Genomic DNA, 144,179 nt, shown 5'->3' with positions numbered 1-144,179 from the left:
CACCCCCCAACCCCAAGAGTTGGGGGCCAAACGGCGGCAACCAGCCCTGGCCACCGGCTCTACGCAGGTGGCACCGATCCCCAAGAGGAGCTACGACTGCCTTGGGAAGTACCACAATCCTTTTTCTCAGATGTTGGTTGTTGGGGGATGTTGCTGGAGTTATGTTTAGGTTGACGACTTGATCAAGTATTTTGTGTCCTCTTTGATCTGCAGTGTGTGTCAAGTCATACTGGATGATGTGAGTTCAGATCACCTACCAGTATGTAATCTGTTAATGAGTAGAGCGGTGGGAGTTGAGAGATGAAGTCTCGTGGGGTTGATGTAGTAGGTGTGATGAATATGTTTGTGATAATGTAGGCTGTTTTCATTATTTGTGATTGGATTGTGATTATTTTGATTGCAGCATCTGTGCTCGATTGTCTGGTATCCCTAGCTTTGTTGGAGAAGGATATGGTGTTGTGTACTAGTATTACAAGTCAATCCTTGTGTCTTGTGTTGTCTTACTGTTGTGTAATTAGTGAATGAAGGTATTGTTATTTGCAGTATCAGTTTTTTTTTTTATGCTCACTGGCCAAGCAGGTTAGGATCTCACTACTTGCAACAGAGGTCAAGGTGATGACAGTTAGAACCCTGCCACCAGCGAGTTGGACCAAGGACATGGTTCATTGAATTCCACACTACAAAGTCCTCTGTAACAGGCACCATCCTAGCCTCCTGATAGTGGGTAGTTTCATGATGTTAAACTGAATCATCATCATCATCAGTCATCAGTTTTGTTTCTTGAATCAAAACTATATGAATGTTATGTTTGTGTAAGAAGTAGAGCAGCTCTGAGTGTTTATTAGTGAGTCCATCTTCATTAATCTGTAAGATGTTTTGGGTGTACTTTTTTGTTTGTGGGTGAGTTTTATCATGTGTTGGTTACAGCTCCAGTTATGTGAACTCGTTTATGTTATTGTTATTCATTTTAGGTTGAATCATAGTGGTATGTGTTGTAAGTGTTCCATTATATTACAATTAAGTTAATACATACCCTAACCAGGCAATTAAAAAAAAAATCAGTATGCATATATATCTTGAACAAATGGGGAACAACAATATAAAGATCCATGCAGGGAGTACAATGGCAGCCAGACTTACCAACTGGGCTAAGAGCATCTATGGGTCATAACGGCTGTGGCAGCATGTGCCAGGAAGCACCATAACTTGCACGCTACACGAAGGGGCCATGAACAAACCTCCACAATGTACCATGAAGTAGCAAAATGATGCATGTAGTCTGTATACATTTGTTAAGGACCTTTTCACTTATGGAAAACAAAATGATAAGTTTAAAATACAAAAGAAACAAATATACAGGAATGATGAAATTTATCATATTCTGTCACCTATATCTGATCTCCCTGCATTGTAGATGAAAAAAAAAAAAAAAAAAAAACATGCTTTCTTTTGGCAGCATTGGTATCTGGCAGCAAAGGAAATAGCAGACTTTTGTTAAGAATGAAGGAACATTGTGATATACTACATTTATAACCAATGCTGGGAGATTGTGAATGGATGAATATGTATGGTTTTGGAACAAGTAAGAGTAAAAAGTATGAGAGTGGTAGTAGTTTGTGAGAGGAGAAATGAGTGTTAGAGTTGAACAAAACTAAGGAAGTGCATGGCCGGGTTTGAAAGTGTAGTTAGTAGGGTATATAAAGCAGAGGGAGGAAAAAGAAGAGATTGAATGGCTGTGTTAGTGAATAATGAATTTGTGTGTGGTTTGAATGGAAGGAATTTTCATCAAGGATTATTTGGGTTAAAAATGAGAACAGATTGTGAGGTGTGGGTGACTGTGAATGTGCTACTCCTTTTAGAGGAATTCTTTTATGCATTTTCGACTGTTTCAAATATCTATACCTTGGTACTGCACGTGTTCCCATCCATTCTATTCTTTTGAAGTCCTCTTACCTGTCAAGACTTATGTTTTCTGTATCAGTCTTATGAAATTTCTATGATTTTCAAGTCTTATGGGGTAAGTTGAAAATCTTACACTTTTTCTCCATGTGATATTTTTTGTGTTTGTTTTAAACAATTCTAAATAAATTCCCCTACAGCTCAGCCTCACTGATGGTCTTTGTTATACTGTTGTACTAATGTTGTACACTATGTAAACACATGACACAGTATAAGCACCACTGACTCGATTTGCTTTTAATCGAGGCTAATAGAAATAATGCAAGAAAGGGACTGATGGACAGATTGTGCCTTCTTAGATCTACAAAAAGCATTTGATAAAGTACCACACAAAAAGCTACTAAAAAAATTAAACAACAGGTGGAGTAAAAGGGAAGTTATTGGAATGGATAGAAGATTTCTTGAATGGGAGAAAAGTGAGGGTGATACTTAGAGATAATAACTCGACCTGGGAAGAAATGATAAGTGGAGTCCCACAAGGTTCTGTATTGGCTCCGATAATGTTTGTTATATATATGAATGACATGAATGAAGGTGTGGAATGTTATATGAACTTCTTTGCACAGATGATGTAAAACTGCTAGAGAGTAAGTACAAAGGAAAACTGTGAATCACTACAGAAAGACCTGGATAAAGTCTGGGAATGGAGTCAAAAGTGTGAAGTAAACTTCAACATCAAGAAATGTAGTATAATGGAATTTGGAAAAAGTACATACATATACATATACCAAGGCTTTTTCCCCCTTACAAGGGGGGTAGCCAAAAAGAAAAAGGCATAAAATCATTCCCACCCATTCCATCCCTGAATACACTCCACACCCCTCCACCCTCCCTCCCATCTTAGCACCTCCTGAATGATGGGTCATCCATGCACCTTGTCCACTGCCCTGGGTCAGAAGCAGTGTCGCAAGACACAGCACATCCACAGCAAGGCCGCTTCATCAAATCGGCGACCCACCCTCTCCGTCCCCCCATTGCATAAAATGAGAGGACGGGGAGAAATCCCTTCGGGCTGCGTCAAATTCTGCTCACACATACTACCTAACCCCCCATCCACCCGCCCATTCCACCTCATGCTATCACAACATCATCCATATACAACCATTCTCCATTCACCCCTGTCTTCTGTCCTCTTCCGTCCTTCCTCAACAGACATTCCCCTCTTCCCCAAAGCCCCCTTCACCCCATCCATCACCTACGATCCATAGTATCGTAGCATACTCCAATCTTGGTCTTATCAATGTAACTAATATTTTCTTTACCATTTCTTCATCCAAGTAGTCAAAGGCCACTTTCATTGACCTTAGTAAATTGAAGGTTTCTACAATTATTTTATTGATGTGTTTGTCTGTTTGTCTTTGCTGATAATTACTTCTAGGTCCCTTTCCAAGCTAACTTTTTTTTACTTCCTTCGTACCAATTTCATATTATCCTGATATTCTAATTTTACTTTTTCAAAAAAAAAAAAAATGAAAAAGTAAAATTAGAATATCAGGACAATATAAAATTGGTACAAAGGAAGTAAAAAAAGTTAGCTTGGAAAGGGACCTAGGAGTAATTATCAGCAAAGACATGTCACCAGACAAACACATCAATAAAATAATTGTAGAAACCTTCAATTTACTAAGGTCAATGAAAGTGGCCTTTGACTACTTGGATGAGGAAATGGTAAAGAAAATATTAGTTACATTGATAAGACCAAGATTGGCGTACGCTACAATACTATGGACACCCAGTACTAAAAAGAATATAAAGAAACTAGAAATAATTCAAAGAGCAACGACAAAGATGACACCAACACTCTCCAAACTGATATACGAACAAAGATTGTCCAAATTCGAGCTACCTAACCTGGAACAAAGAAGAGAAAAAGGAGATCTACTGACCATCTACAGAATTATGAAAGGGATGAGAGTTCCCGATAGAGACAATTTATTAAAGTGGGATAAAAGAAAAACAAGAGGACATGAAAAGAAACTCAAAAAGGATAGTTACAGACATACATACATACATAGAGACGAAATCTGAAAAAGAATATTTTCCCAAACATAATGACATCTGGAATAAATTGGATAATGTAACAGTGAGTGCAAAAACTATACAAGAATTTATGGACAAACTTGATGCTGAAAGATACAAAGACAGGTCACTACCAGCACAGCTCTCTTCCCATATAATAACTAGGTAAATACATAATGAAAAACTAATGTTTACAAGAAGTAAATAGTACTGCTTTTTATTATGTGGTGTTCATATGGTGTCATGTGTTTACATTGTGTTTTCATTCTGCATTTATTCTGAAACAAATTAATTTATTGAATGACAAAAAAATATGGTTTTCTTATGGTTTAATTACCGTTTTATACACAAACTTATGGTCTCTAATGCAAAATCTTACAGCAAGACACCACAGTAGCTTGGCAGGTATGAGTCCTTAGTCATTAATCATATCTTTTTAGAAACTGCCTGATATATATTCATTTTCTCTACCCTGCTATTTTACTGCATATATCTTTACTTTATAGGTAACAAATATCCCTTTTCATCTATAATTCTTTGAGGCTTGGTTTCCATTTCTTTCTTACCTTTGTAAGTGTTCTGTATATAAGATAAAACTACCTTTTCATCACAACATTCACATGTCTATAATCATTTTATGACATGAATTTACCTTTTTCAGAACAATACCTATATTTAAGGATTTTACTTTTCATGAACCATCCATAATTCTACATTCATGCTGACATGAATTCCACAATTATGCTGATATCAAAATGTATGACTTAGTGGTGAGGAGGCATGAAGCTGCAGCCATAGCTATCTCACCTTTGCCTTGTGTCCTTGGACTGTTGGGACAGGTAACAGTCACTGCTGGAAATCAAAGAGAACAGCAGGATTCAAACCCACAACGTAGCAAATGTGAGACCAGTATGTCTCTGATTATGCCACCACTGCAAGTATGAAGCATGATATACATACATACCAAAGGCTCTTTCCACTTTATGAGAGGTGGTTAGCCAAGTCAAAGCATACACCCACTTCACATACATTAAAATCCATTCATCATCCTTCCCATTTCAACACCTCATGGATGAAAGATCATCCTTGTTTACTACCATACTGTTTGGGTTGAAGACAATACAGCAAGACAGCACCTACATGGAAGGGTCTGGCAGCCAGAGCAGGTTTATCTTTAATACTTCATTATACTTTAATACTTCACTATCCAGGAGGTGCCAAGATAAGAAAGAGGGTGGAGGGGAATGGAGTGTATTCGGGATGGAATGGGTGGAAATGGTTATTATACCTTTTTCTTTTTGATTACCTCCCTTGTAAGGGGGAAAAAGCCTTTGGTATATGTATGTACTTCATTATATGGCAGTTCCACTTCCTCAATCACTCACAAGTAATTCATGAAGCAGGCAAGAATACCCTTTCAGGCTGCATCATTCCTTCATTCCTTCATAATCTCCCTCCATTACCTTCTATTTTTTTGCATTCCTTTTCTTGTTCTATAGATGTTTCTTGTATATCCAAGGTCCTTTTTACCCTATCCAAAATGCATGATGATTATACTTTAAGCTAATAAAAGGATATAATAATGACCAGGGAGCATGGCCTCCATTGATGTAACGTACATAAGAGAAGCCATCCTTAGGTCTGCCCTTGATGTTATAGTAGTATGGCAGGAAGGCATGGCGGCTGTGGAGCAAAATGCAATAATATTAATGACTTTATACATTTGAAGAAAATGAACAGAGAGAATTAGCACCAAATATAACACCAAAAACTCTAAATTTTTTGAAAAATTCAAGACAATCTACTACAAGTCACAGAATAAATTTAATTCATTCAATAAAAAAAGACAGGATGAGTCAAAGCACACACCAATTATACAGCCATCCCACACCCATTCAAAAACCTATTCAGTGTTTCCCATTTTAGCCCTCTTCAATGAAATGCTATCCTTGTCCCCTACCATACTGCTTGGGTCAGAAGCAATTCAGCAAGACAATACCACTTCCACAACAGAAAACACCAGCTTTCTTTATCCCCACTGTTTCATTACACTGTGACCCCCCTCCTCATAAAAGAGAGAGAGAGAGAGAGAGAGAGAGAGAGAGAGAGAGAGAGAGAGAGAGAGAGAGAGAAAAAAAAAGAGAGAGAGAGAGAGAGAGAGAGAGAGAGAGAGAGAGAGAGAACATCCCTTCAGGCTACATCATACTTTCATCCATTTACAACCACAACATCCCTTCATCCATTTACAACCACAACATCCCTTCAGGCTACATCATACCTTCATCCGTTTACAACCACTCTCCATGCACGCCTGTTTTTCCACTCATTCTTCCTTGGTCTACAGACATTTATCTTTCATCCAATGCCACTTTCACCCCATCCACCCACCTTGTTCTTGGTCTTCTCAAGTTCATTTCATCCAATTTTGCTTTCCACATTCTTCTTTGCTAGTCTTTCCTCTCTCATTCTTTCCATACACCCACACCATTTCAGCATTCTTTGGTCCACCCTATACGTTTAGTTCCTTTCTGGCCCCATTCTATGCCTCACCTCCACATCTTTCATTCTATCCACACTCATGAGAGAGGTTGAGCAGGGTTTATAGGATATTAAGTTTACAGAGGTTGGGGCTTGAGACATTGGAAATTACACTTATCCAGCATAGTCTCCATCCCCCTCCTGTGCCAGATAAATGGTGCTCTATTTCTATATTATTATCTCTGACAAGTTAAACACCATATGAGGACAGAGCCTTTATTTGTACGACGTTTCGCTTATTACAGCTTTTTCAAGTACAAGTTGAGATACATAGGCTTGAGATACATATGCTTGAGATTAAATAAGCATTTGTATCTCAACTTCTACTTGAAAAAGCTGTAATAAGCAAAACGTCGTACAAATAAAGGCTCCGTCCTCATATGGTGTTTAACTCGTCAGTCTTGTCAGCAACTGCTACTTTCATGAAAATTATTATCTCTGTTGTATTTTATCTGTTTGTTAGTTTTAATAATCACCCATGACAATGAGACATTAACTGCCTATTTCTGTTTTAACTATTGTTTGACAAGCCCCCTTTGTATTGTCCCTCCACCCTGTTATTATCCTCAAGCACTTTAGAGACATTTTCTTCAATGTTACAAGCTGAGAAGGCTCTCAGAAAAATGTTAAAAATTGTCTTTCTAAAATATAAAACTAAAGGCTTAACACTGCTAAGAATAAAATCCCTTGATAAAGTTCCATTAAAGTTTCACCATACCTGAAATTCCGTTTTTCATAAAACTTAATAGCTGCTTCATTGGAAGTAAGGACATGAAGCAGTACAGCCTTGACAGCTGAAACCTGGTGAGTAGTAAGGAGATTGAGGTAGTTATCCAGCAGAAGGGAAGCCACTCCATTTCTTCGGTGATCTTTACTAACACCAAGACTCAGGATGTAACCAACTTCACCTTGGCCAGTGAGAAGGTCCTGATCCTGTTGATGTTTGCAAATGATATTATTAAGAACCAGTTAACAGATTTTTTTCCTTAACTATAATAGAGGGAGGTGCTAAGATGAGAGGGAGGGTGGAGGGGTGTGAAGTGTATTCAGGGATGGAATGGGTGGGAATGATTTTATGCCTTTTCCTTTTTGGCTACCTCCCTTGTAAGGGGGAAAAAGCCTTGGTATATGTATGTATGTATGTATAATAGAGCATTATGATATACATGATATGATAAAAAGGAGGAGGGTTCCAACCAAAATTCACAAACATAATACTAATTTCTTCCCTTTTAGTCTCATCCATAACATATCCATTCACATTTAATGACACAATTAATAGGATTTTGGTAGGAGGCCTCCCAGTCCATCCTATGCCCAACTTTTCACAGGAAAAAAATACTTAATGGGGAGATCCCTAGTTCTCTCATTCTGTCCCAATTACAAAGGATTACAAAGGATTACAAAGGCGGAGCATACCGACAGGAGACCTTTTGATCCATATCTAGGTCGGATGCGAAAAAAAAAATCATATTAACCCCTTCCATACGGTGCCGCACACGTAGGCGTCATGGGGAGCGAGTGTATTCGCGAGGCTGCCATATCGGCGTCTTGATTATATTTATTGTAGTCGCCCCTCCATAAAGACATTCTTTCTAATTCTTTTGTAGTCGCATTTTCTATGGTTATCAAAATTCACGGGTGAAGAGAGAACGATCGATATAAGCGGTGACTATATTTTATGATGCGAGTATTATTACGACACGTCGTACGGCTGGCATTGGCTGCTGCCACCGAGATCTAAGTCCATGACGCCTACGTGTGCGGCACCGTATGGAAGGGGTTAATAATAAAATAATAAATAAAAACTATAATAATGTAAATAACAAATAAAATACATAAATAAATGCATAGGTATAGTTAAATAATAAACAAACAGGTAAATAGTAAATAATAATAAATTGACATAACTAATAATAAATGAAAATCAGACAGACAAAAGATAACAAAACAAAAACAAATAATATAAGATAAATTATAATCATTACAGCATCTTACTTAGGTATTTATCTAAATGATTCTTAAAGCTTCGAACTGAACTACATTGCACTACCTGTGCAGGAAGTTTATTCCATTCATTAACTACACGGTTGGCAAAGTTGTTTCTACCCACTTCCAAATTGAATCTATTTCCGGATAGTTTGAGACCATTGTTTCTTGTCTGATTCTCATTCAATGTAAAACTTTTATCACTTTTGATGTTGTCAATTCCCTTTAAAATCTTAAAGACCTGTATCAAGTCACCTCTGAGTCTACGCTTTTTTAGGGAAAACAGATTCATGTGTTTTAGTCGATTTTCGTATGATTTATTTTTGATATTTGGAATCAGTTTTGTGGCTTGCCGTTGTACTTTTTCCAGTCTGTCAATGTCTTTAATGAGATTCGGTGACCATACGGAAACAGCATATTTCAAATGTGGACGAACTAACGATTTATATAGCTTGTTAATGAGTGATGGACTTTTGAAATCAAAAGATCGCGCAATCTGTCCCAGAATCTTATTTGCTTTCTCAGAGGCTGAAATACACTGCTTGGATGATTTGAGGTCGTTACTGATAATTACGCCGAGATCTTTTTCACTATCCTCTTCTGTTAACGAATTTCCAAATTACTTGTAATCGTACTTACTGTTATTTTTACCTATGTGCATTACCTTGCATTTACTTGTGTTAAATTTCATTAGCCACTTTTCAGACCATTGCTGTAATTTATCTAAATCTTCTTGAATATCTAATTGGTTTGAGTGATCATTTGCCACTCCGCATAGTTTTGTATCATCAGCAAATTTGGAAACAGTAGATTTTAGTCCATGGTCTATATCATTTATATATACTATGAATAGAAGTGGCCCAAGAACGGAACCCTGAGGAGCTCCACTTGTAACATTTTTCCATCCAGAAGTTTTTCCATTTAAAACAACTCTCTGTTTTCGACCATTCAACCAATTACTAGTCCAACTTAATAGGCTACCACTTATTCCGTGTAAAGCTAATTTAGTAATTAGTCTTTCGTGTGGGACGGTATCAAAAGCTTTTGCAAAGTCTAGATATATTAAATCTATATTGTTTCTTTTGTCATAATTCGAGATAACTGTGTTGTAGAATTCGAGTAAGTTAGTCACGCAAGAACGTTTCCATCTGAAACCATGCTGGCTATCATTTATCAAACGGTTACTTTCTAAATGATGTTCGATAGCATCTCTGATGATAGTTTCCATTATTTTTCCTACGATTGAAGTCAAACTTATAGGCCTATAGTTATTTGGTTTCTTTTTGTCACCTTTTTTGAATATGGGAGTAACGTTAGCTAGCTTCCATTCTCTTGGGACATCTCCGGATATGATGGATTTCTTGAAAATCATTTCTAATGGAACAACAATCTCATTTTTCATTTCCTTTAAGATTCTTGGATGCCAACCGTCTGGCCCTGGTGTTTTATTAACTTTGAGTTTGTCTATACACCTTTTAATTTTTTCTTTTGTTATATTTACCGTAGTAAGTTTACCCTAGACTTTTCACAGGTTTCAGTTTGGAATTCACTTTGAGGTGTTTCGTTTACGAATACCGAGCTAAAATAATTGTTTAAGATATTACGCATTCCTTCATTTGAATATTCAAGTTGACCGTCAGCAGATAATAGTGGACCAATGTGATTCCTAACAACCTTTTTATCTCTAATGTAACTATAGAATTCTTTGGGATTCTCTTTGGATTTATCAGCGATGTTACTTTCGTATTGTCGTTTTCTTTTTCTTATTGTCTTTTTTAAATCTCTCTGTATTGATACATAACTTTCATAGTCATTAGATGCACCCGAGCACTTATATTTCTTATAAGCCTGTCTCTTTTTAGCAATAGTTTTTTCAGTTTCTTTGTCGAGCCACTTTGGGCTAGCCTGATTTGGGGGACGTCTGTCCTTAAAAGGAATGTAAGTTTGAATCATCTTAGTGAGCGTATCTTGAAATATTTCCCACATCTGATCTACAGGTCTTTCGTTTAATTTTGCCTCCCAATCTGTAAGCTGAAGCTCCTGACGTAGTCCTATGAACTGAGCTTTACTGAAATTGGGTATTTTAGAAACACAAGTATCTATTCTAAAATTGTTTAGGAGTTTGAATCTAACTAAGTTGTGATCGCTATTTGCAACAGATTCACCGACTTCTACATCAGTTACATGCTTTCGCGGCTAGTGATCAAAAGATCGAGTAAGTTTCCATATCTTGTGGGCTCTTTTACATGCTGAATTAAGTAATTGTCACCAAGAAAATCAAACAAGCGACTACCTATATGGCCATGTTCAAGGGTCATCCAATCAATGTCAGTAAAATTGAAATCACCCATTATCAATAAATCCCGGTTGCAGAAACTAGACAGTTCTTGAAATAACAGTTTGTTGTCTGCTAATGATAATGTCTTTGGCCTATATATTACACCTATATTCATTTTTTGTCCATTTGTTTGGGTTAACTCAACCCATAAACTATCATATGCATCCTGTTTCACTTTCTCTAAAACACAAGCATGAACATTGTTTTTAACCATATCGAGATTTTCGCTTTTGACATACGCCTGTATTTCTTGAAATTTGTTCCTAATACTACGAGCATTAAAGTACATGGTTTTAAGAAACTCGTGATTATTTCTTTTTGACACATTTTGAGTTTCAATATCATGTCTTACATTATCATTTTGTTTTTTATCTATACCTTGCTCTATATTATTATTTGGTCCTTCATTGACATTCAATGCCTCATTAACATTTCTCCCATCAAAATTAACATTTCCCCCATCACGGACATCTGGTCGATCACAGTCATCCGATCTCTTTTGTACATTTTGTCCCCCTACGTCACCGTGATTCACGCCGGCCTCCTGTCGTTCAGTGACATTATGTCCAGCATCCCTTTCTAAAATTATATTTTGTCCTCCAATGACATTATATCCTACCGTGATATTTTTTCCTCCACTATAATTACATCCCATCGTGATCTTTTGTCTTCCACTGTCATTACATCCTATCATGATATTTTGGCCTTCATTGACATTCTGTCCGGTATCCCTTCCTAAAATTATATTTTGTCCTTCACTGACATTATATCCTACCGTGATATTTTCTCCTCCATTATCATTACATTCTATCGTGATATTTTGTTCTCCACTATCATTACTTCCCATCATGATCTTTTGTCCTCCACTGTCATTACATCCCATTGCGACATTTTGTCCTATGACATTACATCCTAATGTGACATTTCGTCCTCTAGCGACATTATATCTACTGTCATTACATCCTATCATGATATTTTGGCCTTCATTGATATTCTGTCCGGTATCCCTTCCTAAAATCATATTTTGTCCTTCACTGACATTATATCCTACCATGATATTTTCTCCTCCATTAGACGCTAGATAAATCCCAATTATTCATTCATTCTCCATTATCATTACATCCTATCGTGATATTTTGATCTCCACTATCATTACTTCCCATCGTGATCTTTCGTCCTCCACTGTCATTACATCCCATTGCAACATTTTGTCCTAAGATATTACATCCTAATGTGACATTTCGTCCTCTAGCGACATTATATCCTAAAATTATATTTTGTCCTATACTGGCACATTGTTCTGCATTAATGCTATACTCTACACTGTTTTCCCAAGTACATTCTATTTCCCCTTCCCTTTGGGCTTCTACCCTAAAAAAGGAGCTAATTCATTACAAACTCCCACAATGAGGTTTGTAAGAACATCTTTGCCTCTGCAGGTAAGGTGGATCACATCAGAAGCGTAAAGGTCATGGCGCCTAGAAAAGAGATACCAAGGATCAAGAAAGTGGTATCCCAATTGTGTGCACAACTGCGATATCCTATCATTGATCCCTATGGCTCTACTGTTCCAACACGAGCCTGCGTAGATCCTCGGGAGGATCCCACAGACTACGTGACGGCTCCCACGTTCCTTCATCTCCTAAAGGAGGACCTTGTAATTCCAAACAAGCTCCTCTGATCTCACCCTACCTACATCGTTACTACCTACATCGTTACTTCCCATAGTCACCCTCTACAACACTTGGGAAAATGGTTATGGTATTTTTCTTCCCTGTCACTAGGGGAAGTAGCTGAAGAGTCAGAAATGTGGTGAGGGACATGCAATAAAAAAAATAAATAATAATAAAAATAAATAAATAAATAAATAAATAAATAAAATAAAATAAATAAATCCTTTATAAGTAAAGACTCAATTCTAACATAGACAAATGATATGATTTTGATCCATAGGGGTGCCCAAAAATAGTCCTTAAAGTACTGACTACATTTTACTATTCAGCCATTACCCCCAAAAGTTAACACAATAATTAAAATATTATTCAAAATCAATAGAATCATGTACATTTGATGGGAGAAATGTTCAAATACACCAGAAATACTAAAAAGCAACTTACCTCTTTATTCATCTTAGTGAGAGGCTTGGTTTCAGCAACAAGGAGGCCAACAATCTTGTTCTGAAATGTTGCAGCCAGTGCATAAAAGCGTGGATTGGCTGTGATGTCTTCATACCATACATCAGGATACTCAATAGGAAACCACTGCTTGCACAAACGTTTTACCTGTAAGAAAATTTTTTACTAACTCATTTGCTAAATTGATATACTTTAAAGACTTTGTTCTGGCTAAAACATGATTTTATTCAATTAAGGATAAAGGGGTGTAGGTTATTTCAATGATCCTTTCATTATGATGAACCACTTTGCTGATATTGTTTTGGCTAACTTTGTATAACTCTGTGATTATAATGGAGAATGCTGGGTCAGCTTGTAGCAGACACCCAAGATCCAGCAACTATAGTCACCTCTTTATTGCATCCAAAACTGTTCAGATATATCTTCACACATGTACTTTGTAAATCTATACAAAATCATAACAATACATGCATGTATGAATCTCAGTGTTACTGGGTCATATTTCTTGCACTGTGAATTACTCATATATTGTATTGTTATGAGGGTGCTGTTCGTTTATACAAGTTATTTGTATAATGTAGTAAAGCATAGGCATAGACTTGTTCTATGTAAGTGGGTATGATTTATCACACGTCTCCCAGTTTGGCTCGGCATGCCTCAAGCATAGTCTGTCTCCAAAGTGTGAGGGGTGTGAGTTTTCCTCTCAAAATATCTAATTCAATTTGTGTATAGAACTAGGTGTAATGTGCGATGATTGGCACAATCAGCGCACATCAGAAACATTAAGAATGGAGTACCACAGGGCTCAGTTCTATCCCCCACACTATTTAATCTATACATGCATGACTTACCCACACCAGACAACTCAGAAATACAAATCTCTTCCTACGCAGACGACATAACAATCACATGCACACATCGTAACACAGACAAAGCTGCAGAAATAATCAAGCCATACCTTGATACACTCAACACATGGTTCATCACAAACAGACTCAAAATAGCTCCAACCAAATCTACAGCAACACTTCTCACCAACTGGACAATAGAACACAAATATATACCTCATCTCTACATCAACAACACTCTAATACCACACACAAACACACCGAAAATTCTTGGTGTAACATACGATACATCCATGTCTTTCAAACAACACATCACAAACATAAAAAACAAATGCACACCTAGACTTAACGCACTTAAGTCAATCACTGGAATGACATTTGGACAAAACAAAGAAACTAATATAACAATATACAAACAATGCATACGCTCAGTGTTGAATTATGCGAGTCCTGCATGGGCTCCTAATCTCAGTGAGACACACCACAACACCCTTCAAATCATACAAAACAAAGCCCTAAAAACAATTACAGGCTGCACAAATACAACACCTACAGACCATTTACACCATGAAACAAAAGTCCTCAAAGTCAAGGACCACCTCGACATGAGAGGCACACAAACACTTGCCGCAGCCACCACAAACACATCACACCCACTACACTACATAGCAGAACACCCACACACACCAAGAAACATTAAAACAACACCCAAAGACCTTTATTACGCACAAATACTCTCTTCTCTTCCTCCACAACCACCAAATACCAGCCTCCGGAAACATATTCATAATCATATCACTCACCGCTCCATTAACACACTGAAAGACAACACACTGCTGCATGCCAGACCCCCTGATATCCACCCTTCTGAATCCTCTCTCCCACGAAAGGACAGAGTCCACTTGGCCAGACTGCGGTGCGGCCACCACCCAGCACTTCTAAGCTACCAGAAGAGGCTGGATGACCGCATTGTGAACAGCTGCCCAGGATGTAACACTTCACCCCATACCATACAACACATAATGGAAGACTGCATTATACACAATCATGCACGCAAACAACACAATATACACTCTATAAAGGATTTGTGGGAAAACCCAGTTTCGGCTGTAGCATTCCTTGGGGAGACGGGACTGCTCGGACAGACAGTCTACGGAATGACAACAACAACAACTAGGTGTAATTTTAATGTGGACAGTTAAAGTAACCCATGTCTCCAGTACTGTGATAAATCATCATACAAGAGAATTGTAGTGTAGTGTGAAATCTGGTATAGATTTATGCATTTTAGGAGAAGAAATACTTTGTTTTCTCCTCATGAAAACAATAGTGTTTTGATTTATGTATTGGTTTCTGTTGTATTAGACTAAACTCCATCTTGTCTGTAGTAAATTATCTTATGTGAAATTGGTGTTGCTTTTACATCTTAACAGTAATAGTGTTTAGTGTTCATGAACATTGTAACCACACAGTGTATAAAGAATGGTGAAATACACAATACCAGGAAAACATTTGTGTATACATGTCTCCCTCTCAATATGATATCCATGAATGGTACATGTCTGAACCCATCTATAAACAAATAGATCAGGAAAGAAGTACTCTCCCATCATAGTTTTGTTTCAGTATACACTGTCTTATCATCGTATATAGTATCCTCACCAAATAAATTACCAACAGAATTTAAAGCCTTCTTAATAATAAGCTAAGCAAAGGGTGTCATCTCTATCTGTTCTCTCCTCCTATCTTTCTTTTCAAATTTTTCTCTCTCCAAAACTTTTCTCTACCCCTTACCTTAAGCTCCAACATTAAACAGAGAAGACATGAGATTGAAAATGAATATCCATGGTATTTTGAGAATTCCACCAGCCATTAGCACTGAACACAGAGGTGTCCACTCCAAGTGTGCTTATGGAAATCATACCATGACACGTAAATGATGTATCCTGACTCCCTCTTGAAAAACGTGCCCATACTTCCTTCTCCTTTCTGTTAACTCTAGGCTACCCACCTAGACTGACAATTAATGATCCTGCATTAACATCTGTTGCTTTTCTAGCAACAAGCTGCTCTTTAGGAATTTAATTTGTTGACAAAAATTATACATTAGTTGACTTTCAGAGGTGAAACAATTGTGCATCCCTGCTTTATAGCATAACTTTCAGAGTTGTTTACATACTTTTGTAAAAGAATCTTAATTTCCACTTATATGTTGCACATAAAAAAGCTCTGGGCAACAGATGATCAAATGTTAGTGAGAATATAGCATTTTCTATTCTATGGATGAAAAACATGAACAAACAATTACTATGTGATTTATCCAGTATTTAACAATTAAGGTTCCATTCTATTATGTGTTATTTTCTTTAACTATGGCTCTTATTGTGAAACTTACATGAAAGAATGAATGACACCTAACAAAAATTATTCATGACTTCCTAATAGTTTTATCTTTTGCAACAATATATTCTATATACATTACTGTTTTATGACAAGATTTGAAGTTGTCACTGGTTGTTAACGATCATAGGAGTGACACCTGGGTGATGACTGAAAGGAAGAGAAGTAAGGTGGAGGTAATTCAACATACCGGAGGGCTATGTAAGTACAGACGCTCCTCAACTTACGTTTTAGTTACATTCTGAACGGCCGAACATAAGTTGTAAATGAACGTAAGTTGTTACTGTACTATACATCCGTAAATTCTATTACCGTATCTTATAAAACACCCCTAAATCATTAATTATACACATAACATTGTAAAATAATAACATTAATTTCAAATAAATTAAATTCAAGCAACATAAATTGAGATGGTGGAGGAGGAGGGGAGGAGGAGGATGAGGATGAGGCAAGGCATGTTCAGTTTGTCGTTTGTGCAATGTAAACAATGGACGCAGCTTCGTGCGCAAGTATCGTTTGAACTACGGAGAGCGCGCTAAACTAAAAAATTCACTCAAAAAATATTTTTTTACAGTCAGTTCAAACGTAAAATCGAAAAAACGTAAAACGAATGAACGTAAGTAGAGGAGCATCTGTAATTACAAAACAGATTTGTGGTAAGACTGGAGCACAGATTAGTTTGAGAGAAAGAGTAGAACAGACCACCAAACTTAAGATAGTATGATCATATTATCAGAATGAATGGAAATAGACATCTTTAGAGGATGAACAATTCAGTAGTTCTGGAAGAAAGATCACAGAAAATTTTTATGGATAGGGTAAATGAAACCATAAAAACTCATGATCAGGATGTCAACAAGTGAAAATATGTGTGGAGTGACAGAGTTGAAGTTATATTCTGTCAGCAACAAAAAACAATTCTATCCTTGGGGACAAAAAATCACTGAAGTGTAATCATATAAACTGTACAGGAAAGAATTTTATGGAGGTTAGTAGAACAGAGGTATAGTAGAAGTTATGTGATGAGCATTCTTTTTTTGTTTTGAGTGGAGATAAGTCTCCAATCATAAAAAAATTGCTGAGTAACTTGACCTGTAGGGATATCCCTAAAGTACCTGAGACCTAAGTACCTAAATACCTGTTCTGTGAAAAGGGTGCACCTGGGATAAATTGGCAGCATTCTGGGAAAGTGATGAAGAGTAACCTTTGCATGGTTAAGCACAAAAGAGTAAATAGGACACAAGAACATAAGAATGAAGGAGACTGCAAGAGACCATAAGGCCTACACTAGGCAGCTCCATATCCATCACCACCTGTCATCCCCATCCATAAAATTGTCTAACCGTTTCTTAAAACAACTGATAGTTTCAGCGCTCACTACATGGTTACTAAGTCTATTCCATTCATTGACCATCCTATTAGTAAACCAATTCTTGCCTATTTCCTTCTTAAGTCTAAATTACTGCGAGTCCTGCCCTGTTGTTTTAATATGATGACCTTGTTTGCATCATCCTTGTTAAAGCCTTTGATCACCACGCAATCTGCATCTTTCCAGAGAGTGTAAGTTAAGGTGCCTAAGCCTCACTTCGTAAGGGAAATTTCTGAGTCCATGTATCATTTTGGTCATTCTTCTCTGTACTGATTCTAGTGAATATATGTCCATTCTATATGACAGAGACCAAAACTGTAATGTATAGTCAAGGATGGGTCTAACTATTGCTAGATAGAGTTTGATAATTACCTCTGCACTTCTATCCGTTACCATCCTAGCAATGAAACCTAATGCTGTTAGCTTTATTCCTGGCGCTAATGCACTGTTTCCTGGTTTTAAGGTCCAGACTCACTAGGACATGTGAGGAGGAAGTGAAAGTGGTGTGGATCTTTCTGATTCATCCTTGATGATCCCATTATGCCAGTAACAGCTGATAGATTGGAGAAAGCAGGTAGTGGTGCATGGGATAAAAAAATGACTTGAGGCCAAGTGCAAGTGTCCTTATTACGAGGAGTGAAGGAGGTGACATAGTGAGAATGCCAGAACTTACACTCATGATTTTTTAACCAACTGCTACTGACTATTAGTGTATTTTATTTCTTACAAGGAAGGAAATTTAGGGGAGGGCCATGCACACCCTCCCCCCCTTGCTGGATGCACCCCTGAGCAGTAATGTAATTCAAATGATCAACCCCTGCTGTCGTGAAACTTCAAACATGGGTCCCCTGAGCATGAATGCACTATCATTCCTACATTCTGAATGTACAAAATATTCAATAGCCTGATACATATAAATTCAGGTACCCAGGAATTAGGCTGACTAGATGCTAAAGCTATGAAGCTTGATTTCTATGAATCCCAATGTCACTCAAGAGTGTGACAGCACCAAAGCTTATATTTACTTTGGCATTGCAACTATTCTGGAAAAAAAATGCTAGCAGTAGCAATATAATTCATATGATCAAGCTCAGCCCTTGTAAAGCTTTGAATGCTGGTTTCTCTGAGCATAGGTCCCACACACTACCATTCTGTCACTCAGAATGTATAAGAGATTCATCAACCTGATACCCATTCTGGTCCCAAGAAATAAGGTTGACTGGACACTACAGCCCTAAAGCCTATTTTCTATGAATCTTATATACAGTCAGACCTCGCCCAACATGAATTTTACATTCCTTAGCCTATTGTGCAGGATGAAATTCATGTTGGGCAAATAACAGGTTTTATAGGAAAAAATAGTTTAGGTTCCCAGACCCTCTCCAGACACTGGCACAAAACATGACTTGGCAGGCTATTCAAATTCTGCCATCCTGAATCATGGTCATGTTCAGCAAATTGTGGGATATTTTACCTATTCATTAAATGTGAAATTTTGTGCACAGTAAAGAAGTGTTGGGCGAGGTCTGATAGTACATATTATATATATATATATATATATATATATATATATATATATATACTCACATATATACAAATCTACAGAATTATAAGAAGTATAGAAGTCCTTGATAGAGAAGACATACTGAATAAACACAAGAGGACATGGAAGGAAGCTTAAAAACGAAAGTTATAGAAGAGACCAGAAAAAGAACAGCTTTCCCCAGAGAGTGGTGGATGTATGGAACATACTAGATGAAACAATAGTGTGTGCAAAAACAATATATGAATTTAAGAGCAAATTAGATATGGCGAGTTACAGAGACGGGACACCACAAGCATAGCTCCCCTTCCCGTAAGACACAACTAGGTAAATACAACTAGGTAAATAACAAAACTTCTGAAGACATACAAAAACATGGTTAAGGGTATCTAACATTAACCTCACATAACAAGATTGTAATATGTTACCTCTGGTAGGTCTTGGGGACAAAGGAAACGCAATTTGAGTTGGGCGAGGGTACACAGGGGCACGGTGCTCTTGGGTCCATCGCTGTCAACCCTAACGGAAAAGAGGTGTTATGGTTATATAAGCTCGTAGAACCATTAAGTAAACACTTGAAAACACCAATGATAAAACACAAAATCCTAAATCTGAAACATTCATAAATTCTAGCAAGTTACATTTTCTTTACATCTAACCTCATCATTCTGGGAACCTAACGCTAACCTAAATGAAAATAATCTACCACTAGCATAAAGAAGGAGCATTACATCAAGGAAAGGTAAATAATTACTTTTCTCTATTTCCATGGTGAATTTGATAGAAAGGACCAAGGCATTAAGTTTAGATAAGAACAAAGAAGTATCATCACTGGCAGGCCAAATACATAAGATATCATCAATGTACCTATACCATTTAACATTATTGGGGAGAATTGTAGGTAATAACTTAGTTTAAAAAAAAATCCATGTAAAGACTGCTAAGACTGCAACCTACATTCTCCAGTTCTTAGCAATCTTTACATGGGATGAAATGGGTGTGAGTGGATTTATTGACTTTGGTCAAAAAAGCCGTTGGTATATGTATGTATATAAAATTTTAGAAAGATATGTTGTATGTCTGTCAACATATTTACCTAGTTGTATTTTACGGGAAGGGGAGCTATGCTCATGGTGTCCCGTCTTCATATCTCATTTTATCTAAATTATTTTTAAATTCATATTGACAGTGAGATATGAAGGCAAGAAATGCGAAGTAACAATTCATTGTGTATTGGTTAAATGTTGCTGTTGACACTTTTATTTTATTTTTAGTGTGGATTATTATTTAACTAGAGACTATGTTGAATGTTGGGAGGTGGTTCATCCATGGTGAAACAAAACCCCAACATGAATCACTATTTCTGTAATGTCCCACATAAAAGCCAATAAAATTTTTGGAATAAAGTAATGTAAGTGTAAAAACTATCAATTACATAATACTGCACTTCATTTATGATATACAATTTATCAGTATATATGCATTTTTAATCTATATTGCTATTAGTTTTTTCATATAAAGGGTGAAATTTTTTTTTTTATTTCTGCAGCTCAATATCTTGGTATCAGTATTTTTGTCACATTTATGCTTACAACTCAGAAATTTCTTTAAATATATGATTTTTTGTTTATACAATACTTATTCTTTTTTATATCATCTTGCTGAACTGTCTCTATGGGTAAAAATAAAACTTTTAGCAATACAATTATGTAAACTTTTTTCACAAAACTTGGGTATTCACAAAGACAAATCCAGTATGGTGTAACTTTTAGATATAGAATAAAAACTGAACAAGAGCATCTTTATCAAAGCTTCTAGTTTTCTAAAAAGAAAAATCAACAGATCACAGTTTTTATTAGTTACTAAGCTATAATATATATGTAATAAGATTAGTTACTAAGATGTTGACATGGCTGTTCAATGTGTACATGGATGGGGTGGTGGGAGAGGTGAATGCAAGGATCATGGAGAGGGAATTGGAGATGGTTAAAGAAAATGGAGAAAAATGGGGTTAAGCCAGTTGTTGTTTGCCGATGACACTGTGCTTATAGCAGGATCAGAGGAGGGATTGAGGAAATTAGTGACAGAGTTTTGGGGAGGTGTGTGAGAGGAGAAAGTTGAAGGTAAATGTGGGTAAAAGCAAGGTAATGAGATGTACAAGGGGAGAGGATGGCAGCATTTTGGAAGTGAGTATTAAAGGAGAGAGGCTGAAGGAAATGGATATATATATATATATATTTTTCATTTTTCAGTGGATTTCCATGGAAGTTGCCACAGATCATTTTTACCATCTCCCACTTACAAAAGAAAAAAGAAAAAAAAATCTAACTTACTTATTTTGATATATGCATACTGACCATCCTTAACAGACTACACTTCTAAATTTGCTACTACATAGAGGAACCATATATGTACATGCACTTCCTTCTCTTAGGAATATATCACTCAATTTCACTACCCTTTATACCATAACTATTCCTCCCTTCATCACAAAGTCCACATGACAACAATCTAACTCTGGTGCCTTACCAGCTTTCATCTCATTCAATACTCTTTATATCTCACATCACAATTATTTTCTTGGCATCTTCCACTGTCACAATCAATACCTCCCTATCCTCCTCTACATTCAACAACTCCCTGAAATACTATACCCATATTTTCTTTACTGCCTTCACTCCTATTAGCATCTGTCTATCTACACCTTTTACCTTCTCCTTTATACTAAAATCATTCCCCCTCATTCTTTTCATTTCCTTCCAAATTATTTTTTCATTCTTCTCATATTTCTCTATTAAACACCCCCACCTTACATGTATTATCTTCTTAGCCACCTTTACTTCATGTGGTGAAAGATGAAGGTGCCAAATAATACCTTCTTGAAGGAACCAATTACTGAAGAACTAAAGGAGTGCCATAGATATTAATAAAATAGTCTAGCATCTAACCAGAACCAAAGTATATACTGTACTGATAATTTCAACTCTATTTCAAAAGGTGCCTCTTAGATGAATAAAACTGTCTGGTGACAAAATACGATTATACATACCCCTTGATTTTGATAGTTATATGAGTTAAATAAGATAAGTTGAACCCTCTTCCTCACTGAAGGGGTTCCACAGGGATGAATGAAATACCCCAACAGCAACCATAATAAAAGCAAAAGGCCCTTTTAGTATGGAAGAGGTTGAAATAGTCTTAAATCATTCAAACTCCTGGGGCACTACTCATTAGAATGAAAACAACTGGTCATCAGTGGAACTCAATCTATAATCTATTTAATGATATAAGAGGACTTGGTGGGTATGTATAATTAATTTCTATAAAGAAAAGTGAAAGAAAATAAGAAACTTAACATACTTAGAACACTACCAGGCACAGGATTTGGACACCCAAAACACATCACTGTATATAAACATTTCATAAGAACTAATCTATGCATCCAAAGCATGATATCCAATAGTCAAGAAAACAAAGACAAATTACAAATAACACAATATAATGCATGAATAATAATAACTGACTCCACTAAAACAACACCAAAACAATATACAATGAAACCAAAATCCTTCCTATAGAGCAGTATATGAGAATGATAGACACATAGTTCTAAACAAGAGCCCTTGAACTAACCCATCCTTTACACCACATCTCACAAATACATTCCACCAAACACAATATAAAAACAACCCCATTGTTATTCTAGTCAAACATCTATGATAACCTATTCCCAGTGCTCCAACAGTGTCCATACAGAAAACATATGTGCACTCAGATCACAAAACAATCACTCTATTGTGCTTGTTCTCTCTTGCACAAGACACATACCCCCAGGAAACCAGTTATTGCCATTAGTTTAACCCATAAGTCACTCATTAAGAGATATTGTTTGGCTATCTGGAAAGACCAAGTGTAGGACAATGTAGTTAATGTGGTCTGTGTCTTGTGTGTGATGATTGCATTGAAGACAAATGAAGCCTTGGTTCTTTTCTTTTCACAGTGGCTCAACTGTGGAAATTTTATTCTAAACATATAATTGTTGGCCTCTTTTGCTCCTCTGAAATATGAGAAATATATACATATATATATATATATATATATATATATATATATATATATATATACATATATATATAAATATATGAGGTGTATGCTGTAGTAAGGTCATAAGCAACCTTTTAAAAACCTGAGAAAAACACATTTAAAATTTTCAAACAAGCTCTTCAAAACCAACCAAAAGAATTTCATCTACCGGTAATTTACACCATTCTATAGGGAATTTATTTCTCTAATACTTATCCCAAAAAAAATTCTTTACACTGCTTTATGCCTTCACTCCTGCTTACAACTTTGAGAGTGTATACAGTTGAAAACTCACTGGTGTTTCAGGGCTCACTAGACCATAAGAAAATATGCAGAAGGACGTATACAACCTACTACAGTATTGGATAGAGGAAAATGTGAGGAAAAATGCCGAACTGATAACTTGGATCTCGGTACAGTGGCTTTTATGACCTTACTATGGAGTGCACCTCATATTTATTTATATATATATATATATATATATATATATATATATATATATATATATATATATATATATATATATATATATATATATATACACATATCTTGTGGTTGTAGTGCAAAACTATTACTATCGGGTTATTTGCATAAATGAGAGCGTTTGTGTTGTGCTCTGGATTGGAGGGGGCAAAGGTTGAGGTTAAATATAAGTGTAAAAATTATCACTGCATCTGGTTGCTTAATAACTGACCATTCTTTATGTAAGCAACAACTACTATACTGCACAAATAACACTTACTACTCAATAAAAGTATTCAATTATTGATATGTATTCAAGAGAGAATGAACATCAATCATCATTATTATCATAGTAAAAATTTCAGTGCCACAGATTAGGGCACCCAGCATCTGTTCATCTCAGAGTTTACTGATGTAAATATATTTTATTAAATTACTGTAAGATGAAAGAAATTGATACTTTCCCATAAAAATTATTCAGTTAAAGCTAATTACATCATTGTAACACAAACCCTCAGTATACACAGTGTTTCTCATCCCCTAACCCTTGTGTTAATCAAGGTTGACTGTAATATATCTAAATATGCATTCACCGCACACTGTTATATGATGTTACTAGTTAATGTTTACCGAACTATATTTCCATTCCTAAAGCTTCATTGATGAAAAAATTGCCATAACACCAAAAAATACTTTCATTATGGAAACTGCATAATCTTCTTGTACTATTCCACATGGCCAGATCCCTTGTAAGGAAGAAAAAGCCATTGGTATATGTATATACATACAACACATCTTAAGCCTACCCTTCATTAATATGGCACCCTCATTATAATGTACTACAGCTAAAGCCAACTTTATTCAAGCGATGAGTGAAAGCCAAACTGAAGGGGATCTTCCGTCTAGAATCAAAACCTTCAATTGAATACAATCATCTAACATTAGACAAAACAAAATCTACAGAGTAATCCACTAGAACAAGATCTACATGGCCACCCTGCCTATGGAATTAATTGTGTGTGTGAGAGAGAGAGAGAGCAAGACAGAGAGAGAGAGAGAGAGAGAGAGAGAGAGAGAGAGAGAGAGAGAGAGAGAGAGAGAGAGAGAGAGAGAGAGAGAGAGAGAGGAGTGAGAAAGAGAGGAGTGAGAAAGAGAGGAGTGAGAAAGAGAGGAGAAAGAGAAAGAGAGGAAAGAGAGAAAGAAAGAGAGGAAAGAGAGAAAGAAAGAGAGAGAGAGAGAGAGAGAGAGAGAGAGAGAGAGAGAGAGAGAGAGAGAGAGAGAGAGAGAGAGAGAGAGAGAGAAAGCAGGGGGAGAGAGGGAGGGAGACAGAGAGGAGACAGGAGAGAGGAGAGGAGAGAGGATAGAGTGAGAGAGAGAGAGGATAGAGAGAGAGAGAGAGAGAGAGAGAGAGAGAGAGAGAGAGAGAGAGAGAGAGAGAGAGAGAGAGAGAGAGAGAGAGAGACAGAGAGAGAGAGAGAGAGAGTGAGTAAGAGAGGGGAGAGAGAGAGAGAGAGAGAGAGAGAGAGAGAGAGGAGAAAGATAGGAGAGAGAGAGAGTGAGAAAGAGAGGAGAAGAGAGAGAGAGAGAGAGAGAGAGAGAGAGAGAGAGAGAGAGAGAGAGAGAGAGAGAGAGAGAGAGAGAGAGAGAGAGAGAGAGAGAGAGAGAGAGAGAGAGAGGAGAAAGAGAGAGACAGGAGAGAGAGAGAGAGAGAGAGAGAGAGAGAGAGAGAGAGAGAGAGAGAGAGAGAGAGAGAGAGAGAGAGAGAGAGAGAGAGAGAGAGAGAGAGAGAGAGAGAGAGAGAGAGAGAGAGAGAGAGAGGGAGAGAGAGAGAGGGAGAAAGAGAGAGAGAGAGAGGGAGAAAGAGAGAGAGAGAGAGAGAGAGGGAGAAAGAGAGAGAGAGAGAGCGAGAGGGAGAGAGAGAGAGAGGGGGGGAGAGAGAGCAGGGGGAGGGAGACAGAGAGGAGACAGGTGAAAGGAGAGGAGAGGAGAGGAAAGAGAGAGAGGATATAGAAAGAGAGATAGATAGATAGATAGAGAGAGAAGAGAGAGAGAGAGAGAGAGGAGAAAGAGAAAGAGAGAGAGGAGAAAGAGAGAGAGAGAGAGAGAGAGAGGAGAAAGAGAGAGAGAGAGAGAGGAGAAAGAGAGAGGAGGAGAAAGAGAGAGGAGAAAGAGAGTGAAGGAGAAAGAGAGAGGAGAAAGAGAAAGAAAGAGAGAGAGAGAGAGAGAGAGAGAGAGAGAGAGAGAGAGAGAGAGAGAGAGAGAGAGAGAGAGAGAGAGAGAGAGAGAGAGAGAGAGAGAGAGAGGAAGGAGAGAGAGAGAGAGGAAGGAGAGAGATAGCAGGGGGAGAGAGGGAGGGAGACAGAAAGGAGACAGGAGAGAGGATAGAGAGAGAGAGAGAGAGAGAGAGAGAGAGAGAGAGAGAGAGAGAGAGAGAGAGAGAGAGAGAGAGAGAGAGAGAGAGAGAGAGAGAGAGAGAGAGAGAGAGAGAGAGAGAGAGAGAGAGAGAGAGAGAGAGAGAGAGAGAGAGAGAGAGAGAGAGAGAGAGAGAGAGAGAGAGAGAGAGAGAGAGAGAGAGAGAGAGAGGAGGAAGAGGGGAGATAGAAAGGAAAAAGAGAGAGGGGAAGAGAGAAGGGGAGAGATGTGAGAGAGAAAGGGAAAAGGAGAGAGAGATGGGAAAGAGAGGGGGAGAGAGGAATGGGAGAGAGAGGTGTGAGAGAGAGGGGCTAGAAAGATGGGGTAGAGAGAAGGGAGGAAGAGGAGATAGGGAGAGAGACAGTGAGAATCATGACCACTAAATATTCAATTTCTATAAGTTCATCTTGCAAGACATTGATTTACAGCCAAAAAAACCAGGTTTCGTTTGGTCACTGAAGCTGCTTGTACTAGCAAAAGCATGCTGATGAAAGAAATTTTGACTAAATCCAATCTATGGTTCAAGAAATACTGAACCTGATTACATACAACAGTGGACATGGTTGTTATGAAGAGCTCATAAAGTCCATTCATGGTAGCTATTTAAAAAATTTTATAGTAAAAAAAATTAACAACTATACCATTTTTTATGTTGAAGATGCTCAATAATTCCTGCACCGCCCTGACACTGGTTACGTGTCTGAATCAGTCTGAAGCCTCTGGCTCCAATTGATTATATGGTGCCCATATATGGTTTAGAAATAGATTTCTCATCTCCACAGCTCTGAAATTCACCATCAACTTAGGAAAAACTCTAATGAAGCTTCAGAAACAAAATTATTATTATCAATTCAGCTCAGAAACATCATTGTAAGGTATCCATATTTCAGAGAGGTAGTATCACATATGATGACTCAAAGCAATTCCTCTTATGAATCTATTCATGTTCACTATTTTCTGTAATCTCAAATTTTATGGCTTTTTTTTCTTTTCCAACTTTCACACAATTTCTCACAGACCAAAGTAACAAGTAACTAGATATGGGAGGACAAAAAAAAAATCATCACCCTTTTCATTCCTATTTAACACATAATTTTCACTTCCCACTTCCAGTCCTGCTTTAACCATGAAAAAGTGCACCATACTACATTCATAAGTGCTACCAGATTACCATCAACTGGGAGCATACACTGGAAGGGTGTCATGTTGTTTCAGATCATTCTTGGTGACCAAATCATATCAGACTGGGTTCGTCTCTTTTTCTTGATCACGAATCAATCACAGGTACCTGTGTGTGGTGGCTCTGCAAGATGGTCAGAAAAATTGCCCATGTTCAAAAACTGTCTACACCCTAACCTCCACCAAGAGGTACCTGAAAGACTGACATTCAAGTCTCTGGAATAAGCCTAACATTTCTAACAACTTAAACTGTATTTCTTACACTTTTTTACATAAGGAGAAGTGACAATTGGTAACTGCTTTCTACCTCCTACTACTTTCAGTCAGTGACACAAACAGTCCCACATCAATACAAGGTAGACCACAGTCCAAAGTTTCTTATAAGAGAGAGCTGTGGGGTCAGCAGCCTCTGTGGGGTTTTCCACTCAGTGATATCTGAGTCAATTTTTTTTATCCTACTCCTATTCTCATCTATACCATCTTTTCAAGAGTTCTAGCCTTCCATCCAATCCTATTTCAATTTCTACCCATGTACCTCCCTTCCAATGTCTCTACATGACTTATCAGTATTTCCTGCATTCATAACTAATGTTTTACTCATATGAATTATAGTCAGCACATCCACCCAGTAAGAGTTGACTGCATTCATATATAATGAATACCAGCCAACCCAGATTACAAGAATGATGACTTGGAGATTCAAGTTATTTCACTATGGATTTTAAAAGAATACTATATTTGCATTTATCATTTTTGTGTGAAATGTGACTGTTAGGCAAACTGCACCCAAGATCAATGCAAAAGCTGCATGAAGTGCTTTATTATTCCCATATTTCAGGACTCCCTCTCGTGCCAGACCAAGAGATCTTTGTCATTTTTTTCTATTCCCATTAAAGACCTGAAGCTATCAAATCATCTCTTTCACTTCTTACAATGATGGTAGGTATAATGCTCTCAATCTTTCTTAACATATTTTATCTGCAAGGTCGGGAACCAATTTGGGAGCCACTCCTCTTTGAATCCTTACAATCTTGTCTGTATCATTCACTGTAAGTGGAGACCACACAACTGTTGCATATACAGATTTAGGACATATCAAACATTCTATTTTTTTTTATCATCCCATCCATGTAGTGAAAAGCCATTTTTAATTCAAGATTATATTTCACCTATAATTTTGCTAATTAGTTTGTCAAGTGTAAATGTGTTTGAGATGAAGTGTCTCAGAATTATGGGATTACAAAGTTGGATAGAGTGAGAAATGAGGAGGTGAGGAGGAGAACATGGGTGGAAAGGGAGCTGGCAGATAGGGCTGATGAAAGATTATTGGGGTAGCTTGGGCACATGGATAGAATGAGTGAAGATAGATTAGCAAAAGAGATGTGGAAAGCAGAGGTGGATGGGGTGAACTTAGGAGGACAACTGGGGATGAGATGGATGGATGGGGTAAAAAGGGTATTGGGAAAGAGGGGAATGTCTGTTGAGCAAAGGAGGGAGAAAGCAAGGGATACAGGTGAATGGAGGATGGTTGTATATGGATGACATTTTGCTTCAGTCCAAAAGGATTTCTCCCAATCTTCTCTATTTCCCACATGAGGGGACAATGACAGAGGGTTACTAAGTGAAACAGTTCAACTGTGAATGTGCTGTGTCTTACTGCATTGTTTCTAGCCCAGGCAGTGGGCAGGAGACAGGGATGGCATTTCATGCACAAGGAGCTAAGATAAGAGGGAAACAAGGGTGGTGGATGGGAATGAAATGGGTAGGGGTGAGTGTGTGCCTTGACTTGGCTACCCCCCCCTCATAAAGGGGAAGAAGCCCCTGGTATATAGACAGCATTTCAACTTCCTTCTATTGCACATTTTCCCATACTTCTTCATTAGTTATCCTTGGACAGTAACAAAATATCTTCATTTAATTATTTATATAAACCATTACCTGTGGCCAGTTTCATTTCCTGGGGGCCATAGGTTTTCTACAAGAGTGGAGGCAAAAGATTGACTGACAAACCAACCATAAGAACAGGCAAAATTCAGAAGTGGATACTCCACTATTGACTGTCTGCAGACAATGAGTTACTTCATTAAGAGAATCACAGAATACAGGGGTCCCTCAAATAACGCGGATTCGAATAAAACGGATTCAGTCATTCGCGGATTTGATTTCAAAACCATCTCAAATGTAGAGAACCGTTTTAAAATTCGCGCCGAGTCGGGCACGCATACACAAACATGCGGCACCATCACAAACAATTTTACCGCCCTAACCTGTTGAAGTGTAATGTTTCTTTCGTTTGGAACACAACTAATAAGTCTGATAATGACTGCGCTTGTCATGTCTTAATTTCTCTTATGAGGTTCTTGTTACTGGCGGTGGTGGTTTGGGAGATCAAAAACAGACACATACACGCTTACACATGTGTAGACACGCACACGTAGACACGTGTTAGACAACCAGTGTATGTTGTGAATGCCCGTGCATGTACACACAAATACAAACACAGACACACGCACGTACATACTTACTTGTACATGTTAACACAGACGCATACACGCATGCACGCACACACAGACACACACTTTCAACGAACGGACGGCTTGACGAACGCTCTGAAGAAAAGTGCAGATTGAGGATACCAACGCAAAGAGAAGTGCCTTTTTGTATTTGCAGGGGGGGGGGAATTGCTCGTGAGGTAGTGGGAAAGTAAGGAAAGAGGAGAGGGGGAGGGATTACTGGGGAAATGGAAGATAATGAGGATGTGGAGGACTTGGCCCAGGCAGACGGGCGGAAGATCAACATGAAACGACCACCGGATGACGAAATGGCAAATAAAAATGTAAAGATTAGAAGTATAGAGAGGAGAAATACAGTAGAAAGTGACGAGAATATGTTCCAGGGATTTAAAGAGGGTGGGGGGGACACAACCCCCCCCAGACTGATAAGACTAGAGGAGAGAGTTGATAAGGTGATCGAGGACTTGGAACGTAAGTTAGGTAATGTAGGCTCCATTCTACAAAGAATTGAAAGATTGGAACAACTAGAGAAGACTAACAGAAACTTAACTGAAGAAGTAGAGGACCTAAAAAGACAGTTAGGAAATGTAAAGGAGGAGAATGAGAAATTGAAGAAGAATAGTAATGAAAACAGTGAGAAAATAGCTACAGAAGCTAAAAATTGGAGAATAACTCAAGAAGGGAATAAGGTTTCATTCACTGACATAGTCAAACAGCAATTGAAAGAACATAATGAAGACTCAGTTATTAAAGTGATGAGACAGAAGGAGAATATAGTAAGAGAATTAGCTGACAAAAAGAAATGTATAATTATATTAGGAATGGAAGAGAAACATAACCCAGATAGAACCGCAAGAATCAAGGAGGAAAATGAAAGGGTAAGCAGTTTATTAAAATTAGTCCAGGAAGATGAACCAGAAATTATAAAGGAAATTGAGGAAAAATTCAGACTCGGAAAATATAGTACAGATAAGACCAGACCAATTAAGATTAAATTCAGGTCACAAACAACGGCAGAGAAAATTCTATCCAAGACAGGGAAACTAGCAACAAATGATCAATATAAAAAGGTATGGATAAAAAGAGAAATGAATAAGGAGGAAAGAGAGGCAGAAAAGCAGAAAAGAATTGAAGCTAAGGCAAAAAACGAGGAAAGAACGGAGTCAGAGAAAGAGAGATTCTATTGGAGAGTAGTGAACATGAAAATAAAGCAGTTCGACATACTAAAGAAAAACATAAGGGAAACAGAGAACACAATGGAAGTGGCAGAAAACTAAGAGTGTCTTACACAAATATAGATGGATTGATAACAGGATTGAATGAACTGAATGATTATTTGAAAGAAAAAGAACCGGACATAATGGGAATTGTAGAAACAAAATTAAAAGGCCCACTACCACCCAACAGTGTAGGACATGATACATACAATTATTGGATTAGAAACAGAGAGAAAAAACAAGGGGGTGGAGTTATGTTCCTGACAAAGAAGGATATAAACGTGAAAGGTGTCATATATGGAAAGAATACAGTAGAGATGATTATGATAGAAGTGGAAGACCGAGATAAGAAGAGCAGAAAATTTGTGATCAACTATGTGCCTCCGAAAACAGCCTCATGGGAGGAGAATGAACATAAAAGTATGTTAGAGGACACAAAGATAGCATTAACTAAAATAATGGAAGACGGAGGAAGAATAGTTATGATGGGCGACTTTAATTGCAAAGAAATCTGCTGGGAAGAAATGACAGTAAAGAGTGGTGATGACTCATGGGGAAATGCTCTACTTGAGATGATTACTGACCATTCAATGACACAATGGATACAAGAGAACACTAGGTATAGAAATGAAGAAGAACCATCGAGGCTAGACTTAATAATTACATCTGAACCTAGAATAGTGGACAAGATTGAATATAAAACACCAATAGGTAAAAGTGACCACATATTGATTGAACTGGAACTTAATGAAGAAAAATATATGAAAAGAAATGAACAATATAGAAAAGGAAGAATGATGTATGAAAAAACAAACTTTGATAAAATAAGAGAATTCTTCCAACAAGAAAACTGGGAAGAAATATACAAAGAAGAAACATCAGTGGAAGAGAAATGGAATATTTTGACAAAAATTTACAAAGAAGGAGTGGAAAAGTATGTCCCAAGACAAAAACAAGAAAAAGAATATGTAAAATGCTGGTACAACAAAAGTTGTAGGGAGTTAAAAGACAAAAGAGACAAAGCCTGGACCGGATGGAAAAAAGACAGAAGACCTGAAAAATGGAAAATATATACTGGTTATAGAAATGAATATGTACAAAAGTGCAGAGAGGAAAAAAGAAAATATGAAAAAGATGTTATAGAAAAGTGTAAAGATCAACCAAAACTATTCTACAGATTTGTAAACAATAAACTGAAAAACAAACAAGACTTGGAGAAATTAAGACAAGGGGGAGTTGAATACACTGAGGAAATGGAAATGGCAGAAATTATGAACAAACATTTTAAATCAGTGTTTACAAGGGAAAATATACAACCTGAAGAGATTGAGTGGAAGGAAAAAGTTCCCCCTATGGAAGAAATAGAAGTAACGAAGAATGAAATATTGACACACTTGGGTAATTTTGATGTCAGAAAATCGCATGGGCCAGATGAAATAGCAAACTGGATTCTGAAAGAATGTAGGAATGAACTGGCAGACAAAATACATAGCATAATAAGCAGTTCCTTAAAAGAAGGAAAAGTTCCAGAAGATTGGAAAAAAGCAAATATAGTACCTATATATAAAGGAGGAAATAAAGAAGAACCTACCAACTATAGACCAGTCTCTCTAACAAGTACAATAGCAAAAATATGTGAAAGAATTATCAAAAGTAGATGGGTAAAATACTTGGAAAAAAACAACGTACTAAATCCAAGGCAATTTGGATTCAGACAAGGACGATCATGCGTCACCAATTTAATATGTTTCTATTCAAGGCTAATAGATATAATACAAGAAAGAGATGGATGGGCTGATTGTGCATTTCTAGACCTAAAAAAAGCTTTTGACAAAGTACCACATAAGAAGTTGCTTAAGAAATTAGAATATGAAGGAGGAATACAAGGTAAATTGCTAAATTGGATGGAAGACTTTTTGCAAGAAAGAAAAATGCGAGTAGTGATAAGAGATCAGCACTCAAAATGGAATGAAGTAATAAGCGGTGTCCCGCAGGGAACAGTTCTGGCCCCAATAATGTTTGCTATATATATTAATGATATGGATGAAGGAATTGAAAGCTATATGAGCTTCTTTGCAGATGATGCAAAATTACTGAAAAGAGTGAAAACTGAAGAAGATTGTGAATCACTACAGAGAGATCTAAATAAAGTACAAGAATGGAGTAGGAAGTGGGAGATGGAGTTCAATACAAAAAAGTGTAGTATAATGGAATTTGGAAAAAGCAAAAACAGAATAACAGGATCATATAATTTGGGAGAAGAAGGAATAAAAAGAGTAGAAAATGAGAGGGACCTGGGAGTCATTGTTATGAATAATATGTCACCTGAGAAACATATAAATAAGATTTTTGGAGAAACTTATAATTTAATAAGAACAATCAAAGTGGCATTTACATACCTGGATGAAGAAATGGTGAGGAAAATCCTAGTCACCCTGATAAGACCAAGATTGGAATATGCAGCAACGATATGGTCACCAAGTACAAAAAAATGTATAAAAAAACTTGAAAGAATACAAAGAGCAATTACTAAACTGGCACCAACACTCTCAAAACTATCATATGAAGAGAGACTACAAAAACTTAAACTACAGACACTAGAGCAAAGAAGAGAGAGAGGAGATTTGATAGCTATTTACAGAATCATGAAAGGCATAGAAATTACTGATAGAGAGAATCTGATAAAATGGGATGACAGAAATACAAGAGGACACGGAAAGAAAATAAAAAAAGACAACTATAGAAGAGATTTGAAAAAGAACAGCTTTCCTCACAGAGCAATAGACAGTTGGAACAAGTTAGATGAGAAAGTGGTGTGTGCAAAAACAATACATGAATTTAAAAATAGTTTAGATAAAATGAGATATGAAGACGGGACCTCACGAGCATAGCTCCCCTTCCCGTAAAATACAACTAGGTACAACTAGGTAAATACACACAGACGCCACACACACATACATACGCCACATATACATACGCCACACACACACAATGTGTATACGCCACATACACATACATGTATATACGCCACATACATATATACGCCACATACACATGTATATACGCACAAACACATACATATGCCACAAACGCCACATACATACACACGCGCGCACACACACACACACGCGCACGCACGCACACACGTACACATACACATACATACGGTTCTCGGTATTTAATATGGAAAGTCAGCATACGCGGATTTGGTCATACGCGGTAATTTCAGGAACCTAACCCCCGCGTTATTTGAGGGACCCCTGTATAATCAACTTTTGTGCCCAACTTTTGTAGATCACTAAAAGGCCTTCAGTTCAGTAAACCAAATGACATTAACAAAGTATCCAAACATGGTGCAAACAAATACACTGCACAGCTTCTACATAACATTTACATAAAAGGTACAGCTGTGTTTTGGCTACATAAAGATTGCAAAACAATCAATAAAGCAAATGAAGAAGGGATCTAGGAGTCTTAATTGTAGATAATTGTCATCCAGAACACACCCAGGTCTGAATGACAAGATATAAGGAAAAACTGAAAAAAATGGGGCTTCCCACACTGGAGGAGAAAAGAAAGGCAACATGAAAGTGATATATGGATCTGAGAAAGGTATGGAAAAATGAATGGAGAGGATATGTTATTACGGGATAAAAGAACAATAAGTCAAAATAAAAACAAAATAAAAAAGTGAACTCATTTGAAAGATGTCAGAAAGTACAACTTTCCACATGGATGTGTTGACTTATGGAATGGGTTGAACAAAAATATAATCTAGTCCAACAACTTAAACGAATTTAAGGCAATGTTTGATAAATGGACCCATGTTTGAGCACAGCTCCAATCCCATATACGACAACTAAGGCAATTTGGATATAGACAAGGAGCATCATGTGTCACAAACTTAATGTGTTTACAAAGGATTACAAAGGATTACAAAGGCGGAGCATGCCGACAGGAGACCTTTTGATCCATATCTAGGTCGGATGCGAAAAAAAAAATCATATTAATAATAAAATAATAAATAAAAACTATAACAATGTAAATAACAATGAAATACATAAATAAATGCATAGGTATAGTTAAATAATAAACAAACAGGTAAATAGTAAATAATAATAAATTGACATATAACTAATGATAAATGAAAATCAGACAGACAAATGATAACAAAACAAAAACTAATAATATAAGATAAATTATAATCATTACAGCATCTTACTTAGGTATTTATCTAAATGATTCTTAAAGCTTCGAACTGAACTACATTGCACTACCTGTGCAGGAAGTTTTTTCCATTCATTAACTACACGGTTGGCAAAGTTGTTTCTACCTACTTCCAAATTGAATCTATTTCCGGACAGTTTGAGACCATTGTTTCTTGTCTGATTTTCATTCAATGTGAAAAGTTTGTCACTTTTGATGTTGTCAATTCCCTTTAAAATCTTAAAGACCTGTATCAAGTCACCTCTGAGTCTACGCTTTTTTAGGGAAAACAGATTCATGTGTTTTAGTCGATTTTTGTATGATTTATTTTTGATATTTGGAATCAGTTTTGTGGCTCGCCGTTGTATTTTTTCCAGTCTGTCAATGTCTTTAATGAGATTCGGTGACCATACGGAAACAGCATATTCCGAATGTGGATGAGCTAACGATTTATATAGCTTGTTAATGAGTGATGGATTTTTTAAATCAAAAGATCGCGCAATCAGTCCCAGAATCTTATTTGCTTTCTCAGAGGCTGAAATACACTGCTTGGATGATTTGAGGTCGTTACTGATAATTACGCCGAGATCTTTTTCACTATCCACTTTTGTTAACGAATTTCCAAATAACTTGTAATCATACTTACTGTTATTTTTACCTATGTGCATTACCTTGCATTTACTTGTGTTAAATTTCATTAGCCACTTTTCAGACCATTGCTGTAATTTATCTAAATCTTCTTGAATATCTAATTGGTTTGAGTGATCATTTGCCACTCCGCATAGTTTTGTATCATCAGCAAATGTGGTCTATATCATTTATATATACTATGAATAGAAGTGGCCCAAGAACGGAACCCTGAGGAACTCCACTTGCAACACTTTTCCATCCAGAAGTTTTTCCATTTAAAACAACTCTCTGTTTTCGACCATTCAACCAATTACTAGTCCAACCTAATAGGCTACCACTTATTCCATGCAAAGCTAATTTAGTAAGTAGTCTTTCGTGTGGGACGGTATCAAAAGCTTTTACAAAGTCTAGATATATTAAATCTATATTGTTTCTTTTGTCATAATTGGAGATAACTGTGTTGTAGAATTCGAGTAAGTTAGTCACGCAAGAACTTTTCCGTCTGAAACCATCCTGGCTATCATTTATCAAACGGTTACTTTCTAAATGTTTCTATTCAAGGCTAATAGATGTAATACAAGAAAGAGATGGATGGGCTGATTGTGCATTTCTAGACTTGAAAAAAGCTTTTGATAAGGTGCCACATAAGAAATTGCTAAAGAAATTAGAAACTGCAGGAGGAATACAGGGCAATCTGCTGAAGTGGATGGAAGACTTCTTGCATGAAAGAAAAATGAGAGTGGTAATAAGAGACAAACATTCTAATTGGGATGAAGTGATTAGTGGAGTTCCACAAGGAACAGTTCTGGCCCCAATAATGTTTGCTATACTCTATATATTAATTATATGGATAATGGAATTGAAAGTTATATGAGCTTCTTTGCGGTCAATGCAAAATTATTTAAAAAAGTGAATACTGTAGAAGATAGTGAGTCACTACAGAGTGATCTCAATAAAGTATGGGAATGGAGTAGGAAGTGGGAGATGGAATTCGATATTAGGAAGTGTAGTATAATGGAATTTGGAAAAAGGAAAAAAAGAATAGTGGGATCATATAAATTGGGAGAGGAAGAAATTAAAAAAGTAGAATATGAGAAGGACCTGGGAGTCATTATTATGAATAATATGTCCCCTGAGAAACATATAAACAAAAATTTTAGAGAAACTTATAATTTAATAAGAACAATCAAAGTGTCATTTACATACCTAGACAAAGAAATGGTGAAGAAAATACTGGTCACTTTGATAAGACCAAGATTGGAGTATGCAGCAACAACATGGTCACCAAGTACAAAAAAATGTATAACAAAACTTGAAAGAATACAAAGAGCAATTACAAAATTGGGACCAACACTCTCAGAACTATCATATGAAGAGAGACTAGCAAAACTTGAGCTACAGACATTAGAGCAAAGAAGTGAGAGAGGAGACTTGAACTATTTATAGAATCATGAAAGGCATAGAAACTATTGATAAAGAGGATCTAATAAAATGGGATAGTAGGGATACAAGAGGACACGAAAAGAAAATCAAGAAAGACAGTTATAGAAGAGACCTAAAAAAGAACAGCTTTACCCACAGGGTAATAGACGTTTGGAACAAGTTAGATGAGAATGTGGTGTGTGCAAAAATGATACACGAATTTAAAAACACTTAAAGTCTACATAAAACGACATATGAAGACGGGACACCACGAGCATAGCTCCCCTTCCCGTAAAATACAACCAGGTAAATACACACACATACACTTGTGCAAATGTAAACAAATACAATCATGCACTAATACATATGTCTTATGATATTTACATCCAAACTGGTTACTACATTAAAGCTACATATACGAAATAAGTTAATAACTTGACAAAATAGCAAAATTATAATTCTTAGATACCTTATATGGTGACTCATTAGCGTCCTTAGTCTCAGAGGAAATCCTTCAAATCATCACTTGAATTAAATTATGATTTAAAACTAAAGAGAGAAATACTTGTACGACTACATCAGTAGATTTACGTTTGTTTACTTCTTGCAGCTGAGTGGCTGACAACAACAAAAGGACATGCAGTATGCGCATGGTTTTGCTCTGAGGAAAAACAATGCGTGTATCAATATTACTATTTGAAACAGCTACAGCAGAAACAATCTTCACGTGAGCTAATGGTTATGAATGATTTGGCTCTACGTCACAGATTCTTTTGCACAGCCCTAAGAAGCTGTCTTACGACAGAATTGTGGTTTTCTCAGATTGGATGCGCCGTGGGCAGGATTCAAACCCTCGCGGTTGACCTCACTTGTACTGTAGCTGTCATTCGCTCACGCTACCCACCACCATACAGAAATCAACAGGACTATGGAAATAAATATTTGTGGCCCGGCATCAGTCAATACTATAGGGACTTTGTGGGGCGCCCATATGTATCAGTCACAAATCACTGGTTGTTTGTTGCACTCTAAATTTTCTACTCAAAAAGGAATGGTGATAGTATTCTACTCCTGCTGCCCCTCCTTTATGGTTTCCCTATGAACCTGTTGTTTACCTATTCCTGATCCCCATGTAGTGGAAGGATGTAGAATACTGACATCTTATACTATGCGTGCCGTAGAAGTCGATTAAATGCGACAGGGGCGCCCGCAGGCGGACGCACCGGACGCACGTGCGTCCAGTTTGGACATTACAAGCATACAGGATGTGAAGGATGATTGTGTTTTTTTGTACAGCATGTTCCATTTTTGCAAAGAGCTCAGCAGCAGTACCATTTATCCGTGAAGGTCATTCAGATTGGAGCAACATCATGAGGCATGCAGAACGTCACAACAAATCACCTATTCATTTAAGCGCTGTTAGTGATGCTTTGGCATTCAAACATATTTGTGATGGAAAAAAATTGTCAATAAAGCAGTCTCTTTCTAAAACCTATGCTGAACAGGTTGCAAGAAATAGAGCTGCTCTAGTGTCTATTGTGAAGATTATATGCCTATGTGGTAAGCAAGGCATAGCCTTGCGTGGCAAGACAGATAGTCGTAGTAATTTTATGGCACTCTTAGAGCTTAGATCTGAACATGATACTGTTCTCCGTGAACACTTGAAACTGGCTTCTAAGAACAGTCAATACATCAGTCATCGAATTCAAAATGAGATTATTAGCATTATTGGTAGCCAAATAAGGGAAACCATTCTAACTCCATGCAGAGAGGCAAAATACTTCAGTGTGATTGTTGATAAAACAACTGACATCTCAGTTAAAGAACAAGTAGCCCTTGTGGTGCTGTGTGTCACCTCTGATGGCAGTCGACATGAAGAGTTTGTTACATTTGAAGAGACTGCTGACACAACAGGAGAAACTTTGTACAAGTTGATCTGCAACAAACTGGAAGACTGTGGCCTGGACAAGAACAAGGTTGTAGGTTTAGGCTTTGATGGAGCTTCTAACATGTCTGGGAAAATCAAAGGTGTACAGGCACGGTTTGTAAATGATGTCCCTACTGTCGAGTATGTTCACTGTAGAGCACATTGTTTAAATCTGGCAATAACACACACATGCAAAGAAACAAGTGTAAGAAACCTATATTCTGTTGTTGGGGAAATTGTGAAGTTCATTAATGCATCAGCAAAGCGGCTTCATATTTATACATCTCAAAATGAAGACGCTGATCGTTTGAAAAAGTTTTGTGCTACTAGATGGGGATGTCATGAGGAAACACTTGGAGTATTTCTGAATAATATAGAAAATATAATTGACACTTTGCACTTCATCAGAGAAAATGACACAGACCCAAGTACCGCAGCAAAGGCAGGGGCATTCTTTATGAGCATTCACTGCTTCCAGTTTCTTACCACACTGGTAATTGTCCACCACTACCTAAATTTGACAAAACCTCTTTCCATGGCTCTACAAAGTAAGACTAATAACTTGATTAAAGCTACACAAGAATGCAAAGAGTTGGTGGAAATGCTGAAATCAAAACGGTCTGATGGATCATCTTTTGAGCATCTGTACAGGAAAGCAACACAGTTGGCAGCAGATTTACAGGTTGATGAGAAGCACCCTCGGTCTATTTGTCGTCAGAAAAACAGAGGGAAATGCCCCATCCACTACAAGTGCAGAATTCTTTGAGAGAAACCTTCACAACCCTTTTTTGGATCACCTTATTGTACAACTCAATGAACTTATCTGTGGATCTACTAACAGGGTTAGAGCAGAAATGCTTTTGTCACAGAATCTTGCGAGTCTCTCAGAAGAAGACATAGCAGTAATAAAAGAGGCATATTCTCCATTCATTAGACTTCTTGATTTGGATGCTGAAATGGAAAGGTGGAAGTGGAGACATAAGGACGGTGGTCCTTTGAAATTAGAAGAATGTATTCAAAGTACAAGATACCTCTATCCAAACCTGAACAATATTTTTACAGTTCTCTTAACCATGCCTGTCAGCACTGCATCTGCTGAGCGCAGTTTTATCACACTTAAATGGCTTAAGTCATACCTAAGATCTACTATGGCTTCTGATAGACTAAGCGCTATAGCACTATTGCATATTCATCAAGATGTTGCTATTAACTATGAGAATGTCTTACACAGCTTTGATAGTAGTGGACATAGACGTATTGCATTAGCATTTCAATAAAGATGGTTTGTGTCATTGTGTTTGATTTTATGTGGTTTAATATGAGATAAAAAAAACACATTCCCACTGAAAAATATAATGTAAATTTACGAAGTCATGCTGTGTTAAAAGTAAGCCAGAGTAGATTTTGGTGAAGAATTTAATGAATATCGGATACATAATACATGAAATAATATTTCTTTGTCGCGGCTCGTGCCGCTTAAATTATTCTTATCGGCTTAAGAAACCTGCACAGCGAAGCTATAGCGATAATCCTATACCACACTCCTGGTCATATGGCCAATTCCCGAAGGTTGAGTGTGGTTGAATTTTCCGCCAAAATCATCGGAAATTTAAAATTCCCGGCTCTGTGCAGGCATGCGCATTGTCGACCCCACCTCCCCCTCCCTTCTTACCCGGCTGCCCGGCTTGGTGAGCTCACTTCAATGAGAAATGAAGGCTTCGCCTGTGGGAGGAGGGAGGGACCCTAAATCTGTGCAGGTTTCTTAAGCCGATAAGAATAATTTAAGCGGCACGAGCCGCGACAAAGAAATATTATCGGCTGAAAGAAACCTGCACAGCGAAGCTATGCATGAGACGAGGACAGGTGGGAGGAGAGGTGAAGCCTGATTCAAACCGTTATTACATGTGTCTTTCCTATGGGAGACTTATTCATTTTATCACTCAGTAGAGGGGAGAAAGAAACGTCAAGTACCCACGTCGAAGAATGTGACATGCACAACATTGCACTGTTCACACGATGCGTAAATTACACGAAATTCGTATCCTGTTCAGCGGTTTCTGGCCCCTCCCCACTCCTCGATCGCCCTTTGCCCCCTCCACCCCTTTTTTTTTTTTTTTTTTTATGAGATGATAGGGGTGGAGACGTTTCCATGGCGACACATGGGCCAGGGGTGACCGAGTGGTAGAGACACAGTGTCCCCAAGGGAGTCGTCGATGTTCAGCCCCTAGGTCCCGCACCCGCTCCACCGAGTGGGTGCGGAGAAACTCCAGCGATGCCACAAAGTCCCTGATGCTGTGGGCGTGCGGGGCATGGCCCGGGTCGGCTCTCTCCCACAGAGCGGAAAGGCAGGTGTGCCCGGGACCTCGGGGTTAGGGGAATCCTAAATTTCGAGTTATAGAAGAGATGATCCTCAAAAATCTCTTCCGTGTGGTCCACGTAGTCTTCGAACGCACGGACCGGGCGCAGTGGATGTGGGCGGCCTCCCTCCCGGAAGGATTGTATTCTGAGAGGGCCAATCATGTCGTCCGCTCGGCCGTTCCTGGCCAGGAATGATGGTGATGGAGAGAGGGTTAGGGCCGAGCTGTCCTCCTCCAGTTTGGAGACGGACGGGTGGCGGTTGATTGCCACCAGCTGTGAAGCCCTGTAGTCCGTAGTCAAGGCGAGCAGAAAGACGACACGTTGAGGGAAGTGATCTTCCTCCATAATGGCCCTTTCGAACGCCAGGTACTGCAGAACACGATGCAAGGACCAGGCCAGGACCGGATGATGTCTCGGCTCTCTCGAGGCGCTGATCCCCTTCATTAGGAGGGTTCGCGCCCTCTGTGGCACTCGGATGTTCATGCCCAAGCGTAGCGGATCAGTGAGGGCTGTATAGTGAGGCAAGATAGTTGCCGGTGCCCTGTTGGTGGAGGTAGCCAGCCAAGTCAGGAAGTCCGGAACCATGCTGGCGGAGATGGTCACCATCGCGCGTCTCCGAAGGCAGTTCCGGAATCTCCTTCAGCAGGACCCACACCGTCGCACTGAGGACGGAAGGTGAGCTCTGAGCATCTTGTCTGTTGCCTCTGTAGAGAAGAGTTGGCTGAGAGCTCCCCGTAGAAACTCCAAGTATCAAATTGGAGTGACGCTTGAAGAGGCGTGGTAAGGCTGTTGGCTAGGCAGGCTGACCCCAGTAGAAGGGGAGAAGGGCCCCATCTCATTAGCTCCCCGAACCACGGCTGGGTTGGCCAGTAGGGAGCTATCAGGAGGACCTGACCATTGAAGGACCTGCGGGTCTGCATCACCTTCAGGAGGACTAGTGTCGCTGGAGGAGGAAAAAGAATACGTACTTCCAGCTATTCCAGTCCTCCGTGAAGGCGTCTGGGCCTCCTGTGCGTGTCCTTTGGATGCAGGTGAGGTAGAGGGGGAGCTGGGTCGTGTTTGGGGAGGCAAACAGGTCCACCTCTGGGGTGCCGTAGTGGAGGGAGAGCGACTCGAACACTTGTGGACGTAGTTGCTACACTACGAAGGTCTCTTGAAACCTGGATAGAGCGACCGGCGTAGGGGCCCCGACCGAAGCCCGGGACGCAACAAGCTGTGGAGTGCTAAGGGTATCGGCCCGGGCAGGTTACGCGGGAGAAGTAGTAGGTTCCTGTCGACCTCCCGTACCAGCCGTCGGCGCCCCAAGCGGCTCAGTGGAAGGGCCGAAGTCGCGAAGTTGAGGTACCCCCCCCCCCCGCCACTGAAGGAGGGAGAACGCGTGAGAGAAACACGCTTTCTTGGCGCAGGGGAGCACCCGAAGAGCGCTGACTGTGTCCTACTCAATCCCGAGCCAATGAAGTCCCTGTATGGGAGCAAGGGCAGACCCGTTCCAGTCCACCCCGAACTCCACGTCCGCCAACACTCTCAGAGCCACTGAGATGTCGGCCGATGCACCCTCCCCGGTGGGCAAATGCATCAACTAGCCGTCTAGGAACCTGAGTGTGGAGACGCTTGCTTCCGTCTAGCGTACGCCTACCACTCTCACTAGTTTCGTGAAGATCCTCGGGGTAAGCGAGAGACCGAAAGGGAGTATGCGAGGCCGAATTCGTTTCCGAGCGACCTCGTCCGTGGGCGTTAGTCAAGAGGCTTCGTCCTGGGTGAAGACGTTCCCTGAGCGTCTCCCACTAAGACGGGCCTGAACCCTCGGTATGTATCCAACTCACCCCAAGTCTTCCCGCGGGAAGTCCTCGAAGCCCGTGGCGAGCGTTCTCATCCAATAGTGTGTTATGGCAGTTTATGACGTCTCTTCACCCCCAAGCGGACTTCTATATGTTTAATACCTAGTGACATCATGTGATTATACTGTGACGTCACCGGATTTAATCATGGCGCCATAGGATCGTCTCGTGACGTCACAGACACAAATTGACGTCATAGGACTACATGGTGACGTCAATTTATCACATAATGACGTCATCTTATCATACCGTGACATCACTGAGTCACAGTGAGCGTTGAAATAAATTTTGACATGGTAAAATTCTGGACCATCATGACTGTAGATTAATTTAAATTGAATAGGAAAGTCATGTTCATTTCGACCTAAGTCACAGTGAGCGTCGAAATTAATTTTAACATGGTAAAATTCTCGACGATCATGACTGTAGATTAGCTCAAGTTGAATAGGAAAGTCATGTTCACTTCGTCCAGAGTCACAGTGAGTTTTGAAATTAATTAAACATGGTAAAATTCTCGACCATCATGACTGTAGAATAGCTTAAGTTGAATAGGAAAAGTCATGTTTATGTCGACCTGAGTCACAGTGGGTGTTGAAATTAGTTTTGATATGGTAAAGTTCTTAACCATCATGACTATAGGTTAGCTTATGTTGAATAGGAAAAGTCATGTCCCTTTCGACCTGAGTCACAGTGAGCGTCGAAATTAATTTTAACATGGTAAAATTCTCGACCATCATGACTGTAGATTAGTTTAAGTTGAATAGGAAAAGTCATACCCATTTCGACCTGAGTCACAGTGAGCGTCGAAATTGATTTTAACATGGTAAAATTCTCGACCATCATGACTGTAGATTAGCTCAAGTTGAATAGAAAAAGTCATGTCCATTTCGACCTGAGTCACAGTGAGCGTCGAAATTAATTTTAACACTTTTAAAAGTCTCGACCATCATGACTGTAGATCAGCTCAAGTTGAATAGGAAAAGTCATGGTCCTTTCGACCTGAGTCCCAGTGAGCGTTGAAATTTATTTTAACATGGTAAAATTCTTGACCATCATGATTCTAGATTAGCTTAAGTTGAATAGGAAAAGTCATGTCCATTTCGACCTGAGTCACAGTGAGCGTCGAAATTGATTTTAACATGGTAAAATTCTCGACCATCATGACTGTAGATTAGCTCAAGTTGAATAAGAAAAGTCATGTTCATTTCGACCCGAGTCACAGTGAGCGTCAAAATTGATTTTAACATGGTAAAATTCTCGACCATCATGACTGTAGATTAGCTCAAGTTAAATAGGAAAAGTCATGTCCATTTCGACCTGAGTCACAGTGAGCGTCGAAATTGATTTTAACATGGTAAAATTCTCGACCATCATGACTGTAGATTAGCTCAAGTTGAATAGGAAAAGTCATGTCCATTTCGACCTGAGTCACAGTGAGCGTCGAAATTAACTTTAACATGGTAAAATTCTCGACCATCATGACTGTAGATTAGCTTAAGTTAAATAGGAAAAGTCATGTCCATTTCGACCTGTTTTTTTTATGGTCAAGGCATTTTATCTATACAATACCTAGCACTTTGCGTCAACTTAAACTGTACTATTTAAATCATTTTCCTCTTCTCATTACGCTAAATGTTTGTAGTTTATCTTTGAACCGATTTATACTAATTCTAACACTAGACTCCCTAAGCCTAAAGTTCTTTTGTGTTTTACTTGGGGGTGGAACATCAGGTAAGTCATCTTTAAACTCAAGCCAGGTGAAGTTGACAAGAGGTTGGCTGTGGCTCAAGAGAAGAGCTGTGTGGTAACATGTTTTTTTTTTTTGAAGAAACATGGAAGGAGGGTGGTGCCGTGAGGCGTTAGACCATTGAAGGTCGGAGGTATGGTGCTGCCGAGGCCTGATGATCCTCGGGGCGCCACCCTCCGTATCATAAGACACGTCCCCTTGTCTTCCGGGAAGCCCGGGTTCTTACCACGGACGACTCGAAGACGTATGGGGAACGGATTACGAGTGGAAATGTCAGATTACGCCTAGGGCCTGACAGAGCAAGCCATAAGGCGTTAGAGGGTCATTACTGGTCGGAGGTATGGGGCTGCCAAGAGGCCTGATGATCCTCGGGAGCACCCCCCTCCGTACCATAGGACACGTTCCCACGTCTTCCGAGAGGCCCGGGTTCTACCACGGACGGCCTGAAGACGGGGACGGATTGCGATCGTATATGGTCAAAGTCTACGCCTAGGTCCTGATACAAACCGTGAGGCAATAGAGGACCGATGATAGTCGGAGGTATGGGGCTGCCGAGAGGCCTGAGGACCTTGGGGGGCGCCACCCTCCGTACCATAAGACACGTTCCCACGTCTTCCGAGAGGCCCGGGTTCTTACCACGGACGGCCTGAAGACGGGGACGGATTGCGATCGTATATGGTCAAAGTCTACGCCTAGGGCTTGATACAAACCGTGAGGCAATAGAGGACCGATGACGGTCGGAGGTATGGGGCTGCCGAGAGGCCTGAGGACCTTGGGGGGCGCCACCCTCCGTACCATAAGACACGTTCCCACGTCTTCCGAGAGGCCCGGGTTCTTACCACGGACGGCCTGAAGACGGGGACGGATTGCGATCGTATATGGTCAAAGTCTACGCCTAGGGATTGAAACAAACCGTGAGGCAATAGAGGACCGATAATGGTCGGAGGTATGGGGCTGCCGAGAGGCCAGAGGACCTTGGGGGGCGCCACCCTCCGTACCATAAGACACGTTCCCACGTCTTCCGAGAGGCCCGGGTTCTTACCACGGACGGCAAGAAGACGGGGACGGATTGCGATCGTATATGGTCAAAGTCTACGCCTAGGGCTTGATACAAACCGTGAGGCAATAGAGGACCGATGATGGTCGGAGGTATGGGGCTGCCGAGAGGCCTGAGGACCTTGGGGGGCGCCACCCTCCGTACCATAAGACATGTTCCCACGTCTTCCGAGAGGCCCGGGTTCTTACCACGGACGGCTCGAAGACGGGAACGGATTGTGCTCGTATAATATCAAAGTCTACGCCTAGGTCCTGACAATCCAAGCTGTGGGACCGTAGAACTTAGGTAAGGGGCCGCCGACACCAGAAGCCCCCTCCGCACTACCAGACTCGCAGCAACGGGCACAAGCCGGAGCACAAGAAATAAGAAGGTAACATTTGGATCACTAAAAGGGTAGTCGAAGAATGGGACAAACCAGCAGCCAAGCGGAAAGCGATAAAACTAACAGACGATTAACCAGCAGGAAACGGGACCGCCTGCTCCCATGTGGGCAGCAAGTTGACCACTCTGTCCCGTTTCCGCGATGTGAGTGGGCTCACCAAGCCGGGCAGCCGGGTAAGAAGGGAGGGGGAGGTGGGGTCGACAATGCGCATGCCTGCACAGAGCCGGGAATTTTAAATTTCCGATGATTTTGGCGGAAAATTCAACCACACTCAACCTTCGGGAATTGGCCATATGACCAGGAGTGTGGTATAGGATTATCGCTATAGCTTCGCTGTGCAGGTTTCTTTCAGCCGATAATAGAATATAATTTTTGTACTATCCATATGATATCTACATTCTATTGGCATTATTATTACAACTACTATATATGCATAATATTGTCATAAACAATTACTGTATGTAGTTGATAAATATATAAAATAAACTGTTTTATAGCTCATTGAACCATTCATTGCATATTCAAGTCAGGTGTACATAAGTACACCAGTACTTATGTTTAATGAAAGATACACAATTACATTAGTTTTCCCCCTCAATAAAAGGCTGCAATTCACTTCTAAAATTAATGGACCTAAGTATGTCAAAAAGGCAACCAAAAAGTGGCAAAAACTCAAAACATTTCCGAACCCCTCAGGTGGATAAGCTTCGCTTGGTTGTCTCCCTATAGCCCTTTATACCTTGTGCGTCCACCACAAGAAAGTCTGTGGGCGCCCCTGAAATGCGACAGAGTGAGGAAATAGGATCCCACACGCTCTAGCCCTCCCCCCCTACAAAATGTAAAGGCCTTGGAAATTCTGGAAGGAAGAATTCAACCAACAATTTGTGTTATCAAATGTGCGTATAAGTGTGGTACAAATAAGAGTAAGAGGGAAGAAAATGTAGTATGTTTGTTAGAAGAAAATTTATGTGCCAGTGTCGAATGAAACTAGATTGAAAGGGAAAGTTAACTTGGAGTTTGGAAGCGTGGTGGGTAAGGTGACGATAGGACGAGGGAGAGAAGGAGTGAATGATGTGGGTGAAGGTATAATTGGGATAGAAGTTTAGTTTTTCTTTTCTACATGCAGCCCTGATTGTGAAAAAAATGGAGGGGAGAGAAGCATTTTGGATGAATTCAAAAGAATGTGTAGATAGTTGTGGCAGGTATTTGATGTAGTGGTGTTGGGGATTTCAGTGCAATAGTTGGAGATGAATTGATGGATGGAACAGTAGTGGGGTACGGGGTGTCAGTTAATAACTATACTCGTAATAGAAAGGTGTGTTTAGAATGAAAGTTGATGCTAGCGAGCAATATTGAAAAAAGGGACAAACATAAGTATATGTGAGAAAAGTTGATGGATGGAAAGACAGTCGAAAGGACATTAATGGACGATGTACTTGTAACCAAAGAGAGTGAGTGGAAAGCCTCTGGACGTAAATATATTCAGGGAAAGTATGGGATTGGCAGATCATTAACTATAATAGAGGGGAAACTGAGAGTGGAAGATCGAAAAGGGAGGGAGGTAGAGAAGTACTGGAAATGAACAATTTGAATAAGAATGGAGACCAAAAGAAATATCAGGAAAAGATGAGAGAAGATAAATATTGGAAACCTCTGTTCCACATTGAACTGTGAGATAATTGTCTTCCGTAAATTTGAGCGATAAGCTACACAGATCGTCAGAACTGTGGTAAGTGCCAAACACGCAGTATTTTTGGTAGGAGTTTATTGCGGAGGTCTACACACAAGTATGGCAGGAAGTGATCTCTCAAGCGAATTCTTGGGGGCCTAGCTTGGGCATTAAGACGCGCTCGTGCCCTACTTCCTGATACATTGTGCCAGGCGGGAAAAAGATTGGGCAAAACAATACGTACTAACATATCTAGGTATATACATAAGAATATACAGAAACAAGAGAACAATTACATATAATGATGAATATGCATGCAAAATGGTTAAAGGTAACATATATTTAATTCCTTAATGCTATGACGTGTACAATTGGCATAGACGCATACGCGTTTAGCGTACGCCTAATGACGTATATATAATCGGTTATATAATTATGTATAGGGCACTTATATAATGTAATGACTACATAGGCTTACTTATACAAAACATTTACAATAAATATATGTTGATATTACGTACTCATGTATAATAAAGAAGTGTTACATACACAATAAAGTAGATACATGTACTATAAATATATACAATAATTAAGTAAGGAAGGGCTTGGCTACAGTACTCCCCCCTTGAGAGTGTAGCGTCAGTGAAGAAAGTCTTTAGTAATAGTAAAAATCAGATTTATCGTGAAACCTGACTTTTCTGCCTGCGCGAGTTGTGTATGGGAGAGCGGAAGTATGAGAGTGGGAGGGAGGGGAAGAGGTGATAGGGTGGCCAAGGTCATTGGCATCAGCTGTGGGTGGTATGGGACTCGGTGGGATGACACTGGAAGTGTCAGAAGTGGACGAAGTAGGAACAAGAGGAGTGGAAGGTGTTAATGGTATGTCTGGGGTTACATGGAGACGGGTCTTAGGGCGAGGAGAAACAGGGAGGAAAGCTGGTTTCAAACGATCAATGGAAACTGAGGTTTCGCCTTGAGGTAGGTTAAGGATGAAGTACTTAGGTTCACGTCGAATGACATCATAAGGACCAGAGTACGGAGCCTCCAAACTCTTACGAATTCTGTCGACTTGTAACCAAACTTTAGAGCAAGAGTGAAGGTCGTGAGGGAGATAGGGTGGAGGTGGTGTATGGCAGTCATCGGATGCGAGGTCTTGGAAATTGATAGACTGCATTTCCTTGATAAGACGAAGGATGGTTGTGTCATCCGAGGAGGGGGGGTGTTCCTGAGTATTGGTAACAGAAGGGCATAACATATGAGCGCCAGTAACGGCGGTAAATGGGGAAAATTTGGTGACGTGAGGTGTCATGCGATAGCCAAGAAGGACGATAGGTAAGGAGTAAAACCAGTTATCTTGCCTAGCGCGAAGAGCTGATTTCAGAGAACGGTGGAAACGTTCAATCATGCCGTTAGCTTGGGGGTGATAACTAGTAGTACGCATATGGTGAAAACCAATGATAGATGAAAGCTTAGAGAAAAGTTCACTCTCGAACTGGGAACCTCTATCCGTGATGACATGGAGTGGAACACCGAAACGGCATATACAACCATTCACAAAAGAGATTGCTACAGAAGTGGCAGTAGTGTCAATGAGGGGAATTGCTTCAGTCCAACGAGTAGCTCGGTCAATGCAAGTCAACAAGTATTTGTATGGGAGCGGGTAAGGATAGTTAGGGAGAGTAGCAGGGGGTAGCGGTCCTACAATGTCGATGTGTACTGATTGGAAGCGGTCAGTAGGAGTAGATATAGGAGAAACAGGAGAGGAAGTGTGGCGGGTAGTCTTAGACTGTTGACACCTAAGGCATTGTCTTACAAATGTCTTTACATCTCTGTCAATGTGTGGCCAGAAGTAACGTTGTTTTACCAACTTAGAGGTAGACTGAACACCAGGATGAGAAAAGTTATGCAAAGAAGAGACTACGTCATTACGTAAGGGTAATGGAACAAAAGGTCGAGGAGTGTTAGTAGAGGTATCACACCAGAGTGTCAAATCAGAGGGTAAAGTGAATTTAGAGAGTCTAGGCTTGAAAGTTTCCAGTTCGTCATCTGTTGTCTGACTTTGAGCGATGCCACTTAAGTCAAAAGCGTCGAGTGTAACAGCGCACGACGTGCGAGATAAGCAATCAGCGACGACATTGTTGTCGCCACGGATGTACTCGACTGAGGAAACGTATTCAGAAAGAACAGAGAGTTGTCGTTGTTGTCTGTCAGTTTTAGCAAGAGATTTAGAGTAAAAGGCAGCTACGAGGGGTTTGTGGTCAAGAAATAGGGTAACTGTATGTCCATCAATGAGAGTCCTGAAATGCAAAACTGCGAGGTAAGCAGCTAATAACTCGCGGTCGTAGGTGGAATAGGTGCGTTGTGTGTCAGAAAGTTTCTTTGAGTAAAATCCTAGGGGCGTTGGCTCGCCGTCTATAACTTGATGGAGAGCGGCGCCAACGGCTAGGCTCGAACTGTCAGTCACGAGTTGGTAGTTTGTCGGTATTAGGGAAGGGTAAGCTAAGGTTGGACAGTCCAGTAAGGCTTGCTTCAAATTATTGAAGGAGTCCTTTGCTGCGTCAGTCCAAGTGAGACACTTTAAAGAAGGATATTGTTTAAGAAGCTCAGTAAGGGAATAGGCTACGGTTGCAAAATTAGGAATCATGGGCCGAAAAAAAATTGATCATACCCATGAAACGGCGCAAAGCCTGTGAAGTCTGAGGCAGAGGGAAATCGGAAATGGCCGTGGTACGGTCTTTAGGTGGCTTAATCCCTTGTGAGCTAATCTCGTAACCGAGAAAGGTAAGGTTTGACTTGAAAAATTGACATTTGTCAAGAGGAAGTCACATGTTGTGCTGAGCCAAAATAGAAAGAACAGTTTGAACATCTGAAATATGTTCTTCAAGGGTCTCACTGGCAATCAGTACATCATCAAGGTACGTAAACGTGTTGTTTACGTTAGCTAAGAGAGTATCTATAAAGCGCTGAAATGTGGCTCCGGCATTTTTCAATCCAAAAGGCATGTACAAAAATTCAAATAAACCAAATGGCGTGCATATCGCAGTCTTAGGAATGTCTTGTTCAGCTACAGGAATCTGCAGATATGCACGTTGTAAGTCTTAGTAAATATAACCTTATTCTTAGTAACATGGTGAGAGAGCGCAATATGTATATTGGGGAAACATCCGACAACAACAACATGAATCCCCCTTCTCCGCCTACAACCACTGTAGCTACTTCAACGACGACAGCAGCAGCAGCAGGAAGCACTTCTTCATCTACGCATCCCACGACTTCGGCCGCCGTCGCTGTTCGACCTCCACCGGCTATCCAGTTTACAAGGATTGTATCGATTGTATCAGAGAGACGATCACTCCAAGAAATTTATTAGTATAATAATTATTATAATTTTTAGAGTCCCTTGAAGATTTGTCACCCCAGAATGCACTTGCCCTGTCGTAATAAATGTTCGGAGTTCGTATCCCTTAGCGCCACCATTTATTGTAGGTGTCAATAAATGAGTTGCTAAGAACTGAATATTCGTTTATTTCACAGCACACGAAATGATTAAATTAACTCTCACTGAATATGCACTCTCACTAAGTCGATCACCCACTTCGAACTCTCGCCTGCTTCTAACTACGCATTTATTTGAATCTCCTGCATGTCTACAAAGAGCTATAATCTATACATAATGTTAACAGAAATTAGAATACAATACGCCCACTTGAAGAATCGCCACACCATGAGATCCCATCTGAAGAATTGTCACCCCAGTACGACAAATATTAACAATGGAATAAAGCTTAGTTATCTTGAATGAGGGTTATGCTTATTGTCATCAACTTGTAAACCGAAGAATCGTAAACCCAGGATGGACCACATGAAGAATTGTCAGCTTCTCAAAGTCTGCGGTCACGATTTTCCATGTGATCCAATTTTTATATATTTTTATTATGGTCATCATCATCATCATCATTGCTATTATTATTATTATTATTACTAACATTATTACTATTGTGGAGGTAAAGGGAACACGAGCTGAGGGAAATACTTTTATTCCTGACTAGTTTGGCCTGAGTGGCGTCTTCAGAGGAATGGATTACTTTGCACCCTGGAGGGGAAGGCCCGTAATATGGTATATTAAATAAATCATACGAAAATCGACTAAAATATATGAATCTGTTTTCCCTAAAAAGGCGTAGACCCAGAGGTGACTTGATACAGGTCTTTAAAATTCTAAAGGGAATTGACAACATCAAAAGTGACCAAATTTTCACATTGAATGTGAATCAGACAAGAAACAATGGTCTCAAACTGTCCGGAAATAGATTCACTTTGGAAGTAGGTAGAAACAACTTCGCCAACCGTGTAGTTAATGAATGGAATAAACTTCCTGTACAGGTAGTGCAATGTAGTTCAGTTCGAAGCTTTAAGAATCATTTAGATAAACACCTAAGCAAGATGCTGTAATGATTACAATTTATTTTATATTATTTGTTTTTGTTTTGTTATCATCTGTCTGTTTGATTTTCATTTATCATTAGTTATATGTCAATTTATTATTATTTACTATTTACCTGTACGTTTATTATTTAACTATAAATATGCATTTATTTATGTTTTTATTGATTATTTACATAATTATAGTTTTTATTTATTAGTTTATTATTATCATGATTTTTTTCGCATCCGACCTAGATATGGACCAAAAGGTCTCCTGTCGGCATGCTCCGCCTTTGTAATCCTTTGTAATATACTACACAACAATAGAGAAAAAGCCAACACTAAGTATTGGGTGGTCCCAAATTCCGTTCTAACGAGAGACCTAGACAAAATTTTATCGTCCTCCAACATTCGTCTTGTGACATCTACAGGTACGAAAGTGAAGGACCTTATAAAAAGAAACAAGACCCAACCATAAATAAGAACAGTGTAGTATGTGAAATCCCGTGTGGTGGATGTGATAAGAAATACACCGGTGAAACTAGCAGGGGCCTAGACACTAGAATAAAAGAACACCAAGCAGATGTTAGACACCACAGTGTTAGCAGTGCGATAGTAAATCGTGTCGACAAACGAGGCCATCTACCGAAATGGGACACTGCAAAAATTCTTATGGATAACCCCACAAGACAAGAAAGAAAGGCGATGAAGTCCATATCCATCAACATCCAGGATAATATCAATAAGAGGACTAGGGATTTGATATGGGCTAAAGCAGCAGCACGTTTCGTCATCATGGACAAAATACACAGAGGTCCTGATCCAGACGGATAGGTCTGCCACGCGACGACCAACAGGTGGATATTTTGTCCACTCGCTGCGATAATTCGTCACACCGGCAGATGACGTCGAGTGGGGGACCAACCAGACACATTGCCACATTCCCTTTTTCTGCCACATGTATGTATATATATATATATATATATATATATATATATATATATATATCTATATATATATATATATATATATATATATATGTATATATATATATGTATATATATATGTATATATATATATATATATATATATATATATATAAAGTATATATGTATATATATATTGACCAGCTTGACTTCAAAAACTATTCCTCTGAAGAAGCCACTCAAGCCAAACTAGTCAGGAATAAAAGTACTTCCCTCAGCCTGTGTTCCCTTTACCTCCTATCCACAATATTATTATTATCATTATTATTATTATTATTATTATTATTATTATTATTATTATTATTATTATTATTATTATTATTATTATTATTATTATTATTATTATTATTATTATTATTATTATTATTATTATTATTATTATTATTACTATTATTATTATTATTATTATTATTATTACTATTATTATTATTATTATTACTATTATCATTATTATTATTATTATTATTATTACTATTATTATCATTATTATTATTACTATTATTATTATTATTATTATTATTATTATTATTATTATTATTATTATTATTATTATTATTATTATTATTATTATTATTATTATTATTATCATTATTATCATCATCATCATCATCATCATCATTATTATTATTGTTATTGTAATGCCGAAATTTGGTTTTCATATGGATGCTAAGAGGAGATTATATGGAGTGATTGTGCAGAAACATGGAACATAAGAGAGGAAGAGAAGAGTTTGAATGTGTTTGAGATGAGGTGTCTAAGAAGTATAATGGAGGTTACTAGACTGGACAGAATTAGAAATGAGGAGGTGAGGAGGAGAACGGGTGGTAAGGGAGTTGGGAGATAGGGTCGATGAAAGAGTATTGGGATGGTTTGGACACATGGAAAGAATGAGTGAAGAAAGACTAGTAAAAGAGGTATGGAGGGCAGATGTGGAGGGAGTGAATATGAGGGGACGTCCTAGGATGAGATGGATGGATGGGGTGAAAGGGACTTTGGGGAAGAGGGAAATGTCTGTTGAGGAAGGACGGGAGTGGACAGAAGACAGGGGTGAATGGAGAATAGTTGTATATGGATGATGTTGTGATGCATGAGGTGGAATAGTATGGGGGGTGAGATAGTATGTGAGATAGTATGTGAGATAGTATGTGTGAGAAAAAATTGACGCAGCCCGAAGGGATTTCTCCCCGTCTTCTTCTTTTCTGCATGAGGGGACGGAGAGAGGGGATCGCCGATTTAATGAAGCGGCTTTGCTGTGGATGTGCTGTGTCTTGCAACACTGTTTCTGACCCAGGGCAGTGGACAAGATGCAGGGATGACCCATCATCCAGGAGGTGCCAAGATAAGAGGGAGGGTAGAGGGTGGAGGGGAGTGGAGTGTATTTAGGGATGGAATGGGTGGGAATGGTTTTTATGCCTTTTTCTTTTTGGCTACCTCCCTTGTAAGGGAAAAAAAGCCTCTGATATATATATATATATATACTATAATAAAGTAGTAGTCTCTGTCTGTCTGTCTGTCTGTCTGTTTGTTCACTAACTCCTAGGGTTTTGGAGATAGACCCCCATAACCATATATATTCTGATACCCTATCACTCCAGGTACTTGAATAACTGTATTTAATTTCAAAAAATATTTTGGTTAGGGTTAAGGGTTAAAGTTAGGTGGGGTATGGTTAGGTTAGGGATTATTCCCGAACTCCTCCTAGGTTTTTGCAGACCCCTATAACAACATGTATTCTGAAACCTTATAACCCAAGGTACTAGTGTAACGTAATATTAGATATTACGTCATATGTGTAATTATGTTATAGAATTGTGTTCCTTTGTATTACATAACTATGTTCATATTTCTTGTCTATGTATGTATCGTAACAATGTTGAGCAGTAACGCCCGTCCATTATATGTAATCTCGCCTACGTGCGGAGAGAAGTGGCGACTCTTGCCAAGGATATTGGATCAGATTTTCAACGAGTTCCTGAAGTATTTTTTTCTTTCGCAAACTTGTATCAATGTCTACTCCAAAGTGCTTGCCTATTTCTATCAAAGTGTCTTTAGTTTGTTTCTTTAAGAAACTTACCTTGGGATTTTGAACGAATTCTTGAACTATACCATCCATCTCTATAAGAATGTGTTAAATACCTGATCCAATATCCTTGGCAAGAGTCGCCACTTCTCTCCGCACGTAGGCGAGATTACATATAATGGACGGGCGTTACTGCTCAACATTGTTACGATACATACATAGACAAGAAATATGAACATAGTTATGTAATACAAAGGAACACAATTCTATAACATAATTACACATATGACGTAATATCTAATATTACGTTACACCTCCACCGTTTGGGAAAGCTTTTCACTTTCTGTTGAAAAGCTATGTTCTAGAAAGGACGTCGGCTAAAACATTAAAGACGCCTTTTATATGATGAATTGTTAGATTAAAGGGTTGGAGAAATAAACTCCAACGTGTAAGTCTCGGATTCTTGTTTTTCATAGTCTGTAGGAACTTTAAGGGGTTGTGATCCGAATATACTTGAATGGTAGTTGAGGAACCCAAGTAGACTTCGAAGTGGATAAGGGCCTGGACCAAAGCGAGCGTCTCCTTCTCAATTGTTGAGAAGTTCTTCACGCTATCGCCTACTACAGCAAGAAGCTGTCCCCTGCGCAGAAGAACTACTCAACAATTGAGAAGGAGACGCTCGCTTTGGTCCAGGCCCTTATCCACTTCGAAGTCTACTTGGGTTCCTCAACTACCATTCAAGTATATTCGGATCACAACTCCTTAAAGTTCCTACAGACTATGAAAAACAAGAATCCGAGACTTACACGTTGGAGTTTATTTCTCCAACCCTTTAATCTAACAATTCATCATATAAAAGGCGTCTTTAATGTTTTAGCCGACGTCCTTTCTAGAACATAGCTTTTCAACAGAAAGTGAAAAGCTTTCCCAAACGGTGGAGGTGTAACGTAATATTAGATATTACGTCATATGTGTAATTATGTTATAGAATTGTGTTCCTTTGTATTACATAACTATGTTCATATTTCTTGTCTATGTATGTATCGTAACAATGTTGAGCAGTAACGCCCGTCCATTATATGTAATCTCGCCTACGTGCGGAGAGAAGTGGCGACTCTTGCCAAGGATATTGGATCAGGTATTTAACACATTCTTATAGAGATGGATGATATAGTTCAAGAATTCGTTCAAAATCCCAAGGTAAGTTTCTTAAAGAAACAAACTAAAGACACTTTGATAGAAATAGGCAAGCACTTTGGAGTAGACATTGATACAAGTTTGCGAAAGAAAAAAATACTTCAGGAACTCGTTGAAAATCTGATCGAAGATGAGATCTTATCTCCAGAAGAGATTACAGCTATACAAATTCCTTCAAATAGGTTAGAAATAGAGGCACGACTAACCGAACTTAAGATTAAGGAGATTGAATTAAAGGTCAGGAGAGTAGAAATTGAGGAGGAAGCTAAACTGAAACAAATCCAAATTGAGGCAGAATTTAAAGCTAAAGAGGAGGAAACTAAACTGAAACAAATGCAAATTGAGGCAGAATTTAAAGCTAAAGAGGAGGAAACTAAACTGAAACAAATGCAAATTGAGGCAGAATTTAGAGCTAGAGAAGAGGAAGCTAAGGTGAAACAAGTAGCTAAAGAGGAGGAAACTAAACTGAAACAAATGCAAATTGAGGCAGAATTTAAAGCTAGAGAAGAGGAAACTAAAATCAAATTGGCATAATTTAAAGCTAGAGAAGAGGAAGCTAAAGTGAAACAAGTAGAGTTAGAATTAAAGAAGACAGAAGTAGAAGCTAGGATTGTTGATAGACAACCCGTAGTTCGGGAAGGTCATATAGATATTTCCAAGTATGTAAAACTTCTACCCCAATTTTCAGAAGGAGAGCCAGAAATTTTCTTTCTTCAGTGGGAAAAATTGGCGCAACAGTTACAAATCCCTAAAGAAAATTGGCCATTAATCATTCAAACACAATTTAAGGGTAAGGCTCAGCAAATTTATACTTCTCTTTCAGAAGCAGAAAGCGAGTATGATAATATGAAAGCTTGTATTTTAAAAGCTTATGAACTAATACCAGAGGCCTATAGACAGAAATTCCGTAATTATAGGAAGACACCTCAGTTAACATACGTAGAATATGCGGCTCAACAAGAGAGGTTATTCAATAGGTGGTGTTTGGCTAGTGAAACAGACACCTTGGATAGACTTAAACAGTTGATTTTATTGGAGCAGTTTAAGAATACCTTAGAGACAGATCTTAGGATTTTTATAGATGATCATGTTCCTGAAACTTTAACTAAAGCTGCTGTATTGGCTGATGAGTTCACACTAAATCATAAACCTAAGTCAAGACAAATGGAATCCCAAAAGTCAAAGTCATATATTCCAGATTCAACAAAATACTCTGATCCTTGGTCCCCAAAGAAACACTTTGAAAATCAGTCTAGCCCATCACATTTCTAATTGCAGAAAGAGACTGACACCCTCATTCTCCAATAAGACATCAACTCTTGTAAGTAATATAAAATCAGATGATTCAAAATTCTCTATTCAGGATACACTACCAAAGAAGCCGGTATTGTCAAGTAATGTAGAACCCCCCTCATCAGATCATGATCCTTGTTTCAAACCATTTGTATCTTCAGGAACTATATCTCATAGTAGTAGTTCACAACAATATCCTATTTCCATACTCCGAGACACAGGAGCAAAGCAAAGTCTGATTTTAAATTCTGTCTTGCAGAATCTGGGTGAGTCATATACAGGTTATGATATATTGATAGAAGGAGTTGGAGGAATTGTAAAATGTCCATTACATAATGTTTTCTTGCGGTCTGATTTAACAACCGGAATGGTTAAAGTAGCAGTAGTAGACTCTCTTCCCATAGTAGGAATATCCTTATTGTTGGCCAATGACATCGCTGGAAGCAAAGTCATTTCTCCCTTAATAACAAATAACCCTAAGACCTCAGTAGAACCTTCAGATAACTTACAGTTGTTTCCCGCTTGTGCTGTAACCAGATAGTTCAGTCCTACAGTGGCTTCTAGAAGTGAGCTGGTTCTTAAGCACTTAGACGTTATACGTAACGTATCTTCACATACCAGCCAGCCCGTAACACTAGGATAACTATATTTCATTTGTATCTACTATAATATAGTAGTAGCCTCTGTCTGTCTGTCTGTTTGTTCACGAACTCCCCCCGAAAACCATATATATTCACCATAACCCAGGCTACTTGGTTAAGTATATTTTATTTCAAAAGGGCGTCTCCCTCCTCAAATTGATTTTTCTTTTTTTTTACTTTCTTGGCATTTTATTTTGTTACTTTTTCCATTGAGTTATATTCATACATGTAACTTTTCTCCACAAATTCTATCAAAATTAAAATGATCATCATTTGCCCGCAGCAACGCGCAGGTAATTTGGCTAGTATATATATAAAAGTAGTAGCCTCTGTCTGTTTGTTTGTTTGTTTGTTCACGAACTCCTCCTAGGGTTTTGCAGATAGATCCCCATAACCACATATATTCTGATACCCTATTACTTCAGGTACTTGGATAACTATATTTCATTAGAAAATGGTTAGAGTTAAGGGTTAAAGTTAGGTAGGATATGGTTAGGTTAGGGATTATTCATGAACTCGTAGCAACGCGCGAGTAACTTGGCTAGTATATATATATATATATATATATATATATATATATATATATATATATATATATATATATATATATATATATATATATATATATATATATATATATATGCTTATATAGTATAACCCGAAATAATTTCGATCGGAATTCTAACTAGACGTAAAATGCAAGTTGTCCCTCTTTTTCTCTCTCTCTCTCTATCTCCTAGCTGCCTACGTGACGGGAAACAGTTAACAACAAGGGCCAGACCCTTCTCCCCACCCCTACCATATCCTTTGCGTTTCCGCGCGCGCAAAAAAAAAAAAAAAAAAAAAAAAAAAATTGGGTCATTCGCCAGAGAAGACAGGCCCACATCTTAAGCTTTTTACAAATATGCCACATTCAGGCAAAACTTTAGAAAACTGAGTAGTTTCCATAACATTGGGATGATATATATCACTATAAACATCACGGTTGAATCAAATCAGCTTAGGTACGTAGATACACACAGGATTGGGAAAATTAATTCGCTACCAAAGTAAGAAAACGGGTATCGACCAGAGTAAGCGGAAGCATGGCCTGGGAGTATCATTATGGCCTGTGCACCATCACTGACATGTTAGTGGGTTCTCTCTCTCTCTCGCTTTCCTTCCCTGTGTATACACTGAACACACATGTGTACTTGGGTAAAGTGCTCTTAGAAAGATAACACGTATTAGGATGTGTTATGATGGTTATGACCTGCGCATCATCACCGAACAGGTTAGTCAGACAGCCAGAGCCTCAAGATCTAGGCCGCCACATCAACATTTCATGACATATTAGCGGTCAAATTACATAAGGACATAAGAATAAAGAAGACTGCAAGAGACCATAAGGCCTATACTAGGCAGCTCCATATCCATCACCACCTATCATCCCCATCCATAAAGTTGTCTAACCGTTTCTTAAAACAGCTGATAGTTTTAGCTCTGTTGCCACTATCACTTTCAGTTCCCTTCTCTCCTTAATTACTGGTTTTAATTCTGTTAAATATTCCTTCTATGGTATTGTATATCTTCATTCACTTTCTTGCTCCTTCACTTAAGTATGTCTTTCATTATATCTTTCTGTAGTAAGAGGTAATGTTTCTCAGCATGGGTGAATTAAACGTAAATTTTCTTCTTCGTTTCTTCACTACTTCTACAACTTAGTTTGATTAGGTACACCAGAGGACTCCCGCCTGGGATCCCCAATCCGCTCACCAAGCCAAGTCTGCTCCGACGCCACTACTTAATTCATCCAATAGCTTTGACCGTTACAAATAAGTGCCTCCCCTTAAGGGCGTGACTTTTCCTCCGTGCACTAATCATTTTTCTCCACCCTTTTCTCCAATCAGAAAGACTGTTACACTGTCTCAAGCAATACTGCTTACGCAACCAACCTTGGTCACGAAGCGAAATGGCTCAGTGTTTACATTTCGTCACATCAGCGCCAATATCAATGCCCTAACTGGTGTTTACAAACTTTAGACGGTGAGTGAGATTATGCAACTCTGCAACTCCATCGCGGCTATTGTTTTCAAAACATCTAACTCGTAAAAATTAATTTCTCGCCACCTACCTCTCTATCTACCTACTTGTCTACTACTTTTATCTACCATCCTCTTACAGATAGTTTCAGTGCTCTCTACATGGTTACTAAGTCTATTCTATTCGTTGACCACCCTAATAGTAAACCAATTCTTTCTTATTTCCTTTTTGAATCTAAAATTATCCAGTTTAAATCCATTACTGCAAGTCCTGTCCTGTTGTTTTAATATGATGACCTTGTTTGCATCACCCTTGTTAAAGCCTTTAATTCACTTGAACATCTCTATTAGATCACCCCACACTCTGCGTCTTTCTAGAGAGTGTAAGTTAAGGTGCCTAAGTCTCTCTCCGTAAGGCAGATTTCTGAGTCGATGTATAATTTTGGTCATTCTTCTCTGTACTGATTCTACGGCGGTTGCCCTGTAGTGCAGTGGTAACGTACAGAAATAAATTAGGAATAGCACATTGTAGCCTACGTTGCTCACTGCAAGCTGGGTACAAATTAGAGATAAGAAAAGAGATAGAAGCCTAGAGTTGCCCATCCGTAAGTATGTATAAGATCGTTTGGATAAGGTGTATAGAATTTATTTATTTATTTTTTATTATTTATCTATTTATTTGATATTTATTTTATTTGATCTATTTATTATTTATTTATCTATTTATTTATTTATTATTTTTTGCATATTACGGCAGGCGGCCACCGCGTGGGTAACCCACTCGCCTTATCTGATTACAAAAGGATTACAAACGAGGAGCACGCCGACAGGAGACCTTTTGGTCCATGACTAGGTCGGACGCGAGAAAAAAAATAATGATAAATAAATAAAAGAAAAATGAATAAAAATCATAATAATATAGATAATGATAAAATAAATAAATACATAGGTATAGTTAAATAATAAACAAAGGTAAATAATAATAAATTGACAGATAACTAATAATAAATGAAAATCAAGCAAATAATAATAAACAAACAAATAATAACAAACAAATAAACAAATAATATAAAATGAATGGCAGTCATTACAGCATCTTGCTTAGGTATTTATCTAAACGAATGTTAAAGCTCCGAACTGAACTACATTGCACTGCCTCTGCAGGAAGTTTGTTCCATTCATTAACTACACGGTTGGCGAAGTTGTTTCTACTGTCACGTATCCCGATGTCACGTGGTTCTCTTTTTGTAGTGATGGTCAATCGTCGGCCAGCACTCAGTCCCCACCCCCTTTCGGCCACCTGTCAGCTGTGTAGTTTGACACACAGGGCCAGGGGCATTCTTTTCTTAAGGACTTGCGCTCAGGTCAAAGTAGCCGTGGCCGTTAGTCATTTTTGCCAAGTTGTATTATTTTATTACTTTGTGGTTATATTTCTTTCTTTGTAGTTTACAATGTTTATTTTATAATGTAACCATTTTTTCATGCAACTGGTCCTTTTTGAATCTCAGATACCATTTGTCAAGACGTAGGCTGCGTCGCACGGATGTATTTGTGATTTTTTTTTAAATGATGTTCGTATGGCAACATTTATCAATTGATGGCCGGACATGTGTGCTTCGCTTAATGTCAAGTTGCCACCTTTTTAGTTTTTCTTTCTTGTAACCCTTTCTACTATGTTGTGATTAGTATTAAGGTTTTTATTTTTGTTACGTGCATTTCTTGTGTGTGTAATTTTAAATTTTGTAACTGGGTTAGGCTTGTTAGCTACCAGTTGAAGTGGGATAGGAAAACATTTCCTATTGACCTTTCGGCCTCTGGCTCCAGTGACCATCAGGTCAATTGGCGAGCTTATATAGAGAGGGTCAACCTGTTTCTCGAGGCTCTTTTTTCTATCTTCCTTCCCCGGAGAGGAAGCTGCCGCCTTCCGTAAGTTTAAGGTAAACCCCTTTGTTTTAAGTGTTGCTCTAGTTACCCTTTTTTTTTGTACTACAGTGCTACGTGTGGTGACCAGACTTTTAGCTTAAACGTAGGAGTTGTTTTAGTAATAAGTAAATGTACGGAGTCTTTGTAATTATTTCATATTTCCGTTTCCGTTGTTTATATAGGCCAAAATTGTTAACTTATAGTTTATTGATATTTTTTTAAATAAAATGTATAAATGTCTTATTTTAATTTCTCTGTCACCGTACTACACCGAACCTGGCAAAAATCCTAATTATTTTTGAAGTAGTACGTCTGTTACGACCTTGGCCGTAGATATTGCATCTCTTTTAATACGCCAAGGTCATATTATTGACACTACCCACTTCCAAATTAAATCTATTTCCTGACAGTTTGAGCCCATTTCCCATTATTTCTTCTCGGATTCTCATTGTACTATACTATTGATCGTTATATATATATATATATATATATATATATATATATATATATATATATATATATATATATATATATATATATATATATATATATATATATATATATATATATATACATATAGTCTTTCGGACCCTGGTCCGAGATTCTTTGTTAGTTACAATTAAATTCAAGTATAATAGTTACACTAAATGAGGAGTTACTAATATTCAAATAAAAGATATATAATTTTTATGATTGTATTATAACCACCATTCCGTTATAATAATAATGATAATAATAATAGTAATAATAATAATAATAATAATAATAATAATAATAATAATAATAATAATAAATAATAATAATAATAATAATAATAATAATAATAATGATAGTAATAATAATAACAATAATAATAACTAATAATAATAATAACAATAATAATAATAATAATAATAATAATAATAATAAGAATAATAATAGTAATAATAGTAATGATAGTAATAATAATAATAGTAATAATAGTAATGATAGTAATAATTGTAACAATAGTAATGATAATAATGATAATAATAATAATGATAATAATAATAATAATAATAATAATAATAATAATAACAATAATGATAATGATAGTAATGATAATGATAGTAATAATAATGATAATAATGATAATGATAATAATAATGATGATAATAATGATAGTAATAATAATTATAATAATGATAACAATAATAATAATAATGATAGTAATAATAATTATAATAATGATAACAATAATAATAATAATAATGATGATAATAATAATAATAAAAATAATGATGATAATGACAACAATGATAATAATAATACATACATACATACATATCCCAATGCTTTTTCCCCCTTACTAGGGGAGGTAGACAAAAAGGAAAAGGCATAAAATCATTCCCACCCATTCCATCCCTGAATACACTCCACATCCCTCCACCCTCCCTCCCATCTTAGCACCTCCTAGATGACGGGTCATCCCTGCACCCTGTCCACTGCCCTGGGTCAGAAGCAGTGTCGCAAGACACAGCACATCCACAGCAAGGCCGCTTCATTAAATCGGCGACCCCCCCTCTCCGTCCCCCCATATAAAGGAGAAAACGGGGAGAAATCCCTTCGGGCTGCGTCAAAATTTTGCTCACACACACTACCTCACCCCCCATCCCCCCGTCCATTCCACCTCATGCATCACAACATCTTCCATATACAACCATTCTCCATTCACCCCTGTCTTCTGTCCTCTCCCGTCCTTCCTCAACAGACATTCCCCTCTTCCCCAAAGCCCCCTTCACCCCATCCATCCACCTCATCCTAGGACGTCCCCTCATGTTCACTCCCTCCACATCTGCCTTCCATACCTCCTTTACTAGTCTTTCTTCACTCATTCTTTCCATGTGTCCAAACCATCCTAATACTCTTTCATCAACCCTATCTCCCAACTCCCTTTCTACCCCTGTTCTCCTCCTCACCTCCTCATTTCTCACTTTATCTATCCTAGTAACCCCCATCAAACTTCTCAGACACTTCATCTCAAACACATTCAAGCTCCTTCCCTCTTCCTCTCTTATGTTCCATGTTTCTGTTCCATACAGTGCTGTTGGCACAATCACTCCTTCAAACAGTCTCCTCTTAGCATCCATTCCCAAATTTCTATTCCTCATTACACTATTTAAACCACCAAGGCATTTACTTGCTTCTCTCAATCTACATTCTACCTCCACCTTCACTCCACCTTTTCCTGCCACATTTGCACCCAAGTATCTAAAACTATCCACTTCCTCCAGTTGCTCTCCCTTAATGCTCACTTCCAGATTACTGCCACTTTCACCCCTTGTACATCTCATCACCTTACTTTTACCCACATTTATCTTCAGCTTTCTTCTATCACACACTCTCCCAAACTCTGTCACCAACTTTCTCAATCCCTCCTCCGATCCTGCCACAAGCGCAGTGTCGTCCGCAAACAACAGCTGGCTCACCTCCCACTTTTCTCCATTTTCTTTAACCATCTCCAATCCCTGACCCACTACCCTTGCATTTACCTCTCGCACTACCCCATCCATGTATAAGTTGAACAGCCAGGGCGACATAACACATCCTTGACGAAGTCCCACCTTTACCTCAAACCACTCACTCTCTCCATTTCTAATCCTGACACAAGCTCTACTACTCTCATAAAAACTCTTGACAGCTCTTAACAGCTTTCCTCCTATCCCGTATATCCGCATAACCTCCCACAGTGCCTTTCTGTCTACCCTGTCGTAAGCCTTTTCCAGATCCATAAAGGCCCAAAAAACATCCTTCCCCTTTCCTATAGCTTTCCCACATATCTGTCTTACCACAAAAATCTGATCAACACAACCTCTACCAGTCCTAAATCCACAGTGTTCCTCACCAATTACTCCCTCTGTTCCTCTCCTAATCCTCTCAATCAAGATCCTCCCATAAGCCTTCCCAACTACACTTAACAAGCTAATCCCTCTGAAACTACTACATTCACACTTGTCCCCTTTTCCCTTGTAAAGTGGAACTATACAAGCACTCCTCCAGTCCTCCGGCACTCTACCTTCTCTCCAGCAAACATTAAATAACCTCACCAACCAGTCCACCATCACTGTACCTCCTTTTTTAAGACATTCTGCATGGCATCCATCCAGCCCAGGTGCCTTACCTACTTTCATCATCTTAACTGATGCCTTCACTTCATCCTTCCTTATTTCTCCTCCATTTTCCTCACTCATCACTCTCATTTTCTTAGCATTTCCCACTGCAGTTATCTTTCCCTCCCTATCCTCCTTCACATTTAGCAACTCCCTAAAATATTCTGCCCATCTTCCCCTTACTGCCTTCTCCTCCATTATCATCTCTCCATCTGCACCTTTTACCGTTTCTTTTCTACTTGATTCGCCTCCTCTTCCTCTCTTAATTTCTTTCCAAAACATCTTTTTATTACTTTCAAAATTTTCTGTCATACTCTTACCCCATTTTACATCTGCTCTCCTCTTTGCCTCCTTTACCTTTTTCTTTACTTCTCTTTTCTTTCCTTTGTACGTCTCATATGACTCCCTCGTCCTATTTTGTAACCAATCTATGTAAGCTCGCTTCTTCTCTTCTACAACCTTCTTCATTTCCTCATCCCACCATTCACTACCCTTCCTTCTATTTCCTCCTGTCCTTCTTGTTCCACACACCATCTTTGCACACTTTGTGACTCCCTCCTTGAACCATCCCCATTCCTCCTCCACACCTACCTCTACTCTATCCTTCACTCCCTCCCACTCCTCCTTCAGCTTCTTCTTGTACTCCTTCTCCTCTTCATTTAAAGAGTTCACTCTAAGCACCTCCCTACCTTTTGTCCCTTTCCTCTTTCTCCATCTGTCCTCCACTCTCAACTTACCTTCCACCAGAAAATGATCTGATATTCCCCCACCCTCTCCCCTTAGCACATGTACATCCTTAACTCTTCCTATCATAATCCTATTTACCACTACATAGTCCATTAAAGCTCTATCTACCACCCTTCCCTCCACCACCCTCTCCCATGTGTACTTATGCTTGACTTTCTTCCGAAACACTGTATTTGCTATCATCAACTCTCTTTCTAGACACATTTCCACCATCAACTCTCCACTACGATTCTTTCCTGGAACTTCACATTTCCCAACCACTCCATCAATTGGATCTTTAATGATAATAATAATGATAATAATAATAATAATAATAATAATAATAATAATAATAATAATAATAATAATAATGATAATAATAATAATAATAACTATAATGATAATAATAATGATAATAATAACTATAATAATAATAATAATAATAATAATAATAATAATAATAATAATAATAATAATAATAATAATAATAATAATAATAATAATAATAATAATAATAATAATAATAATAATAATAATAATAATAATATTATTATTATTATTATTATTATTACTATTATTATTATTATTATTATTATTATTATTATTATTATTATTAGTATTATTATTATTATTATTATTGTTATATTATAATTATTATTGTTATTATTATTATTATTATTATTAATATTATTATCATTAATATTATTATTATTATTACTATTATTATTATTATAATTATTATTACTATTATTATTATTATTATTATTATTATTATTATTATTATTATTATTATTATTATCATTATTATTATTATTATTATTATTATTATTATTATTATTATTATTATTATTATCATTATTATAATTATGGTGATAATCAAATGATATGGTGATTGGTGGCACACTATTCCAACATAATGATATACACAAACAACCATGGACATCCCCAGATGGAGCCACAAAGAACCAAATAGATCATATACTTATACAAAGGAAACATAGAGGTGCATTACAAGATACACGATCCTACAGGGGAGCAGACTGTGACAGTGATCATAATTTGGTAATAGGAAAAGTGAAGGCAAAATTAACAATAAAGAAAACCCCACAAAACAGAACCGAGATATATAACGTGGACAGGCTAAAGATACAAGAGGTGCTAGAGGAATATCAGATGGAAATACGAAACCGTTTCGATGTGCTAAATCTAATTGAAGAGGGGGAGGAAGAGGATATCGACGACAAACTAAAGAAAATTAAAGAGGTTGTACATAAAGCTGCTGAGGAGCATGTAGGATACATAACACCAGTTAGAAGAAATCATTGGTATGATGAGGAATGTAAGGAGACATCTAAGGAATGCAGAAAAATTAGAGAAAACCTAATGCAAAACTCATCAGATTTAAGATTAGCAGAAAACTTGAGAGAGAGTAGGAGGAGTGCCAAGAGATTATTTAGACAGAAGAAACGGGAGGATCTGGATAGAGAACTAGATGAAATCGAATGTAATATAAACAAGGGTAGAGTGAAATAACACCATAAGAAGCTGAGAGCTGTAAAGAAAGGTTTTCAAGCTAGAAATTGGATGATTAAAGGACCAGATGGAGATATGCTCTATGGAGAAAACGAAGTCATGGAACAGTGGCAGCAGTACTTTTATGAGTTGCTAAACAGACCGGACCCGGCTCACCCAATCCAGGCCGCAGAAGTAATAAATACAGATCCCATTGAAGAACCAACATTAGCTGAAATGAAGATGGTCATAAAGGAATTAAAAAATGGAAAAGCTCCAGGGTGTGATGAAATACCAGCAGAACTACTAAAAAATGGGGGGAAAGTCCTGGAAAAAGAGATTTTAAATTAATAAAAGAAATATGGAATAAGGAAAAATATCCAACAAAATGGCAAAAGGGGATTATTATTCCAATTTATAAGAAAGGAAGCAAACTAGAGTGTGCCAATTATAGAGGGATAAGCCTATTATGTGTGCTATACAAAGTATACACAAGAATTCTAATGAAGCGGCTTAAACAATACACAGAACAGGAGTTGGGGGAATATCAGTGTGGATTTAGGCGAAACAGATCAACTACGGATCATATTCACACAGTCCGCCAACTAATGGAGAAATATTACGAATATGATAAGACCCTATACCATCTATTTGTAGATTTCAAACAAGCATGTGATAGTGTGCACAGACCATCAATGTGGCACATAATGGCAGAACTGAATATTCCAGCTAAATTGATATCCCTCATTAAAACGTGCTGCATAGGAAGATGTTCAGTAAGAGTTGGAAGGAAAGATACAGAAAGTTTCAATATACACAGTGGCCTTAGGCAGGGATGTGTGCTGTCTCCTTTGCTGTTTAATCTTGCACTGGAGAAAGCAGTCAGGCAGATTACCAACCATCCAGGTGGAGCTAAGTTATCCAATGGTCAGATAACCCACCTCGCTTATGCCGATGATGTGGATGTGGTGGCCGAGACTGTGGAGGAAATTAACGAGATCTTTACAGTATTCCAGAGAACAGCAGAACAGATAGGCCTAAAATGCAATGAGCAGAAAACGGAAATTATGAAACTAAGTAGAAATGGGATTTATACACCAGGAGAAGAGCAAGTTGGATCACTAAGGGTGAAGAAAGTGGATAAGTTCAAGTACCTGGGATCCATTGTCAGAGAGAGAAATGAATTGGACATGGAAATAAACGAACGAATAGCTGTAGGAAACAGATGTTACCATGCCCTGCCATCTGTAATGAAGAGTCGGACCATCAGCAGAAGAACTAAGTTAAGAGTATATAACATTGTAATAAAACCAACAGTCCTGTACGGATGTGAGACATGGACACTGACAAAAGAAAGGGAGAAGAGACTGGAAATTTTTGAAAACAATATCCTGAGAAGAATCCTCGGCCCAGTATATAATGAAGAAGAAGGGAAATGGAGACGAAGACATAACAGGGAAATTAGAGATCAGACTCGGCAACCATACATTCAGGATGAAATACGGGGAAGAAGAGCAAGGTGGGCTGGACACTACGCATGAATGGAGGCAGACTACCAAGGAAGGTGATGGAAGGAAGAGTGGAGGGCAGACGACCAGTAGGGAGACCCAGGTACAGATGGATGGATGGAGTAAAGAAGGACGTGGAGAGGGTAGCACCAAGAGAGGACTGGAAGGAATTGGCAGAGGATAGAACCACCTGGAGAGGCATAGTGAAAGCGGTGAAGGGCCGTCCGGCCTGACAACCAACAGAGTAAGAGTAAGTATTATTATTATTATTATTATTATTATTATTATTATTATTATTATTATTATTATTATTATTATTATTATTATTATTATTATTATTATTATCATTATTATTATTATCATTATTATTATTATTATTATTATTATTATTATTATTACTATTATTATTATTATTATTATTATTATTATTATTATTATTATTATCATTATTATTATTATTGTTGTTGTTATTATTATCATTATTATTATTATTATTATTATTTTTATTATTATTATTATTATTATTATTATTATTATTATTATTATTATTATTATTATTATCATTACTATTATCATTATTATTATTATTATCATTATTATTATTATTACTATTTCTGCTTTTGCTCCTGTTGTTGTTATCATTTCGTCAGTGATCATTTGCTCTGAAGGTAGAGACAATATCGCACCTAAAATGTGGGGTAATAGATGTGGTAAAGGAGAGATTGTGTACTTGAGTTCCTAAGTTATTGACTTCATAAAATGTATACAGTCAATACACCCAAAAGGAGCTAAATACACTATATATATATATGTATATATATATATATATATATATATATATATATATATATATATATATCACAAGACGTAAATGTAGTAGCACGTTTAGTAAAATGTTTTAAATTACCCACTGTCGGAGAAACAAAGCAAAGGAGACAGACGAACTGTATATTTCGACCACTACTGATAATAATTTATTACCATTACCGAATCCACCCCACCTCGGACATGTGACTTGAGCCACCTCCCCTTGTTCCTACTTTGTACCTCTCTCACTGTATAAATTCTTGTACATCTTACCTTGTATCCATTCTGCTGAAGAGGACCACAGTAGTGGTCGAAATATACAGTTCGTCTGTCTCCTTTGCTTTGTTTCTCAGACAGTGTTTAAAATATATATATATATATATATATATATATATATATATATATATATATATATATATATATGCAATAAAAACACTAGGAGCGTGTGTTCACAATGCGTAAGTAACCACTAGGAAAAGTAAACTAACGAAGCAGAGCGCTTTCGTATAATTACATCTTCAGTACAGATACAAAGAAGGAATTATAAGATGAAGAAACAAGGTACAGAATATATGACATAGTGAAGAGGGCATTCGGAGAGGTAGTGGAAGAAGTACACGTGGCGGACGTTTGGGCCGTCCTGGTAGCCAACAAGTATGGGACGTTTGGGTCGTCCTGGTAACCAACAAGTATGGGACAACTGCTCATAATTTATATTACAATTTAAACAATTTTGAAATTTCATGAGAAATAAAACTATCTAATTTGTACAAACCTTGATGAAGATTAACATTTATCCCCTTACTAGATTTGATCAAACTGCATTCAATTAAATTTCTTTCTGTTATGTTGTTGTTGTATGTGATGACTTAAGCGTTATCCCAGTCAACTGGGTGGTTAAAATGGTTCATGTGGTTGAATATACCGCTAGATTGGTTTCCCTCTCGAACGTATTTCTTGTGTTGATTGATTCGTGTTGTGAGTGTTTTAGCAGTCTGACCAACATAAAACTGATTACATGATTTGCAAGGTATTTTGGACACACACCCTTTATCACTATTGACAGAATTATTTATGAGCAGTTGTCTTACAGTGTTATTATCAAAAACTACATTAATGTTAAATTTAAGTAATATATTTGGAATATTTTGCAGGTTCTCTTGGTACGGTAAAATTAGCAAGTTATTCATATTGAAAGTTTGAGTTGACCTAAGGTTATAAAATGTCCTTTTAGCACGATTGTAAGCTTTGTCAAGAACATGTGTGGGGTATTGTAGCTTAGTACCAATGTCGTAAATACATCTTATTTCATCATCGATGTACTCTGGGCTGCAAATGCGTAGGGCCCTGAGGTACATCGACGAAAAAACAGATATCTTTACGCCATCAGGGTGTGAGGAATAAAATGTATATATGAACAAACATTGGTTGGTTTGCGATATACACTAAACTTCAACTCACTTTCACGGCGGTAGATATTACAATCAAGGAAAGGCAAAATACCTTCATTCTCTATCTCCACCGTGAACTTAATGGAACTGACCAAATTATTAAGCTTACATAAAAAAATAATTTACATTATCTTGAATGGGCCACACATGTTCTTGACAAAGTTTACAATCGTGCTAAAAGGACATTTTATAACCTTAGGTCAACTCAAACTTTCAATATGAATAACTTGCTAATTTTACCGTACTTGTTGGCTAACAGGACGGCCCAAACGCCCGTCACGTGTACTTTCCACTACCTCTCCGAATGCCCTCTTCACTATGTCATATATTCTGTACCTTGTTTCTTCATCTTATAATTCCTTCTTTGTATCTGCACTGAAGATGTAAATATACGAAAGCGCTCTGCTTCGTTAGTTTACTTTTCCTAGTGGTTACTTACGCATATATATATATATATATATATATATATATAAATATATATATATATATATATATATATATATATATATATATATTTATATATATATATATATATATATATATATATATATATACATATAGTTATTGTATAGTATTGTGTTTTCACTGTTCTATTTGTCAATATCCATTAGTCTCCGTTATGAAGCTATATATTATTGCCTCTCATATCTACAAGGAACAATAACTGTCAATCATAGGTAATTTCTTGAAGTTTGAATTTGGCGTCAATTTGTATTTGTTTACACTGCAAAGAATCGTCCGATTCTGGGAAACCCATAGATCTACATAACAATGAAACAATAGCCTCAGTCATCTAGCAAGATCTAGAATAGAAGTTATGTTCGTACAAATAATATGTTATTGATTACCAATCATCCGTAACGTTCAATTACCTTTTATGTTGATTTACAGAAATATCTTCGCGAGTGAGTCAGTTTACTATCATGGCGGCGAATAAGCTGAGTGTTAGCTGTCCGGGTGCTGTAATATCTACATTATTGTATCAACAAATCAACACAGGATATGAAAAAGTCAGTTATAAAGTAACTTACAGTACATATGTGTAACTTAAAATGAGTAGAATGCTTATAGTTTGAGATACTTGTACTTATGCTCATGACATTTGGGAGATCATCATCATGCACGTAGTCTATCACTGGTGACTAGGGGAGTATGTAGGAAAGTCTAGATTTCTAATATCTGTATGTGAGAAGATAAGAGCTAATTTCGTTGAAAATGAAATGTTACATGATGTTTCTAGTGACATTGTCACATGTTACAAATTATATTAGTCATAACCAGCATGGCAATTTGGGTGTGCCTACGCAAGGTTTTAAGATAATGCAGAGAATTATCATACAAATAATAAAAAAGAAATCGTGTAAAATTTAAATTGTCATCGTAGGTGAAGTAGATAAGATGATGACACAGTCACTATGTAAAGAGTATGTCATGGTCAGTCAATGTTGAATGTTGCTGTAGGTATGGTATGGCAGTTTCTAGAAGCTTTTTATAAAAATTGGCAACATCTTACTGAAATATTGAAATACAAGGCTGTACTAAAGCGTATTATTTTTGTTTTTGTTCTCCAAAAGTGCACATGTAAGCAATATTGAATATATCATTAGAAAATTATATTTTAATTTTGTAAATTAAAATACGTCAACATGATATCTGTTTTTAATGATGGAAGTAGATAAAAATTATATTAGCGACAGTACAGATGTCAGCAATCTTTGAGATGCCATGTTCGTTTCTGTTTGCTGCAGAAGATGAACTAACAGAAATCTAATAAATTGAACTAGTCTAGTCTGATGATCTCAGGGATGCTAAATACATATCTCAAAGGAGGATAGGTAAGGTTAGACCAATTTATTAGACTGCCATTAGTTCATCTCCGACAACCAGCAAAAATAACTGTGGCATCTCAAAGCTTGCCAACGTCAGAGTTGTCGTTAGTGTATCACTGTTGGCAACTTTACTCTTTAGTATTATTTTAGTTGTGCACTCCTATGTGATATAGCATTAGAAAATTAAATATAATTTTTGTAAATTATGATACATGAATGTAATATTATTTTCTAGGTGGAAAAAAAAAATGCTACAAGCAAATTTACTAATGAACAAAGCCACTAGGATATAGTCTGCGATACCATGCCAGTCCAGTCACTATCAGATGATAGCTTTCATGAGTGTTCTCCAACTCCAGTGATGTTAATAAGTACTGTAACAAAGACAATAGGGCTTCCTTGGATTTTATGAAAGAGTGTGGGGTTCTGCTGTCATCTGTTAACCCCTTCCATACGGTGCCGCACACGTAGGCGTCATGGACTTAGATCTCGGTGGCAGCAACCAATGCCAGCCGTACGACGTGTCGTAATAATACTCGCATCATAAAATATAGTCACCGCTTATATCGATCGTTCTCTCTTCACCCGTGAATTTTGATAACCATAGAAAATGCGATTACAAAAAAATTAGAAAGAATGTCATTATGGAGGGGCGACTACAATAAATATAATCAAGACGCCGATATGGCAGTCTCGCGAATACACTCGCTCCCATGACGCCTACGTGTGCGGCACCGTATGGAAGGGGTTAATTGCCCAAGGTTCATTGATAATCAAGCTGTCAGCATCTGTGATGACAATGACAACGACCAGGATGATCTGTAGAATTTGAGGTACCGAATTACTAAATATAGGTTAGGTTGGTTGGTTAGGTTAGAATAGACTAATTTATCATCCTTTAATTTCTTTGACTTTGGCATCAATCAAAACAAACATGGCATATCATTCAGTTGCCGTGACTTTGTTCATTAGTAGATATGTTTTAGCAATTTTTGTTATTGATTTCCACCAAGAAAATTGCATATTACGTAGATCTATTATAATTTACAAAATTAATAATAAATTTTCTATAGTTATATCCTATAGATGTGCACAACTAAAAATTTACCACAGATTTTTTGTTATTAATATCTGCCAATAAAAATGTATATTATGTTGATCTATTATAATTTACAAAATCAGTATTTAATTTTTTATTGATATATCTATGATATTCTTGATAGGGATGATTAAGAGTGATACTAAATAATTGGTCTTAACTTAGATTGAATGTGACCTCTCAGTCAGGATATAACTACAAAACAAAACATGATCTCAGACTACCATGACAACAGGATTCACCCAATCACAGTAGGGTTACAAAACAATATACAGGTAGTTCTCAATATATGCGACTTCGATATATGCGAATTCGCATATATGCGATTCAAGAATTTGCACCACTTTTCGATATGTGCGGGGATATATTCGAAGATATGCGATTTGACCTAAAAAAAAAAAAAAAAATAGTCACGGCCAATTATTTTTTTCAAAATACCTATTATATATTTGAAGCATAAAGCCGTGTGGTAACACTGGCTGCATCAGCTAGGTAGAGCTGGCATCACTGCGGCGTTATCACAACAACAACACCGGCAGCTGTACAGACGGCATCGTCTTAGGCATCCTTCCTGTTTCATAGGCCAAACCATTGTCTTTCTGCAGGTAATTAAGCTTTTTTGATACACAAATTAATAATTTTTTTTCACAAACAAATTAATTTTTTATACTTATTACTGCCCCAATTAATTTCGTCAATTTTCACTCTCTGCAAGAATTATCGTTTATTCTCCGCACTGGATAAACTCTAAGCAGTAAGCCTGCCTGTGTATCTCCAGAGCACATCAACAGTCAGTAGGTCAGATATCAACAGATATACCATTCACTAAAAATCATCGAAAAAGTACTTTTTAAAAGCATACAAATAAAGTTTTTACCTATTACAGAAGAATTTATTCAGAAAATTCACTTTTAATTGCGCCTCGCATACCACTTTTCCGAAGTCTAGATATTCAGAATAACAATATTGTTTGTTTGGCAACTGTGACGTCACGAACGCGGAATTCCCCGAACCTTTCCCAAAGCGCACGGGCGGAATGTTTCGAATAGCAGACGACGCAATGAAATGAAGACAAAACTGTTTTTTGCCAAATTTGATAAGATGTAGATGGTGGAATTATATAGAATACTGTCAGTATGTTTTTTTATGTACATTAAAATGTAAATACCAAAAATTATATAAGTCTTGATATCTAAAGGTCAGATATCAAGACTTCCATAACTTTTTGTATTTACAGTTTAATGTACATAAAAAAACATACTGACAGTATTCTATATAATTCCACCATCTACATCTTATCAAATTTGGCAAAAAACAGCTTTGTCTTCATTTCATTGCGTCGTCTGCTATTCGAAACATTCCGCCCGTGCGCTTTGGGAAAGGTTCGGGGAATTCCGCGTTCGTGACGTCACAGTTGCCAAACAAACAATATTGTTATTCTGAATATCTAGACTTCGGAAAAGTGGTATGCGAGGCGCAATTAAAAATGAATTTTCTGAATAAATTCTTCTGTAATAGGTAAAAACTTTATTTGTATGCTTTTAAAAAGTACTTTTTCGAGCAATACGATGATTTTTAGCGAATGGTATATCTGTTGATATCTGACCTTTAAGCGTAGCAAGCAGTCTGAAATGTGAATTGTAAACAGACTGATTTTTCAAACAGCTGAAGAAAATACGCTTGGCGAAATAAGTGATGTTTACGGTAGCGTCTTTTCCCGAGGTTAATACTTACATGTCAGAGAGTGTTAATGTATGTGTAATGCAGTATGTAAGCCCTTTGCCAAAATAAAATATGTAAAAAAAAAAAAAAAAAAATCAATCCGAGTTGAGAACGTATCCCCCTTTTCCCCATAGGTTCAATAGTTCGATATATGCGAATTCGTTATATGCGGGGGGTCCGCGGAACGGAACCCCCGCATATAACGAGAACTACCTGTATTTCTCCCCTTTTTAATAAACACGTAACTTATAGTTACAAATCCAACCTATCAAAACTTCGGAGCACGGTGACACCAACATCTGCTATAAACAAGCTACTAAGATTAGCCTCCAGCAGGTTAATTTATGATCCAAAGTAATCATTAACAGATCAAATAGATAATTTTTTTATTGATTTATTGCCATTTCTAACAATACAAAGAACGTACCAAAACATCACTGCGTAGGCTATGTTCCAAAACGAACTTTTAAATCAAACCTCGAATCTGTCAAGTCCAGATGATTCAAAGTCACAAACCAAAATATGTAACCACAACAGCAATCAATCTTCACAGGTTTCTTGCATTCTTCAGAATCTGTACACAGCCTGTATGTTTCATGGTGTCATCCCGAAAACCACATTCATTCATCAGTTACCCCAACTTAGTCACAGAAACAGTGTTTTATAGTATTTCCACTATACCTACACTGCATCTAGTTCTCTTCGTTTTTTCTCGACACCACTTTTATATGCTTTATGGGGTTGGTTAAGAGTGATAGTAACTGATTGGTCTAGAGTTAGAATTAATATGACCTCTCAGTAGGGATGTAGCTACAAAACAAAATATTATCTCAAGATGACCATGGCACCAGGATTCACTTAGTTGCAGCAGGGTTACAAAATACTACAATATTGCTTAGGTGTACACTTCTGGAGATTTATTTTATTTTATTTATTTACTTATTTTTTTCTTTCCCATAATCATAAATTAGTACATATTTGCCAGGCCGGAATCAGCCCAGATACCTTTGTATCCTTCATGCAAAAAAATGAGATAATATGGGACCTTTTTCTGGTGCAGTTTGAAGTGTTAATATTTTTAATAGTCTAAAGCTTTAATTTTTTTAATTAAAGGTACCAGCCTTTCAGGGCTGCATCTCCTTATGGAGATAGGACTGAAATGATACCTTGCATACAGAAGGCAGTCAGTACCTGATCTCAGAATTAGGCCCCAAAAAAATGCACTCTTATTATTACCACACTTTTATATCTAGATATATATATATATATATATATATATATATATATATATATATATATATATATATATGGAAGGAAGTCCGTACTCAAACACCTGCCCACTCACACCTCTGGAAACATAGAAATGAATGCAGGCCCGTATACATTCCTTGGATACATACATATAATAAGGGCTTTTTCCCTCTTACAAGGGAGGTAGCCAAAATCAAAAGGCATAAATCCACACCCACCCATTTCAACCCCACACACTCCACTCCCATTCACTCCCTCCCTCTTTTTTTGACTCCTCGTGGATGATGGGTCATCCCTGCCTCGCACCCATTGGCATGGGTCAGAAGCAATGCAGCAAGATACATCACATCCACAGCAAGGCCATTTCATTTAATTGGTAACCCCCCCCCTCCATCCCTTCATGTAGAAAAAGAGAAGACAGAGAAATTCCTTCAGGATACATCACAATACTCCCTCACCCCGTCCCCATCCCCTACCCACTCCCTTCCATGCATCACAGCATCATCCATACACAACCATTCTTCACTCACCCCTATCTTCTGTATTCTCCATAAAACCTTTTCAATTTCTTCCACACATCTACCAAGTGCAGTACGTGCTACATATGAGTCCACCACACATTCATAAACACAGACCAACATTCAAAGAGTTTCAGCTGTAGCTATCTATCTATAATGTTAATAGCCCAAAAACACACTAAATATAGTGGTACTACAAATAACTATCAACAATATCACAAACAGACACAGAAGGCTACTTCTTCTCCAGCATAAACACAATATACACATAACACTGATAAGAAAACTGAACTAACAGTTCAGTCCATACAACTTATACTCACTGAACACAACAGTCAGAGAGGACACCATTGAGCACTAAGGTGGATGTAATTCTGATGCCCAACAACATACACTAATCCAGTAAAAGAAACTAAAAGATAACAGACATCACAGCAGAAATAATCATGAGAAATTAAGAATTCATAAGACTGCAAGAGACCATAGGTCTACCCTAGGCAGTTCCTTGTCCCTTACCACCTGTCATTCCTATCCATAAAGTTATATCTTCTCTTAAAACAACCAGTTGTTACAGCACTCACTACATTGTTACTGAGTCCATTCCATTCGTTAACCACCCTGTTAGTAAACCAGGTCTTGCCTATTTCCTTCTTAAACCCAAATTTGTCCAACTTATTTTCCAAACACAGATAAAGAAAGTTATATCACAAATATCAATATACCACCCACCACACCAGCCTCTCAAACACCTCCCCTCCCAGGAACCCCTGAACTCGTTAAAATCATATACTGGCAGGTGATGTGAATACACACAAACGGCAGACCAACTAGGAAGCAAAATACTAGAACAATGCCCAGCATAAACATTAAATTCCAGCAACCGCTTCACTTTGCATTAAGTGAAACCAAGTTAAGGGCAGGGAGGTTTTGAGCTTGAGAGTATTGGGAGTGATTAGAGGGCAAGGGAGGGAAGAGTTGGCTATGTTGGTAAGTGATGAGACTGGGAAGTGCCAGGTGGAGTGGAGAGAACTATCTTAAACATCTATAACAACTTTTGCCAATACCACACCAAACATCCACACAGAAACACACACACACACACACACAGATAATTAAAGAAGCCCTTAAAGAAAGACTGCCAAACTTGGTACTCCAACAACAATCCCAAGATATAATCCTCACTGAGAAAACCCTCCTACACCTGACAAGAACCACATTGGCATGCTTAGGACACCTTCCAGCATTAAAACAATACCAACACAGAATAGACCTGGCCACAGATTGAAACTGCCCCAGATGCAGCCACCATATAGAGGACCCAGAACACCTCGTACTACAGTGCCCCACACTAACAATCCTTAGACAACAACAACAATATTATGTACCTAAGTAAGTGGTCCAGGGTTGCTGGTTTCCTGAAGGCCATGAGTCTTCTGCAAGAATGACCAAGGGCAATATATTGATTGATCCAGTGGGTCTCCTTCAAGAAGGATCTTGGGAGATGGATTGATTGATACATTTCACTTAGCCATTAGGTTTGTCAAATTGTCATGCTACTTAAAAAGATAAGTTTTGTATGGATGTGAAAGTACCCATCATTCATTTGTTCTGTATGTACTAATGTTGCTTTCTTTTGACAGGAAGGTTTTCTTCTTGGACGAGTTCATAGTCGTATAAAGAACCATATCAGTGATTCACAGATGCACAATGAAGTCATGGAGACATGTATAAGTAGGTATAAGTTTCTTACTGAATGAAGGATTCCATAAGATACTGTTCACATACATACATATACATATACTAAAAGGCCCTTTTCCCCCACGTGAAAGGGGTGACCAATAATTAAGTTTAATGTCTTGAATTCCCCCTCTTAGAGAGGGCTACAATGGTGCCACCATATGAAGGACTTCCGTAAATAAGAAATTTAATGTAGTTGGCTTTACTATGAGCTTGCCTCACCAGGAAGCATCAAACCACCTCCCATAACCTCATGCCCAAGTAGTAATACTGAACATACAACAGAAGGTTTCTTCACCCTCATAAGAGAAGTAGCCAGCCAAGGCATGCACTCACCATAAACACACACACACAGGAGAGGTCAATTAGGATTGTTGCAATGATCAGCACTTTGAATTTTAACCTTAAAAGGCCTCTAATGGAGAACATTACCAATTAAGTAATATATAGGGAAGCAAAACTGTTCAGGGTCAATTTTGAAGTTTATGAATAGTGGTTCCAATTTTAGGGGAGGAATTGGGATAAATCTCTCTCTCTCTCTCTCTCCTCTTCTTCATTTCCCTGACATTGCTCAAGATAGGAAACAAAAGAAGTCTGAATTAATTTAAGTTTGCTCACATAATAGAATGTGAATTTTTGTACTACAAATGGTAAATTTCAAAGATTTTCCACAAATAAAGGTGAGTAGTCACAGTAGGGAAATATATTATGATGATACTGAGGCCAAAATTAAATAAAGGGATAGCTTTCAAGGTCACTAACTTATCACCGGAGGTAAGTGAATTCACAATTCAGTTGAAGTGATTAGAAAAATTACTTTCTTCCTGTGAGCCAAAGTTTCATGACCAAGAGCAAAAACTCAAACAAGAAAGAGCTGCAGATCTAGCTCTAATAGGGGAAATTGATCAACCTAAAGGGACTTTGACAAGTGAGAGAATTATTCTTCTCAATCCAGTAAATACAAGTGAGACCAAGACAAACTCAAATGAGGATAAGATCAGTGAACTGTCAAAGGTACAAGAAGGCTTGTTATGTGGTAAACAGAAGGATGCAATAAACTTTAAAGAGATCATGGAGCAGCAGAGAAAAGAAGAATGTTTTAGGCTTTAAGAAGGATTAATGAAGGATAAAAAAAAGGGAATTTCTTGTGTGATAATATTTTACTTAGATGACTGAGATGTCATAGTGGCATATGTTCACCCTGCTCCCAGGCAAAAGCGTGGAATGAAGCTGAATATTTAATTGCATTGAGGATAGCAAGGAGCAATGGGAAGCAAGTGGCAAGGCAGATTCCGGGGGAAAACCTTGTTAAATATAGTAATGGAGAACACAATGACCCAATGGGTAAAGGAGGCAATGCAGATAAGAGGAAATGACATTCCCACAAAATTGGACCTGCTACTTACCAAAGAGCCAGACATTAGAGGATCTTTGAAGTACCTTTTCCCTATAGGAAAAAGTGACCATGTAACAATTGAATTTCAGCTCATGGGTGAGGAAATAGAGCCAAGGAATGAGTCAGAGAATGCTGACCTCTTAGGCATGAAGAAATTCTTTGAAGAAGCAGACTGTGAGGAATTAGTGAATACCACTGAAAGTGAGAAACTTCTTTTTACATTTACAACCTAGGAGTAAACAAATATGTAGAAAGACTAGTGAAATGAAGTAGAAATGACTGGTTCAACTAAAGGTGTGAGATAGCAGTTAAAAAAACAGGGATGGAGCTTAAAGAAAATGGAGGAAAGAAAAAAGGAAGTTAACAAAGAAGCCAGAAATAACTAAACAAGAATCTGTAAGGAGGATATTAATTTTGAAAGGGGTGTTGCAGAGATAAACCAAACGTGTTTTATAGGTTTTTCAGTGATTGGGTGACATGGCCCACGCTGGAATAATACATGAATTTAGATCTAATTCTGATAATTGGAAAAGATGGATATAGACCCAGTTGGACCCATCCATGAATTTGAAGCTAGGTATAATGAATTGGAGAATATGAGACAGGACCCCATAAGTAATACTTCTTTCCTGTATATAGTACAATTAGGTAAATTCACACACACAACACTCAGTGAGACCCTGCTCTAACAAATTTCACTTTTGATTAAATCAGTTTCCAAGCAGATTGAATTTCAATATTATGGAATAATCTAGCAAATGAAGAAAACATTTCAGACTACTCCATTTCAAAGTGCTGGCCTTTTATTTCAGTGAAGCTCATCAGAAGTGTATTGTTTCTGCATGGTTTGTGTGCTTAACCCATACAGATTGGCAGTCCCACTGTCCCCCTGCCCTTGTTTACTACTCCCCTTTCTTCTGCTTCAATTGTATAATAGCTGCAGTCTTAAAATGATACATGCCTACAGACCCCTGCTTTATCACTTCCTCATGCCTCCACGTGTTTCCATTCTTCAAGTAAAAAATGTTACTTGTAGTTTTTACTCTTCTTGCCTTAATTCCAACACCAAAATTGCTGTATATGTACATATATATATATATGTATATATACACATATATAAGAAGAAGCTGAGAGAAGATTAGGAGGGAGTGGTGAAGGATAGAGTAGAAGTACGATTGGAGGAGGAATGTGGATATTTCAAGGAGGGAGTCACAAGGTGTGCAGAGATGGTGTGTGGAACAAGGAGGATGGGAGGAAATAGAAGGAATGGTAGTGAGTGGTGGGATGATGAAACAAAGAGGATTGAAGAAAAGAAGAAAGTAGTGTTCACAGATTGGTTCTTTCAAAATGCAAATTGGGAAAACCTTTTCAAAGAAGAGACCCAAGGGGAAGAGAAACGGATGATTTTAATGAAAATTTATAATGGAGTGAATAAATGTATGCCCAAGACAGAAACAGGAAAAGGTGTACATTAAATGCTGGTTCAACAGAAGATGCAATGAGGCAAAAGAAAGAAGAGATAAAGCTTGGAAAAGATGGGGAAAAAATGGAAAGTGGGAGATATATATCAACCATATAAATGAATATGTAAAAGTGCACAGATAGGAAAAAAGAAACTATGAAAAGACATAAAAAATGTAAAGATCAACCCAAATTATTGTATAGATATGTGAATGGTAAGCTTAAAAATAAACAGGAAATGGTGAAAATATGCCATGTAAATATAGCATATACAGAAGATTTAGAAATGGCTCAAGTCATGAACAACCACTTCAAGTCTGTTTTCACTAGAGAAAAAGCACAGCATTGGGACAAAGCAATTGAAGTACAATCACCCCCCATGAGGGAAATAACAAAAATACAAAAGTAAATAATGGATCAACTAATGAACCTTGATGTCAGGAAATTACACGGCCCAGACAGAATTGCAAATTGGATACTGAAAGAATGAAGAGAATGATTAATGGACAAGATATATAACATGATAAGTTGTTCACTCAAAGAAGGAAAAATACCAAAGGACTGGGAAAATGCCAATATTGTACCAACATATAAAAGAGTAAACAAAGAAGAACCAACAAATTAGAGACTGGTCTCCCTTACAAGCACTGTAGCCAAAATTTATACAAAAAAAAAAAAAAATCAAGAATAAATGGATAAAACACCTGAAAGAAAATAATATAAATCCGAGACAATTTGGATTCAGACAGGGGAGATCATATTCCACAAACTTAATCTGTTTCTACTCAAGACCGATAGATATAATACAAGAAAGGGATGGATGGGCAGATTGTGTTTTCCTAGACTTACAAAAAGCCTTCAACAAAATACCACACAAAAAATTATTTAAAAAACTGGAAAACATAGAAGTAATACAAGGTAAATTACTAAACTGGATGGAGGATTTCTTGCATGGCAGAAAAATGAGAGTAGTGTTCAGAGAAAAGAATTCAACTTGGGAAGAGGTAATTAGTGGAGTTCCACAAGGATCGGTATTGGCTCCAATAATGTTCACTATTTATATGAATGGAAGCTCACTGTCTGAGCGGGTTAGGGCGTCGTTACTTGCGGTGAAGGTCGAGGTGAGGACTGTTCGAATCCTGCCACCTGCGAAGTTGAACCAAGGACATGGTTCATTAAATTCCACGCTACAAAGCCTTCTGTGAGGGGCACCTTCCTAGCCTCCCGATAAGGGGGGAGTGTGTGACGTTAAACCATATCATCATCATCATCATTTATATGAATGATGTGGATTAAGATGTGGATTGTTACATGAGCTTCTTTGCAGGTGATGCTAAATTGCTGAGGAAAGTGAATACTGAAACTGATTGTGAATCACTACAAAGGGACCTAAACAAGGTTTGGAAATGGAGCCAAAAGTGGGAAGTAGACTTCAACATAAAGAAATGTAGCATAATGGAGTTCAGAAAAAATAAAAAAAAGAATATCAGGACAATATAAAATTGGAACAAAGGAAGTAAAGAAAGTGGGACCTGAAAAAGACCTAGGAGTAATTATCTCAAATGACATGTCCCTTGATAAACAGAAACAAAATTGTCAGAGAATCTTACAACTAGCTAAGATCAATAAAGGTGGCTTTTACCTATTTAGATGAAATGGTTAAAAAATATACTAGTCACACTAATAAGGCCTAGACTGGAGTATGCTGTGACACTATTGTCACCCAGTACCAAAAAGAATGTAAAGAAAATTTAATGAATCCAGAGAGCTGCCACAAAATGGCCCCAACACTTTCAAACTTGTCATATGAGGAGATACTGGCTAAATTGAAATTACCGACTTTGGAACAAAGAAGAGAAAGAGGCAACTTGCTGACCATTTATATAATTATGAAAGGCACAGAGGTCCTAGATAGAGAAGACTTATTAAATTGGGATAAGAGAAATACAAGAGGACATAATAAGAAATTCAAAAAGGATAGTTTTAGAAGAGACCTGGAAAAAAAAATCCACACAGAGTGGTGAATATCAGGAACAAACTGGATAAAACAATAGTGTGTGCAAAAACTATACACAAATTTAAAAGCAAACTAGACACTGCGAGATACAAACATGGGACACCAGGAAAATAGCTCCCCTTCCTATAAGGTACAACTAGGTAAAGACCAAAAGACCAAGTGAATACACGTGGAACCCAATAACCATTGCTCCTTTCCTGTATGCTACAATTAGGTAAATCCACTGTGTGATTCCCATACAGAGTGAATGATATAATCAAAACTGAAAGAATACAAAGGGTAGCAACCAAACTAGTCCCAAGCCTGGCAGATAAACCATATGAGGAAAGACTAAAAGCACTGGGTGTGCCAACTATGAAAGATCAAAGAGAAAGAGATGATATAATTACAGTATTCAGGTAACTAAAGGGGATAGATTGTATTGATAGCAGAAATATCTTGTAGGATGTGAGGACTTCAAGAAGTCATGGGAACAAATTAAGGGATTGTCGCCAGCAATCATTTGATAAATTCTGGTACATGAGCGAATTTTAGGTAAACATTTCAAAAGAACCTCTATGATGGTGGCAACACTCAAAGTTATACAACTGTACTTTGTTTCTATATATATATATATATATTCCATACAGCATAAAATAGATAAGATATTGGCAACCTCTGGCAACACCATTGCATAGAAAATATTCTGTATATTGAAATAGCATCAACATTTCTACAGCTATTTGTTTTTTTGCTACAGAATTGTGTTTATGGAAATATTTGGTAACTCCTCCCACCAGCATACCCCACAAAGACAGTGGACAGGGCACTGGTACTCTTGAAAAGTTCAAAGGAAGGTGACGTTCCTGGTGCTCTCACTGTACGCAACAGTTTTGATTCCATGCCCTGTATTGTTGTTGTGATCATGGAAAAATTAACAAGAAACAAGAGAATGAAGCGGCCTAATATAGAGAGGGCCCGTGAGTGCCTGAAATAGAAACAGGAAGGAAAAGTAGGAGAAAAGCAGCACGGTGGCACTCAGCACTCTGCAAGCATTTACTAACCATGCCCACCTTACACCTCTACCCATGCCACACCACTCACCCTCACCTAACACCTCATCAGCAAAGAAGAGGAAATTGGAGATTTGCAATACATCACAACCATTGAACAAATGGTCATGAAAAATGGGCACAAAAAATTAAATCCCCCATCCTGTAAAGTTTATGTTTTTGTTTTTTCTGTTGTAATATCTTTGGTTATTCTTTATGGATTTTTATCATTTTTGTTTCATTTGAAAGAAAACAATGCTCTTTATGTTCTACAGTAAAAATTAAAAGAAATTTGAATTTAAAAAAATATATGAAACCTGATTTTTGCAGCATTTTTTTAATTATTCAGAGAAACAGATTAATAAGAAATCAGAGGTATTAGTTTGAAAAAATGTATTCAATAAGATTTGTTCCCCAGACTCTAAGCTTTCATTTTATACCAAGCTGAATGATGTGGAAGGATTTTCCACTAAGAAATTAGAGCTTCACTAGAGTTTACTATATCTTCATTAAATATTCACTATGCCTTACATGGGAGGAACACAATACCCTGAGGAATTACAAATGTAAGGGGTATTTATACTTATATTCATTACATATATATTTGAAAAAAAAAGAAACTCACCTAATCCATAAAGCGATGTAACACTCCCTTAAGAAATACCACAAGTTTAAAAGACATGAACAAATATAATTTTCCAAATAGATAAGTAAATTTTTAGAATATCTTCAAAGGTAATAACCCAAGCTGGAAAAATAAATTATTTCAAGTCTAGATATGATGATTGGAAATCAAGGATATAGGTTAAGTTAGAACTGTACATGAATTTTAGTCTAGGTATGATAAATTGGAGAGTAGGGAGGAGAAAGTCCCCCCTATGAAAGAAGTAACAAGGAAAGAAATAATGAATCACTTGAGTAATCTCGATGTCAGAAAATCGCATGGATCAGATGAAATGGCAAACTGGATTTTGAGAGAATGCAGGAATGAACTAACAGACAAAATACATAGTCTAATAAGCAGTTCATTGAAAGAAAGAAAAGTTCCAGAAGATTGGAAAAGAGCAAATATAGTACCAATATATGAAGAGGGAAACAAGGAAGACCCTACTAACTATAGACCAGTCTCTCTTACAAGTACGTTAGCTAAAATTTGTGAAAGAATGATCAAAATTAGATGGGTAAGGCATTTGGAAAAAAAAAAAAAGTACTAAATCCAAGGAAATTTGGATTTAGATAAGGACGATCATGCGTCACAAAATTAATGCATTTCTATTCAAAGCTAATAGAATACAAGAAAGAGATGGATGGGTTGATTGTGCATTTCTAGACCTGAAAAAAGGTTTTGATAAGGTACCACATAAGAAATTGCTAAAGAAATTAGAAACTGCTGAAGAATACAGGGCAAACTGCAGAAGTGGATGGAAGACTTCTTGCATGAAAGAAAAATGAGAGTGGTGATAAGAGACAAACATTTTAATTGTGATGAAGTGATTAGTGGAGTTCCACAAGGAACAGTTCTGGCCCCAATAATGTTTGCTATATATATATTAATGATATGGATAAAGGAATTGAAAGTTATATGAGCTTCTTTGTAGATGATGCAAATTGTTGAAGAAAGTGAACACTGTAGAAGATTGTGAGTCGCTGCAGAGTGATCTCAATAAAGTATGGGAATGGAGTAGGAAGTTGGAGATGGAATTCAATATTAAGAAGTGTAGCATAATGGAATTTGGAAGAAGCAAAAAAAGAATAGTGGGATCATATAAGTTTGGAGAGGAAGAAATTAAAAAAGTAGAAAATGAGAAAGACCTGGGAGTCATTATTATGAATAATATGTCCCCCTGAGAAACTTATGATTTAATAAGAACAATCAAAGTGTCATTTACATACCTGGATGAAGAAATGGTGAAGAAAATACTAGTCACTTTGATAAGACCAAGATTGGAGTATGCAGCGACAACGTGGTCACCAAGTACAAAAAATTGTATAACAAAACTTGAAAGAATACAAAGAGCAATTACAAAATTGGCATCAACACTCTCAGAACTATCATATGAGGAGAGACTGAGAGACTGACATGAAAGGCATAGAAATTATTGATAGAGAGGATCTTATAAAATGGGATAGTAGAGATACAAGAGGACACAGAAAGAAAATCAATAAAGACAATTATAGAAGAGACCTGAAAAAGAACAGCTTTCCCCACACAGGGTAATAGACGTTTGGAACAAGTTAGATGAAAATGTGGTGTGTGCAAAAACGATACATGAATTTAAAAACAATCTAGATGAAACGAGATATGAAGACAGGACACCACGTGCATAGGTCCCCTTCCCATAAAATACAATTAGGTAAATACACATATACAGTACTTACATACAAATTAAGAAAGAACATATGTCTAAAGGATATGAAGTACAGGTTTCATATAGATGCATAAGTACTTGGAATAGCTTAGGTGATATAGCCTAAGCTCAAACAACACATAAATATAAAAATGTTAGTTGGAAATCAAGGGTATAGATTATTAGGAACTGTACATGGATATGAGGCTATCTATGATGGATTGGGGAGTTGGAGATAGGACCCAATGAGCGTTGCTCCTTTCCTGTATATTACATAAGTATACCAAAGGCATTTTCCCCCTTACAAGGGAGGTAGCCTAAGTCAAAGGCATAAATCCATTCCCACCCATTTCATCCCTATACACTCCACTCCCATTCACCACCCCTCTCACCCTCTTTTCTTGGCTCCTCCTGGACGATGGGTCGTCCCTACATCTTGCCCACTGCCTTTGGTCAGAAGCAGTGCAGTAAGACACAGCACATCCACTGCAAGGCCACTTCATTCACTTAGCAACTCCCCTTCTCCATCCCTTCATGCAGAAAAAGAGAAGACTGGGAGAAATCCCTTTGTGCTGTGTCAAGATATCATTCACACAGTCCCTCACACCCCCATTCCCCACCCACTCCCATTTATCACAGCATCATCCATACACAACCATTCTCCACTCACCCCTATCTTCTGTTTTCTCCCAGGCTTCCTCAACAGACATTCCCCTCTTTCCCATCCATCCATCTCCTTGGTCGCCCCCTCATGTTCACTCCTTCCACTTCTGCCTTCCACACCTCTTTTACTAATCTTTCTTCACTCATTCTTTCCATGTGTCCAAACCATCCCAATACTCTTTCATCCACCCTATCTCCCAACTCCCTTTTCACCCCTTCTCTCCTCACCTCATTTCTCACTCTATCCAGCCTAGTAACCACCACCATACATCTCAGACATTTCATCTCAAACACATTTAAACTCCACCTCTCTTATGCTCAATGTTTCTTCCCCATACAGTGCTGTTGGCACAATCACCTTCTCATATGATCTCCTTTTGTATCCATTCCCATATGTCTATTTCTCATTACACTTTTTAATTCTTGAAGGCATTTACTTGTGTCTCTCACTACATTCTACCTCCACTCCTCCCTTTCCTGCCACATGTGCTCCCAAGTATCTGAAGTTATCCACTTCCTCCAGTCTCTCTCCCTTAATACTCACTTCCAGTTTGCTTCCAGCCTCTACTCTTGTACATCTCATCACTTTACTTCTACCCACATTTATCTTTAACTTCCTTCTTTTACACACCTTCCCAAACTCTGTCACTAACTTCCTTAATCCTTCTGCTTATCATGCTGCAAGTGCAGTGTCATCAGGAAACAAGAACTGGCTTATCTCTCATTTTTCTCCATTTTCTTTAACCTGCCCATTACCCTTGCATTTACCTCTTGCACCACGCCATCCATGTATAAATTGAACAGCCATGATGACATGACATATCCCTTGCAAAGTCCTACCTTTACCCCAAACCACTCATTCTCTCCATTTCTGACACAGACTACTACTCTCATAAAAACTCTTGACTGCTCTTAACAGCTTTCCTCCTATCCCACATATCTGTAAAACCTCCCACAGTACCTTCCTGTCTACAATGTCATAAACCTTTTCCAAATCCATAAAGGCCCAAAAAACATCCTTACCTTTTCCTAAAGTTTTCTCACATATCTCCCTTACCACAAAAATCTGATCCACACAATCCCTACCTGTCCTAAACCCACACTGTTCCTCACCAATTACTCCCTCTGTTCCTCTCCTAATCCTTTCAATGAAAACCCTCCCATAAGCCCTCCCAACTACACTTAACAAACTTATTCCTCTGAAACTACTGCACTCACACTTGTCCTCTTTTCCCTTATAAAGCAAAACTATACAGGCACTCCTCCAGTCCTCTGGCACTCTACCCACTTTTAGACAGCCATAAACAACCTGACCAGCCAGTCCACCATCTTTGTACCTACCTTTTTTAGACACTCCATATGACACCCATCCAACCCAGGTGCCTTACCTGCTCTGATCATTTGATTAACTGCTTTCACCTCATCTTTCCTTATTTCTCCTCCATTTTCCTCACTCATCACTGTCATTTTCTTAGCATTTCCCACTGCAGCCACCTTTCCTTCTCTATCCTCCTTCACATTTAGCATCTCCCTAAAATGTTCTGCCCATCTTCCTATTACTGCCTTCTCTTCCATTACCCTCTCTCCATCTGCACCTTTTACCTTTTCTTCTCTATTTCATATGCCTCCCCATCCTCTCATAACTTCCTTCCAAACTTTTCTGTCATACTCTTACCCCCATTTAACATTTGCTCTCCTCTTTGCCTCCTTTATCTTATACTTTATTTCACTTTTACTTGTACCTCTTATATGATTCTCTCATCCTATTTTGCAACCAACTTGTGAATGCTTGTTTTTCTCTTCTACAACCTTGTTTGCTTCGCCATTCCACCACTCGCTACCCTTCCTTCTATTTTCTCCTTATTCCACACCAACTTTGCACACCTTGTGACTCCCTCCTTGAAACATTCCCATTCCTCCACTCCTAGTTCTACTCTATCCTTCACTCCCTCCCACTCATTTCTCATCTTATTGTACTTTTCTTTATCATCTAAGCAGTTTACTATAAACACCTCCATACCCTGTCCTTTTCCTCTTTCTCCATCTATCCTCCACTCTCAACTTAACTTCCACCAAAAAATTATCTGATATTACTCCACTCTTCCCATAGAACATGTACATCCAAAACTCTTCCTACTCTTCTCCTGGTTACAATTATATAGTCCATTAAAGCCCCATTTGCCACTCTTCCATCCACCACCTTCTCCCATGTATACCTATGCTTGACTTTCTTCCTAAATATTGTGTTTGCTATCTTCATCTCTCTAGACATATCTCCATCAATTCTCCACTACAATTTTTTCCTGGCACTCCACACTTCCCAACCACTCCATCTATTGGTTCATCTACCCTAGCATTGAGGTCTTCCAACTACATTGACATTTCTCCCTAAACCCTCTATGCACTCATTTAAATCGATCCAAAAAGCTTCCCTTTCCTCTATACTTTTCTCACTACCAGGACCATATGCACTTAGAAAAACCCACACCTCCCTACCCAGTTTCACCTTCATCCACAATTACCTTGAAGAAATCACCTACTCCACCACATCCTTACCTATTCCTTCATTTACTGATATAGCCACCCCTTCTCTCCATCATCCTCTCTTCACTCCTGACACTTGTATACTACAATTAGGGAAATACACATGCATACACAAATAAACAAATAGATAAATAATATAACATAGTGGATATGTTTTTATCTGTGAGGGACTGCAGCATGAGACAACTGAAACATGAATGTGATCAAATGTAATGAGTGTCTTTTCGTTTTAATGGTTAGCTTTTTGTTTGAGCTACTTCACTTTGATGGGTTATAGCAGGAATGTATACAAAAAATGTACAGAACTGGTGTGCGCAGTACAGTGTGCAAATGTAAATATATTAAGGTAAATAAAAAAAAACTTACAGTTCTGTATAGCCAAGAATTAGTCTTATTTATTCCTTATTTAAAGACCATACTGCATATAGAAAGATTTAGAAGGCCAGAATCCTTGGTATGATAAGGTTGTGTTGTGACATACATATATTTGTTTTATCTGTTTATATATGTTATAACTACATATACTCATATATACATGTGTTTATACACACACACATATATATAATTATATGAGAGAGGCATAGGGGAAAACACACAAATAGAACGGGAGTTTATTCTTTAACTAGTTTCGCACTATGGTGCTTCCTCTTCTTCTGTCTGAAGAGGCACCATAGTGCGAAACTAGTTAAAGAATAAACTCTCGTTCCATTTGTGTGTTTTCCCCTCTGCCTCTCTCACAACTTGTCAAGATGTCATCATATAATTATATATATGTATTGTTGGCATCTGTTTGTCTTGGGAGACAATGGAACTTAGCTTCATGTTCAGTCATGCAGAATTGCAGCACCAGTTGTGAGTGTACAGTCCAATTCTGCATTGACAGACTGTTACGTTTGACACAGTTGAAGGTCCTGCCAGGCTCAGAGGGTATGATTTCAACCCTCTGCCATATATGTTCTCTTTCCTCTTCCTAATGTGTTCTTCCTTCTCATTCCTCTGGACACATGCCTTCACAGTATTTCTTCGGCTGTTGCAAGCTTCAGCTACTGCCTCCCATGTGTGTGTGTGTGTATACACACACACATATATATATATTGACGAGATAAACACCATATGAGGACGGAGCCTTTATTTGTACGATGTTTCGCTTATTACAGCTTTTTCAAGTACAAGTTGAGATACAAATGCTTGAGATTAAATAAGGGGAAAGGAGGGAACGGGGAGAGAAAAAGGGGGGGAAGGAAGAGGAGAAGGGTGGGGGGATTGGACAATCCCCCCCTTCTCCTCCTCTTCCTTCCCCCCCCCTTTTTCTCTCCCCGTTCCCTCCTTTCCCCTTATTTAATCTCAAGCATTTGTATCTCAACTTATACTTGAAAAAGCTGTAATAAGCGAAACGTCATACAAATAAAGGCTCCGTCCTCATGTGGTGTTTATCTTGTCAATCTTGTCGGCAAACTGCCACTTTTAAGCATATATATATATATATATATATATATATATATATATATGTATATATTTATTTATATATATATATATATATATATATTTATTTATATATATAAGTGTGAGTGAAGGAGTTTCAGAGGGATCAGTTTGTTGAATGTAGTTGGGAAGGCTTATGGGAGGGGTTTGTTTGAGAGGATTAGGAGAGGAACAGAGGGAGTAGCTGTTCAGGAACGGGGGTTAGGAGAGGTAGGGGTCGTGTAGATCAGATTTTTGTGGTAAGGCAGATATGTGAGAAAGCTTTAGAAAAAGGTGATGTTTTGTGGCCCTTTATGGTTTTGAAAAAGGCTCATGGCAGAGTAGGCAGGAAGGCACTGGGAGGTATTGCAGATATATGGGATAGTAGGAAAGCTGTTAAGAACAGTCAAAAGTTTTTACGAGAGTAGTAGAGCCTGTGTTTGAAAAAGAAATGCAGAGTGTGAGTGGTTTGAGGCAAAGGTAGGACTTTGCCAAAGATGTGTCATGTCACCATGGCTGTTCAATTAATACATAGATGGGATGGTGCGAGAGGTAAATGCAAGGGTAATGGGCTGGGGATTGGAGAGGGTTAACAAAAATGGGAGATAAGCCAGTGTTTGTTTGCTGATGACACTGCTTGTAGCAGGATCAGGGGAGGGATTAAGAAAGTGACAGAGTTTGGGAAGGTGTGTGAAAGAAGGAAGTTAAAGATAAATGTGGGTAAAAGTAAGGTGATGAGACATACAAGGGTAGAGGATGGCAGTAAATTGAGAGAGAGCAGATGCTGTGGATATTCTCTCCCCCTGAAGGAAAGTGGAAAAGTCGCAGTCTTGGAAGGAGAGTCTAAATGAGCTTATCACAAGAAACACAGGAGAGGCGGGACGGTAGGAGAGGGGGGAGGGTATTAAGGGAGAGAGAATGGAGGGAGTGGACAGCTTTAGATACTTAGGGAGGAGTGGAGGTGGAGGTAGAATGTAGAGTGAGAGACACAAGTAAATGCCTTGGGGGATTAAAAAGTAATGAGAAATAGAGATTTGGGAATGGATGCTATGAGGAAATTGTATGAAGGGTTAATTATGCTGACAGCACTGTATGGGGCAGAAAATGGAATATAAGAGAGGAAGAGTTTGAATGTGTTTGAGATGAGGTGCCTGAGAAGTATGGTAGGGGTTACTAGGCTGGATAGGGTGAGAAATGAGGAGGAGAATGGGTGTGGAAAGGGAGCTGGGAAATAGGTTTGATGAAAGATTATTGGGATGGTTTGGACACATGGAAAGAATGAATGAAGAAAGATAAGTAAAAGGTGTGGAAGGAGTGAACATGAGGAGGCAACCAAGGATGAGATGGATGGGGTAAAAGAGGTATTGGGAAAGAGGGGAATGTCTGTTGAGGAAGGGAGAAGATAGGAGATAGGGATGAGTGGAGAATGGTTGTGTATTTACCTAGTTGTATTTTGCGGGAAGGGGAGCTATGCTCATGGTGTCCCACCATTGTATCTTGCAGTGTCTAGTTTGCTTTTAAACTCATGAATGGTTTTTGCGCATACTATTTCATTATCCAGTTTGTTCCAAGTGTCCAAAACTCTAGGTGGAAAACTGTTTTTCTTCAGTTCTCTTCTATAGCTGTTTTTTTATTTTCTTTCCATGTCCTCTTGTGTTTCTCTCGTCCCAGTTAAGTCCTCTCTATCAAGTATCTCTGCTTTTCATGATTCTGTAGATGGTCAATAGGTCACTTCTCTCTCTTCTTTGCTCCAGTGTCGGTAACTCCAGTTTAGCCAATCTCTCCTCGTATGATAGGTTTGCAAGTGCTGGATGATACTGTGATGCCTGGAAGGGAGTGGGTGGGGGATGGGGGTGATGGTGATGGTGTATGTGTGAATGATATTTTGATGCAGCCCAAAGGGATTTCTCCCCATCTTCCCTTTTTCCTTATGAGGAAATGGAGGGGGGGGGGGTCTCCAATTAAATGAAGCAGCCTTGCTGTGGCTGTGCTATGTCTTGCTGTATTGCTGCTGACTCAGGGCAGTGGGTGGGATATAGGGATGACCCATCATCCATGAGAGTGGGGAAAGGGTTACCTGACTTTGACTTGGCTACCTCTCTTGTAAGGGGGAAAAAGCTCTTGGTATATATATATATATATATATGATATATACTGTATACAGAGGTGGGCACCATTAACCAAAAAGTTAACTTTCTTAATTGTTACTCAGTTAATTTAAAAAGAATGTAATGGAAGTTACCATGATTCCGTTTATCCGTCATGCTGCTGGCAGTAGCTGTGATGCTTAAAGACTCCCTAATGGTTTGCTGACATGCTTTCTTTGGAGATGACAGTGATAAAGAGCTCAACAAAGTGCAACTACTCAAATCTAATGAAACCTATGCCTAGCTTTCCCATAAAAAGAACCTACCTTCACCCTCTCCTCAAACTGCGTGAATTTGGTGGCATGCATTCTTTTTATTTACTGTTTGAGGTTCAGACTTGAAATGTGCCCCTTAATTAGAACAGACTTGGGTAGGCAGATCTTGTAGCTGAAAATCAACTCTTCCTTGAGAAAGAAGTAGTCCTCCAGTTGGGTTTTGAAACAAGATGCAACCCCTACCTGTCCTAAACCCACACTGTTCCTCACCAATTACTCCCTCAAATCATCTCTTAATCCTCTTAATCAAAACCCTTCCAGAAGTCTTCCCAACTACACTGAACAAACTGATCCCTCTGAAACTACTAGTCACGCTTGTCCCCTTTTCCCTTGTAAAGTGAAATTATACAGGCACTCCTCCAGTCCTCTGGCACTCTACCCTCTTTTAGACAAACATTAAACAACCTCACCAGCCAGTCCACCATCACTGTACCTCCCTTTTTTAGACATTCCACATGACACCCATCCAACCCAGGTGCCTTACCTGCTCTCATCATTTTGATAACTGCTTTCACCTCATCTTTCCTTGTTTCTCCTCCCTTTTCCTCATTAATCACTGTCATTTTCTTAGTACTACCCACTGCAACTGCCTTTTCCTCCCTATCCTCCTTCACATTTAGCATCTCCCTAAAATACTCTGCACATTTTCCTCTTACTGCCATTTCTTCCATTATCATCTCTCCATTTGCACCTTTTACCTTTTCTTCTCTGCTTAATTCGCCTTCTCATCCTCTCATAATTTCCTTCCAAAACATCTTTTTATTACATAAAAAAAATTCTGTCATTCTCTTACTGTTACCACTGATGCTCCATCCACTGTTCCCTTCTCTGGTCCCCTTTCACCACTGTTATTGTCTCTATGGGCCGACTTTCTTTTGTACTTTTACTTTACATTACATCTCTCACTTTCCTCTGTGGGAAACTCCTTTGCTTCCGATCATCCAACTTAGGTTCCATTACTCTGTATAAGAGAGGGGAATTAAACAGAGCTTAATTTTCATTCTTTTCCCAAATATTATTACCCTTGGTTCTGTGAATTTCACCAAGGGACACCCATCCTGAATCCTCAATTTGTTCACTAGGTCAGTTTGCATTGATGTCATGAGTGGGAACACTTTGTGGTAGTATTTTTCTCCCCCACCACAGGGTTCAGCAAAAAAAGGAAATGAACATTCAGGGAAGTGTTACAGAAGAGTATTACGAGTTAGGGGACAGCATAATGGAGGGACAGTCACAGTATAATAAAGTATCAACATTTCTCTATGAAAAGAGATTTCCTCTATCACAGACAAAATAATGTGTGGCTCTGGTTCTTAGGGGCACCCCATATAGACCCTAAAGTATCAGCTGCATGATACTGAGCAGCTTTTAACCCCACGATAACATGCAGCCAATACCCCAGACGGTGAGTGAGGTATTTTATCAAAAGCCTTCTTTCGACCAAGGCACACAGTCCATCCAGCCCTCCCTTTCTTGCAGCACATCAATCTTGAATAAAAGCTTAACGTGGAAGCTCGCTGGCTGAGTGGGTTAGGGCGTCATTACTTGTGGCAGGTCGAGGTGAGGGCGGTTCGAATCTTGCCACCAGTGAAGTTGAACCAAGGGCATGGTTCATTTAATTCCACGCTACAAAGCCCTCGGGATAGGAGGAAAGCTTCTGGGAGTTGTCAAGAGTTTTTATGAGAATAGTAGAGCTTGTGTCAGGATTGGAAATGGAGAGAGTGAGTGGTTCGAGGTAAAGGTGGGACTTTGTCAAGGATGTGTTATGTCCCCCTGGCTGTTCAACTTATACATGGATGGGGTGGTGCGAGAGGTAAATGCAAGGGTAGTGGGCAAGGGATTGGAGATGGTTAAAGAAAATGGAGAAAAGTGGGAGGTGAGCCAGCTGTTGTTTGCGGACGACACTGCGCTTGTGGCAGGATTGGAGGAGGGATTGAGGAAGTTGGTGGCAGAGTTTGGGAGAGTATGTGATAGAAGAAAGCTATAGATAAATGTGGGTAAAAGTAAGGTGATGAGATGTACAAGGGGTGAAAGTGGCAGTAGACTGGAAGTGAGCATTAAGGGAGAGCGACTGGAGGAAGTGGATAGTTTTAGATACTTGGGTGCAAATGTGGCAGGGAAAGGTGGAGTGAAAGTAGAGGTAGAATGTAGATTGAGAGAAGCGAGTAAATGCCTTGGTGGATTAAAGAGTGTAATGAGGAATAGACATTTGGGAATGGATGCTAAGAGACTGTATGAAGGAGTGATTGTGCCAACAGCACTGTATGGGGCAGAAACATGGAACATGAGAGAAGAAGAGAGAAGGAGTTTGAATGTGTTTGAGATGAGGTGTCTGAGAAGTATGATGGGGGTTACTAGGCTAGATAGATTGAGAAATGAGGAGGTGAGGAGGAGAACAGGGGTGGAAAAGGAGCTGGGAGATAGGGTTGATGAAAGAATATTAGGATGGTTTGGACACATGGAAAGAATGAGTGAAGAAAGACTAGTAAAAGAGGTGTGGAAGGCAGATGTGGAGGGAGTGAACATGAGGGGACGTCCTAGGATGAGGTGGATGGATGGGGTGAAGGGGGCTTTGGGGAAGAGGGGAATGTCTGTTGAGGAAGGACGGGAGAGGACAGAAGACAGGGGTGAATGGAGAATAGTTGTATAGGGATGATGTTGTGATTGCATGAGGTGGAATGGGCGGGTGGATGGGGGGTGAGGTAGTATGTGTGAGCAAAATTTGACGCAGCCCGAAGGAATTTCTCCCCGTCCTCTCATTTTATGCAATGGGGGGACGGAGAGGGGGGGGTCACCGATTTAATGAAGCGGCCTTGCTGTGGATGTGCTGTGTCTTGCGACACTGCTTCTGACCCAGGGCAGTGGACAAGGTGCAGGGATGACCCGTCATTCAGGTGCTAAGATAAGAGGGAGGGTGGAGGGGTGTGGAGTGTATTCAGGGATGGAATGGGTGGGAATGATTTTGTGCCTTTTTCTTTTTGGCTACCCCCCTTGTAAGGGGGAAAAAGCCTTGGTATATGTATGTATGTACAAAGCCCTCTGTGAGGGGCACCATCCTAGCCTCCCAATAGGGGGGAGTGTGTGACATTAAACCATATCATCATATCATGTTCAAGAAACATACTTTTAATCATGTATAGAATTGTACATACATATAAGGATTGACAGGCTAAAAGTAGCTGCCTGTATGATGTGATACATTATGAAAAGGTGAATGGGTGATAATGAGGTGCACCCAAGAGGGGCTGACACTAACACTAACTCTCTGGACTGGTCACAAAATGTCTGTTTATCAGTATTTCTTACACCTTTTCATAAATGGAGAGTTGATAAATGGCATCTGCTCCCCTCCTACTTTTAGCCAGTGACTTAGAAACAGTCCTACACCAATATAATACAGAGTAGTCCAAAGTTTCTTCCCAGAGAGCTCTGTAGGAGGTCCTGAGTAATGACAGCAGAAGCTAGGTTACTTCCGCTGCTTCATTACACAGTAACCCTACCTCCCCTCATCCATTCAAGGAGTATACATAGTAGGCAAGAAGAAATCCCTATGAACCACCTGATTATCGTCCATTCACTATTCTCTATTCACATCTATCTTTTGCCCTTTCCTTTCCCAACTTCCCTTCATCCCATCCATCCATCCCAATCTTGGTCTTCCCCAAGGTCACTCCAGGACCCCTCTGCTTTCCACACTCTTTTTGCTTATCTTTTTTCATTCATTCATTTCCATATGCCCAGACCACCCTAGTATTCTTTTATCAACCCTATATGCCAGCTCTCTTTCCATCCATACTCTTAGCATCATCGCCTCATTTCTTACTCTACTCATTCTCGTAACTCCCACTGTATTTCTTAAATATTTTATTTCAAACATATTCAAATTATTCCTGTCTGCCTCTTAAATTCCAAGTCTCTGCCTCATACAGTATTATTAGTAGAATCATCTCTTCATACTGCCTCCTCATTGTGTTCATCCCCAGTTTCCAATTTCTCTAGACACTTTTCATTCCCCTAAGACACTTACTTGCTTCCCTTACTCTGTAATTTATATCCTCCCCCACTCCTCTATTTCCTGCTACATGTAATTCAAGATACTTTAAAACTCTTTCTCTAGCCTCTGTCCCTTTAAGACTTACCAACTGGAGCCGCTAGACTTTATGTTCCTGCTACAGTTTCAAGAGAATGATTGATGGTAAAGAAAAATCAACACAGTGAGAGGATAGCTAGTCATCATCTCCCAGACCTGAAGAACTTCTCCAAACAAGTCCTTAATCCCCAGTTTCTTCAGGGAGATGCAGCCTCAGGGGGGCCAGCACCTGTCTTTAGACCAGACCATATTCATTCTTATTCTTTCTCCCAAATTCCAAACCATCTTCCTCATCTATTTTCCTGTTTTTTTCATTGAAGGATGTCAGTACACTGGGACCTGCCCTCCCTCTTTTCCTGTTAGCTAGTAATGTTGAAACCAACTCAGGCTCACATGCAGAAAATCTATAAACTATGCACACATCAAATACAACATGTGCCACAATTGGTTCCACCTAACAAGTTTAATACTTTCCAAAACAAGCCAATACACAAGAAATTGGAACTGCAACTGACACATGACAATTCACACCCAAAAACACACCCTAAATATACATGAAATAAATATTAATTATATCACAGACTCCAAAATGCTCCATTTGTTACACAAACACAACATTCGTATTACACTAATCCAAGAAACAAAAATGACACCACAGATCACAATACATAATTCAGTGATTATTCAGTAGTAAAGACAACATAAAATACAAAGGTGGACTTATAACTAATATACAAGAGCATACCCTTCTCCACTGAAACAAGAGAAACCAAACAAACAGTAACAGCCACCACAATGAAATCACAATCCAAACACCATTGTAGATTGCAAAAATTAAGTAAATGTCTTGGGGGGATTAAAAACTGTTATGAGAAATAGGTATCTGGGAATGGATGCAAAGAGGAGACAGTATGAAGGGGTGATCATGCCGATGGCATTGTATGGGACAGAGACTCGGAATTTAAAAGAGACAGAGAGGGTAAGTTCAAATGTGTTTGAGATGAAATGTCTGAGAAGTATGGTAGGGGTTACTAGGTTGGATAGAGTGAGAAATGAAGAGGTGAGGAGGAAAGTGGGAGTGGAAAAGGAGATGACAGATAGGGCTGATGAAGATTATTGGGATGGTTTGGATACATGGGAAAAATGAGTAATGAAAGCTTAGTAAAAGAGGTGTGGAAAGTAGAGGTGGAGAGAGTGAACTTGAGGGGACAACCAAAACTGAGATGGATGAATGAAGTGAAGGGATGTTGAGCAAGAGGGGAATATCTGTTGAGTAAGGAAGGGAGAAGGCAAGAGATAGGGATGAGTGGAGAGTTTGTATAGATGATACTGTTATATAAGGAAGGGAGGGACGGGTAAGTTGTGCTCGTGTGTGAATAATATTTTGACAGCCTGAAGGGATTTCTACCCATCTTCTCTTTTTCTGCATGAGGGGATGGGGGAAGGGCTCGCTGAACAAGTGAAGCAGCCTTGCTGTGAATATACTGTGTCTTGCTACATTGCTTCTGACCCAGGGGAGTGGGCAGGATACAGGGATAACCTATCATCCATGAGGAGCTAAGATGAGAGGGGGAAAGTGTGGTGGATGGGAGTGGAATGAGTGGGAGTGTGTATGTGCCTTTAACTTGTTTACCTCCCTTATAAGGGGGAAAAAGCTTATGGTATATGGAAACACAAATAAAGAAAACAACCTACCCTCAAGAATAACCTATCCGCTACATTAATCCTAAGAGTCTTCGTCCCTCTAACCACTACAATTATTAACAAACACATCATGGCAGGTGATCTAAGTGCACAACATCCAGTCTGGCTTAACACACAAAGAGCATATCTAAAAGGACACAAAATACTTGAACAACTCACTAGCCTAAACATACTCAAGTAAACCCCAGTAGATAACCTCAGCACAAGCATTTTCCCCTGGCATAACTATGTACTTCTCCCTACAATACAAACACAAACAGTATAGGAAACAATACAAGATATTCCTTCAGACCATGTCCCAGTTAAGATTACCAAAGAACTATAGCAGAAAATACCACCTACTTACAAGAAAACTTTTACAGACTAACAAAAAGCAAACTGGCTAAAGTATTCAGAAGATAAAGAGAAAAAGTTAGAATCCTTTTAAAGAGACCAGTACCCATCCATAGATATAGTTAATGAAACAGTCACTACCATTGAGAAGGCAAGCAATGAATACATTCTTTGAGGCTATGGGAAAAAACTCAACTCCAATTACACATGTGAGATAGCCACCTTAATGAAAAAAAGGAATAAATTAAAAAGAAATACATCTTAATAGAACAAGAAAAGGAACAATTACAACCATTGTTATACATAACATTAGGCCATGTTGCATAGTGTACTCAAACTAGGAGTGCTTAGACCTAGACCATGTAGCCTATAGGCATCAAGCCACCAGCTGGATATCTATAGCATCCACACACAAGAAGAAGAAGCATTCTTGCCTTGACGTAGAATATTATTATTATTATTATTGTTAGCATCTAAGTCATATTCAAATTATGTGAACATTCTGGTTTCATAATCTAAATTGTAGTATCCTTATTAACCTTTAAAAACTTAATATATTTCATTGATGGGAATTAATGGCATGTAGATTAGTTCCAAAGCATCCTGATAGAGGTCTCTTAGACCTAGGGGCTGTGGAGAGGTTAATGATGCAGGAAGTTCAGATTAAAATGTTGAAGAGACCAGTCGTGTGTGTGTGTGCTACTTATCACCAATAAAACCGTGTTTTAGTAGAACTTTAATTTATTCATCATTGCAAAAAGCTGCAGCAAAATTGTTGCAACACCATTAAATAAAAACATCACAAACATAAAAAAAGTAAAAAACTATTTAATGATCTATGAAACCCCTCTCCCCCAATTATAAGTGAAGTAGCCAGCCAAGGCATGTACTTACTCCCACCCATTTCACTCCTGTCCATCACCCATTTTTTCACTTTTTATCTTAACTACTCTTAAATGAAGGATCATCCCTGTCTCCTGCCTACTCCATGGGTCAAAAGCAGTGCAACAAGGTGCACCACATCCACAGCAGGGCCACCACTTCATTTACATAGTGACCCTCCCTCCTCCTCTTATGGGAAAATAGAGGAGACAATTTCTTGTCCATCCACAACAGTTTTCCACTCATGCCTATCTTTTGTCTTCTCTCTCCCATGCTCAGTAGATATTCCCTTCCACTCTCATCTCAGCTCCCTTCATTCCAACATCCATTTCTTTCTTGGTCTTCCACATGCCCAAACCATCCCAATAGTCTTTCATCATCCCTATCTGCCAGCTCCCTTTCCACCACTACTCTCCTCATCACCTCATTTCTCACTCTATCCATCCTCATAACCACCAACATACTTCTTAGACACTCCATCTCATACACATTGAAACTTTTACTCTCTGCCTCCCTTAGATTCCAAGTTTCCAATGCCATACAGTGTCATAGGCACAATCACCCCTTCATATAATCTTCTCTTTGCATCTATCCACAAATAACTATTTATCATGACACTTTTCATTCCCCCAAAGCTTAAAATTTTGTTGGCAAGGGGTATTAAAGGAATCAGGTGGGATGAGATATTGAACATGCCCTTGTATGATGGCTGCTTCCAAATATTAAATATCTTGTCAGGCTCATATACCAGAAGTTCTATATTCTCCTAGTCCATCAGGTGGTTGCTACTTTAACTGTGTGCAACACATGCACTGGTGGTGACATCATGGCAAACATCATATCAGTGTCCTCAGATCTGTAAATGGCCAATAGATTTCCTCTTTCTCTTCTTTGTTCCAGGGTTGGTAGTTCCAGTTTAGCCAATCTTTGTTCTTATGTCAATTTTGGTCTTAGCAATGTAACTGATATATATATATATTTTTTTACCATTACTTCATCCAAGTAATTAAAAGCCACCTTTATTGATCTTAGTAAATTGTAGGTTTCTCTGATTATTTTGTTTGTAAGCTTGTCTGGGGACATGTCTTTGGTGATAATTACTCCTAGGTCCTTTTTGGAACTTTCTTTACTTCCGTTGTACCAATTTTGTATTGACCTAATATTTTTTTTACTTTTTCTAAACTCCATACGGTGACGCCTACGTAGGCGTCATGAGGAGCAAGTGGGTACGCGAGGATGCCGACGTCGGCATCTTGATTATATTTATTGTAGTTGTACCTGTGTGACCCCCATACTCTGTAAACTGCATTTATGGGATGAGAGCTATGCTTGTAGTGACCCGTTTTCGTATATCTCCACATCCAGTTTATTCTTAAAATCGTGTATAGTTTTGGCACTCACTGTTTCTCTGTTTAGTTTGTTCCAGACATCAATCACTCAATGTGGGAAGCTATTCTTTTTCAGGTCTCTTCTGTAACTGTCCTTCTTTAGCTTCTTTTCGTGTCCTCTTGTTTCTCTTGTCCCACTTTAATAAGTCGTCTCTATCAAGAATTTCCATTCCTTTCATAATTCTGTAAATGGTCACCTCTTTCTCTTCTCTGTTCCAGTGTTGATAGATTTAATTTCTCCAGTCTTTGTTCGTATGTCAGATTTGACAGTGTAGGTGCCATTTTTGTTGCTGCTCTTTGGATTCTTTCTAATTTTCTTATGTTCTTCTTTGTGCTAGGTGCCCACAGTGTTGCAGCATATTCTAGTTTAGGTCTTATCAGTGTAACCACTATTTTTTTAACCATCTCCTCATCCATGTAGTCGAAGGCCACTTTCATTGATCTTAATAAGTTAAAAGTCTCTCCAAATAATTTATTGACATGTTTATCAGGTGTCAAGTCACTTGAGATGATTACTCCCAGGTCCCTTTCTGAATCAACTTTTTTGACTTCCTTGTTTCCAATTTTATATTGACCCAATACTCTATTTTTGCTTTTTCCAAATTCCATTATGCTACATTTCTTAATATTGAAGTTCATCTCACATCTCTGACTCCATTCCCATATTTTGTGTAAGTCTTTTTGTAGCGATCTGCAATCTTCTTCTGTTCTTACTCTCTTGAGTAATTTAGCATTGTCAGCAAAGAAGTTCATACATTTACACTGAATGGTTCCCAGTGATCAATTAATATCTTTTTTCAACCATAAATCACTTTTAATTCCATGCCATCGCAGTCGAGACTGAAGAATCGCTCGATGGAGGCATTCGTTGGAAATTGAAATGTGGATGAGCCAAGGATTCGAACCCAGCTAACCCATATCAAAGTTACTGTAACTTTGTTACGGGTTAGCTGGGTTCGAATCCTTGGCTCATCCACGTTTCAATTTCCAACGAATGCCTCCATCGAGCGATTCTTCAGTCTCGACTGCGATGGCATGGAATTAAAAGTGATTTGTGGTTGAAAAAAGATATAGAAAGAAGTTCATGTAACAATTTAGTCCCTCATCCATATCATTTATATACAGTATATGGCAAACATTAAAGGAGCCAATACAAAGGCTTGTGGGATGCCACTTTTCACATCTTCCCAGTTCAAATTTTTGTCTCTAAGTACCACTCTCTTTTTTCTCCCAATTAAGAAATCCTTTATCCATTCCAGCAGCTTACCTTGTATTCCTCCTATTATTTCAATTTTTCTTATTTATTTTTTATGTGGTACTTTGTCAAATGCCTTCTGCAAGTCCCAGAAGGCACAATCTGCCCAGCCATCTCTTTCTTGTATTATCTCAATTAATCTCAAGTAAAAGCAAATTAGGTTTGTGGTACATGATTTTCCACTTCTAAAGCCAAATTGTTTTGGGTTTACTATTTTATTTTCTTTCAAGTGTTTGGTCCATTTGTTTCTGATGACTTTTTCACTTATTTTTGCTACTGTGCTTGTAAGGGATACCGGTCTGAAGTTTGTAGGATCTTCCCTATTTCCTCCTTTATATATTGGTACTATGTTTGCATCATTCCAATCTTGCGGTACCCTTCCTTCTTTGAGTGAGAAATCTATTATCTTGTATAATGTGTCTGTCAGTTCGTCTATACACTCTTTCAGTGTATGTGTGTGTGTGTGTGTATATATATATATATATATATATATATAAAGGGTGCAGGATATGGGGGTGGTGTAGTGAGTGGTTATGTGTAAATGGTATTTTGATGCAGCCTGAAGGGATATCTCCTCGTCTTCTCTTTTTCTGCATGACGGGGTGGAGAGGGGAGGTCGCCAATTAAGTGAAGCAGCCTTGCTGTGGATGCACTCTGCCTTGCTGCATTGTTTCTGACCCAGGGCAGTGGGCAGGATACAGGGATGACCCATCATCCATGAGGAGCTAAGATGAGAGGGAGGAAAGTATGGTGGATGGGAGTGGAATTGGTGGGAGGAGCTACATGCATTTTGACTTGGCTAACTCCCTTATAAGGGGAAGAAGCCTATGGTGTGTATATATATATATATATACACATATATGTGTGTGTGTATGTATATATCCCTGTCTCCTGCCTGCTGCCCAGGTCAGAAGCTATGCAGCAAAACATGCTGTGGATGTACTGTGTCTTACTACATTGCTTCTGACCCAGACAGTGGACAGTAGACAGGGATAATCCTTCATCCATGAGCAGTTAAGATGAAAGGAAAACAATGGGTAGGGGTAGGTGCATACCTTGGCAGGCTACCTCCCTTGTAAGAGGAAAGATGCCCTTGATATAAGATATGTGTATGTATATATATATATATATATATATATATATATATATATATATATATATATATATATATATATATATATATATATATGTGTGTTCAGAGGTGATACCAAATTGGAATAATGTGAAAAAAGTGAGTGATCAAATAAGCTTGAATATAATGATTTTGTACCAGTTAAGAATGAAAAGCAACATATTCAACCTCCAAATCAGTGAGTAACCTCTAATATGGTCCACTTCAGTAATTTCCCCTCAGATTCACTGTTGTTACATATACTATTTCTTCAGTTGTTTGTGATCTTAGAACCAAGAATTTTCACTCTTTTCACTAAATAAATCACATAGATTCCTTTTCTTTTCAGATGGTATACAAGGCGAATTTCCACTCCACCACACATTTACCTATCTCTTCACTTACTAATATAGCCATTCCTTCTCTCCTTCATCCTCTCTTCACTCCTGACAACCTCCCCACTACACTCCCAAACTCAAACTCACCCCTCTCTTTCAACTTAGTTTCACTTAATACCAACACATCCATCTTCTCACAAACATACTGCCTATTTCTTCCCTTTTACTCTTATCTGTACCATATCCACACACATTAAAAGACCCAAACCTTAGGGTTCTAGTTGGAAAACTCCTCCCAGACCCTATTATGCCTTTGCTTTTTTTAGAAGTGTCCCCTTTGTGGCTATAGAGAATAGGATGCCTAGTCATATCCCCATTCCATTTTTGTCGCCTTTTACGACTCAAGTGGGAACATTTAGTGGCAGCATTTTTTCTCTCCTACCACAGAGTTTGGCAAAAGAGGAAATGTATATTCAGAGGAGTGGTACAGGATAGTATTAAGAGTGGGGGATAGCATAACAGAGGGACAGTTGCTGTATAGTAATGTAGCATCATTTTTCTCTGAAAAGAGATTTCCTTCATCACAGAAAATTATATGTGGCTCTGGTTGTAAGGGGCACCCTATATAGACCCTAAAATATCAGCTGCAAGATGCTGAGCAGATTTCAACCACACAAAAAGTTTCATGGAACTCAAATAAGAGATGTTTACTGATTGAACTGATAACAAACTGACTATAGGACTTGTTTTCATAACATAACAGTTGGCTTCAGTTGGTTTGGTTATTGAAGCAGTGCTCAAATAATATAAGAGCAAATTTTAGTAAAGATTATATATATATATATATATATATTTTTTTTTTTTTTTTTTTTTTTTTTTTTTTGGGTGGGGGTGGGGGGTTGTTTGAATATAAAGGTTCCATTGTACAGTAGTTACTTTTGTCATATACCAGTAGGTCTCATGCTGGTTTATATAACCTCATGCTTCCATTATTTTCAGATGTGTCTTCCTTCATCCCATGCACTAGTGTCGGGTCCTTCTATTCAGGAGCAGGAAGAATCAGTGAAGAGAAGATGAAAGCATATCTAACTAATGAATATGAGGTAAATTGATTATATTTGTTTATATAATGCTGAGAATGTTGAAGTATGTTCTACCAGTGAATATGAGGTAGATGAATTTTATCTATGTAGGACCAATAACAGGTACCTGTAAGTGGTGGTCCTGAAAGATGGACATCACAGAGAAACATCTTGCCATTCATCTTTTTAGCACTTGTCAGCACCCTCACCTCTGACTGGAGTTGCACCCCAAAGGGGCTGACACTGACTGGGCCCATGATTTCTCTTTCACCTTTGACTGCTTTCCTCCACCTTTTCACACAAGGACAGCTGACTCCCAGTAACTGTTCCCTTCCTCCTGTAGCTCATATAAGCCAGTGACAAAGAATCAGTTCTACACTAATACAACATAGACAATAATCCAGTATTTCGTTTTGGAGAGATCTATGATAGGGCCTGAGCACCATTGCCAGCCACTGTGGGGCTGGTAGTTTACAGTTATTGAAACTTGAGCTAACATTTGTTATTATATAAATGTTGACATGAACTAGAAGGTTCTTACCAGCACCATAATTCTTTCTGATTGGATGAGGTGGGGGGGGAGTGGCCATATAAGGAAGCAGTGAGGGGAAACTTGTTTCAGCTGTGACGGCCATGCTGTAGAAGAGCTTTACCTCACTAGATTGATTTTGACCGAAGTAGTGTGGCATTGGACAGGAATACCCTTCCTCCCCAAGTTGAGATGGGATGGATATGGAGGGGGATGGTCACCTTATGATGAAGTTGAGTAACCAACTTAATAGGAAATATTTTGTATGGTTTCTTTCTTTTCCTCAGTAAATTTGAACATACAAGTTAATCCATTAACATTAGTTGCTACTTAGTCTTAACAGCTAACATTTATCTTCATGAATTGTAAAGATGTTTTAAGAGTGATAGTAGGATCTGGCAGATTAGGAGCCTAGAGTGGACCTTGAAATTTGGTGAACTCATCAGGATGACAATATCTGCTTCCTTGTGGTTTAGCAACCTCTGACTACTCAATGAAGGCAGTGATGTAGGTACAACAGTGCCAACTGTTGGGCCATGTTGTGGAAGTGCTGTGCATTGTTCCATTGCTCTTGATCTGAACATTGTGGTAGGGAACAGGGATGGTCCTTCATCCATGAGGCGCTGAGATAGGAGCATTAAGTGGGTTATGTATACATATAAAGTAGGTGTGTGCTTGTGGTCAGCCACCCCAGTTATAAAGGGTAAGAGCATGCCAACAGGAGACTTTGGTCCATAGACAGGAGACCTTTTGGTACATAAAAAGAAGACTTTTTGGCCCATAAACAGTAATATGTAATAGTCCCTCCCATGCCCAAATTAATTGGGTCATGAGGTGTTTGGATTTAGGGAGTGTTCAGAAATGCAAAGTAAAATTAACTCCACTCACCCCAAGTCTCCACTACTACTCCAGTGCTAAATTTCATATTCAAAATGAATAAAAGTGGTATACAACACATATACATACATATACCAAGGACCTCGTCCCCTTTACAAGGGAGGTAGCCAAAGTCAAAGGCATAAATCTATTCCCACCCATTTCATCCCCACATACTCCACTCCCATTCACCACCCCTCCCTTCCTCTTTTCTTGGCTCCTCTTTGATGACAGGTCACTCCTGCATCATGCCCACTGCCCTGGGTCAGAAGCCATGCAGCAAGACACAGCACATCCACAGCAAGGCCACTTCATTTAATCGGTGATCCCTCCTCTCCGTCCCCTCAAGTAGAAAAAAGAGTACAGGGAGAAATCCCTTTGGGCTGTCTATATCATTCACATGTACTCCATCCCCCACCCACTCCCTTCCATGCATCGCAGCATCATCCATAAACAGCCATTCTCTACTCACCCCAATCCTCTGTCTTTTCCCTTTCTTTCTCAACAGACATTCCCCTCTTTCTCAGTACCCTTTTTACCCCATCCATCCATCCAATCCTTGGTCGCCCCCTCATGTTCATTTCACCTCTGCCTTCCACACCTCTTTTACTAATCTTTCTTCATTCATTCTTTCCATGTGTCCAAACCATCCCATTACTCTCTCATCAACCCTATCTCCCAACTTCCTTTCCACCCTCACTCTCCTCCTCACCTCATTTCTCACTGTATCCAGCATAGTAATCCCTACCATACTTCTCAGGTATTTCATCTCAAAACATTTAAACTCTTCCTCTCTTTCTCACTTATGTTCCATATTTCTGCCTTATACAGTGCTGTTGGCACAATCAGTCCTTCATATTGACCATCTACAGAATCATGAAAGGCACAGAAATACTTTATAGAGAGGACTTGTTAAACTGGGACAGGAGAAGCACAAGAGGACATGGAAAGAAAATAAAAAAAAATATAGCTACAGAAGAGCTCTGAAGAAAAACAGTTTTCCACATAGAGTGGTAGACACTTGGAACAAACTGGACAAGGAAATAGTGTGCGCAAAAACCATTCATGAGTTTAAAAGCAAACTAGACACTGCGAGATACAAAAGCGGGACACCACGAGCATAGCTCCCCTTCCCGTAAAATACAACTAGGTAAATACAGTCACCTCTTAGTATCCATTCCCTAATATCTATTGCTTATTAAACTTTTTAATCCCCTAAAGTTTTTACTAGCTTTTCTCAATCTACATTCTACCTCCACCTCCACTCCTCCCTTTCCTGCCACATTTGCCCCAAGTATCTAAAGCTAACCACTTCCTCCAGTCTCTCTTCCTTAATACTCACTTCCAATTTGCTGCCATCCTCTCCCTTTGTACATCTCATTACCTTACTTTTACCCACATTTATCTTCAACTTCCTTCATTAAACACACACATTCCCAAACTCCGTCACTAACTTTTTTAATCCCTACCCAGATCCTACTACAAGTGCAGTGTCATCAGGAAACAAGAACTGGTTTATTTCCCCTTTTTCTCCATTTTCTTTAACCGTCTCTAATCCCTGGCCCATTACCTTTGCATTTTACCTCCCACACCAACCCATCAATGTATAAATTGAACAGCCATGTCAACATGACACATCCCTGGTGAAGTCTCACTCACTCTCTCCATTTCTATTTTTAATACAAGCTCTACTATTCTCATAAAAACTCTTGACTGCTCTGAACAGGTTTCTTCCTATCCCATATATCTGCAATACCTCCCACAGTGCCTTCCTGTCTATCTTATCATAAGCCTTTTTCAAATCTGTAAAGGCCCAAAAAGCATCATTACCTTTTCACTAAAGCTTTCTCACATATCTGCCTTACTGTGTGACACTACTACATGATGTGTTATAAATAACCTACTGCATGACACTACTTCGTGACACTGCAGATTCTAACTGCCCCAGGTGCAACCACCACACAGAAGACACCAAACTGCTCATGTTACAATGGTTCCACTCTAACAATCCCCAGACAAGAACACAATATCTCTTCTGTAAGTGATTTATGGTCCCACTCAGGGGCTGTTGCCGCTTTCCTGGAGGCTGCGAGTCTTCAGTAAGAGAGATCAGGAGCAACAGGTTGATGGAATGATTGATTGTCAGCTCCCTGTGTGCAAACAACACCATTTTATTCTCTCTCTGTCTTTCTCTCTCTCTCTCTCTCTCTCTCTCTCTCTCTCTCTCTCTCTCTCTCTCTGTGTGTCTATGTCTCTTTTATGGGGGGCCACTCAGAAGGCTGTTGCCATTTACCTGGGAGCCTTGAATCTCCTGCTAGAGAGATATTGGGCAATGGATAGACTGAATAATTGATTGATTGATCTAACATGGTGAAAGTTGGTAATGATCAACAGACAATATTGGTAGGTATCACACCATGACAGTTTTAGTTTCGCCCCATGTATAAGTTACACTCCAGGTTTTCAGTGAAAATTAATTATAGAATAGTGCTTATTATTTGGCGTAAATTTAAGTTTGTAGATACATGTTAAATGGAAATAAACTCAGAATTTTTTTTTTTTTTTTTTTTTTTTTTTTTCATTATATTTTATTTTATTTTATTTATTTATTTATTTATTTTTTCAGAATGTCATTGGATGGTTCAGATACAGAAGATCAAACAGCTTGGAGCCATTCCTAAGAGAGTGTTTGATACATAAACAGCTTGCAGAACTGGTTGGTCCTAAAGCTGGACATTTTGTTCTCTGTTTAGTCTCCAATCCTGCACCTTTGACAGAAGGAACAATTACAGTACACCATCGATTTATGACTCTGAAAGATGGGTTGGTTACATTTTACTGTTTATTTTACCATTGGTAACCAATCAATCAATTAATTATTGCCTCAAGTTTCTATCTACATACCAAGAGGTTTTTTTTTTTTTTTTTTTTCTTCTAAGGGGGGGTAGCTAAGTCAAGGACATGTACCTAATCCCACATGTTTCATTCCCGTCCACCACCCTTTCCACCCACCCCATCTCAGCTCCTCATGGATGACGGGTTATTCCTGTATCCCTCCATCCACTGCCCTGGGTCAGAAGCAATGCAGCAAGACACAGTAAATTCCACAGCAAGGCTGCTTCACTTAATCAGCAACCCCCCCTCTACATCCCCTCATGCAGAAAAAGAGAGGAGAGGGAGAAATCCCTTCGGGCTGCGTCAAAATATCATTCACACATAAGCACCCCCTACCCCACCATCCCCCATCCCTCCCTTGCATAACAGTATCATCCATATACATTTTCCATTCATCCATATCTCCTGCCTTCTCCCTTCCTTGTTCAATGCCCCCTTTGCCCCATCCATCCATCTCATCCTAGGTCATCCCTTCAAGTTCACTCCCTCCATCTCTGCCATCCACACCTCTTTTGCTAATCTTTCATCACTTGTTCTTTCCATGTATCCAATAGGGTGTAGCATCAATAAACAAATTTCAGGAAGTCAACATGAACATTTCAGGTTTTGTACACTTGAGTACATATATTTCAAAGGTAGATTTTTTTCTTCTCTTTCTTTTTTTAAGAAATATTTGGAATAACCCCCCCCTTTGTTTTTAAGCCAGAAAGATATACACTATTGGAGGTGTTGGTTTGTTATCAGTGCTTCTAAATACATTAGAGTTGAATTTAAACTCAAGGATAATGACAAACAAGTGAGGAGTTCAACTTTTATTATGTAACTGAGGCATACTCTCTGTCAACTGATACATTAAAATCATGCTTTGCCTTAAACAATGGCATGAAGTCACAGGATTTTAATACCACCTGGATGTAGCCATCTCTTGCTTCTTTTCCATAAACTTTGCCAGAAGCTTCCATCGCCATTCGCACACACTGCTCCACACCTTGAGAGTGGGATGGAATGTCAATAGAGAGTGACTCGTCAACTGTTTTGTAGGTCCAAATTAGATAGATGCATCGTAAGTGATGGCTCAAACCTGCATTTCTCTTCAGGGAGAAGTAGATCTTTTAGGTTCTTAGTCTTATCTATTTTTGGTGGCTTGAAATCATGTATCTCTTCCTCATACACAGTAACCTATCTGATTTTCTTGATTCTATCAATAGCTAATTTCCTGTTCTTCTGACCAACGTCTGCCAGCATTGCCAAAAGGATGTTCTCAGGAAAATGCCATTAGGAATTCCTTTGGATTATTTGCCAGGCTGTGGCCTCACTGGCAGGTTGAAGCATTTCCAGAAGATTGATCTGTTCCAGATGTTTAGACCCCTCCGTGCATTTTGGAGAGAATTTGATGTGAAATCAGATGGGCCCATAATGACACATGACAAAATATGTGAGGACATACAAGTCAATATTAGGTTTTTCTGTTGCCACATAAAGTCAACATATTTTAGCAGTGGTGAGCCATCTTGCATGAGATATTGGCCCTGGTTTCATATGTCAGTTATACCACTTCTAATAGCACTGATAATTCTGTGCAGGTAAGCTTGGTCCTGATTAAGCTCCTTTAGCAATACAATGAAAGCCATTTGGTGATACTGGTAGAGTTTCACAGGTGGATAAGGCTTTACCAAGCGGACCTTTCCATTGAGTTCCACTTTCTGTTGGACCAATATATTTCCTACACAGGTGCCTCAAAGGAAACTCTATTCCATAGCATCCATTCCCAAATGTCTATTTCTCATTACACTTTTTAATCTCCCAAGGGATTTACTTTTTTCTCTCAGTCTACAATCTACTTCCACCTCCACTCCTCCCTTTCCCACCACATGCACCCCAAGTATTGAAAGCTATCCACTTCCTCCAGCCTTTCTTCTTTAATACTCACATCCAAATTGCTGCCATCTCATCACCTTACTTCTACCCATATTTATCTTTAAATTTCTCCTCTCACACATCTTCCCAAACTCCATCACTAACTTCATTAATCCCTCCTCTGGTCCTGCTACAAACACAGTGTTGTCAGCAAACAACAACTGGCTTATCTCCCATTTTTCTCCATTTTCTTTAACTATCTCCAATCCTAGGGACAAGAGTCCCAAATTTCTTCTCATAAATCTGTTAGAGAGCCCAAGGTTGGTTGCCAGCCACAGTGGGACTAGAGGTTTTCCACCCAAGACAACACTTACCATTATTATTCACATAAAGAGACCTGACAACCAGCAACTGGTCCCATCCCATTAACATAAGCTGTCCCACACTAATATAACACAGACAACAGTCCAAAATATTTTTCCCAGAGCAAAGGGCCAGAGGACAGTTACCAGCCATCGTAGGTGCTGCAGATTTCCAGTGAATGAAGTAAAGTCAGTGAGATAAAGATGGGACTCTGCCAGGAATGTGTCATGTCGCTATGACTGTTCAATGTGTACATGGTACATGGTGGTGTGAGAAATAAATACAATGGTAATGGTCTAGGGATTGGAGATGGTTAAAGAAAATGGAGAAAAATGGGAGATAAGCCAGTTGTTGTTTGCTGACACCACTGTGCTTTTAGCAGTATCAGAGGAGGGATTAAGGGAGTTAGTGACAGAGTTTGAGGTGTGCATGAGGAGAAAGTTAAAGGTAAATGTGGGTAAAAGTAAGGTGATGAGATGTACAAAGGGAGAAGATGGCAGCAAGTTGGAAATGAGTATTAAGGGAGAGAGACTGAAGGAAGTGGATATAGCTTTAGATGCTTGAGGGCACATGTGGCAAGAAAGGGAGGAGTGGAGGTGGAGGTAGAATGTAGATTCAGAGAAGCATGTAAATGCCTTGGGGGATTAAAAAGTGTAATTAGAAATAGACATTTAGGAATGGATACTAAGAGGAGACTGTATTTACCTAGTTGTATTTTGCGGGAAGGGGAGCTATGCTCGTATGAAGGGGTGATTGTGCAGACAGCACTGTATGGAGCAGAAACTTGGAACATAAGAGAGAAAGATTTTAAATGTGTTTGAGATTTAAATGTCGGAGAAGTATAGTAGGGGTTACTAGGCTGGGTAGAGTAAGAAACAAGGCAGTGATGAGAAGAGCAGGAGCGGAAAGGGAATTGGGAGATAGGGTTGATGAAAGAGTATTGGGATGGTTTGGACACATGGAAAGAATGAGTGAAGAAAGACTAGTAAAAGAAGTGTGGAAGGCAAAGGATGTGATGGATCAGTGAAAGGAGCGTTGGGAAAGAGGGGAATGTCTGTTGAGGAAGGAAGAGAAAAGACAGAAGATAGGGGTGAGTGGAGAATGGTTGTGTATGGATGATGCTGTGATGCATGAAAGGGAGTGGGTGGGGGATGGGTGGTTAGAGGGAGTATGTGTGAGTGATATTTTGATGCAGACTGAAGGGATTTCTCCCCGTCTTATCTTTTTCTGCATGAAGGGATGGAGAGGGGGAGTCACCAATTAAATGAAGCAGCCTTGCTGTGGATGTGCTGTGTCTTGCTACATTGCTTCTGACCCAGGGCTGTGGGTGAGATGCAGGGATGACCCATCATCCAAGAGGAGCCAAGAAGAGAGGGAGGGAGGGCTGGTGAATGGGAGTGGAGTATGTAGGGATGAAATGGGTGGGAGCGGATTTATGCCTTTTGGCCAAACAATTATATAACGAGATGCCACCAAGTATTTCCACTTGGATCGTAAGAGGCAAGAAGAAAGGGAAGGGGAGTGGGACTAGGCATCCTTCTCCTTGTAGCCCCACAGGGGACATTCCTAAACGAAAAAGTAAAGGCATAAGAGTGTCTGGGAGTTTTCCGACCAGCACCCTAAGGTTTGGGTCTTTTAATGTGCGTGGATGTGGTACAGATGAGAGTAAAAGGGAAGAGATAGGTAGTATGTTTGTGAGAAGAAAGATGGATGTGTTGGCTTTGAGTGAAACTAAGTTGTTGTTGTTGTCGTTCCTTAGACTGTCTGTCCGAGCAGTCCCGTCTCCCCAAGGAATGCTACAGCCGAAACTGGGTTTTCCCACAAATCCTTTATAGAGTGTATGTTGTGTTGTTTGCGTGCATGATTGTGTATAATGCAGTCTTCCATTATGTGTTGTTTGGTATGGGGTCAAGTGTTACATCCTGGGCAGCTGTTCACAATGCGGTCATCCAGCCTCTTCTGGTAGCTTAGAAGTGCTGGGTGGTGGCCGCATCGCAGTCTGGCCAAGTGGACTCTGTCCTTTTGTGGGAGAGAGGATTCAGAAGGGTGGATATCAGGGGGTCTGGCATGCAGCAGTGTGTTGTCTTTCAGTGTGTTAATGGAGCGGTGAGTGATATGATTATGAATATGTTTCCGGAGGCTGGTATTTGGTGGTTGTGGAGGAAGAGAAGAGAGTATTTGTGCGTAATAAAGGTCTTTGGGTGTTGTTTTAATGTTTCTTGGTGTGTGTGGGTGTTCTGCTATGTAGTGTAGCGGGTGTGATGTGTTTGTGGTGGCTGCGGCAAGTGTTTGTGTGCCTCTGATGTCGAGGTGGTCCTTGACTTTGAGGACTTTTGTTTCATGGTGTAAATGGTCTGTTGGTGTTGTATTTGTGTAGCCTGTAATTGTTTTTAGGGCTTTGTTTTGTATGATTTGAAGGGTGTTGTGGTGTGTCTCACTGAGATTAGGAGCCCATGCAGGACTCGCATAATTCAACACTGAGCGTATGCATTGTTTGTATATTGTTATATTAGTTTCTTTGTTTTGTCCAAATGTCGTTCCAGTGATTGACTTAAGTGCGTTAAGTCTAGGTGTGCATTTGTTTTTTATGTTTGTGATGTGTTGTTTGAAAGACATGGATGTATCGTATGTTACACCAAGAATTTTCGGTGTGTTTTTGTGTGGTATTAGCGTGTTGTTGATGTAGAGATGAGGTATGTATTTGTGTTCTATTGTCCAGTTGGTGAAAAGTGTTGCTGTAGATTTGGTTGGAGCTATTTTGAGTCTGTTTGTGATGAACCATGTGTTGAGTGTATCAAGGTATGGCTGGATTATTTCCGCAGCTTTGTCTGTGTTACGATGTGTGCATGTGATTGTTATGTCGTCTGCGTAGGAAGAGATTTGTATTTCTGAGTTGTCTGGTGTGGGTAAGTCATGCATGTATAGATTAAATAGTGTGGGGGATAGAACTGAGCCCTGTGGTACTCCATTCTTAATGTTTCTGATGTGCGATGATTGGCCATTATATGACACGTAAGCATTCCTACCTGCCAGATAATTGGCCAGCCATCTTTTGGTGTTATTGTGCATGTCTGTGTTATATATTTTATTTGTTAGGTTGTGGCGGGGGATAGCATCAAAAGCTTTACTAATGTCTAATGTTATGAGAAGTGTTCTTTGGTGGGGCCTATCTGAATTGATGCCATCTAAAATTCTTTGTGTGAGGTTTATCAGAAGAGTGTTTGTGGAGTGTAGTGGCCTAAAACCGTGTTGTGAGTCAGCAAGGGGAATATGTGGTGTGACAAGTTTAAGTATTAGGGGGTGCAGAGAAGTGTGATTGGGCAGTGTGATGTTGGGATTGTTGGGTCTTTGTTCGGTTTTGGAATGGTGATTATTTTACCATGCTTCCAGATGTCAGGTATAGTGTTGTGTGAATAGCTGTAGTTTGCAATGTTTGTGAATGCATGTATACCTTGTGGTCCAATGTGTTAGGTGGATGTTGCTTATGTTATCAGGGCCACAGGCAGATGAGTGCTTGAGAGTAAGTATTATGAGTTTTGTCTGACTGTCTATGAAGGGTGTATAGTCTGAGTCTGTGGGGAAGTCTTTCTTACGTCGAATGGTGCGTCGGTCGTGAGGGTGAGAAGTGAGATGGCTTGTCTGTGCAAAATGACGTATGAGTGTGTTTGCTTGTTGTCTGTTTGAGGGTAGATTATCTGTTGTTGTGATTATTGCTGCGTGAGAGCGTGTAGTGTTACTGTTGGATAGTGTAATGCTGTTGAGTGTTTTGTACAATTTGCTGGTGTTTGTTTTGTGATCAAGTGCATTGATAAAGTTTTGCCAATTTTGTGTTTTTTGTTCGTGTATTTTATTAGCAATCACAGTGTTTAGTGTTTGTATTTGGTCTGCTATGTTTTGAGGGATAGGTGTGGGGGTATCGTGTTTAAGTGTGTCACGTTGTCTGATGAGGTCTTGGATTTCTGGTGTGAAGTTGGGGTTGTGTGATTTTCTGTTGCCTCTAGGGATGTATCTCTTGTCTGCGTTTTGTATGATTGTATTAAAAGTGTGCACAGCAATGTTTATGTTTGTGATTGGTGTACTGTTAAGTGTTTCAAAATGTTGTTCTGTCTCTTTAGTAAAAGCTTCCCAGTTAGCTTTCTTGTAATTGGTGTATGTGTGTCTGTGGCCAACTGGGGTGCATCTTGTTTTGGTGGTGATGATGATTGGAAGGTGGTCAGAACCAAGGGTTCCGACCACTCTCCATGATGTTGTTGGGGTTAGGCAGGGGGAGCAGAAGGTGATATCAGGAGAGGAGGGAGTGTAGAGGGCTTGGTGTGGGATATGTGTATGATTATGTGTGTTGTTCATGATAGTCAATGTGTCAAACTGAGTCTGTATATCAAGCCCTCTGTCTGTGTCAGGGTTGTCGACATACCAGGCAGACAACTTGGCGTTGAAGTCACCACCCATGATCAGGTTGGGGATTGAGGCGAGTTGGCTGAATTGAGGCCTGGAGGTGTTTGGAACTGTGGGGGATGATTGTGGGTGAATGTACATGTTAACTATTGTCAGTGTTGATTTGTTGCCTGTGCGGATTCGAATGGATTGGATTTCTGTTGTGTTATCTGTGGTAGGGAGGAGAATTTTGGTTGTGGCACTTGTGTCCACAAAACAGATGGAGTGATGGATCAGGGTGATGAGTCCACCGCCATTGCCGTCGGTCCGGTCTTGTCTGATGGTGGTGTAATTATGAAATGATGGTGTTTTGTGTGAGTGTCTTAGTTTTGTTTCTTGTATAATCACAATGTGTATGTTGTGTTGTTTAAGAAAGTGTTCAAGTTCATGAAACTAAGTTGAAAGGGAAGGGTGAGTGTAAGTTTGGGAGTGTAAGTGGGAGGTTATCAGGAATGAAGAGAGGGCAAGGGAGGAAAGGGGTGGCTATTCTAGTAAGTGAAGAGATAGGTAAATGTGTACTGGAGTGGAAGGAGGTTTCCTCAAGGATAATGTGGATGAAGGTGAAACTGGGAAAGGAGATGTGGGTCTTTGTAAGTGCATATGGGCCTGGCAGTGAGAAGAGTGTAGAAGAAAGGGAGGCATTTTGGATAGATTTAAATGAGTGCATAGAGGATTTAGGGAGAAATGTCAATGTAATAGTACTGGGAGACCTTAATGCTAGGGTAGGAAATGGTCCAATTGATGGAGTGGTTGGGAAATGTGGAGTTCCAGGAAATGTGTCTAGAAAGAGAGTTGATGATAGCAAATACAGTGTTTCGGAAGAAAGTCAAGCATAAGTACACATGGGAGAGGGTGGTGGATGGAAGGGTGGTAGATAGAGCATATATGGATTATGTAGTAGTAAATAGGACTATGATAGGAAGAGTTAAGGATGTACATGTGCTAAGGGGAGAGGGTGGGGGAATATCAGATCATTTTTTGGTGGAAGGTGAGTTGAGAGTGGAGGATAGATGGAGAAAGAGGAAAGGGACAAAAGGTAGGGAGGTGCTTAGAGTGAACTCTTTAAATGAAAAGGAAAAGGAGGAGTACAAGAAGAAGCTGAAGGAGGAGTGGGAGGGAGTGAAGGATAGAGTAGAGCTAGGTGTGGAGGAAAAATGTGGATGGTTCAAGGAGGGAGTCACAAAGTGTGCAAGGATGGTGTGTGGAACAAGAAGGACAGGAGGAAATAGAAGGAAGGGTAGTGAATGGTGGGATGAGGAAAGAAAGAAGGTTATAGAAGAGAAGAAGCGAGCTTTCACAGACTGGTTACAAAGTAGGACGAGGGAGTCATATGAGAGGTACAAAGAAAAGAAAAGAGAAGTAAAGCAAAAGGTAAAAGAGGCAAAGAGGAGAGCAGAAGTGAAGTGGGGTAAGAGTATGACAGAAAATTTTGAAAGTAATAAAAAGATGTTTTGGAAAGAAATTAAGAGAGGAAGAGGAGGCAAATCAAGTAGAGAAGAAAAGGTAAAAGGTGCAGATGGAGAGATGATAATGGAGGAGAAGGCAGTAAGGGGAAGATGGGCAGATTATTTTAGGGAGTTGCTAAATGTGAAGGAGGATAGGGAGGGAAAGATAGTTGCAGTGGGAAATGCTAAGAAAATGAGAGTGATGAGTGAGGAAAATGGAGGAGAAATAAGGAAGGATGAAGTGAAGGCAGTTGTTAAGATGATGAAAGCAGGTAAGGCACCTGGTGTGGATGGATGCCATGCAGAATGTCTAAAAAAAGGAGGTACAGTGATGGTGGACTGGATGGTGAGGTTATTTAATGTTTGCTGGAGAGAGGGTAGAGTGCCAGAGGACTGGAGGAGTGCCTGTATAGTTCCACTTTACAAGGGAAAAGGGGACAAGTGTGAATGTAGTAGTTTCAAGAGGGATTAGCTTGTTAAGTGTAGTTGGGAAGGCTTATGGGAGGATCTTGATTGAGAGGATTAGGAGAGAAACAGAGGGAGTAATTGGTGAGGAACAGTGTGGATTTAGGACAGGTAGAGGTTGTGTAGATCAGATTTTTGTGGTAAGACAAATATGTGAGAAAGCTATAGGAAAGGGGAAAGAAGTGTTTTGGGTTTTTATGGATCTGGATAGGGTAGACAGAAAGGCACTGTGGGAGGAAAGCTTCGAGGAGCTGTCAAGAGTTTTTGTGAGAGTAGTAGAGCTTGTGTCAGGATTAGAAATGGAGAGAGTGAGTGGTTCGAGGTAAAGGTGGAACTGTCAAGAATGCGTTATGTCGCCCTGGCTGTTCCACTTATACATGGATGGGGTAGTGCAAGAGGTAAATGCAAGGATAGTGGGTCAGGGATTGGAGATGGTTAAAGAAAATGGAGAAAAGTGGGAGGTGAGCCAGCTATTGTTTGCTGACGACACTGCTTGTGGCAGGATCGGAGGAGGGACTGAGGAAGTTGGTGACAGAGTTTGGGAGAGTATGTGATAGAAGAAAGCTAAAGATAAATGTGAGTAAAAGTAAGGTGATGAGTTGTACAAGGGGTGAAAGTGGCAGTAGACTGGAAGTGAGCATTAAGGGAGAGGGACTGGAGGAAGTGGATAGTTTTAGATATTTGGGTGCAAATGTGGCAGGAAAAGGTGGAGTGAAGGTGGAGATAGAATGTAGATTGAGAGAAGCAAGTAAATGCCTTGGTGGATTGAAGAGTGTAATGAGGAATAGACATTTGGGAATGAATGCTAAGAGGAGACTGTATGAAGGAGTGATTGTGCCAACAGCACTGTATGGGGCAGAAACATTGAACATAAGAGAGGAAGAGAGAAGGAGTTTGAATGTGTTTGAGATGAGGTGTCTGAGAATATGATGGGGGTTACTAGGCTAGATAGAGTGAGAAATGAGGAGGTGAGGAGAAGAATGGGGGTGGAAAGGGAGTTGGGAGATAGGGTTGATGAAAGAGTATTAGGATGGTTTGGACACATGGAAAGAATGAGTGAAGAAAGACTAGTAAAAGAGGTATGGAAGGCAGATGTGGAGGGAGTGAACATGAGGGGACGTCCTAGAATGAGGTGGATGGATGGGGTGAAGGGGGCTTTGGGGAAGAGGGGAATGTCTGTTGAGGAAGGACGGGAGAGGACAGAAGACAGGGGTGAATGGAGAATGGTTGTATATGGATGATGTTGTGATGCATGAGGTGGAATGGGGGGGGTGAGGTAGTATGTGTGAGCAAAATTTGACGCAGCCCAAAGGGATTTCTCCCCGTCTTCTCCTTTTATGCATGGGGGGACGGAGGGGGGGTCGCCGATTTAATGAGGCGGCCTTGCTGTGGATGTGCTGTGTCTTGCGACACTGCTTCTGACCCAGGGTAGTGGACAAGGTGCAGGGATGACCCGTCATCCAGGAGGTGTTAAGATAAGAGGGAGGGTGGAGGGGTGTGGAGTGTATTCAGGGATGGAATGGGTGGGAATGACTTTATGCCTTTTCATTTTTGGCTACCTCCCTTGTAAGGGGGAAAAAGCCTTGGTATATGTATGTATGTATGTAGGAGTTTAATTTAATGTAATTTAGATGCATTGATTTTATTCTATATCATTTGTTCCTGAAAGGATACATATATGTTACTCTCATTGTGGAAGATAAGAATAGCTTTGCTCCATTGTGTGTAGGTGAATTAAGTAGACTGGGATACATTCTTTATTTTTCTCCACAAAGATGCATAGTCCATGTTTTAAGTCAGCTACAAGAGGGAAAATGCCATTGATATATACATATATAACTTTCCAGGCATTTAGAAGGGCTACCTGTGCAGATATTAAGCATGCAAGACACTTCAACGTCTGATTACAGGCAGCAGCCTGTCAATCCAGGAATCTACTCGTCATCAGCTGTACAGAGTGCAATTTCTAGCATAAGGTTGGTGCAATACCTGTCTTTTTTAATGCAAGTTAACCCCTTTAACCCTTTACCGGGCACTCATAGAAAAACTTAGAAATTCCATCTTTTCACCATAGACCATGAAACTAGAGATGTTTCTAAGACATTTTTACTGATTGACATTTTTCAAAAATTTTAATTTTAAGTTTTGAAAATGAGGATGATGCCTGCCTTTGGTAAAAATCAGATGGATATATAATCTAAGCCAACACCTTAAATGAATTTAAGGCAAAATTTGATGAATGGAGGCAAAGAGACAACCCCATGAATTTAGTTCCAGTTCTGTTTCGTACGACTAGGTAAATACAATTAGGTTGATACACACATGTATCAAAGGCCCTTTTCACATATAAAGGACTGGCCAAGTCAAAACTATATCTGCTTGACACAAAACCCATGAAACACCCCTCCCTTGGCATCAGCCAGATTAGAATTGTGAAAGATGATACTCCTTATAAGGTTGACATATAGATGTTTCTCCCAGCTAAATATAATAATCTGGTATTAACCAGAATAAAGTTTAGAAAGTCATTGACAGTACTCAGTAGATTAAATGTGAGTGCAGGAGTTTAGTCCTGAATATGATCATATGTATATATATATATATATATATGTAAATTAGACAAAACATTTACCTATAGTTGACTCAGGAAGTGCATGAATTTTTCCCTGGTTGAATGAAACCCGCTAGGATTGATGTTAAATTGAAACACAGATATTAATGTAGTACAATTTGGTCAAAGAGGTGCCTAGATAGGAGGGTGGAGGGGACTGGAATATATGGGAAATGAAATGGGTGGGAGTGATTTCTATGCCTTATTCTTTTTGGCTACACTCCGTGTAAGGGGGAAAGAGCCTTTGGTATATGTATGTATGTACAATTTGGTCATGGTTTAAATCAAGACACCCATAATCTGTCACTCACTGGTGTAAAAAGTGAACATTAGGATTAGGATTATTATAGTTGTGTAGGAAATCAATATACATAGATACAAACATATACCAAAGGATTTTTCCCCCTTACAAAGGAGGTGGCCAAAAAGAAAAAGGCATAAAAACTATTCCCACCCATTCCATCCCTAATACACTCCACTCCCCTCCACCCTCCCTCTTATCTTGGCACCTCCTGGATGACGGGTCATCCCTGTACCCTGTCCACTGCCCTGGGTCAGAGGTAGTGTAGGAAATCAATATACCGTATATTTCCACGTATAAGACGACCCTAAAATCCAAAAATTCACCCCTTAAAATTGGGGGTCGTCTTATACTACCATTATAAAAATCAGACCTTGAATTCTACGTGAGATGACTTGGTAGGCTAGCCTGCCGATAACCACAGATACACAGGAAATGATTCACATTATGATAAGAACTGGTAATAAAGGTAATTAAACCATATTTACCTTATATATTATTGGCATATCTTTATAGTAAATTGCAATTGTTAATAAATTCGAGGAATAATTCTATATTAATGAAATTACGGTACTTTTAACGGTCTCACTAAACGTCGACCAAAGCCGACCAAGCCCAAACAATGACAGCTTTTGCTCAAATGCATAATTTTATATAGAAATTAGCATATGGTTGCATTATTTGACCAATTTTCTTTAAAATGTGTGATTTTCATGTAATTTGATCAAAGAAAAGTTACGTTTTTATCCTCTGCAAAATTACCAAAGTCGACCAAACACAAACAATGACGGCTTTTGCTCAAATGCATAATTTGGTCGGCGTTGGTCGACTTTGGTAATTTTGCAGGTGATAAAAACGTAACTTCTCTTTGATCAAATTTCATGAAAATCACACATTTTAAAGAAAATAGGTCAAATAATGCAACCAAATACTAATTTTTATATAAAATTATGCATTTGAGCAAAAGCCGTCATTGTTTGTGTTTGGTCGGCGTTGGGCGACTTTGGTAATTTTGCAGAGGATAAAAGCGTAACTTCTCTTTGATCAAATTACATGAAAATCACACATTTTAAAGAAAATAGGTCATATAATGCAACCATATGCTAATTTTAATACATAATTATATGCATTTGAGCAAAAGCCGTTATTGTTTGGGTTTGGTCGGCGTTGGTCGACTTTGGTCAACGTTTAGTGAGACCGCAACCTTTTTCTTTCACTAACTTTTCAGTAATTTTCAAGACTGAAAATAACAATTTTGGATTACAGTACATAAAACGTTTATTTATCAATAAAAATATATTACAGTAGTTGCATTTAAAACATAGAAAATTTAAAAATTATAGAATTGTAAAACTTAATTTCTAATCATCATCAATATTACACATCAAACGCATTTCTAAAACCTTTATTTTCAATAAAATTACATTACATTTAAAACTTAAAACATTATAAAACTTTATTTCTTTATTTATTTTTATAAAACCCTTCAAACTCGTCACAATCATCACTCTCTGTTTCGAAAAGTTGTTCGAACATATCACAAGATTCCTCAATATGCCGTCATCGTAGGGATCCCAGTCCGGTTCCGGTGAGTCGACTTCGGCTTCGTCATCACTTTCACACAATAAATCATCTTCAGTGCCATCCATGGCATTAGAGATTCCAAATTTTTTAAAAGATTTTACGATACTTTCGACCTTAACACTTTCCCAAGCTTTAATAACAAACTCGCAGAGAACATCAAGTGATGCAATACGCATAGCTCCGTCTTTTGTAAATGACTTCTCTCCATTCGTCATCCACTCGTTCCATTGATACCTAACGTTATCTTTAAACGTCGAACCAGGAACGTAAACAAATAATTTTTGTTAGTTGACATGTGTTCTCAGAAAATCATGATACATGATTTGCTTTATTTAATTTATTTTGAATTTATAAGGATACAGTAAGTAATTTATCTGGTATAAGGATACACTTAACCCCTTCCATACGGTGCCGCACACGTAGGCGTCATGGGGAGCGAGTGTATTCGCGAGGCTGCCATATCGGCGTCTTGATTATATTTATTGTAGTCGCCCCTCCATAATGACATTCTTTCTAATTCTTTTGTAGTCGCATTTTCTATGGTTATCAAAATTCACGGGTGAAGAGAGAACGATCGATATAAGCGGTGACTATATTTTATGATGCGAGTATTATTACGACACGTCGTACGGCTGGCATTGGCTGCTGCCACCGAGATCTAAGTCCATGACGCCTACGTGTGCGGCACCGTATGGAAGGGGTTAAGTAATGAGAAAGAAAGAAAAAAAGCGGAAAAAACAGCTGATAAACGTAATCAAAACAATTCTCTTTGTACGGTAGGTTTGATACACTGATGTTTTTGTAATTTAGCAGTCGTCTTATACTACCGATATGAGATAAATTAATTAAAATTTGCTCTAATTTTGTACCTCGTCTTACACACGGAAATATACGGTAATTATTTTTATTCTCACAGTGGTGTAGAAGCAGGGCTGCAGGAAATGAAAGATCTCCATGCAGGCTTGGTGGGTCAGTTACACACGTTACTTCCTAAGATGTCCACAGCCAACCACGAACTCCATCAGTTACAACAGGAAGTTATGAAACTAAGGAAATTTTGTCATGAAAAGAAATTAAATCCAGGTTAGTCGTTTTCTTTTCCAGTTGTTGTTGCTATTAATGTTGTTTTTGTTTTCAGACTCCCTTTAATTCCAAGTCTCCACCTTATACAGTGTTGTAGGCATAATCAGCCCTTCATATAATCCTTTCTATGCATCCATTCCATGAAACATTTGATTCACTCAAGACATATGCTTGCTTCCCTCACTCCACACTTTACCTCCCCTTCTCCTTCAGTCCCTGCTACAAATGATGCTAAATACTGAACCCCTTCAATACAATGACGCTTACGTAGTCGTCATGAGGAGCAAGTGGGTACGCGAGGATGCCGATATTGGCGTCTTGATTATATATATTGTAGTTGTACATACGTGACCCCCATACTCTGTAAACTGGCTTCATCATATTTTCGATGGTTATCAAAATTCACGGGTGAAAGAGAACGAGCAATACAGCGGTAACTTTATTTTTTATAATGCGAGTATTATGACGCAACATCGCACGTCTGGCAGCTAATGCTGCCCACGAGATTTTGGCCCGTATTGAAGGGGTTAAAACCTTAAAAATATCCACTTCCTTTAACCTCCTTCCTAAAGACTTATCTCCAACTTCTTGCCATAGTCTCCTCTTGCACACCTTATAACGTGGCTTTTACCCCCATTCACCTAACATTTGTGCAAATATTCAACTCATTGCATAGGTTAAAGCTAACACATCCATCTTCCTTCTTACAAACATACTACCTTCTATTCCAGACTTTACACCTGACTTGAGCGTGACTGAAGAAACCAAAGACCTGATGGATTTTAAGGAGGTTTCATCGGCACCTGCACCAAAGGAAGAGGAGGTTCGGAAAGGTGTACAAAACAAAGGGTCAACCAAAATCAAGGGTACTACAAAAGGGAGGAAAGCAAAACAGGAATCTTCAGACCCATTCTCCTTTGTAAACAATGAAATGGAGAAACTTCAAGTTCATGGAAAAGGAAACACAAAAGTTCATGGAAATAAGTTGAGAGCAGCAAAAACACAGGGTCCAGCAGGTAGAGGTAAAGCAGGCTCAAAAACCATATCAAACACTCGGAATTCAGGTCCAAAGTCAGAGAGTGGGAAACAACCGACCTCAAGAGATGGAAGTCCTGTTGCTGATCAAAAAAAGGGGAAGGAATCGAGAGAAGCAAGCCCATCCCAATCGAGTAACAGCCACTCCCCGTCCCCTGCAAGTCCACGGATGACAAAGCAGCAGAAGATGTTGAGATACCCATCAAAAGAACGACAGAACAGTGCCTTGATAAACAAGCGAGGAGATAGTCCCTCAGCTTCACACAAGGTTGTCAAGTCCAAGGTCAAAGAGGCTTGGGCAAGCCGAACAGCAAGTGATTCTCAGGAATTTTAGTCACATGTATTTTTTATGTAATTTCGTTATAGTGTTAATTGATTGTGTTACTTCACATGAATCACTTTGAGGAAGTTAATATGATTGTATCTTCCATTGTTCATTAACCCTATCAACACAGGGGCAGTGCCTTAAGGCTTTTGTTCAGGTTGACACAAGATTTTATATTAAGATCACTTTTAGTCTAAAGTTTGCCATGAGCTGATGAAAATCATCTGGCACTACCTAGAACAAAATCTACAAGTATGCCACTGTGTGTAATGGGTTATATTTTTAATAAAGACCCACCTATTCAACAGGTCAGTATTCCTAGATGAAATGTGGCTATTTGTAAATATAGGCAAATTTGTATATGGTCAGTTCTATTCTCACAGCTTGACAGAGCCAGTTTTATGTTTTCATACACGTGCTAGGATTTGTTGTACTATATGTCATTCTATAGATGTCGGATATTGTTTTTCATGATACATTATTGGTGTACATATAGCATTGAAACACTACAAGCTGTATATAATGTTTAATGTGTTTATATATTCATGTGTGTGTGTGTATGTATGTATGTATGTATACATATATATAAGTAGTAGGGCCAGTCCAATTGTGAACAGCTTCACAAATAATTATTTCAACAGACATTTTGCACAATTATAATGTGCATCATAAGTGTGGTATAAAAAGAGAACAATATTCAGCTGCGCTTTGAAAAGAAAATTTTTACAATTAATGAAAAAAGTTACTCCTAAATCAAGCTATGAGTAATTTTAAACAGGAACATTATTGGGAGAATGTTTAGAGTTATGAACCATCTACCGACAATGCTGCACTCTGGTGTCATATATGAATATAGTTGTGGTGACTGAGCGCCACTTACATTGGCAAAAGCCAACGCCACCTTGTAATAAGGACATCATAATACAGAGTTGTCAGTAAGTATGTGTCAGCATGCATTCAGTAGCATCAGAGACCATGCAAGGCAATGCAATCATAGGATTAAGGATCAAAACTTAGGTAATTGAACAAACAAATAACAACTATGATTTACTATTATTAGAACCCCTAGCAATTGTTAAAACATCACCCAACCCTAAACAAACATAACCTTAACATGCTCGCATTGTTTTAGTGGATGATTTGTTGTGTTTTATATCTTTTGTGTTATAACACATGTTTTTGTATATTCTAAGCAATGTTTAGTTTGTGTACTAAAAGAAATTTTATGTTTTATGGTATAGTTAATTTTAGTACAGAATATCAATTTATAGTTATTTATCAATAAGTATGTACATATAGGTAGATCTATTTTTATCACGTCAGTAGAGAATATTTATCTCTTTTTCGACAACTCTGATGGTGCACATTCAAATTGTGCGAAACATCTATTGAAATAAAGATTTGTGAAGATGTTCCTGATTGGATTGGCCCTACTAACTGTATTACGTCTCCAGTTCCCTGCTGGAACTTCAGTTTCTACATATATATATATATAGTTTCTTTTGAATGCTAATGTACATGTGGCATCAATGATTTGAAGAGGACATTTCTCTAATTTTATGTATCTTTTTTATTTTTTCAAAGTTCAAACAGGAGGAAAATGTGCAAGGCATTAATCAGAATGTTGGCCTATTTTATATCCACAGCTGTTTCTGTCAGTACTCATGGTCATCTCGAGGGTAAAAATTTACAGTTTAAGATTACATGGGTAAGGCAGAATTGTATGTGTGTAGCAAGGGAGGGTTTTTTTTTTTTTCATCCAAGGAGGTCACCCTGTTAGTGCTTTAACCCATCATGAAATTATGCTCTACCATGGGCTTGTGTCCTGGCATAGTCTTCTGTTCCATCATAGTCTTATATCCCATGGATCTGTTTTTTCTACTAGAGGGGAAGACATAATCAGACGATATCTAGACTAATGAAGGCTTTTGTAGACTGATGCTCACTATGTCAGTAATTATTAAACAACCACAATTGTCGTCATGGTAGAAGATTTCTTTGTCCCTAATGAGGTCTTGGAAAGGCTGCCTCTAGTCGTGGGCATCAATGAAGTTTTGGTGGATGGCTCCGTAATGGTGTTGTCATGGGGCCGATGTAGCATATGTTGAGGGTTTTGCATGCCCTTGTGAGCATTTAAATTCATAGAATATGTCAATTTCTGATTCCTTTGGTCCCTTGAGGACAGTGCTATTCTTCATAATATAGGAGGCTATCAGACTGGGGCAGGAAAATTTCTTAGTAAGAACCTCTTGTGTATATATATATATTTGTATATATATATACTGAAGTTGCCAAATGAGTATGTATACATACATATGTTGTATATATATATATATATATATATACTCATTTGGCAACTTTAGTATGATTTGTTTAAACTTGCAAAATCTTCATATGTTTTTACACAAAAATTGCCATTGTGCCTATAGATCTCAGTCTTTCAATGACCGCCTCTGGATAAGGTGGATGATCATTCTCTGCAATATAACAAATAATTTTGCTAATCTTGCATACTAGGTTTTCCTCAGTTTTTCAGAAATGTATCACTGGTATTCTGAAGATGAACCAAAGGAGGAAAGAATGAGATGTTTCATCAAACTAATGGAAAAATTATATAAAGGAGGGAAGCAGGCCTACAAAAAAAAAAAAGGAAATTTAAAACCTGTAAAAACCACCCCGATCCACTAACCCAGACCCAACATGATTCTATTCATGAAACTCCCCCTATCGGGTGGCTAGGATGGTGCCCCTTACAGAGGACTTTGTAGCTTGTAATTTAATGAACCATGCCCTTGGTCCAACTCACCAGTGACAGGGCACAAACTGCCATCACCTCGACCTCTGCTGCAAATAGAGGCGCTAACCCACTCAGCCAATGAGCATAATGTGGGGATGAACAGGGTTAAGATATCATTTAGAATCATAGCCATCTTAAAGGTGGGTGAGGACATCTGTGATATTATGGGCCTAAGGGGACTGCCAGGTTTATGAGTCATAACCATCCCTTTGCCATATCCAGGGTTATAGTCTATAATGACTAGGGAATTTTCTCTCCTGTAGTTTATTTGCTCTTAATTGCTCTAAGTGAAACTATGTATATTATGAGGATCCTTGTATGTCATGGTTTCATGAAAGCTAGAGGGTAGGGGAAGTCAAAATTTTGGCAGATACCAATAATTACATCAGATGAGAGAAAAGTAAAATATTATAATTAAATGATTTACATGTTAGTGAGTTGCAAGTTTAGATAAATCCGCAACATTTATTTTCTACCGCATCCAACCCAGTTATGGACCAAAAGGTCTCATGTCGGCATGCTCTGCCTTTGTAAAATCCTTCTTTCCATGTTGCCAACTCGTTTATTCAATGCAGCCATTGGTTCTTTTGTTAGTCTTGTACATACATACTAACGGCTTCCCCCCCCCCCAACACTGCTTCTGACCCAGGGCAGTGGACAAGGTGCAGGGATGACCCGTCATCCAGGAGGTGCTAAGATGAGAGGGAGGGTGGAGGGGTGTGGAGTGTATTCAGGGATGGAATGGGTGGGAATGATTTTATGCCTTTTCCTTTTTGGCTACCTCCCTTGTAAGGGGGAAAAAAGCCTTGGTATATTGTATGTATGTATGTACTAGGGAGGTAGCCAAAAACAAAGGCATAAAGTCAACTCCCACCCATTCCATCCCCACATATTCCAGTCCCATTCACCCCCTCCCTCCCTCTTATCTTGCCTCCTCCTGGATGACAGGTCTTCCAGTCTTATCTTGGCTCCTCCTGGATGACGGGTCATCCAGTCTCATGAATTTTATTATTGGCCATGATGAGAAGCACTTACAACACTTCATTAGGAATACAGGAAATATCCACTATGACAACAGTTATAGATGTTTATTAGTTGCCAAGCTGATGAGTATCACTCAACAAAGCCTAAATTTAAAGTCCAGCATCCAAATATCATCAGATTATATCCTCTCCTCTAGTAGAAGGAACAGACCTATGGAACATAGGCCACAGGGATAGAGTACTATGACAGGAATTAAGCCCATCAACAGTAGCAGAATGACCTCTCCGGGTGACCCCTCCCCTCCACACCTAACTCAATATTTACCCATATAATCTTGAATTGTAATCAGTCTTACCATGAAGGCAGCCACTGCCATGAGTAATGGTTGAAATAGCCCCAAGTACAACAATTTATATCAACATTCTGATGCCTTTCACATTATCCACCAGAGTTTGAACTTTGAAGAAAAAAAATACAAAAGGTTATAAAAATGTTAGGTTGAAATCATTAATACCACATGTGCATATGCATTTGATAGAAATTGTTTAAGAGAAAGGCTATGCCCAAAAAGTATGTGTGTATGTATATATATATATATATTATATATACATATATATATAATGTGTGTGTGTGTGTGTGTAAAGATCAACAGAATATGGAGGTGAGGTGGCAATAAAACTTTAATACTAGAATATGGATTTTTATTCAGAACCAAATATTTTGTCCTCTTGGGCCTTCAAAAGGCCCAAGAGATCGAACTGTCTGGTTCTGAATGAAATTATACTCTATCCCTGAAGTCTCATTGCCACCTCACCTCCATATATTTATATATATGGAGTGTGTGTACATATAGAGTACCTGTACACATATATACAGTGATTTTGTATATTTATACATGTTTCCATTCATACATTAGGGTAGCCTGATGGAAATAAACCACTTAAACTCTTTTACTCTGTCATGGATAACCAAAGTGTCATCACATCCACACTGGTAACAAGCATCACAATGTCACTTAAAACCCCCATTAAAAGTACTTATATTAGAATCAATCCCCCAGTCAGTGACATATCTGCTCTTTGTCTTCCATGGGTGGAAGTGCAAGTTCTAAACATTAGTAATAATTTATATCTTTAGAACAGCATTCATCATAGCCATTATGTCTTATTCAGGATGAATTGGCCATCATAGGGAAAGTGCTTTTTGCAAGAGCCCATGTGCTTGATTGTTCATCATATTGGAAGGAATAATTATCTCTTATGCTTTTCCACCTAGCTATTAAAAAGAACATTTTGAGACTCCCCTGTACCAGCAATTGACTTCAAATTGGTATGTTCTTCATATTCTTTGCAGAATGGTCCTCCTTAGGGACTTTATTTTAATTGATCTGTTTTAATGGTAGGTTGAATAAGGTGAAGAATTGCACCACCATGTTCTCCTATATATCATAAAAGGCAGTTAAATGGGATCCTTCATTATTTATTTTAATCCCACAAAAAAATCAAGGCATGAGGGCTTGTGAAGAGGACTCAACAAGATCCTTTGTGATTGGGTCATTGAATGTGTGTGGTTGTGGTATAGATGTGAGTAATAGGGAAGATGGTGGTATGCCTGTGAGAAGAAAGTTGGATGTTCAAGCATTGAGTGAAGCTAAGTTGAAAGGAACGTGCAAGTTTGAGTTTAGGAGTGTAGTAGGTAGGTTGTCAGGAATGACAAGTGAGAGAAGGAGGGAAGACATTGTAGTGCTGGTAAGTGATGAAATAGGAAAGTATGTGGTAGAGTTGATGAAGTGTCTTTGAGAATGTGGGCAAAGTTGAAATTAGGATGAGAGATATGGGTTTTTGTGAGTGCATGTGGTCCTGGTAGAAAAGGGTTTTTTATGGATTTGAATAAGGCATATTACAGGGATGAAAGGAAGGCAATATGGAATGTGTTGTGGATGTTTGGGATTAGGGAATGGAGAGACTGAATGAGGTAGAGAGCAAGATGGGGCTGTGCCAAGGATGTATAATCCCACCATGGTTGTTCAGTGTGTATAAGGATAGGGTGGTGCAGGAGTTAAATGTGAGGATGCTGGGCAGGTGTTTGGATCTGGTAGGTGAGAGTGGAAGGAAATTGGACTTGAACCAGTTGTTTGTGAATGACCCTGTGCTTGGAACTGAATCAGAAAAGTGATTTTACCAGTTGGTGGGAGAGTTTGGGAGGGAACGTAAGATGAGAAAGTTGAAAGCAAATGTGGGCAAAAATTATGTGAGATGTACAAGGGGAGAAGGTGGCAGTGAATTGGAGGTGAATTTCAAGGGCAAGATGCAGGAGAAAGTGAAGAGCTTTAAATATACAGACATAACATAAAATAGAGAAGTAAGGGTGGAGGTGAATTGTAGAGTAAAGAAAGCAAGTAAATGTCTTGGAGGGATGAATGCAAAGCGAAGAGTGTACAAAGGAATGATTTTGTCCATGACATTTTATGGAGCAGAGATTTGTTATTGAAAGGAGATGAAGTGTTTCAGAAGTATGATGGGGGTTACAAAAATAGATAAAGTGAGGCAGGGAGTAGGAATGGAAGTAAAACTAGTAGATTGGGTTTGTCAAAGAATACTGGGATATTTGGGCATAGGAGTGCACAAAGAATAGCAGAGATTGTGGAAGATAGAGGTGAATGGAGTAAAACTGACAGGAAGATCCAAGAATGAAAGAATGGGTGAGGTAAAAGGGGCATTAGAAATGTCTGTCAAACAGAGAAGGGATAGGAGCGAGTGGAGTGGTTGTAAATGGACAAGGAAATAATAGCCTGAGGGAATTTCCTTTTGTCTGCTCTGTAGTTTCCCAAGTGGAGGTGGGAGGAGGGGTTTGCTATGTAATAAAACTGTGTGGATAAACCAGCTTCATTTGTCAGGCCCAGCTGTGAAAATGGTGTCCTTCTGTTTTGCCGTAGATCTGAGCAATAGGTGGGGGACAGGGATGACCCTTCATCCACAAAGAGCTGAGATGGAAGTAACAAATTGGTTTTTGGATGGGTGAAGGGTGTGTGTGGTTTGACTTGGGATATTTGGTGTGTGTATGTATGTGTTTTCTTTTGTATAGCTCCAAAATTTATATAGCATTTTTTTTCCAACTTACAGATGGTCACTATTTATAAATTGGTCACTACACAAAAATGTGATCAGTACAGTTATGAATTCTTCAAAGCAAAGTTAACTCTGATTTCAGTCACCCTTACTTAGTCACCTTGTTGAAAAAAATGTACTTTATCATATAAGTCACAAAATACTTAATGAGTATTATTTACCTAGATTCATCTGTTTATTTATATTTAATTTTTGTAACTATTATGTATTAGAGTAGTGGGGATGTTTGGGTTTTCAGGTAAAAACTATAATGGAGAGAAGTTAGAGATATGTTTAAAAAGGGTGGTGGAGGAGATGGTGGTGAGGGCATCATTGGTGTAGAGGTACCTAAAAAGGAGGATTGGAAGATACAGTGAGACCTCATTAACGGACATTAATTAGCTGTGTTTGTGGTGTTTTCGCTGTGTTTTTGGTGCTGTTTAGTGCGTACAATCACTATGCCACCCAAAAACCACTCCAAATCAACGGATTATTCACATCAACGGACACCGTTACCCCCCTTTTAGTCCGTTAATGAGAGGTAGTACTGTATGTGGATGTTAATATTTTTAGGGAGTAGGTAGAAACAACTTAGTCAATGAATGGAATAGACTTCCTTCAGAGGCATTTAATGTAGTACAGCTCAAAGTTTTAGGATTCGTTTAGATAAACACCTAAGTAATGTACTGTAATACCCACCATTTATTTTATTTTAATTATTTATTATTATTTATCTGTTTATTATTTGTTATTTATTTTAATTATTTACTTATTCATTTGTTTATTTACTTATTCATTTGTTTATTTTTGTTATTATTATTCATGTACATGATCTAAGGGGAGAGAGTGGGGGAATATCATAATTTTTTGGTGAAAGGTAAGTTAAGAGTGGAGGATATATGGAGGCAGAGGAAAAAGACAGAAGGTAGGGAGGTGCTTAGAGTAAAGTGCTTAAATGAGAAAGAAAAGGTGAAGGAGTACAAGAAAAAGCTGAGAGAAGAGTGGGAGGATGTGAAGGATAGAGTAGTTCTAGGAATGGGATTGTTTCAAGGAGGGAGTTACAAGGTGTGCAAAGATGGTGTGTGGAACAAGGAGAATGGGAGGAAATAGAAGGAAGGGTAATGAGTGGTGAGATGATGAAGCATAGAAGAGAATAAGTGAGCAATCACAGATTGGTTGCAAAATAGGACGAGAATCATATGAGAGGTACAAAGAGAAGTTAAATATAAGATAAAGGAAGTAAAGAGGAGAGCAGATGTAAAATGGGATAAGAGTATGACAAATTTTTGAAAGTAATAAAAAGATATTTTGGAAGGAAATTAAGAGAGGAAGAGGAAGCAAATCAAGTAAAGAAGAAAAAGCTAAAAGTGCAGATGGAGAGATGATAATGGAAGAGACGGCAGTAGGAGGTAGATGAGCAGAGTATTTTAAGGAGTTGCTAAATGTGAAGGTAGTTGCAGTTTGAAGCTAAGAAAATGACAATGATGAATGAGGAAAATGGAGGACGAATAAGGAAAGATGAGGTTAAAGCAGTTATTAAAATGAGAGGAGGTAAGGCACCCAGGTTGCATGGGTGTCATGCAGAGTGTCTAAAAAAGGGAGGTACAGTGATAGTGGACCGGCTGGTGAGGTTGTTTAATGTAGAGTACTAGAGAGGCCTATATAGTTCCATTTTACAAGGGGAAAAGTGTGAGTGTAGTAGTTTCAGAGGGATCAGTTTGTTAAGTGTAGTTGGGAAGGTTTATGGGTCTTGATTGAGGGGAACATGGGGAGTAATTGGTGAAGAACAGTGAATGTTCAGAACAGGTAGAGGTTGTGTGGATCAGATTTTTGTGGTAAGGCAGGTATGTGAGAAAGCTTTAGGAAAAGGTAAGTGTTTTTTTGGGCCTTTTTGGATTTGAAAATGGATTATGACAGGGTAGACAGGAAGGCACTGTGGGAGGTATTGCAGATATATGGGATAGGAGGAGAGCTTTTAAGAGTAGTCAAGAGTTTTTATGAGAGTAGTAGAGCCTATGTTAGAAATGTGTTCTGTCGCCCTGGCTGTTCAATTTATACATGGATGGGGTGGTGTGAGAGGTAAAGGCAAGGATAATGGGCCAGGGATTGGAGATGATTAAAGAAAATGGAGAAACATAGGAGATAATAATTTTACCTCATCCATTTTGGTGAGCATGGTCATAGTAAGAACAGTCCAGTACAGCATGAGAATGCAAGGGTAGGAGGTAGGATGCCCTAGGTAGTGCACCAAGCTGAATGCAGATTGTGGCATACAAATTCAATGTGTTTCCACATTTTTCCTCACCTCAAAAACATATATATATATATACTCTATAATTTTTTTCTTTTCTTTTTCTTACTAGGGGCAGCTAACTAATAATCAAAACCACAAATATTAATTGCAAATGTGTGGTGATATCATATGACACTGCAAATGTTAAGGGATAACTATACTGTATTGAAACTAGGGTGGTCCACAATGAGTGCTGATTTGACTATTTATCCTAATACCACAATTGGGTTTGTAGATTAGATTGGCTTTCTTCCAGTCCATTTGATGATTATATTGGTGCTTACATGTTGGAAAACAGTGAAACTGTCTTGTGCATACTTGATAGAAGGTACAAGGGATTTTGATAGATTTCTTATGAACATATGGACACTAGAAGATGAAGTTATAAAAGTAGTTGGCTCTACTAAGTACTGAGAGCTATATCCAGGAACCAAGCTGGGTAGGCTAAATTCATCAGTTGGGACTCGATGTCAATTTCATGCTAAAAATTAGGGGCTACAGATTTGAAAGGCTCTTAAGAAAAAGACCAGAAGCAACACTTCTCTTGACATGATTTAGATTGTGGCTGAAGAAGTAAAGGTAGTTGTTGTAGTTCCCTAGATCGTCAGGCCAAGCAGTCCCGCCTCCCTAAGGAATGCCACAGCTGGAATTGGATTTTCCCACGAGTTCCTTCATAGAGTGTATATTGTGTTGTTGGTGTGCGTGATTGTTTGCAATGCAGTCTTCCATAATGGGTTGTATAGCATGGGGTGACATCATGGATAGTTATCTGTCATCCAGCCTCTTCTGGATGGTGGCTGCATTACAATCTGGCCAGGTAAACTGTCTTTCCAGGGGAGAGAGGATTCAGAGGGATGGTTATCAGGGGGCCTAGTGTGCAGCAATATAAATGTCTTTCAGTCCCTGGGATCAGTGAAGGTAGTTGCCTGAATGGGTGGGTTTTCTTTATACAGTGAAAATTAGGCTACCATAAATTCTTTTAATTAAAATGTATAAAAAAAAAAGTATTTGATTTCTTTCTTCCCAATTTGCTGTGAAATTGATATTGAGTGCCAAGTAATTTAATGTGTTAAAAAAAAATCAAATTATCCTCACTTGTTATCCCATACAATAAAGATTGTATCTACATATCTATACCAAAGCATCCCAGAAGGTTTCATTGTTGGAAGAACAGGAAATAAATTGGAACCCATACTTCCATCTTAATTTTGCCTGTAAAAACCAATTTGAAAAGAAAGCAGTGACTAAATCAAAACCCTTGATGTCAGAAAATCACATGGTCCAGACAGAATTGCAAATTGGATACTGAAAGAATGCATGGAAGAATTAACAGACAAAATATACAATAGTAAGTGAAGAGATAAGTAAGTGGGTAGTGGAGTGGAAGGAGGTTTCATCAAGGTTGCTGTGGATGAAGGTGAAGCTGGGAAGGGAGATGTGGGTTTTTGTAAGTGCGTATGGACCTGGTAGTGAGAAGAGCGTAAAGGAAAGGGAGGCTTTTTGGGTAGATATAAATGAGGGAATAGGGAGAAATGTCAATGTAGTTGTATTGGGAGACCTTAATGCTAGGGTAGGAAATGAACCAATAGACGGAGTGAATGGGAAGTATGGAGTTCCTGGTAAAAATCGTAGTGGAGAAATAATGGTGGAGATGTGTCTTGAGAGTTAATGATAGCAAATACAGTGTTTAGGAAGAAAGTCAAGCATAAGTACACATGGGAGAGGGTGGTGGATGGAAGTGTGGCAGATAGAGCATTAGTGGACTCTATAGTGGTGACCAGGAGTATGGTAGGAAGAGTTAAGGATGTACATGTTCTAAGGGGAGAGAGTGGGGGAATATCAGATCATTTTCTGGTGGAAGGTAAAATGAGAGTGGAGAAAGAGGAAAAGGGCAGAAGGTAGGGAGGTATTTAGAGTGAACTGCTTAAATAAGGAAAAAAAGGAGAGTGAGTATAAGAAGAAGCTGAAAGAGGAGTGGGAGGGAGTAAAGGATAGAGTAGAACTAGGAGTGGAGGAGGAATGGGGATGGTTCAAGGAGGGAGTCATAAGGTGTGCAAAGATGGTGTGTGGAACAAGGAGGGCAGGAGGAAATAGATGGAAGGGTAATGAGTGGTGGGATGAGGAAGTAAAGAAATGTGTAGAAGAGAAGAAGCATTCATTCATAGATTGGCTGCAAATTAGGACGAGGGAATCATATGAGAGGTACAAAGTAAAGAGAAGGGAAGTTAACCATAAGATAAAGGAAGCAAAGAGGAGAGCAGATGTGAAATGGGGTAAGAGTATGACAGAAAATTTTAAAAGCAATAAAAAGATATTTTGGAAAGAAATTAAAAGAGAAAAAGGAGGTCAATCAAGTACCGGTAGAGAAGAATTGGTAAAAGGTGCAGATGGAGAGATGATAATGGAAGAGAAGGTGGGCAGAGTATTTTAGGGAGTTGCTAAATGTAAAGGAGGATAGGGAGGAAAAAGTAGTTACAGTGGGAAGTGCTAAGAAAATGAGAGTGATGAGTGAGGAAAATGGAGGAGAAATAGGGAAGGATGAAGTGAAAGCACCTGTTAAGATGATGAGAGCAGTAAAGGCACCTGGTCTGGATGGATGCCATGCAGAATGTCTGAAGAAAGAAGGTACAGTTATGGTGGACTGGCTGGTGAGGTTATTTAATGCTTGCTAGAGAGAGGGTACAGTGCCGGAGGACTGGAGGAGTGCCTGTATAGTTCCGCTTTACAAGGGAAAGGGGGACAAGTGAGTGTAGTAGTTTCAGAGGGATTAGCTTGTTGAGTGTAGTTGGAAAGGCTTATGGGAGGGTCTTGATTGAGAGGATTAGGAGAGGAACAGAGGGAGTAATTGGTGAGGAACAGTGTGGGTTTAGGACAGGTAGAGGTTGTGTAGATCAGATTTTTGTGGTAAGACAGATATGTGAGAAAGCTATAGGAAAAGGTAAGGATGTTTTTTGGGCTTTTATGGATCTGGAAAAGGCTTATGACAGGATAGACAGGAAGGCACTGTGGGAGGTACTGCAGATATATGGGATAGGAGGAAAGCTGTTAAGAGCAGTCAAGAGTTTTAATGAGAGTAGTAGAGCTTGTGTTAGGATTAGAAATGGAGAGAGTGAATGGTTTGAGGTAAAGGTGGGACTTCGTCAGGGATGTGTTATGTCACCCTGGCTGTTCAATCTTTATATGGATGGGGTGGTGCGAGAGGTGAATGCAAGGGTAGTGAGTCAGGGGTTGGAGATGATTAAAGAAAATGGAGAAAAGTGGGAGGTGAGGCAGTTGTTGTTTGCTGACGACACTGCACCTGTAGCAGGATCAGAGGAGGGATTGAGGAAGTTAGTGACAGAGTTTGAGAAGGTGTGTGAAAGAAGGAAGCTGAGGATAAATGTGGGTAAAGGTAAGGTGATGAGATGTACAAGGGGAGAGAGTGACAGCAGGCTGGAGGTGAGCATTAAGGGTGAAAGACTAGAGGAAGTGAATAGTTTTAGATACTTGGGTGCGAATGTGGCAGGAAAGGGAGGAGTGGGGGTGGAGGTAGAATGTAGATTGAGAGAAGCGAGTAAATGCCTTGGTGGATTGAAAAGTGTAATGAGAAATAGACATCTGGGAATGGATGCTAAGAGGAGATTATATGAAGGAGTGATTGTGCCAACAACATTGTATGGGGCAGAAACTTGGAACATGAGAGAGGAAGAGAGAAGGAGTTTGAATGTGTTTTGAGATGAAATGTCTGAGAAGTATGATAGGGGTTACTAGGCTGGATAGAGTGAGAAATGAGGAGGTGAGGAGGAGAACGGGTGGAAAGGGAACTGGGAGATGGGGTTGATGAAAGAGTATTAGGATGGTTTGGACACATGGAAAGAATGAGTGAAGAAAGATTAGTAAAAGAAGTGTGGAAGGCAGAGGTGGGGAGGCGTGAATATGAGGGGGATGAGATGGATGGGGTGAAAGGGGCATTACAAAAGAGAGGAATGTCTGTGGAGGAAGGACGGGAGAGGACAGAAGATAGGGGTGAATGGAGAAGGGTTGTGTATGGATGATGCTGTGATGCATGAGGGGGAGTGGGTGAGGGATGGGGGGTGAGGAAGTATGTATGAGAAAAAAATTGACACAGCCCGAAGGGATTTCTCTCCGTCTTCTTCTTTTCTGCATGAGGGGACGGAGAGTGGGGGTCGCCGAATTTATGAAGTCGCCTTGCTGTGGATGTGCTGTGTCTTGCGACACTGCTTCTGACCCAGGGCAGTGGACAGGATGCAGGGATGACCCATCATCCAGGAGGTGCCAAGATGGGAGGGAGGGAGGAGGGTGGAGGGGAGTGGAATATATAGGAAATGGAATGGGTGGGAGTGGTTTCTATGCCTTTTTCTTTTTGGCTACCCCCCATATAGGGGAAAAACCTTTGGTATATGTATGTATGTATGTATGTATGTTATTAAATTCTTTCTAAAGAAGGAAAAGTGCCACAGGACTGGAAGAAGGCAAATACTGTACCAATTTATAAGAGAGGAAACAAGGAAAACCCATCAAATTACAGACCGGTCTCCCTGACAAGCACAGTAGCAAAAATTTGCGAAAAGGTCGTAAGAAATAGATGGGTTAAACATTTGGAAGAAAAAAAATATACTGAATCCAAATCAATTTTGATTCAGACAAGGAAAATCATGTACAACAAACTTGATCTGCTTCTACTCAAGATTAATAGACATAATACAAGAGAGAGATGGTTGGGCAGACTGTGCCTTTCTGGACCTACAAAAGACATTTGATAAGGTACCACACAATAAACTAATTAGGAAGATAGAATCAATAGGCGGCATCAGAGGAAAATTATTGGAATGGATGTAAGACTTCCTGACTGGGAGAAAAATGAGAGTACTAATTAGAGACAACTTCTCAAATTGGGAAGAAATGATAAGTGGTGTCCCGCAGGAACACTCCCTATTGAACATGCACCAATGCCTGAAGGGTCAGGGAAGTTTAATCTTAGTGCAGAGATGGATCTCTTCACCTTCTCCAACACGATGGAGGGGGTATGAGGATCATCCTCATCTAATTTAGAGATAAACAGTCTCATTGGGAGTGAGGTCACTAAAGTTATTCATAAAAGGACTAACTCTGTGTGAAATTGGAAGTTGTTGAATTATCTATCAAAGTAAACTCAATGTACTTAACAAAAATGTAACCAGCGAAACGTCGTGCTAATAAAGGCTCCATCCTCACTTAGTGTTTGTTTTAATTAACTCTGTGCAAGGTGTTAAAACAATGTGATCCTTGCACATAATGGAGCTTAAAGACCTCACTCCATGCTGACGTCAATAGATCAGCATGTTATTGGGGAGTGTATGCAGAGTGGTTGAGATGGTTGATGAACTTGGGTGGAGGCTGTGAACTCTCTTCTAACTGCTATTTCACAGTCCTTCATAATTTGGAAGGGTCAGTCGCACAAGAGCCGGAGAGCAAAGCCATCAGTTGTCCCTCCTCACAAACTAAATCGAAATAAAGGGACTCTTTTCAGACTTCTCTGCAGCCAGTGTAGGATAGCATCACAGGCTTTGGGGAGCGTGTAGGAAGTATATTCTATAGTGCAATGCGAAATCTGTTTGTGCACATAGAAGTGATGAACGTGATGGTAACCTTGCGGTACTTTATTCTAGGAATGTGTTTTTTCACGCTGTCTTTGACCAACCTTGTGGACCGTTGTGTATATTGGTACTGGTGTATATCATCATAAGTGTTTTTGAAACCTCCTGAATCAGCCTGACTATATTGCAACCGGGTCTCAGTAGAGATAGGGATAGGTGAAGTGGAAACGGTCAAGGAAGGTTGGAGCTCCGGGTGAAATAGAAGAGTTGAGGAAGAAGGCACGATTGTCGGAGAACACAAGATCGGGCTTTTCCTGCATTCCGCAGGCTAAGAATGTGGGGAAGTCCGGATCTAAGAACCTCAGCATGTGAAGTACAGTAAGAGAATGCAGTTGCCGACTCGCTGCGTTGATGCTGTGTTTGTTGGGGCTCCAGTCAGTGTGGTTGTAGTTAAAGTCGCCAATAAAAATGATTGGGGGGCTTGTATGCCATCGCCATAGTAATAAAAACGGGAAGGAAGGGGACCTGGAGAGGGTGCACAGGAGGATGATCTCGATTGGTGTTTAACTTGATTGTGAGGATCTACTCTTAGTGAAAGTAATATAGTTGTTTGAAGGGACTTCTTTGCTGGAATACAGACGCCCGAGTATGGAACAAGACCCGACTCCATGTATTGAATCTTGGATCTTGGGGAGAGAGTCGGAGACTGGATAACCCATCGAAGTCTAACAACATCAGGACCGTGTACTGCTCCTTTATGGGCTTAATTTCTGACGTTTTGGTAAAACACATAAATCCAATCTTTCTATGAGGATAGTTGTCTTACATGAGCCTTACTGGTGTTGAAGGGAGTTTAAGTTAAAACTTAGTTTGCCTTAGGGGCTTGGAGGGTACACACTTCGCGGTCTGAGAAGGATGAACTGTCATTGGACTGAGCCTTGCGATGAGAACAATAAGGGTTGATACTAATACTCCCAAATGGATGACGGATAGACTGAAAACAAAAATAGATCGGAATAAAGTGGGCTTTACGTCAAAATAAAAAACGGGGAATACAACTCAGATTTAAGCTTAATTATATGACTAGACTGGTTAGAAAGAACACACGCGCAGCAAAACGTAACTACGAAAGTAAGGTTACTAGACAGCGGGATCCAACCCTAGGGGCTTCTATCATCTCTACAGAAAAAAAGGGGGAAAGGATGGGCTGCACTGCTTATGACCCAGGACAATGGGTGAGATGCAAGGATGACCCGTCATCCAGGAGGAGCAAAAAAAGAAGAAAAGAGAGAGAGAGGAAGGGAGGGGTGGTGAATGGGAGTGGAGTGGGTGCGGATGAAATGGGTGGGAGTGGAATTATGCCTGTTGACTTTGGCTACCTCCCTTACAAGGGGGAAAAGGCCCTTGGTATATGTATGTAAAAGTAAAACTCTGAAAACGGTGAATGTAAATTATTTTTATAGGTGTATTTGTTTACCCTAAATAAATATGATAGCTTGAGGACCACAATGGAAATAAGCTTACATGCTTTTTTGTGTTTTCCTCGGCATTTGTAATCGTTATTTCGGACTATGTGTTCTTTTCTTTATCTGCACTTTATGTATATTGATTCAATGCCAAATAGAATTACTTAATTACTTACTATAGCTTATCAAAAATTAAGAAATAATGTTGAGATCGCCGAAAATTATCCAAGTTGGTATAATGCAGTAAAAAGTGATGAGTTTTTATGCTAAGTAATGTATATATATATATATATATATATATATATATATATATATATATATATATATATATATATATATATATATATATATATATATATATATATATCCGTCGGCGGTGCATCGTAGTCCGATGATACCACGCTTCCTCCTATTTGAATAGTGTCTGAAATGGCTGAGCAGTCCAATTCTGGTGTAGAGCTTTCTGGGGCATGACGCTTCCTCCTATTTACGGTGTCTGAGATGCCTGTGTAGTCCAACTCTGGTGTAGATCTTTCTGGGGCATGACGGGCACTGGATGGACGAGGGGCGGCGAGACGAAGTCTTCTAACTAT

The 144,179-nt window shown here is 38.7% G+C and overlaps 3 protein-coding genes across 6 annotated transcripts in view; 2 read left to right on the top strand and 1 right to left on the bottom strand.

Annotated features, from left to right (window-relative positions):
• Nucleotides 1-37,880, bottom strand: part of Naa60 (N-alpha-acetyltransferase 60) — a 43,017-nt gene extending 5,137 nt beyond the window's left edge. Inside the window, exons 1-6 of one of the 2 annotated variants that reach the window (XM_076208484.1) lie at nucleotides 37,735-37,880; nucleotides 19,570-19,660; nucleotides 12,961-13,125; nucleotides 7,235-7,449; nucleotides 5,557-5,661; nucleotides 1,141-1,281 (exon numbers count right to left, since the gene is read on the bottom strand). In XM_076208484.1, the coding sequence (XP_076064599.1) occupies nucleotides 1,149-1,281; nucleotides 5,557-5,661; nucleotides 7,235-7,449; nucleotides 12,961-13,125; nucleotides 19,570-19,660; nucleotides 37,735-37,751 (726 nt within the window). In that variant the 5' untranslated portion in view covers nucleotides 37,752-37,880 and the 3' untranslated portion in view covers nucleotides 1,141-1,148. Of the gene's footprint in view, nucleotides 1-1,140; nucleotides 1,282-5,556; nucleotides 5,662-7,234; nucleotides 7,450-12,960; nucleotides 13,126-19,569; nucleotides 19,661-26,739; nucleotides 26,883-37,734 lie in introns of both variants that reach the window. The other variant, XM_076208485.1, reaches the window with a different exon arrangement.
• Nucleotides 37,881-38,539: 659 nt separating this feature from the next.
• Nucleotides 38,540-39,958, top strand: LOC143039044 (zinc finger MYM-type protein 1-like). The gene has a single exon (XM_076208894.1). The coding sequence runs from the start codon at nucleotides 38,540-38,542 to the stop codon at nucleotides 39,956-39,958; it is 1,419 nt and encodes a 472-aa protein (XP_076065009.1).
• A 32,745-nt stretch (nucleotides 39,959-72,703) lies between these two features.
• On the top strand, nucleotides 72,704-132,094 carry LOC143038856 (uncharacterized). 3 transcript variants are annotated; one of them, XM_076208481.1, is made up of 7 exons: nucleotides 72,704-72,888; nucleotides 79,938-80,028; nucleotides 107,478-107,581; nucleotides 111,592-111,788; nucleotides 122,272-122,400; nucleotides 125,837-126,003; nucleotides 126,735-132,094. In XM_076208481.1, exons 1-7 carry the CDS (start codon nucleotides 72,802-72,804, stop codon nucleotides 127,370-127,372), a joined length of 1,413 nt encoding a protein of 470 aa, XP_076064596.1. In that variant the 5' UTR covers nucleotides 72,704-72,801; the 3' UTR covers nucleotides 127,373-132,094. The 3 variants fall into 3 exon arrangements, with proteins under 3 accessions (XP_076064596.1, XP_076064597.1, XP_076064598.1); XM_076208482.1 differs by lacking the exon at nucleotides 72,704-72,888 and adding an exon at nucleotides 75,262-75,411; XM_076208483.1 differs by lacking the exon at nucleotides 72,704-72,888 and adding an exon at nucleotides 79,668-79,686.
• Nucleotides 132,095-144,179: the final 12,085 nt, after the last annotated feature.

The sequence above is a fragment of the Oratosquilla oratoria genome, chromosome 25, assembly GCF_046742065.1.
Source record: "Oratosquilla oratoria isolate Oo_2021 chromosome 25, ASM4674206v1, whole genome shotgun sequence".
In the NCBI taxonomy this organism is placed as follows: Eukaryota; Metazoa; Arthropoda; class Malacostraca; order Stomatopoda; family Squillidae; genus Oratosquilla; species Oratosquilla oratoria.
Note: the sequence above shows the minus strand (reverse complement) of the source record. Positions and strands in the feature narration are given on the sequence as shown.

What these genes read in the sequence shown, in the direction of transcription:
- LOC143039044 (XM_076208894.1), top strand. Translation starts at nt 38,540, where the DNA reads ATGATTGTGTTTTTTTGTACAGCATGTTCCATTTTTGCAAAGAGCTCA.
- LOC143038856 (XM_076208481.1), top strand. Translation starts at nt 72,802, where the DNA reads ATGGCGGCGAATAAGCTGAGTGTTAGCTGTCCGGGTGCTGTAATATCT. An exon ending in ATCTAACTAATGAATATGAG is followed by an intron (nt 107,582 to 111,591) that starts GTAAATTGATTA and finishes TTATTTTTTCAG; the next exon opens with AATGTCATTGGATGGTTCAG. An exon ending in AGTGCAATTTCTAGCATAAG is followed by an intron (nt 122,401 to 125,836) that starts GTTGGTGCAATA and finishes TTATTCTCACAG; the next exon opens with TGGTGTAGAAGCAGGGCTGC.